Source organism: Triticum urartu, chromosome 4A, assembly GCF_056163025.1.
Source record: "Triticum urartu cultivar PI428250 chromosome 4A, HENAU_Tu73, whole genome shotgun sequence".
Taxonomy (NCBI): domain Eukaryota; kingdom Viridiplantae; phylum Streptophyta; class Magnoliopsida; order Poales; family Poaceae; genus Triticum; species Triticum urartu.
In genome coordinates, this window is record NC_141876.1 from 98585981 (window position 1) to 98730159 (window position 144179).

The window sequence follows — 144179 nt, forward strand, 5'->3', positions numbered from 1 at the left end:
TACACGCGTCAAATTATCACCTGGGGTGGATCTTGGTACAAAATTGTGTCCGCCCGTGTACCCGCGTGTGTGTGCGAGGAATGAGTGCGTGCATGGCGTGCGTGCACATCTTCGCCTCGTGCATGTACCTCCAGTATGGCTCAGGGAGGACGAGTACATTCTTCTGGAACCAGCAGCACGTCACTGTGATCAATCCACGCAAGGAGGTCGCGACAACGCCTACACATGTGCCACGTGGCTTCATGAACTGTAAGAGAGACATTGTGTAGCGTGCCATTGGTATTCTAATTTACGTGTTTTGCACATACTCGAAGTACTAGTAAGGTACACGTGCATTGCACGCATCAGATTTTGCAACCAAATTATGAATAAATACCACACTATAGAATGTAAGCTCTGAGTCATATATGCCTGATGTAGCCCTTCGTTTAATTCTTATAGTTCATCTCATTCAAAATCAATTAGTTTTTATAAAAAAGCTAAGAACGCGGGAATAGGAAAACATGGGATTATAGTGGAATGTCGTCTTGAATCCTACAGGATTGTACGAGTGTTTGATTGTGCATAGAAAAAACGCAGAATTCTTTCAAAGAGGTTTGAGTGGATGGGATGTTTCCTATGAAATCTAGTGCAAATGAATCATATGGAAAAATTCCTATGGTTTACAATCCTACGAATCAAACAACCGAGATAGGAAAAATTCAAATGATTAGAATCCTCCAAAATTCCTTTGAGAATCCTTTGAATCAAAGAAGCCCTTAATCTATTTTATGATTCATGGAATTGTGCGTTGTAAAGCATAAAGTAAAAACAAATAATGGCAATTCAACTAGAAAAAATTTTGGGCAGTTATGATACGGAAGATTCCAGAACAAAAGAGAACCACTGTTGTTTTGAGGTTTGTGCATTATGCTTAAGTTCAACCATGGAGTCTGCTAGATTGTACATGTGGCAAAATCCGGTGGGGGGCTAGAAGATGGTGCGAGGGGCCGAGTGGAGGGAGACTATGAAGGAATGCACAAGTGCGAGATCGATATTTAGAGAGAGGGGGCGAACACGTGCACTGATGCGCGCAGTGGCGGAGCCATGAAAAATAAATGAGCTAGGGGGCCAAGCATTGCTAATCCTTTACGAGGAGGGTCAATTCATGAACTTAAACCATTTTTAGCAGCAATTGTCTAATGATCACATTCATATTAGCCTTGATATATAGTGATGTTAGGGGGAGGGGGCAGGGCCCTTACTGCCCCTGTCTTCGCCATTGTGCACGCGTCTGAGAGATGAAGCGGAAGGCATGGACGATGAGAGGGGGACGTTGGATACATAATTAATGTGGGTGTATTAGCTATATATGTTAATCCTATATAGAGAGGTATAGATTGATCGATGTGGACGTGGGAAAGAGGGTGAGACCTCACTGGATATATCGATTGATCGGTTTGTGTGGAAAACTATGAAAGACCTAGCTATATACACACATACATAGAGGAACATCGATCGTTGCGCATGCACGCGTGAGAGATAAAGAATGCCCGATATGATGGAGAGGGGGATGTGTGTTGGTGTGTGCCTTCATGGGAGACCGATCCTGAAGAAAAAGATTGCATGCGTGCGATGGATAATGCCGACTGGTAGTGTGTGTGCATGCATGCATGCATGAGAGAAAGTTAGTGGTACAATTATAAAGAGAAGACTACTGTGTGGGTGTAAAAGAATAGCTGAATAGGTGAGGTCACAATCAATGTAAAGTTGAATTCAAATATTTGAATAAGAGATCCTGATGTTTGAAACCCATGCATGCATGAATATAACGGAGATCTGCGCGGTGTGGTTTGGAAACGAGCATGTGGTAATGTATACACATTGAACAAGGTCAGACTGATTTGAATTTGAGATACCGATGGCAGACATCATTTGGCCACATCGCATCCGTGCATGGACACACTATTCTAATTGGAGATGATGGGCGGCTTTTGCATCACATATCTATATCTATACCCCCATATATATATATTATATTTTATATTTTTTTATATTGTGTGCGGGTAACTTTAACTTTGAAAGATGGTCGTTGGATGAGGCGAATCCGATGGTCCAAACATGGAAAATTTGAGCACTACTGGCCGTTGGATATCATGTAGATTCCACCAGATTTCGCCACACGTATAATCTATAAGACTCCATGGTTGAACTTAAGCATAATGCACAAACATCAAAACACAAGCACTTCTTATTTGTTCTAGAATCTTCCGTATCAGAATTGCCCAAATGTTTCTCTACATGATTTGCCATTATTTGTTTTTACTTTATGTCTTACGATGCACAATTCCATGAATCTTAAAATAGATTAGCTTTCTTATAAAAACTAGATGATTTTGAATGAAATGAACTATAATAATTAAATGAACATCTACATCATGCATATATGACTCAAAGCTTGCATGCTATAATGTGGTATTTATTCATAAATTGGTTGCCAAATCTCATGCGTAAAATGCACGTGTACCTTACTCTAGTCTAAATGGTGTTTGTGTGTGTGTGTGTTGTGCGTGTTGAGGTGCAAATTGTCTTTTTTGGGTACACGTTAAGCTTGTTCTTCCGAAATTTCAAGTCACGCCTTGTTATGCCGAAAATTCAAGCTAGCATCTCTGTCTATTGTGCTGTGAAACTCCCGCCTCTTCAACCCGCGCCTTGTTAGCCTGAAATATTTAAGATATATCTTTGTCTTGTTGTGCTCCGACAACTCCCTCCATCTCAACCCACGCCTTGCTATTCCGAAATTACAAGGCGCGCGAAAACTCCCACCTCCTGTGAAATCCCGACATGCGAAATGCCCGTGGTAGCCCTGAACCGAAAGAACCGCCTCAAATCGGTGGGGGTACTTTCGTAACTTACCCCACATTTCGGACAAGCACGTCTCTAAGCCATGGTTCCCCACTGCCATCCCATCCGCCTACCCATTCGTGCACCGAGGCCACGAAAACCCGCGACGAAACCCCACACCCTGCTCCGTCCGCCACCCAGCCGGAGCCTCTTCCCCAACGACGCCGTCCACAGCAACACCTCGACGTCCCTCATCCACCGTACCGGATGAGGATTCGTCGTCGATCTCATCGTCCCGCCGGTTCAGCCACCCCGTCCTGCACCTCCAAGGAGCTGCCCCGACGTTCCCCTCGTCTTTCGCGCCACCTCCATTCCCACACCGCCGTCTTCACCTGCACCACTGGAAGAGCATCATCATCACCGTTTCCTCGGATGAAGCTGCAGCCTAATCGACGCCACCAAAGAGGTTGTACACTAATCGCCGCATTTTCTTCTTGATTCGATCTCACGGTGCTGCCGGCGCTTGGTCCCGAGCCGACACGGCGCGGGTCCATCCACGACGGCGTCGCCGGCCACTTCCCCCACGGCGTCGCTCCCTCGGCGGCGACGTCCACATCAGTAGGACCTGCTGCTGCTTTAGCTCTCGCTCGCGCTGCTGCTCTGCTCTTGCTCTCGGTCCCCTGCCTGGTCTGCTCTTGCTATTGCTCTTGCTCGCGCTGCTGCTCTCGCTCTTGCTCTTGCTTGCGATGCTGCTCCGATTTAGCTACACTTCACTCCGATGCCGCCGGGGTGAAGGAAGAACCAGCCGCAGCGGGGAGGGGGGCTCGCCGGAGAGGTACCCTACTATCTATCTTAGGGTTCAGGATGGGGGCGGTGGTTGCCGGCGGTGGCGTGGGGATCGCCGAAGAAAAAGGTCCGCACGGGGGGCCTAGAGGGATGGTCGGGGCGGCGGCGGACCGGCGGTGGGGAGTGTTTTCGGGGCAGGCAGGGCAGCGCACCGCCGGCCGCGGGCGGCGGGGGGCTGCTGTTTGGCCGGCTTAGGGGTGGAGGTTGAAGATGAACCGCAGGCCCTTGATTTCGTATCCAACGGCTGCAAAATCGACTAATCAGAGATGAAAAAGTCAGTCGACCGACGTGTAGCTTCACCTTGCTACTGCGTTCAGTTTCGACAGCAAAATGCAGTTTCGACAGCAAAATTTAGTTTTGACAGTTAAGTTCAGTTTTGGCAGTTAAGTTCAGTTTCGACAGTTAAATTCAGTTTCGACAGTTAACTTCAGAGATGAGCGGCTGATGTATTTTACATCTAGCACTTTGTGGTTATGTATTTTACGTCATGTATTGGAGATGCTATTAGAATTCCACTCAGGTTAACGTTGTTCGTTGTCTCTCTTGTCCTGCTTCAGCCTCGGCGTCGTACAACTCATCGGAGCTACTCCAACGACGAAACCCTCCATCACAGCGGAGCAGTACCTCGGGCTCCATATCCAGACACCTAAGATCTTCTTCCCCTCCTCCGACAGCCAAGTCAGCCGGAGCATCCTCACCGGCCAACCCAATCACGCTGAGATCGACATGGCTTCGCCAAAGAGGTTGTACACTTGTTGCATCTCTTTTTTACTCTACATGTTATATATATTGTCCACTGAGCACTCGTAGTAACGGGAAATACGATTATTTTATCCTACTATATGACAAGAAGTGAGGTACCAGGCAACTTAGCTATCCGTGATGGACTCTCTTGAACGCCGTCATTATTTATCTCTGCGCGTTTGAGTTGTGCATTTGTCGATGGGCCTGGGAGTTGAGCTAGTATGGCAGTGGCCTGGGTCCAAAGTAATAGAAGTAGCACAAAAACATTTTTTTAGTGTAGGATTTTCCTTGCTCAAGCCTGCCTACTAGAATCGCCAGTGCTTGAAAGGAAAAGTAAATGAAAAACATCGGAATTGGAAAGTTTCCTATGGTACCACTTTTCATGAATTTGGTGCAAAGGAATGGAGCAAAGGAAAACTGTAGTATTTGTTCCTTTAGTGTCTCCTTGAAAGAAAAACAGTAGGAATTCTAATTTCCACTTCTCCTCCTTTTCATATTCCTATTCATCAAGCACAAGACTAAGAGATAGTAGCATAATAGCATTATAACCGTACATTTTCTTGTGGTTTGACTTAATCTCACCATGCTTTTTTGCATCCCGTGATCTTCCAATTGTTGTGAATCAAACACCCAGATTGGCAGAAATCCTATGTTTTTAAATTCTCTATTTCGCACATGCATTCCTATCCTATTCCTATCTATTTCCTATCTCTGCATTGTTAGAATCCTCAAATTCAAACAAGCCCTTACTCAATGACTACTGTTACAGATATGTGTCAAAGAAAACCTTGTGTGGTTTGTCCTGCTCCTGCGGCGCTGTGTTCCACCCCAGCTCAGCTGCTCCAACGATGGAAGGGTTCACCACAGCAGGGATCCGCTCTCCAGACTGTCTTTCGCCGCCTCCGATCTTCTTCCCCGCTGCCGGCAGCCATGGCAACTGCATTACCATCATCAACTGAGCAGATGACCTTGAGGACTACACGGGTCCGCAAGAGAGGTCGCACTCTTTCGTGTCTGCTTACGTTATGCATCGCTTAATATGATGACATGCTACATTATCGTTGTGTTCATCTATTAGACTCCGAGTCAGGTCCAAACTAATTCTGAAACTTGAGTTTTTAAATGGTTGTGGGGTACATATTGGGGCAGCAATCAGTACTATCTGTCTACTATCTGGTTAATCTCCGGTGTCTACTATGAGTTTCATGTTGGGTGCAAACAAACATTAAAGGAGCCATTATCTGTATTTTTTAACTAAAGCTATTATCTGCCTTCTATCATTGGTTTTTTGGGTCTATCCACAATTTGCTACCATCACTCTGGATTTGTGCATGCACTCCTTACATAATCTCACTATGTTTTATTCCTATGCATGCCAGTTATTGCACACAATGGAACTGATCATGTAGAGCAAAAGAGACGAGCCTTGTGTGGCAATAAAATTTCATGCAGACGTCGTTCCATGGTGGGCGCAAAGGCAGTCCCCCTCCACCCATTTCGGATCATAATCAAGAGGAAGATAACTATTATGAGGGGGATTCAGAAGGAGAAGACCACTCCTATTTACCCCATGAGGTCTTCGCTCTAACTTGGCATGCTGATGTTGGTAATATCATGCATATGGTGCCTTGCATTGCTTACTGTATACATTAAAGATGTCATCTGCTTAGTTTAGACATGCTTTGTGTCAATGACACCTGTTTAGTTTCTTTATCGTATATGTGAATCATGCAATGCCATCTTGTCTAGCCAAGCATCATATATGTGAATTTTGCAATGCCACCCTGGTTAGCCAGTCATCTTATATGTGAATTATATCATGTCATCATTTTTTATTACGTGTTAAATTTGTCAACAATTTTAGTACATTCAATTACTCTTCCTGTGCATAAGCCATTTGGCACGGTCATGGAAAACTCTGGAGTGGAAACAAGGTCTTCACAGCAGACAATGCTATCTGACGAAGCGCGTGTCTTGCTGGTTACCGATAGCTCCTCAGAGGAGGATTCCGAGACAGATGACCAGTCATACCCCCCCGAGGTGCATGCCCTAACTTGGCAGGGTTATGTTGCTCATATTGTGTGTATGGTATCTTGCATTGCTATGCCATTTGCTTAGTTTAGACATGCTTTGTGTGAATGCCACCTGTTTAGTGTGTAATTACCATATATGTGAATTATGCAATGCCATCTTGTTGCAAGACATTATATATGTGAATTATGCAATGTTATCTTGTTGCAAGGCATTATGTATGTAAATTATGCAATGTCATGTTGTTTAGGCAAGCGTCATATATGTGAATTATATCATGCCATCCTTTTTTTGTATTTCTCATTGCTTTTGTCAACAATGTTTGTATATTCAACTGCTCTTCCTGTGCATCAGCCATTTGAATTGGTGATGGAGAAATCTGGAGTGAAAACAAGGTCTTCAAAGCAGACAATGCTACCTGCTGAAGCAGATATCTTGCTGGTTACAGATAGCTCTTCAGAGGAGGATTCAGAGGCAGATGACCAGTCCTATTATCCCCCTGAGGTGTATGCTCAAACTTGGCAGGGTTATATTACTCATATAATGCATATGTTGTATTGCAATGCTTAGTTTTTACATCATATACACAATATTGAATGCCATCTCCTTAGTTGACACATCATATATGCAATTGCCCTCTGCTCACTTCCTTAGTATATAAATCATATATTTGAATTATGTCATGCCATGATGTTTACATAGACAGCATGTATCTGAATTATGGCATGCCAACCCATTTTCTAAAGACATAATATAGTTATATCATCTCATCATGTTTACATAGTCATCATATTTAAATTATGTCATTCTATCCATGAATTATATCATGCCATCATGTTTCCATCGACGACATGTTTGTGATTTATGGCATGACAACCACTTTAATAGACACATCATATAGTTATATCATGTCATCCTGTTTACATAGTCATCATATTTTGAAGTATGTCATTCTATCCAGTTTAGTTAGCCATCATACATGTGAAATTGTGTCATGCTATCCTGTTTAATTAGCCATCATATATGTGAAATTATGTCCTGCTATTCTGTTTGCTTAGACAACATAAATGTGAATTATTTCATGCCCTGTTTTCTTCCCTACTATCCATTGCACCTGTCTATCTTACAATGTCTATACATTCAATTACTTTTCTTGTTTATCAGCCATTTCAATTGGAGAGAGTGATGGCAGTATCTATGGGAGTAAAAACACGGTCTTTAGAAAAGATCGTGCTACCTGTCGATGCAGATAGAACCACGGTTGTACTTGCCCAAGAACCAGCCCCACCACACATAACCCACACTCATGCAGATTGTACCCCTACCCAGTTGGACAGAGAACCAGCTACACCCCTTCTAACCCCAACCCCAGCAGATAGACACCTAGTTCCCGTTGACACAGCACTGTCTCCACCATAGAGCACCCAAACATGAGCAGTTAGTAAGGCAACTGCAGTGCCCAAATCACGAGGACCACCACTCCGAACCCGAAGTCAACGCTTAAAGCAGAAGAAGAATTGTTCTCAGGTCAGGTTCCGTAGCTATGGTTCATACTACTTTGCTCTTGCATCACTGTATTTACTGATACCAACTAATTTCAAATTTGAAGGATGCAATTGAAACTCCAATGGCGCAACAGGTATGTTTTAAACCTGTTTCTTCGACATGTTTGGTTGTTTGTTGTTGTAACTTGATCTATGTTGATTTCAGTTTCAATTGAATAAACAGTTATGTTCTGATGCCATGCACATTACAAGTGTTGTTATTGTTATGTAGTTTCCCACACTTATATTCTGTCTATGCTACTTTGTCTTAAATAGATATGATTCGAACTGTATCTATCTTGATTTGGCAACATAAACTAGAATGATATAGACCATACAGTGATCATACTACATAGATATATGTTTGTTTCATGTTGTTATCCTGTCCACCTTACTACTGAACTAGTTTACCAAAATGAGTTTCATATACTACATTGTAAACCTGAGATGTGTTTATTTGTTTCTCTTTTAGAACGGGGATAAAATATTGGAGAAGAGTACCCTGTTATGCAATGGTAAAGGAAGTAATGCAGCTAAGGTTCAAGATAGTGAGACATACCTGTTGGTCTCCAAGAAAGCTGATAAAAACTATATTGAAGACACTGAGACAACCCCAAAGTCTTGTCTTGATGTAGTGTTCGAGTTACTGGCTACCACTACTGGCACCAGCTCTTCGAACTCATTGCCTAAATCAGTTCGGCTTCTTGAGTCTCAACTTCAAGTTGAAAGACATCGATCAGATGTTATGCGATAGGAAGCTGAAGGACTGAGGAAGTCCCTGCAGAATTCAGATGCATACTTTCTGGTGCAACAGCAAGCGCTGGAGGACTTAAGTGCCAAACAAGAGAAAGTTAATAAGCTTGCTAAGCATCTTTCCAGCATTATGGGTACCCATGATATTGTTTCTTGAGCTCTTCTGAAGTGGTTTTAGTTCTGGACTTGTTTTGCTGCGGCGTTTATATGCTGTTGTGTTCCCTATATTTGCACTGGTGGCGAACTTTGATGCCCAGTGGATGTAATATGTGTAATAGTCGTGATAGCCTAGTGTAAGTTGCTTGCTTATTTATTTCCTTGTTGTCTTGTTTATTTGTTTGCTTGTAGTCAGTGCAGTTCTTTTTCTGCGGTTTGCTAGTGGCTGCAATAACCTATTTTTTAAAACTAGGCCACAATAACCATGGGCTAATATTTACTGTAGTGACACTGGGCCTCCTACGGGCCGTAGAAACAGTGGGCCTTCTACGGGCCGTATAAACAGTGGGCCTTCTACGGGCTGTAGAAACAGTGGGCCTTCTATGGGCCGTAGAAACAATGGTCCTTCTACGGGCCGTATCATCAATGGGCCTTCTACGGGCCGTATCATCAATGGGCCTTATAAGGGCCGTATGATCGATTGGCCAAACATGGGCCAAACAGACCGCATTCTGGCCGTAAACGGGCTAGAGTTGGAATCGTCCGTTCATGGGCCGACCATAACGGGCCATCGTTAATAGGCCGTATTTGATGATGCTATGAAAACGGCCCAACGTATTAACAGACCACAAACGGGCCAACTGTAACCATGGGCTGAATTTGGCCCACTAGCAGAAAATGACAGTAACGGGCCATAAGTAAACGAATGCTGGAAATGAGCCCAGGAATAAATGGGCTCTGAGAAGGCCGAAAGATAACATGGGCTGGAGACGGCCCAACGGAATAACGGGCCGCTAATGGGTATAAAGTGATACACTACTGTTCATTATGGGCCAGTTTCACCACGGGTCGTTAATGGGTGTAAAGTGAAACACTGTTCATTACGGGCCATTTTCACCACGGGCCGTTAATAGGCCAAGAGTTACATAGGGCCTCATGTGGGCCGAAAGACGTCATGGGCCATACATGGGCCAAAAGTGAAAATGGGCCGGAATCATATTGGATGGCCCAGATGACGCTACTGGGCCTAATTCGGATAGGGCGTAACGGGCCTTGGGTTAGCAGGCTGTAAATGGGCTATATGCGAACAGGCCGTTAACAGGCTTTCCATGGGATGGCCCGCCACCTTTTGACCAAGTTAAACGGGCCGGCCTTTTCACAGGAATAGGCCTCTGTTGGGTCATGCCATGTGTCAACGTATCATAGGCGCCTTCTGTCCAATGAGTGGATGACATCTGTCCCGACGATGAGCTGACATGTGTTTCCTCTAGCCAATGATGATTTTACACGTGGAAAATCCCCATTGGTTGGGGTTGTTAACGGGTTATCGGATCCAAAACCCGACCCGATAGGTTAACGGCGCTCCGTTACGGTGGATGCCACGTGTCGGTCACCCTTGACGAAAGCACTTCTGTGACGCGCGATTTATCGTCATGGAAGTGTATTTTTTTGTAGTGATAGTAATCATGTGGTGTGTTGAAGTTGGCAACAATCATGATTGTAGATTCTTATTGAAATAGAGAAACTAATTCAAATTTAGTTCGAATTGCAGCGGTAGTGTAGACATTTGGAATGAACTAAAATGTTGGTATGAGTAGGTTACATGCATTATACAACCAACGAAAAAATTTAATTGGACATAACATGTTGGTGTGAGTAGCTTTGAATAGCATTTATATAATAAAACAGGACAATACTCTCTCTTTGTGTGGTGTGAATAGTTTTATTTTTTTCTTTGAGGGAAGTGCGAATTGATTTGGTATGTTGAAGTACAATATTACACGTTAGGCTTGTCCCTAAAATTCAACCCGCGCCTTGTGATATCCCGAAAATTCAGATATCGTGCGCCCAAAACTGGCGCCTTCACAAGCCGCGCCTGGCTATCCCGAAATTACAGGTGCCAAATACCGACACGCGAAATCCCCCTTCTAAGCCTGAGCCGAAAGGGCCGCTAGTTCAAATCGGTGGGGTTACTTTTGTAACACACCCTACATTTTGGACAAGCGCGTACCTAAGTCATGGCCCCCCTCCCATCGCCTCCTTTTCGCCATTCGAAACCCCAGGCCGGCATAACCTCTCCGCTCTAGCCGTGAAACCCCACCCTCCTCCGTCCGCCACCTCACCGCTGCCTAGCCGGAGCCTCTTCCCCGACGACGTTGTCCACTACAACAGCTCGACGTCCCTCAGCCACCTCCCCGGATGAGGATCCGTCGTCCATCACGTCATCCCGCCGATTCAGCCGCCCCGTCCTCCACCTCTAAGGAGATGCTCCAACGATCGCCTCGTCTATCACGGCTGCTCCATCCCCACAGCGCCGCCTTAACCCGCTCCACTAGAACCACAGCATCCTCACTGACTCCTCGGACGAAGCCGAGGCCTACTCAGCGCCACCAAAGAGGTTGTACACTCATCGCATCGGACCTTCTCCTTAAGTCGACCTCCCGGCACCGATGGTGCTCCATCCTGCACCCCCATGGAGCGGCTACCTCAAAGCCGGCGCCGTGGGCGACATCTCCATGGCTGCTCTCCCCCAGTGTGAGGCCCCTTCGGCGGCAGCGTCCATACCAGCCGGATCTGCTGCTGCTGCTGCTCCGGCTCTCACTCGCTCACGCTGCTGCTGCTCTCCCCCTCGCTCGTGCTGCTGATCTGCTCCAATTTAGCTACACTTCAGTCGACTGAATCAACTTTTGGGTCTGTCGATTTTCAGGGGGTGGGGAGCTCGCCGGAGTTAAGGAAGAACCACCCGCGGTGGGGAGGAGGGCTCGCCGGAGAGGTACCCCACTATCTATCTTAGGGTTCAGGGTGGGGGCGGTGGTCGCCGGTGATGGGGGGCGGTGTTGGGGCGGTGGTGTGGGGATTTCCGGAGAAAAAGCTCGGTGCGGGGGGATAGAGGGCTGGCTGGGGCGGCGGCATACCGGTGGTGGGGAGTTGTTTCGGGGCGGCGGCGGACTAGCGGTGGGGAGTTGTTTCGGGGCGGCGAGGCAGCGCTGGGGCCGGCGGCGAGGCCGGTGGTGGCTGGCGGCTCAGGGGTGTAGGTTGAAGATGAACTGCAGGACCTCCCTAAACTACATGTTAAGTGCCTCCGTGCTACCATTAAGTTCAGTTTCGACAGTAACATTCAGATTCCATAGTAAATTTTAGTTTCGACAATTAAGTTCAGAGTCAACCGTTTTTACCTCATCTATTGTAGTCAGGTGGTATTTGGTGATGTAAATTTTACATCTATTATACATCATGTATTTGAGATGCTATTAGAATCCCACTTGAGATTAACGATGTCTGTCTTGTTCTGCTTCAGCCTTAATGTCTTACGGCTCATCGGAGCTGCTCCAACGACATAACGATCCATCACAACAAAGAAGTGTCCTAGATGCCGTCTATAGATTCCTCAGATCTTCCTCCACACCTCCGACAACCACCTCTGTGTCAACTTCTTAAGCGACCAACCCAATGATGTTGAGGTCGACACGGCTACAACAAAGAGGTTGCACACTTGTTGCATCACTTATTACTCTACATTCATGTCGATCCATTAGCGCTATTTTGGTTCTACGGAAAAACATAGCAATAGGAAAATTTCCTATGGCACTCTACTATTCAATTATTCATGCATTTTGTTGAAAGGAATGGAGCAAAACATCCACCTAGACCTACTTTTCAAATTCCTATGCATGAAACCAAGACCAAGTGCATTAGTGGCAGAATAACATTCTAATTGTACACGCTTTCATATGGTTCCACTTTATTTTGGCCATGTTTCTTTCCATTCCTCTACTCTTCCAATTCATCTGAACGAAACACCCAAGTTGACAGAAATCCTGTGTTTACAAATGCTGTGTTTACCATGTGCATTCCTATCCTATTCCGGTGTTTTTCCTATCCCTGCGTTTTTAGAATCATGCAAGCCAAATGAGCCCTTACAGAATTACTTCAGTTACAGGTAGGTGTTGAAGGAAACTTTGTGTGGTTTAACCTGCTCCTGCCGCGACGTCGTCCACCTCACCTGAGCCGCTCCATCGATAGAAGCATCCACCAAACCAGACATCACGACTCCTGACCGTCTTTCGCCGCCTCAGATCTCCTTCTCTGCCGCCGGCACCCACCGCAACGGCATCACCATCATCGACTCAGCAAATGAACCTGAGGAGTACACGGGTCCACAAGAGAGGTCGCACTCTTTTGTTTATGCCTATGTTATGCATTGCTTAAAATTACCTGCTACTTTATCGTCATGTTCACCTCTTAGACTCCCAAGTCAGGTCCAAATTAATGTTCAAACTTGAGTTCTAAATTAGTTGTGGGGCACATATCGAGGTAGCTATGAATAGTATCTCTGTCTATTATCTGGTTCACCTAGGGTATGCCTATGTTGTTCATCTTGGGTGGGAAACAAATAGTAAAGAAATCATCATCTGTCTTTTTATTAAATTAAAGCAATCGTCAGCCTGCTATCATTATTTTTGGATCCATCCACTGGTTGTTACCATCACTATAGATTTCTACATGCTATCCTTACATAATCTCACCATATTTTTCCGTATTCATGTCAGATATTGTACACAGTCATGCTGAAAATGTAGAGAAAAAGAGAAGAGTTTTGCGCGGCAATACAATGTCATGAAGACATTGCTCCATGGTGGGTTCAATGGCAAAACCTCCCCCACTCTCCAGATTGTAATCCAGAGGAAGATATCTGTTCTGAGGTGGATTCAATCATAGCTGACCACTCCTATTTACCCCCCAAGGTGTTTGCTCTACCTTGGCATGATGATGTTAGTCATATCATGCATATGTTGCCTTGCAGTGCCTACTTTTGACATCATATATGTCATCTGCTTAGTTTAGACATGTTATGTAATGCCACATGTTTAGTTTCTATATCATATATGGGAATTATGCAGTCTCATGTCTTTTAACCAGCCATAATATATGTGAAATGTGCAATGCCATCCTATTTAACCAGGAATCATATATTTGAATGATATCTTGCCCATCCTTTTCTTAATTACATTTCCATTTGTCGACAATATTTGTACATTAAACTACTATTGCCATGAACCAGCCATTTGGGTGGGAGATGGAAAAATCTGGAGTGAAAGCAAGGCCTTCAGAGCAGACAGTGCTACCTTCGAAGCAGATCTCTTGTTGGGTCCCGATAGCTCCTCAGAGATGGATTTGGAGAGAGATGACCAGTCCTATTCCCCCACTAAGGTGTATGCTCTAACTTGGCACGGTTATACTTCTCATATCATGCATATGGTGTCTTGCATTGCATAGTTTAGACATCATATACATAATATTGAACACCATGTTCTTAGTTCAGACATCATATCGAATGCCCTCTGTTTAGCATATAAATCACATATGTGAATTAAATCATGCGATCTGGATTACTTAGATAACATGTATGTGAATTATGTCATGCAATCATGTTTAGTTATTCATCATATCCTTGAATTATGTTATCCTATGCTATCCAATTTAGATAGACATCATATATGTGAAATTATGTCATGCTATCCGTTTTAGTTAAACAATATACATGTAAACTATTTCATGCCCTCTTTTTTTTCACACTATCTATTGCATCTGTCTCTCATACAATGTCTGTACATTCAATTATGTTTCCTGTTTATCAGCCATTTGAATTGGAGCGGGTGATGCCAGTATCTAGCGGAGTAAAAACACGGTCTTCAAATAAAACAGTGCTACCTCTTGGGGGAGATAGCACCCCAGTTGTACATGCATGAGAACCAGCCCTACCACACATAACCCAGACTCTCGCTGATTGCACCCCTACTACGATGGTCAGAGAACCAGCTTCACCCAATCTAACCCCAACCCCAGCAGATAGTAACCCAGTTCCTGTTGACACAACACCATCTCCACCACAGAGCTCCCAAATAAGAGCAGTTAGTAAGGCAGCTCCAGTGCCCAAAAGGCCAGTACTACCATGGTGCTACCTCTTGAGCATGCGTTGGTTTTCCCTCAAAGATGAAAGGGTGATGCAGCAAAGTAGCATAAGTATTTCCCTCAGTTTTTGAGAAACAAGGTATCAATCCAGTAGGAGACTACACGCAAGTCGCCTAGTACCTGCACAAACAAACAAGAACCTCGCAACCAACGCGATAAAGGGGTTGTCAATCCCTTCACGGTCACTTACCAAAGTGAGATCTGATAGAGATAATAAGATAAAGATTTTTGATATTTTTGGTGTATAGATTGAAAAGTAAAGATTGCAAAATAAACGACGATAGAAATAGCTAATTGACGGAAAAATAATATGATGTAAAGTAGACCCGGGGCCATAGGTTTCACTAGTGGCTTCTCTCAAGATAGCATATATTACGATGGCTGAACAAATTACTGCCGAGCAATTGATAGAAAAGCGCATAGTTATGATGACATCTAGGCATGATCATGAACATAGGCACCACGTCTGTGTCAAGTAGACCAAAACGATTCTTCATCTATTACTATTACTCCACACATCGACCGCTATCCAACATGCATCTAGAGTATTAAGCTCATAAGAACAGGGTAACGCATTAGGCAAGATGACATGATGTAGAGGGATAAACTCAACCAATATGATATAAACCCCATCTTTTTATCCTCGATGGCAACAATACAATACGTGCCTTGCTGCCATTGCTGTCACTGGGAAAGGACCCCGCAATATTGAACCCAAAGCTAAGCACTTCTCCCATTGCTACAAAGATCAATCTAGTTGGCCAAACCAAACTGATAATTCGAAGAGACTTGCAAAGATATAAAATCATGCATATAAAAATTCGGAGAAGAATCAAATATTTTTCATAGATAATCTTAATCATAAACCAACAATTCATCGGATCTTAGCAAACATACCGCAAAAAGAATCCCCCTCCGGCAGATCGTCGGAAAAGGTCCCCAGATGGGATCTCACGGATATAGAAAGTTGCGGTGGTGGAAAAGTGGTTCCGTCGCTCCCCTGGATGTTTTCAGGGTTTAAGAGTATATATAGGCGAAAGAAGTAGGGTGGGGGGCGCGTCGCCCTACCTCGTGGCCGCCTCGCTGCTTCTTTGACCTCCACTCCAAGTCTCCTGGATTGCGTTTGTTCCAAAAAATATCCTCACGAAGGTTTCATTCCATTTGGATTCCATTTGATATTCCTTTTCTGTGAAACACTGAAATAGGCAAAAAACAACAATTTGCACTCGGCCTTTGGTTAATAGGTTAGTCCCAAAAATAATATAAAAGTGCATAATAAAGCCCATTAAACATCCAAAACAGGTAATATAATAGCATGGAACAATAAAAAATTATAGATACATTGGAGACGTATCACACGGCGAACCCCAACTCCACCAGTTAGTACGCCTATTCCTGTGGAGGAAGCACAACCAGCCAGTCGTAGTTTAGCATCTATCGCATTTGATGTTGTTAAATCCTATGTGTGTATCTTTCCATCTTGGAAATATTATACTGAAGATGAAGGAAAATGCCAGTTGCAGGTGTTTTTCTAGGAGTTATGTGTAAGTAATGTTATTCATGGCAACTACTTTGCTTTGTCCCATACATTCTACCTCCATGATGGTTATAATACAGCAAATTTTCCCATTTTTCTCTATAGATAAGGACCAATTTGGAAACTCAAGATGAGGTAACCTCTGCTATCTTCAAGAATGCTTGGTGGTAGTATCGGAATTACCTCAAGAAAACATACTTCACTAGCAAAGAAACCCATCAAATTCCCTTATGTTCTCCTGAGACACATTTACTGGACGATGACTGGGAACGCCTTGTTCTATACTGGTCCCGAACCAAGAATGTGGTAAGGTCCATGAGCTCATTTTAAGTACTGTATTCTTGTGTCTTAATGTACTCTGTTCATGTAGAACAAGTGCTTAAACCTGAAGAACAACTGTTCTAATTTAAGATTCCGTTGCTATCGTGCATACTTCTTTGCTCTTGTATCACTGTATTTCCTCATACAAACTTATTTTTAAATTGAAGGATCCAATCGAAACTCCAATGGCACAGCAGGTATGTTCACGCATGTTTCTTTAACAGCTTTGCTCTTATCAATAGCTCTATTGATTTCACTTTCAATTGTGTATACAGTTAACTTATCATATCATGCACATTACTAGCATCACAACAGAGCCAATAGTGTTGTTTTACATGTAGACCCGTCGTACCCATCTGAAATCTTGTTGTGTCGTGTAGTTTCCCATGCTTTATATTCTTTCACTGCTGCTTTGTCTTGAACTGATATGATTTGAACCGTGTCTCTATTTTGATTTGGCAAGACAATGCAGTGGCCATAGGACATAGATATATGTTTGTTTGATGCTTTTATTATGTACTAGTACTTGGAAATAGAAGACTTGGTAGTTTAATCCTGTCCACCTTACTAATGAACTGGTTCACCGAAATGAGTTTCATATACTAGTACATGCTAAACATGTTATGTGTTTGCTTGTTTCTTCTTTTAGAATGCTAACAGAATATTGGGGAAGAGTGCCTTATTAAGCAATGGTAAAGGAAGTAATGCAGATAAGGTTCAGGATAGTGAGATATCCTTGTTGGTCTCCAACAAGCTGATAAAACAGCTAAGGAAGACTATCTTGAAGACAGTGAGACAACCCCAAAGTCCTGTCTTGGTTTAGTGTTCGAGTTACTGGCCACTACTGCTTGCACAAGCTATTCAAACTCACTATCTGAATCAGTTTGATTTCTTGAGTCTCAACTACAAGTTGAAAGAAATCGATCAACTGTGCTGCGACAAGAAGCGGAAGGACCGCGGAAGTCCCTGGAGCATTCAGATGCATATTTTCTGGTGCAACAGCAAGCGTTGGAGGATTTTAGAGCCAAACAGGACAAAGCTAACATGGTGGATACCCAGGATAACGTTTCTTAAGCTCTTCTGAAGTTGTTTCAGTTATGCGCTTGTTTTGCTGCCGCATTTATTTGCACTGGTGGCCAATTTTGACGACCAGTGTATGTAATATGCTGCTTTGTTGCCTATATTTGCACTGGTGGCGAACTTTGATGCCCAGTTGATGTAATATGTGTAATAGCTGTAATAGGCTAGCATTAGTTACTTGCTTATTTATTTCCTTATTGTCTTGTTTAGTTGTTTGCTTGTAGTCACTACAGTTCTTTTTCTGCCTTTTTTTAGTGGCCACAATAACCCTTTTTTGGTAACTAGGCCACAATAATCATGGCAACACACGGACTATTGTAACCATGGGCCTCCTGTGGGCTGTAGGATCCATGGTGTAGTGATCCGACCTCAACCAATAAAATCTCTGTGCATAAGTGTCATCCCTGGATTGGTAATGCTGACACACACAATACTTGAAGGATTTATAACAGAGTGCAATCACACACCTTTTACATCGAATATCTCAAGGAGAGTACTTATTACAATAATATGGTTGAAGGCCATCTAATGAAGATAACAACGGAAGGCTTCAAAGGCAAAAGTGAGTCCATCAACTCCAACAGCATAGCTGAGTGCAAAACAACGACCTAGCACACCTTACTCTTCGTCTGAAAAGTCTGCAACACAATATGTTGCAGCCCAAAACGGGTCAGCACATGGAATATGCTGGCAAAATAACACTGTAGAGCAATGAACAAGAATAACTACTATCACTACATGCATATATTGCTGGTGGAGGCTCTATGGTTATCATGTTTGCGTAAAGCCAATTTTCCCTACTGTAAAGGAATATATTTTTATTTAACTATCAAGTTGGTTGATAAAATATTGAGAAGGTTCCTCCAACTCAATCCCAATTAAAAAAATTAACAACCCAACAAAATTAATTAAGAGTGATGAGATCAAACCAATAATTCAAGAACTAGATACTCAAGATGTCCATAACCGGGGACATGGCTAATCATGATTAGTTTATACACTCTGCAGAGGTTTGCGCACTTTTCCCCACCAGACTCGATCTCCTCCGTTGAATTTCTCGCACTGCATGATGTTTGAGAAACGGGTGACCGAGACACAGTCTTTTCGAAGAGGTCCCTGAGGGAGTCCTGGATTAGGGGGTCTCCGGACAGCCGGACTATCTCCATTGGCCAGACTGTTAGACTACGAAGATACAAGATTGAAGACTTCGTCTCGTGTCCGGATGGGACTCTACTTGGCGTGGAAGGAAAGCTAGGCAATATGTATATGGATATCTCCTCCTTTGTAACCGACCTTGTGTAACCCTAACCCTCTCCGGTATCTATATAAACCGAAGGGTTTTAGTCCATAGGACAACAATCACAACATACAATCATACCATGGGCTAGCTTCTAGGGTTTAGCCTCTCTGATCTCGTGGTAGATCTACTCTTGTACTACCCATATCATCAATATTAATCAAGCAGGCCGTAGGGTTTTACCTCCATCAAGAGGGCCCGAACCTGGGTAAAACTTCGTGTCCCCTGCCTCCTGTTACCATCCGGCCTAGACGCACAGTTCGGGACCCCCTACCCGAGATCCGCCGGTTTTGACACCGACATTGGTGCTTTCATTGAGAGTTCCTCTGTGTCGTCGCCGTTAGGCTTGATGGCTCCTACTATCATCGATGGCGATGCGGTCCAGGGCAAGACTTTTCTCCCCAGACAGATCTTCATATTCGGCGGCTTTGCACTTCAGGCTAATTCGCTTGGCCATCTGGAGCAGTTTCAAAGCTACGCCCCTGGCCATCAGGTCAGATTTCGAAGTTTGAACTACACGACCGACATCCGCGAAGACTTGATCTTCGACTGATTCGAGCCACAGCCGGGCACACCACATTGTCATGATGGGTATGACCTAACTCTGCCGCCGGACAGTATCCCAGAGGCCGCGCCCACATCAGCTCCGATCCGTAGCTGGGAGCAAACTGCGCCAATCGAGGACGGGTTGTTAGACACCACCTTGGGGGCTGCAGTCTCAACGGTGATCGAGCCAAACACCAGCATAACCCTCTACGCAGCCCGTGACTCCAAGGTGTCGGACTCTCTTTCTGACTCCAAACCGCCCACGCCCCTGCCAATCGAATCCGATTGGGCGCCGATCATGGAATTCACTACCGCGGGTATCTTTCAGCACTCGCCCTTTGGCGACATTCTGAATTCACTAAGGTCTCTCTCTTTGTCAGGAGAGCCCTGGCCGGATTATGGCCAACAGGATTGGGATGCGGACAACGAAGAAATTCGACGCCCACCCACCACCCACTTCGTAGCCACTATCGATGCTTTAACCGACATGATCGACTTCGACTCCGAAGACATCGACGGTATGGACGACGATGTTGGAGACGAACACGAACCAACACCTATAGGGCACTGGAAAGCCACCTCGTCATATGACATATACATGGTGGATACACCCAATGAAGGCAATGGCGACAAGATAGCGGAGGATGACCCCTCCAAGAAGCAACCCAAGCGCCGACGTCAGCGGTGCCACTCTAAGTCCCGCCAAAGCAAAAGTGGTGATACCGGCACAGGAGATAATAATACTCCGGATAATGCCTAAGACAACAACAATCCCCTCCAGCAAGATTTAGAGCAGGAGGATGAAAGAGCCAGCTCCCCCGAGAGAGTGGTAGATGGAGAAAAGGAGGATGATCACACGCCCCCCTCCGAAGACGAGGCAAGCCTCAGCGACGATGAATTCGCCGTCCCAGAGGATCCCGTCGAACAAGAGTGTTTCAAACGCCGGCTTATGGCCACGGCAAACAGCCTGAAGAAAAAGCAGCAGCAGCTTCAAGCTGATCAAGATCTGCTAGCGGACAAATGGACTGCAGTCCTCGTGGCTGAGGAATATAAACTCGAGCGTCCCTCCAAGAGTTACCCAAGGCGCAGGTTACTTCCTCGACTGGAGGAAGAAGCGTATGATATGGCTGATCAGCCACCTCGTGGCCGCGATAGAGAGGCATTCCAGCCAAAAGCTCAGCCTCCACCCCAACGACATTTAAATAAAAAGGCATGGGGAGATACGCCAGACCTATGAGACATATTGGGGGAGAGGCAAAGCATTCAAGATCGATCTACGGATCACGAGGGCGCACCACTCTTCGAGATGACAAACATCACGCCGGATACAGTAAAAGAAAATCCGGCCGGGCCGAACACAGCGGGCAAGACCCGTTCGAGATGCGTCGCGATATAGCCCAATACAGAGGCGCCGCACACCCCTTATGCTTCACAGACAAAGTAATGGAACATCAATTCCCAGAAGGTTTCAAACCTGTAAACATTGAATCATACGACGGCACAACACATGGCCTGCGGCGATGACTTACATGCCATCCAATACCTCCCATTAAAGCTCAAAGGACCAGCGCGGCATTGGTTTAATAGCTTGCCAGCGAACTCCATTAGCTTTTGGGAAGATCTGGAAGCCGCATTCCTCGATAACTTTCAAGGCACTTATGTGCGACCGCCAGACGCCGATGACTTAAGCCACATAATTCAGCAGCCAGAAGAGTCGGCCAGGCAATTCTGGACTCGGTTCCTTACAAAGAAAAATCAAATCGTCGACTGTCTGAATGCGGAGGCCTTAGCGGCTTTCAAGCACAACATCCGAGACGAGTGGCTAGCCCGGCACCTTGGTCAGGAAAAGCCGAAATCTATGGCAGCTCTCACGACGCTCATGACCCGCTTTTGTGCGGGAGATGACAGCTGGCTGGCTTGCAGTAATAACATATCGAAGAACCATGGTACCTCAGATACCAAGGACGGCAATAGCAGGTCACGTCGCAACAAGCATAAGCGCCGCATTAATAGCAAAAATTTGGAGGATACGGCCATCAATGCCGGATTCAAAGGCTCTAAACCCGGTCAGCGGAAAAAGCCATTTAAACAAAGTACACCGAGTCCGTCCAGCTTGGACCGTATACTCGATCGCTCGTGTCAAATACACGGCACCCCAGACAAGCCAGCCAATCACACCAACAGGGATTGTTGGGTGTTCAAGCAGGCCGGCAAGTTAATTGTCGAAAACAAGGACAAGGGGCCGCATAGCGATGATGAGGAGGAACCCCGGCAGCCGCACACTGGATGACAAAAGAGGTTTCCCCGCAAGTGCGGACGGTGAACATGATATACGCAACCCACATCCCCAAGAGGGAGCGGAAGCGTGCGCTCAGGGACGTATATGCGTTGGAGCCAGCCGCCCCAAAGATCAACCCTTGGTCCTCCTGCCCGATCACCTTCGATCGTAGGGACCACCCCACTAGTATCCGTCATGGCGGATTTGCCGCACTGGTCCTAGACCCAATCATCGATGGATTTCACCTCACTCGAGTCCTTATGGACGGCGGCAGCAGCCTGAACCTGCTTTATCAGGACACAGTGCACAAAATGGGTATAGACCCCTCAAGGATCAAACCCACAAAAACGACCTTTAAGGGCGTTTTTCCAGGCGTAGAGGCCCATTACACAGGCTCAATTACACTGGAAGTGGTCTTAGGATCCCCGGATAACTTCCAAAGCAAAGAGTTAATCTTCGATATAGTCCCGTTCCGCAGTGGTTATCACGCACTGCTCGGGCGAACTGCATTTGCTTGATTCAATGCGGTACCGCATTATGCATACCTCAAGCTCAAAATGCCAGGACCCCGCGGAGTTATTACAGTCAATGGAAACACAGAGCGCTCCCTCCAAACAGAGGAGCACACCGCGGCCCTCGCAGCAGAAGCACAAAGCCGCCTTTCAAGGCAATCAACCAGTTCGGCGTTTCAAAGCCCGGACACCTCCAAGCGCGCTCGAGGCAATCGGCCAATAGACCGCCTGGCGCGATCTGAGCTCACGTAGCAATACGGCGGCCACCCCAATCCCAGCCCAACGGCGATATTCGTGTCGTGCGTACATAATTACGCATTAAAAATACCATGGGCACAGGTGGGGAGGGGGGGCAGAACTGCGGCATGCCCCAAAACATGGCCTAAACCGCACTAGGGGCTTCCCATTTGGTTATTTTTTCTTTTTTCAGGACGTTAATCTCTAGAAACACTGTCCGGCAACACTATTGTCGAACACATCATGCAGCAACCAAGAAGGCAGACAGCTACGTTATACAATGGAATTCCCAGGTTGATCTCAGATTTCATATCATCCCTCAGCTCGCCCTTGGATGGGACTTAGTCCTACTTTTTGCTTATCGCACTATATGTATCACTCTGCTTTAACACAACTTTTTAAACAATGCATTACATTACGACCATTATTGCATTCTTGTTATATATATATATATATCTATGTGTTCATTAATGATGCCTTGCAACCGTACACTCTGGTACGGCCAATACAATAGGGGCTTACGTACCCCACAATACGGTGTGAAAAGTCCGAACACTTTCACAAGTGCGGCACCCCGAACTTATAGCATTATATGCATTAGCTCCAAATCATGTCTTTGGTCAAATGTTGGGTTTGCCCGGCTCCTATGTTTTGGTACCTTACGTTCCGCTCTATCGGCTAAGGTAGCGCTAGGAGAACTACTGCGATTGTGCCCCGGTTCTGCCGGGCTGAGCACCTCGGTAGAGAAAGCTAAAACTGACTATCATGATAAGGCGAGACACTGGTCGCTGTTCGGCGAGGTTTTTCAAGTCCCTAAAGACTTATGCCGCTTAGGGCGAGGGGCCGGCCCTGTCCGGCTTACAGGCATGTATCGCGCCCCGAATTCGGCCTTCCGAATACCAGGGGCTTCACCGAAATTTACAATTATAGAATTCTATGGCTAAGTGAGAGTGATAAAGCATTATTAGTCCGGTTGCCTTGTTCGTTGTGCTGAGCACCTCCCTCGAAGGACCCAAATATGGGAACAAGATTGCTCAGGTTTATCCCGAACACCCCAGCACTTGTGGCATGGGGACAGAAGCCGAGGACTAGCCATCTCTCAAATTGGATAAAGAGCCAAACAGAAGGTAATATTTTAAATTCAAACAAGGGTTGCATAGCGCATATGAAACATGTTTTCATAAATACAGGATAAAACGAGCGATTTTACTCAAATATTACATCTTTCGAGCACTCATCCACGACGAGACGGGCACCCGGCAGAACACCCTCGTAGTACATCTCGGGGTGACGATGCTCCTTGCCCTCCAGCGGCCCCTCCTTGACCAGCTTCACGGCATCTAGCTTGACCCACTGCAATTTCACACGGGCAAAAGCCCGGCGTGCACCTTCAATGTAGACGGATCGCTTGAGGACCTCTAGCCGCGGGCAGGCATCCACAAGCCGCCTCACCAGGTCAAAGAAGCTGTTCGAAAGGGCGTCGCCAGGCCACAGCCGGACTATAAAGCCCTTCATGGCTTGATCAGCCGCCTTATGTAGCTCGACCATCTGCTTCACCTTGTTGCTCATCGGCACCGGATGTTCGGCCTTAGCATACTGAGACCAGAATAGCTTCTCCGTCAAGCTTCCGTCCTCGGCCTGGTAAAATCGTGCGGCATCGGACACACTGCGGGGCAAATCTGCGAATGCTCCTGAAGAGCTCTGGATCCGGGTAAGTAATCGGTAATTTACTTTTACATGCTTGCTTTGCATATAGAAAGCCTTACCCGCCGCTATCTTCTTCATTGCATCGATCTCCTGGAGGGCCTTCTGGGCCTCGGCCTTGGCACTCTTCACGCTCTCAAGGGCCGCGGAAAGCTCAGACTCTCGCGTCTTCGAGTCAAGCTCCAACACCTCGTGCTTTGTCACGAGAGCCTGGAGCTCTTGCTGCACCTCGCCCACCCGAGCCTCATGTTTCTCTCGCTCGGTGCGCTCCTGGGCCGCCTTCTCTTCGGCCTGGGACAGCGCTTGCTTTAGGGTCGCCACCTCGGTCGTGGCCCCTGACAAACATACAATGATCCTGTCATTTGGCAATCGTGTCCTTTTTCTCATATATACATATCTATAGACGGGGTATTACTTACCCTTGTTCTCCTCGAGCTGCCTCTTAGCAAGGCCGAGCTCTTTCCGGGACCCCTCGAGGGCCTCCTTCAGTACGGCGACCTCCGCAGTTAGTGCAGCGGACGCTAGCAGCGAAGCCTGCATATGCATATGGACATACTTATATTGGACTCCTATGATATTATTTGATCCTCTGTTTGGCTTTTCTTTGTGAACATCGAACAAAGCATCAGGGGCTACTGTCTATGCGGTAATATTTCTACTACATTTTAAACACACTTACCTCAAAGCCTGTTAGAAGGCTGGCACAGGCTTCAGTCAATCCGCTCTTGGCAGACTGAACCTTCTGGATCACCGCACTCATGATAGTGCGGTGCTCCTCGTCGATGGAAGCGCTGCAAAGTGCTTCCAGCGGATTGTCCGGTGCCTCTGGATGGGCAGAGGTCACCGGCACAGGCGTCTGGCCCCTCTTAGAAGGAGGCCACCTGCCCGAGTCCGGAACCGCTGGAGGGTCCGGCACGGTATTCGGCTGAGGGCCGAACTTGGAGCTCTCGGGGGCCCTGTCCTCGCGGCTCCTAGAGTCCGGAAGGTCGCCTTGAGGTGCCTCCGGGACTGTCTCCCCTTGATCCGGTGCCTCTTGAGACAACACATCGGCGTCGTCGGCAGGATGGGGGGAGGTGGCGATCGGGACTGGATCGCTATCCATGTCCGACGAGCACAGGGAGCCGTCTGATGATACCTCGATATTGGCTCGGGGCGGCCTGCATAATTGTGTTCGGCGTTAGGGAAAGTAGTGCGATAAAGGAATCATATGGGTAACTTTGGCATATGAATACTTACGATCTCCCTGGGGGCTTGACCCTAGGCAGCCACTCGCCTTCGCCTTCATCGGCGGCGGTGCAACTGTCCAGAATGAGAGTCCTTCCCTTCTTGGACCCTCCGGCCTCCCCGGTTGGGGCGACCTTCCTTTTCTTGTCTCCCCCAGTCGGTGGGGGAGCATCTTCTTCCTCTTCTTCCTTGCCTTCAGGGGAAGAGTGCGCCGCAGAGTCATCGGACGGCGAGTCCGACGACGCCTGGTGTCAGGAACTCTTTTGAGCTCCCTTGGCCTTCTTGGTCTTCTCCGACACCTTATAAGGGGCCGGAGTCAGCATCTTCGTCAGAAGAGTGTCTGCGGGGCCTTCAAGCAAGGGAGCCGGACAGTCGATCTGTCCGGCCATGTTCTGCCAGTCCTATCAAAATTACGGGGGTTTAGATCCCGCATAGAGTCAATCTATATAAAAAACAAGTATCCTGTAAAAGGTAAAGCAGCTTACCGCACTGGCTTGGCGCTTCGCGCTGAATCTGCGATCCTCAGTGATAGGGGGAGGGACCTCGGCACTCTTGAACAGCACCCTCCAGGCGTCTTCATCAGTCATGTCGAAGAGCCTATTCAGAGTTCGGTGCTGCGCCGGATTGAACTCCCACAAGGTGAACTCCCGTTGTTGGCACGGGAGTATCCGGCGGATGAGCATGACTTGGACTATGTTGACCAGCTTGAGCTTCTTGTCCAGCATGTTTTGAATACATGTTTGGAGTCCGGTCAGCTCCTTCGAACTACCCCAGGACAGGCCCTTCTCTTTCCAGGAGGTGAGCCGCATGGGGATGCCAGATCGGAACTCGGGGGCCGCTACCCATGCGGGGTCGTGCGGCTCGGTGATGTAGAACCACCCCGATTGCCACCCCTTTATGGTTTCCACAAAGGATCCCTCGAGCCATGTTATGTTGGGCATCTTGCCCACCATGGCGCCTCCGCACTCCGCCGGGCGGCCGCCCACCACCTTCGGCTTGACATTGAAGGTCTTCAACCATAAGCCAAAGTGGGGCTTGATGCGGAGGAAAGCCTCGCACACGACGATAAACGTCGAGATGTTGAGGACGAAGTTCGGGGCCAGATCGTGGAAATCCAGGCCGTAATAAAACTTGAGCCCCTGGACGAAGGGATGAAGAGGGAATCCTAGTCCGCGAAGGAAATGGGTGAGGAATACCACCCTCTCATGGGGCCTGGGGGTGGGGATGAGCTGCCCCTCATCTGGGAGCCGGTGTACGATGTCCTCAGGAAGGTATCCGGCTCTCCTCAGTTTCTTAATGCCTCCCTCCATGACGAAAGCGACCATCCACTTGCCTCCCACTCCGGACATGGTTGGAGAGGGTTGAGGTGGAAGTGAGGACTTGGGCGCTAGAGCTCGAGTATGCGGGAGCGGATGAGCAAAGGAGGAAGAAGGTGTGGATAGAAAGGTGAATCCTTATCCCTTTATATGGGCGGACGAAACCGAGCGTCCCCACTTGCCTGGTAAAACTTGCTTATCCCCCAAGCGCCACAATTAATGGCGCGGTTGGGTTAACCACGCCCGTATTGATGAGAATCCCGTAATAAGGGGACACGATCTCTGCTTTGACAAGATGTGTCGAAAAACTGCATCGCGTTATGTGCGGGGCTGGTTAAAAGAAACGGTTCGAATAATCACCGGGCCATGACATAACATCATGTTGCCAGAACAAGCCAGCAAATTAGATCTGCGAAAATATTATTCTCTCTATGGTGAAATGTGGAACTTATTTTGCAGGGTCGGACGCTATCCTCGTATTCAACTTCTTCTGTGATGTAATCGGAGAAGGAACCCGCCTTGCAATGCCGAAGACAACACCGTGCGCCGGACTCATCGTCATTGAAGCCTGGTTCAGGGGCTACTGAGGGAGTCCTGGATTAGGGGGTCTTCGGACAGCCGGACTATCTCCATTGGTCTTCGTCTCGTGTCCGTATGGGACTCTACTTGGCGTGGAAGGCAAGCTAGGCAATACGTATATGGATATCTCCTCCTTTGTAACCGACCTTGTGTAACCCTAACCCTCTCCGGTATCTATATAAACCGAAGGGTTTTAGTCCGTAGGACAACAATCACAACATACAATCATACCATAGGCCAGCTTCTAGGGTTTAGCCTCTCTGATCTCGTGGTAGATCTACTCTTGTACTACCCATATCATCAATATTAATCAAGCAGGACATAGGGTTTTACCTCCATGAAGAGGGCCCGAACCTGGGTAAAACTTCGTGTCCCCTGCCTTCTGTTACCATCCGGCCTAGATGCACAGTTCGGGACCCCCTACCCGAGATCCGCCGGTTTTGACACCGACAGTCCCCTTAACCGATAGATAGGCCGGTACACCTACAATCCCCTACATCTGCTAGCCCATCATGGAAAGGATTCCCACAACTTACTCAACTATGCCAGAGCCCATATTGGCTTCTGGCTGCACACAGAAGTTTCTAGCATGAATAATCTTATGATCCCTTTGAGCCTGGGTGGTGAATCATAGGATGATCACACGGGTACTCTGGGATATCCCAGGACAGCGCTGGATTGCTCCAGGTGCCCAGACAACCACTGGGTGCTCCAGGGTGCCTCAACCAATCCACCCAGATGTGTATTAAAGTAGCCACCTTAAGTTAACCATTTTTCAATAACTCTCGCATCTGTCATGGATACACTCAACCAAACCACATCTACGAGCATAGCATAGTAGTATGAACATAACGTAGAAGTAACTCCCAAGGTTTGCATAAATGACAATAGGTTCTACCTCATCAACTACTTCCCAATACCCACATGTTAAGCAGATCCTACTCATGCAATGTTTGAGGGTTGAAACTAATGCATAAAAACTGGGTAATAAATGGGTATGATCAAAGTGTTACTTGCCTTGCTGACGATCTGAAATCCCAGCAACTCGTAGTAGCACGCTTCACACTCCAGAAACTCTATCGCAAACAATCAATCACATACATAAGCACTCAAGCAATAGATTCAAGGGTAAAACTCAAGAGAAAAGATCCAAATCGAAAGTTCAAGAGAAGAGCTTCAATTTGCAAAAAGAATCAATTGAATCGGAGCTACGAAACTCAAACTGCGGTCAAAAGAAGTTCAAATTAAAATCTGATTGCAACCAAATTTTAAATTGTCAAAATCATGTTCAAGTTAGTTAATTGGAAAGAGGTGTTCAATACGACGATTTTGGTGTTGGTTTCACTGGATTTGGACAAACGGTTAAAAAGTTGCGAGCGTTTGAAGATCAGGGGATAATCTACGATAAAAATAATCACGGATAGGTCCCTGGCCGAATATAAAAAAAAGACTAACAAACAAACATTCGCTAACAGGGACGAACGAACGAATGCGTTCACGAACAGAGGTGTTTGGGTGAACATTTGCTAAATAGATCCGATTTGAGAAAAACCGAAAAAACCCTAACCCTAAAATAAAACCGATGTAGATCGAAAACCGAAAAAAACCGACGGTGGTTTGCTACCTCTTGAGCACTGCGTTGGTTTTCTCTTGAAGAGGAAAGGGTGATGCAGCAAAGTAGTGTAAGTATTTCCCTCAGTTTTTGAGAACCAAGGTATCAATCCAGTAGGAGGCTATGCCTGAATCCCTCGCACCTACACAAAACAAATAAATCCTCGCAACCAACGCGATAAGGGGTTGTTAATCCCTACACGGTCACTTACGAGAGTGAGATCTGATAGATATGATAAGATAATATTTTTGGTATTTTTATTATAAAGATGCAAAGTAAAATAAAAGGCAATGAAAATAACTATGTGTTGGAAGAATAATATGATGGAAGATAGACCCGGGGGCCATAGGTTTCACTAGTGGCTTCTCTCAAGAGCATAAGTATTTTACGGTGGGTGAACAAATTACTGTTGAGCAATTGACAGAATTGAGCATAGTTATGAGAATATCTAGGTATGATCATGTATATAGGCATCACGTGCGAGACAAGCAGACCGACTCCTACCTGCATCTACTACTATTAGTCCACACATCGACCGTTATCCAACATGCATCTAGAATATTAAGTTCATAAGAACAGAGTAACGCTTTAAGCAAGATGACATGATGTAGAGGGATAAATTCATGCAATATGATAAAAACCCCATCTTGTTATCCTCGATGGCAACAATACAATACGTGCCTTGCTGCCCCTACTGTCACTAGCAAAAGGACACCGCAAGATTGAACCCAAAGCTAAGCACTTCTCCCGTTGCAAGAAAGATCAATCTAGTAGGCCAAACCAAACTGATAATTCGAAGAGACTTGCAAAGATAACCAATCATACATAAAAAAATTCAGAGAAGATTCAAATATTGTTCATAGATAAACTTGATCATAAACCCACAATTCATCGGTTTCAACAAACACACTGCAAAAGAAGATTACATCGAATAGATCTCCATGAGAGAGGGGGAGAATATTTTATTGAGATCCAAAAAGAGAGAAGAAGCCATCTAGCTAGTAACTATGGACCCGAAGGTCTGAGGTAAACTACTCACACTTCATCGGAAGGCCTATGGTGTTGATGTAGAAGCCCTCCGTGATCGATGCCCCCTCCGGAGGAGCTCCGGAACAGGCCCCAAGATGGGATGTCGTGGATACAGAAAGTTACGGCGGTGGAATTAGGGTTTTGGCTCCGTATCTGATCGTTTGGGGGTATGTAGGTATATATAGGAGGAAGGAGTACGTCGGTGGAGCAACAGGGGGCCCACGAGGGTGGAGGGCGTGCCTGGGGGGTAGGCGCGCCCCTACCTCGTGGCTTCCCTGTTGGTTGCTTGACGTAGGGTCCAAGTCTCCTGGTTCATGTTCGTTCCGAAAATCACGTTCTCGAAGGTTTCATTCCGTTTGGACTCCGTTTGATATTCTTTTTCTGCGAAACTCTGAAATAGGCAAAAAACAGCAATTCTGGGCTGGGCCTCCGGTTATTAGGTTAGTCCCAAAAATAATATAAAATTGAATAATAAATCCCAATAATGTCCAAAACATAAGATAATATAGCATGGAGCAATCAAAAATTATAGATACATTGGAGATGTATTGTAACATCCCAAATTTTCAATTTGGAATGTTATACACTAGATCATCATTGCATATCATATTTTATTGATTTTTGGCCTGATCCAGAAATTCTACGCAACTCAAGGACCCACGAAGAGACTTGGGGATTTCGTTATTTTCATATTTGAGTTTTCTCAAATTTTGAAAATAGGATCATTTGATTTTATTTATTTTATCTTCAATTATTTCAATTATAAAAATAAGTGAGAGGGAATAAAATGACTTTCCCAAAATAAAGAAATATTGAGGATTTAATAAAAAATCAAATAAGATTTTATTTTGGAGTTTTCCTATGTTTTATTTGAATTCAGGAAAAATGCGCGTTTTTCAAAATTGCATTTGGGCCCCAAATAAATGTTCATCTCGTCTGGCTCGATTTTAGAAGTCGGGGAAATTTTATTTCGGGATTTTTGGAGTCAATTTAGTATTTCTTTTATTTGTTTTTCTGTGCGTAATGTTTTTTTTAAATACGTGAACCGACCACGGGCCGTATTCGGCCAGGACTCCCCTGGCCTGCCCCCTTTATATAGCGCCCGAGCCCACCCCAGCCCACCCCAAACCCTAGTCCCGCCGCCGCCGGAGCCACCCACCCTGCCGGAGCCGACCGCCGCCGCCGCCCGTTGACCCGCCGCTGCCGCCGTTGACCCGCCGGAGGTAGACCCCGTCGCTGCCACAGTTTTCGAGAGAAAACCGTCGGTTTATTTTTTTAGGAACCCAGTTTATTTTTTTAGATCATTTTTTTGTTTAGTTTATTTAGCGGACGTTCGCCCGTACATTCGTTTTAACGAACGGTTTTCGTCGTTTAGCTGCAGACAGCGAACGTTCGGTTGTTAGCCTGTTCGTCCGTTTTTCTTTTTCTCGGATTTTCCGTGATTATTTTCAATCACGATTTTTGATCCGATTTTCGTTCTAGTATAACTTTTCGCTCGTTTATCGGAATCAGGCGATTCAAGCGCCTAGAGTTTCGTCTCAAAACCCTCTTTCCGTTTAACCAATTCAAACAAGTTTTTGCTTCTATAAAATTTTACTTAGATCCAGATTAGTAAATGAAGCTTGTTTCTTTCGCCGTTTGACTTTCGTTGCTTTGTTTGATTTGTTTCCTTTTGCAAATCGGAGTTCTTAAGTTGAACTTTCTGGTTAGTTCTCTTATTTGAGTTTTACCTATGCATTAGATGAGTGCTTATTGTATGCTTGTTTGTTTGTGATAGAGTACCCGGAGTGCGCCGCTTGCTACTTCGAATCTCTAGGTTTCACGGATCATCAGCAAGGAAAGTAACACTTTGATCATACCTCTTACTACCCAGTTTTGTTGCATTAGATCAATCCCCAAACATTGCATGATTAGGGTCTAATTAAATTGTGGGTTTTGGGAAGTAGATGAGGTAGTACCTATTACCTGTTTTATTATCAAACCCTTGGGAGTTATTTCTATGTTTGCTTATATTGCCATGCTATGCTAGTAGACGTGGATTGGGTGAGTGTATCCATGAAAAATGTGATATTGTTAATTAATGGTTTATTTAAGGTGGCAACTTTAATACACATTTGGGTGGATTGAGGCACCTGGATATTCCAGCGATTGCTTGTTTTTTATTATGGACCGCCACCCTGGCTCAAAGGGATCATGAGATTATTCATACTAGAAACCTCCATGTGCAGCCACAAGCTACTATGGGCTCTAGCATAGTTGATTAAGTTGTGCGAACTCTTACAGTGGTAGACTCGCAGATGTAGGGGAAAGTAGGTGTAACGATCTACCCGATCGTAAGGTGCTAGCGCTTCTGAAAGACTATGTCTCGGTCATCCGTTTCTCAAACACCATGTAGTGCGAGAATCCCAACGGAGGAGATCGAATCTTGTGGGGAAAAGTGCGCAAACCTCTGCAGAGTGTATAAACTAATCATGGTTAGCCGTGTCCCCGGTTATGGACAGTCTTGAGTATCTAGTACTTGGATTATCATGTGAATATCATCATGTTACTTTAATTAATTTTGTTGGGTTTTAATGATGATGCTTAATTGGGATTGAGAGGGTGTCTACACTCTCAATGTTTAACAACCACCATGATAGTTAAATAAAATTTATTTCTTTGCAGTAGGGAAAAACTGGCTTTACGCAAAACTGTAACCATAGAGCTTTCCACCAGCCATATATGCATGTAGTATAGCCTATTTCTGTTCATTACTCTCTATGTGTTACATTGCCAGCATATTCCATGTGGTGACCCGTTTCTGGGCTGCAACGTTCATGTTGCAGACTTTTCAAACGATGAGTAAGGTGCCATTAGGTCGTGGTGCTATACTCAGTGATTCCATTGGAGTTGATGGACTCGCTTATCTTCCAAGCCTTCCGCTGTTATCGTAATTAGATGGCCTTAAGCCATATTATTTGTAAGGGAAAGTAGTGGCTGCACCCACCTTCGGTGCACCCACGCAAGAAATCATAGCAAAACATTTCAAAAAAAAACCTGAAACTTTGTGGAAATGATCGTCAACAAATGTTAGAGAGGCTTGCAAAATTTGGTGGTCAAATAACATTCAAGGAGGTCTGTACAAAAAAGACAAATTCACTGAAAACTAGTCCAAATGTAAGTACACTGTTTGAGCAGATTTGTAATTTTGTGTTTTTTGTAGAGAGTTTCTCGAATGTTATTTGACCACCAAATTTTACAAGCCTCTCTAATATTTGTTGATGATCATTTCCACAAAGTTTCAGATTTTTTTGAAATATTTTCATATGTTTCCTTGCGTGGGTGCACCATGGGTGCACCAAGAGTGGGTGTAGAAGAACCACTCTTTTGAGACACTCATTGTAATAAGTGTGTGATTGCTACTCTGGTATAAATCCTTTAAGTACTGTGCGTGTCAGCAATACTGATCCAGGGATGACACTGAAGCACAGAGATCAGACTATGTGAGGTCTGGTTGCTACAAGATGGTATCAGAGCACACACTGACTGTAGGGCACGACCACTAAGATAAAGACCTAGATCACTACTCTCTTCTCATTTCTGACTTCTCATCTTTCCTACTCTTTTAGGATGGCGGATGCAAGGAACAAGTTCACACAACCGGATGAAGATACACCCTTTGGACGCCACCTGAAGGAAGTCACTAAGTACCTCAACATCGGAGTACCAAGCTTCATCGAGACCTACAATGCCACTTTACCCGAGGAGGAGCGCGGGATGATTCAAGTTCAAGTTCCAGGAAGGACGTTCCTGCCAGTAACTGAACCCATAGAGTTTTCCTTTGATGCACCAACCTGGAGTCTAGGAAAGAGCATGGCACCCCACATCACCATGGGACGTATTAGAGAAGTTTACCACAATGATCTCAAGGATACTATCTACCAGATTTGTGGGCGCCGAGATGAGCATTGGGAGATGATCACCACCAAGAAGGATAGATCAATCGCAGCTTTTATCCAGGAGTTAAACCAGCACATTCGACGTCAGGAGAACCAGATGTGCACAGGCATGATAGATCTGAAGAAGGCGATGATAAGAATCATGGAGCTGGCGGAAGAACTCAAGGCTACACGCGAAGATTATGAGGAGGAAATCGTCGTACTAGTGGAGAAGAATGACGACCTGATTAAGAAGATCGGAATATTCATGGGAGACCCTACACCAGTAGAAGAAGACGAAGAACCTAAGGAGATTCGCCCAGAAGACTACATCATCATCGGCGACACCGACTCTGACCTGAGCGATGATGACTTTGAAGACGAAGATGGAGCAGATATCATGGAGTCTGCAACCGAGGAATATTTCCAGTAGACCACCACGTCAGTAGTAGTATTCCACCATGTAAATAGAGTAGTCCGAGCACTTTCGCGATAGTTCTAGACCGATTGTATGCCCTTGTTTGGATTGAATGAAGTGATTTTGTTTGCATTTGCCTCATGTGCATATGGGTAGTGTTTTCTCTCTAGACCTCAATCTATTCTATATTCTCATCTTTTCTAAACCATCAGATGCCTCCGAGACGTGACAATGGATTTGCTTTCCCACCGGAGCTCACTCAGTTGATCCAGCAGTAGAATGCATTAATGCAGTTGCTAGTCCAGAATCAGAATCAGGGGAACAACAACAACAACAACAAAAACAACAACCCACCACCACCTCCACCTTTTGATCACTTAACCCGTTTCCTTAGACTGAATCCGCCGGTGTTCTCTAGTAGCACCGAGCCTATAGTAGCAGATGATTGGCTCCATAAGATTGGAAGGGAGTTAACCACTACAGGATGTACTGATGCTCAGAAGGTGCGGTTTGCCGCACATCAGTTGGATGGACCAGCAGCATCATGGTGGGAAAATTTCACAGCCACTTATCCTATAGACACTGTCACATGGGATCAGTTTCAGCAAGCTTTTCGTAATGCCCATGTTTCAGCAGGAGCTATGGCCATGAAGAAGCGTGAGTTTCGCAACTTGCGCCAAGGAGGACAGATAGTTGGCCAATATGTGGATGACTTTAGTAAGTTAGCGTGTTATGCCCCGGATGACGTTGCTACGGATGCAGCTAAGCAGGAGAAGTTTCTGGAAGGACTGAATGATGAGTTGAGCATGCAGTTGATGGTAGCAACCTTCAACAACTACCAGGAGTTGGTAGATTGTGCTCTTATGATTAAGGGAAGCAGCAGCAGATTGAGAACTGCGAGAGGAAGTATGGACAAGGGAAGTACAATTCAGGATCTCAGCAGAAGCCACGTTTTACCCCGAAATCGGGAGGAAATTTTCAGCATACCCATGGAGGAGGAAGTTTGCATAATCATAATGGCCCCAAGAATGGTAATGGGAATGGGGGAAGCAATGGCCAGAACCATACCAACCCGTCAACCCTAGTCAAGAGAGACCAGAGCCAAGTCACTTGCTTTAAGTGTCAGAAGACCGGACATTATGCCAATGAATGTCCTGAAGCCTAGAATGGAAATGGCAATGGAAGCTCTGGGAAGAAGCCGAACCCTTTCAACAAGGGACAGGTGAACCACGTTAACATGGAGGAGGTTGAAGCCCAGCTAGATGCAGTAATCGGTAAGTTTTTGGTTAAGTCTTTTACTGCAATCATTCTTTTTGATACTGGTGCATCACATTCATACATATCAAGGGAATTCGTGGATAAGTATAAACTGCCCACCAAGGTTCTTAGAACACCCATGTTAGTAAGCTCACCAGGAGCGGAGTATATGGCCAGTAAAGGATGTTTTCAAGTGCCATTGAGTATAGGTAGGCATGTGTTTCCCTTGGATTTAATCATTTTGGAATCACAAGGTTTGTATGTAATTCTGGGTATGGATTGGTTGCCGATGTATGGAGGAAACATCGATTGCGCCAGTAAGTCAATTTTGCTTACCACCCCAGATGGGAGAAGGATCAAGTATATGTCACGGCATGAGCCGAAGAGGACACAAGTAAATCCCTTAACATGAGTTGTACAGGAGGAAGTACCAGTGGTAAAGGATCTTCCGGATGTATTCCCAGAAGAGTTGCCAGGCATGCCACAGGATAGAGACATTGAGTTTTTGATTGAGCTTTTTCCAGGCACAGGACCAATATCTAAGAGACCGTATAGAATGCCTGCAAAGGATTTGGAGGAGATTAAGAACCAGATTAAGGAGTTACTGGATAAGGGATATATTCCCCCAAGTTCGTCACCTTGGGGATCACCAGTACTTCTAGTGGAAAAGAAGGATGGATCGTTAAGGATGGTTGTTGATTATCGAGGATTGAATGAGGTGACGATCAAGAATGAGTACCCACTACCGATGATTAATGATTTGTTCGACCAATTTCAAGGAGCTAAGGTATTTTCCAAGATGGATTTGCGATCAGGATACCACCAGTTGAAGATTTGAGAGCAGGACATACCTAAGACAGCTTTTACCACAAGGTATGGGCTGTATGAGTATACCGTTATGTCATTTGGTCTGACTAACGCACCTGCCTATTTTATGGACATGATGAACAAGGTGTTTATGGAGTTTTTGGATAAGTTCGTCGTAGTGTTCATTGATGATATTCTGGTTTACTCGAAGAATGAAGAAGAACATAAAGAACATTTGCGTTTGGTACTTGGTAAGCTCAAAGAACATCAGTTATACGCCAAGTTTAGCAAATGTGAGTTTTGGTTGAAGGAAGTTGGATTCCTCGGACATGTTATATCTAGAGAAGGAATAGCAGTAGATCCCACCAAGGTTGTCACTGTGACAAATTGGAAAGCCCCAACAATAGTTGGAGAGATCCGGAGTTTTCTTGGACTTGTAGGATACTACCGGAGATTCATTGAAAATTTCTCGAAGATTGCAAAACCTATGATGGAGTTGTTGAAGAAGGATACCAAGTTCAAATGGACTGAGGAATGTGAGGCCAGTTTCCAGGAGTTGAAGAAACGTTTGGTTACCTCGCCAGTGTTGATTCTGCCAGATCAGCGCAAGGATTATGAGGTGTATTGCGACGCTTCACGTCGAGGACTTGGAGCAGTGCTTATGTAGGAGGGAAGAGTTGTTTCGTATGCTTCACGACAGCTTAAGCCCCATGAGTTGAATTATGCTACACATGACTTGGAGTTAGCAGCCGTAGTGCGCGCCTTAAAGACGTGGATACATTTTCTCGTTGGAAACCATTGTCAGGTGTACACGGATCACAAGAGCTTGAAGTACATCTGCACGCAGAAGGAGTTGAATCTCAGGCAAAGAAGATGGTTGGAGCTCATCAAGGATTATGACATGAGATTGCATTATCACCCCGGAAAGGCTAACGTAGTAGCTGATGCGTTGAGCCGCAAGAGCCATGTCAACACACTAATGACCGGAGAGTTACCAAAGGAGTTAGCCGAGGATCTTCATGAGCTATGTTTGGGGATAGTTCCGAGAGGCTATGTAGCATCATTGTAGATTCAGTCTACTTTGATGGATAAAATCAGAGAAGCTCAGAAGACTGACAAGGAGATTGCTTCTATTAAAGAGAAAATGAGCAAGGGAAAAGCTAAAGGATTTCATGAGGATGAGCACGATACCTTATGGTTCGAGGACCGTGTTTATGTGCCTAATGATCCGGAGATCAGGAAGTTGATTCTGCAAGAGGCCCATGATTCACCATACTCAATTCACCCAGGAAATACCAAGATGTATTTGGATTTGAAGGATACTTTCTGGTGGACCGGAATGAAGAAGGATATTGCGGAGTATGTAGCAGTTTGTGATGTATGTCAGAGAGTAAAGGCAGAGCATCAGAAGCCAGCAGGATTGCTACAGCCATTGCCGATACCCGAATGGAAGTGGGATAAGCTAGGCATGGACTTTATCACGGGATTATCCAGGACCCGTTCAGGCTATGACTCAATATGGGTTGTAGGTGATCATTTGACGAAGGTAGCTCATTTCATTCCAGTGAAGACTACTTACAGCAGTGCCAAGCTGGCTAAGATATACATGACCAGGATCGTAAGTCTGCATGGAGTTCCGAGGAGCATTGTATCAGATAGAGGAACGCAGTTTACCTCAAAGTTCTAGAATCAGTTGCATGAAACTTTGGGTACCAGGCTAGAGTTCAGTACAGCTTTTCATCCGCAGATAGATGGACAGACCGAGAGAGTCAATCAGATTTTGGAGGATATGCTGAGAGCTTGTGCGCTAGATTATGGATCTAGTTGGGACGACAATTTGTCGTATGCAGAGTTCTCTTACAACAACAGTTATCAATCCAGTTTGAAGATGGCCCCTTTTGAAGCTTTGTACGGAAGAAGGTGCAGAACACCATTGTCGTGGGATGAAGTTGGAGACCGCCAGTTGTTTGGACCGGATTTGATTAAGGAGTCTGAACAGAAGGTGAAGTTGATTCGCGATAGGCTCAAGGTAGCCCAGTCCAGGCAAAAGAGCTATGTAGATTCTAAACGCAAGGAGACGGTTTACGAAGTCGAAGACATAGTTTATCTTCATGTATCCCCGCTTCGAGGAGTTAAGCGCTTTGGAGTTAAGGGAAAGTTAGCACCACGTTTTGTGGGACCATACAAAGTTTTGGAGTGTATGGGAGAAGTTCCTTACAAATTAGAGTTACTCGAAGGATTGTCAGGAGTTCATGACGTGTTCCATGTTTCCCAGTTGAAGAAGTGCCACGCAGAGATGGCTGATATACCGCTCAGAGATATAGTGCTGTTCGAAGCAATTTAGTTGGAAGGTGATTTGACCTATGAGGAGAAACCAGTTAAGATTCTCGATTATGCCAGCAGAGTAACCCGCAACAAAGTTATCTAGTTTTGTAAAGTTCAGTGGAGCCACCACACAGAGGATGAAGCCACCTGGGAATGAGAGGAAGATTTGCTAAAGGACCACCCTCACCTATTTTCTAGCCAACTCGAATCTCGAGAGCGAGATTCATCTTAAGGGGGTAGGTTTGTAACATCCCAAATTTTCAATTTGGAATGTTATACACTAGATCATCATTGCATATCATATTTTATTGCTTTTGGCCTGATCCAAAAATTCTACGCAACTCAAGGACCCACGGAGAGAGTTGGGGATTTCGTTATTTTCATATTTGAGTTTTCTCAAATTTTGAAAATAGGATCATTTGATTTGATTTCTTTATCTGAAATTATTTCAATTATAAAAATAAGTGAGAGGGAATAAAATGAATTTCCCAAAATAAAGAAATATTGAGGATTTAGTAAAAAAACCAAATAAGATTTTATTTTAGAGTTTTCCGCTGTTTTATTTGAATTTAGGAAAAATGCGCGTTTTTCAAAATTGCATTTAGGCCCCAAATAAATGTTCATCTTGTCCGGCTTGATTTTCGAAGTCAGGGAAAATTTATTTCGGGATTTTTGGAGTCCGTTTAGTATTTCTTTTATTTGTTTTTCTGCACGTAATGTTTTTTTAAAAAAACACGAACCGACCTCGGGCCGTATTCGGCCAGGACTCCCCTGACCTGCCCCCTTTATATAGTGCCCGAGCCCACCCCAGCCCACCCCAAACCCTAGTCCCGCCGCCGCCGGAGCCGACCGTCGCCGCCGTCGTCGTTGACCCGCCGGAGGTAGACCCCGTTGCCGCCGCAGTTTTCGTGAGAAAACCGTTGGTTTATTTTTTTAGGAACCCGGTTTATTTTTTTAGATCGGTTTTTTCGGTTTAGTTTATTTAGCGGACGTTCGTCCGTACATTCGTTTTAACGAATGGTTTTCGTCGTTTAGCTGCAGACAGCGAACGTTCGGTCGTTAGCCTGTTCGTCCGTTTTTCTTTTTCTCGGATTTTAAGCGATTATTTTCAATCGCGATTTCTAATCCGATTTTCGTTTTAGTATAACTTTTCGCTCGTTTATCGGAATCAGGCGATTCAAGCGCCTAGAGTTTCGTCTCGAAACCCTCTTTCCGTTTAATCAACTCAAACAAGTTTTTGCTTCTGTAAATTTTTACTTAGATCCAGATTAGTAAATGAAGCTTGTTTCTCTCGCCGTTTGACTTTCGTTGCTTCGTTTGATTTGTTTCTTTTTACAAACTGGAGTTCTTAAGTTGAACTTTCTGATTAGTTCTCTTATTTGAGTTTTACCTGTGCATTAGATGAGTGCTTATTGTATGCTTGTTTGTTTGCGATAGAGTACCCGGAGTGCGCCGCTTGCTACTTCGAATCTCTAGGTTTCACGGATCATCAGCAAGGCAAGTAACACTTTGATCATACCTCTTACTACCCAGTTTTGTAGCATTAGATCAATCCCCAAACATTGCATGATTAGGATCTTATTAAATTGTGGGTTTTGGGAAGTAGATGAGGTAGTGCCTATTACCTGTTTTATTATCAAACCCTTGGGAGTTATTTCTACGTTTGCTTATATTGCCATGCTGTGCTAGTAGACGTGGATTGGGTGAGTGTATCCATGACAGATGTGAGATTGTTAATTAATGGTTTATTTAAGGTGGCAACTTTAATACACATCTGGGTGGATTGAGGCACCTGGGTATTCCAGCGATTGCTTGTTTTTCATTATGGACCGCCACCCTGGCTCAAAGGGATCATGAGATTATTCATACTAGAAACCTCCATGTGCAGCCACAAGCTACTATGGGCTCTAGCATAGTTGATTAAGTTGTGCGAACTCTTACAGTGGTAGACTCGCAGATGTAGGGGAAAGTAGGTGTAACGGTCTACCCGATCGTAAGGTGCTAGCGCTTCTGAAAGACTATGTCTCGGTCATCCGTTTCTCAAACACCATGTAGTGCGAGAATCCCAACGGAGGAGATCGAGTCTTGTGGGGAAAAGTGCGCAAACCTCTGCAGAGTGTATAAACTAATCATGGTTAGCCGTGTCCCCGGTTATGGACAGTCTTGAGTATCTAGTACTTGGATTATCATGTGAATATCATCATGTTACTTTAATTAATTTTGTTGGGTTTTAATGATGATGCTTAATTGGGATTGAGAGGGTGTCTACACTCTCAATGTTTAACAACCACCATGATAGTTAAATAAAATTTATTCCTTTGCAATAGGGAAAAACTGGCTTTACGCAAAACTGTAACCATAGAGCTTTCCACCAGCCATATATGCATGTAGTATAGCCTATTTCCGTTCATTACTCTCTATGTGTTACATTGCCAGCATATTTCATGTGCTGGCCCGTTTTCGGGCTGCAACGTTCATGTTGCAGACTTTTCAAATGACGAGTAAGGTGCCATTAGGTCGTGGTTCTATACTCAGTGATGCCGTTGGAGTTGATGGACTCGCTTATCTTCCAAGCCTTCCGCTGTTATCGTAATTAGATGGCCTTAAGCCATATTATTTGTAATAAGTTCTCTTTTGTGACACACGTTGTAATAAGTGTGTGATTGCTACTCTGGTATAAATCCTTCAAGTACTGTGCATGTCAGCATTACTGATCCAGGGATGACACTGAAGCACAGAGATCAGACTGTTTGAGGTCTGGTCGCTACACGTATCAAGCATCCCCTAGCTTAATTCCTGCTCGTCCTCGAGTAGGTAAATGACAAAACTGATTTTTTGATGTCGAATGCTACTAGGCATAATTTCAATGTAATTCTTAATTGTGGCATGAATATTCAGATCCGAAAGATTCAAGATAAAAGTTTAATATTAACATAGAAATAATAATACTTCAAGCATACTAACTAAGCTATTATGTCTTCTCAAAATAACATGGCCAAAGAAAGTTCATCCCTACAAAATCATATAGTTTAGTCATGCTCCATTTTCGTCACACAAGAATGCTCTCATCATGCACAACCCCGATGACAAGCCAAGCAATTGTTTCATACTTTAGTAATCTCAAACTTTATAAACCTTCATGCAATACATGAGCGTGAGCCATGGATATAACACTATGGGTGGAATAGAGTATAATGATGGGGGTTGTGTGGAGAAGACAAAAAAGGAGAAAGTTCACATAAACAAGGGTAATCAATGAGCTATGGAGATGCTCATCGATTGATGTTAATGCAAGGAGTAGGGATTGCCATGCAACGGATGCACTAGAGCTATAAATGTATGAAAGCTCAACAAAAGAAACTAGTGGGTGTGCATCCAACTTGCTTGCTCACGAAGACCTAGGGCACTTGAGGAGGCCCATTGTTGGAATATACAAGCCAAGTTCTATAATGAAAAATTCCCACTAGTATATGAAAGTGACAAAACAAGAGACTCTCTATCATGAAGATCATGGTGCTACTTTGAAGCACAAGTGTGGAAAAAATAGTAGCATTGTCCCTTTTCATTTCTTTTTTTGGGCCTTCCTTTTTTATTTGGCCTTTCTCTTTTTTTATTGGGACAATGCTCTATTAAATGATGATCATCACACTTCTATTTATTTACAACTCAATGATTACAACTCGATGCTAGAACAAGGTATGACTCTATATGAATGCCTCCGGCAGTGTACCGGGATATGCAATGAACCAAGAGTGACATGTATGAAAGAATTATGAACCATGGTTTTGCCACAAATACTCTGTCAACTACATGATCATGCTAAACAATATGACAATGTTGAACGTGTCATGATAAACAGGATGGTGGAAAGTTGCATGGCAATATATCTCGGAATGGCTATGGAAATGCCATAATAGGTAGGTATGGTGGCTGTTTTGAGGAAGATATAAGGAGGTTTATGTGTGAAAGAGCGTATCATATCACGGGGTTTGGATGCACCGACAAAGTTTGCACCAACTCTCAATGTGAGAAAGGGCAATGCACGATGCCGAAGAGGCTAGCAATGATGGAAAGGTGAGAGTGCGTATAATCCATGGACTCAACATTAGTCATAAAGAACTCACATACTTATTGCAAAAATCTACAAGTCATCAAAAACCAAGCACTATGCGCATGCTCCTAGGGGGATAGATTGGTAGGAAAAGACATCGCTCGTCCCCGACCGCCACTCATAAGGAGGATAATCAAAGAACACCTCATGTTTCAAATTTGTTACATAATGTTTACCATACGTGCATGCTACGGGACTTGCAAACTTCAACACAAGTATTTCTCAACTTCACAACTACTCAACTAGCACAACTTTAATATCACTACCTCCATATCTCAAAACAATCATCAAGCATCAAACTTCTCTTAGTATTCAAAACACTCATAAGTTTTTACTAATCTTGAATACGTAGCATATTAGGATTATTTAAGAAAATTACCATGCTATTTAAGACTCTCAAAATAATCTAAGTGAAGCATGAGAGACCAATAGTTTCTATAAAACAAATCCACCACCGTGCTCTAAAGGATATAAGTGAAGTACTAGAGAAAAACTATATAACTCAAAAGATATAAGTGAAGCACATAGAGTATTCTAATAATTTCCGAATCATGTGTGTCTCTCTCAAAAGGTGTGTACAGCAAATATGATTGTGGTAAACTAAAAAGCAAAGACTCAAATCATACAAGACGCTCCAAGCAAAACACATATCATGTGGTGAATAAAAATATAGCTCCAAGTAAAGTTACCGATGGAAGTAGACGAAAGAGGGGATGCCTTCCGGGGCATCCCCAAGCTTTGGATTTTTGGTGTCCTTAGATTATCTTGGGGGTTCCATGGGCATCCCCAAGCTTAGGCTCTTGCCACTCCTTGTTCCATAATCCATCAAATCCTTACCCAAAACTTGAAAACTTCACAACACAAAACTTAAAGTAGAAAATCTCGTGAGCTCCGTTAGCGAAAAAAAACAAAAGACCACTTCAAGGTACTGTAATGAACTAATTATTTATTTATATTGGTGTTAAACCTACTGTATTCCAACTTATATATGGTTTATAAATTATTTTACTAGCCATAGATTCATCAAAATAAGCAAACAACACACGAAAAACAGAATCTGACAAAAACAGAACAGTCTGTAGTAATATGTAGCTAGCGCAAGATATGGAACCCCAAAAATTCTAAAATAAATTGATGTACGTGTGGAATTTATATAATAATCATCTTCAAAAAGAATTAACTAAATATCACTTTCCAAATAAAAATGGCAGCAGTTCTCGTGAGCGCTAAAGTTTCTGTTTTTTACAGCAAGATTAACAAGACTTTCCCCCAAGTCTTCCCAACGGTTCTACTTGGCGCAAACACTAATTTAAAACAAAAAACACAACCAAAACAGAGGCTAGATAAATTATTTATTGAATAACAAAAAGGAAAAATATTGGGTTTTCTCCCAACAAGCGCTTTTCTTTAAAGCCTTATAGCTAGGCATAATATTTCAAGGATGCTCACATGAAAGACAAGAATTGAAGCACAAAGAGAGCATCATAAAACACGTGACAAACACATCTAAGTCTAACATACTTCCTATGAATAGGCATCTTATAGGTAAACAAATTATCAAGGCAAGCAAAAACTAGCATATGCAAAGAAGAGGAAAGAAACAATAGCAATCTCAACATAACGAGAGGTAATTTAGTAACATGAAAATTTGTACCACCATATTTTCCTCTCTCATAATAATTACATGTAGGATCATAAGCAAATTCAACAAAATAGCTATCACATAAAATATTTTCAACATGATCCACATGCATGCAAAGTTGACACTCTTCCAAACCCACTTTCAATAATATTGCAAACACTATTATCAATCTCATATTCATCATGGGGCTTAAATAAATTTTCAAGATCATAAGAAGAATCACCCCAATCATGTTCATTGCAACAAGTAGAGGACATAGCAAAACTAGCATCCCCAAGCTTAGGGTTTTGCATATTATTAGCACAATTTACATAAATAGAATTCATAATAAAATCATAGCAATCATGCTTTTTATTCAAAGATCTATCGTGCATCGCTTCATAAAGTAATTCATCACACTTTTCAGATCTACGAATTTCAAGCAAAACCTCATAAAGATAATCTAGTGCACAAAACTCACTAGCAATTGGTTCATCATAATTGGATCTCTTAAAAAGATTCGCAAGTGGATGAGGATCCATAAGTCTTAGGTTCTTTGTTTAGTAATAAATAAATAACTATTCCAACCATATGAGCAAACAAGAAACGGGCAAAAGAGGCAAATTGGGAAAAAGAAGGAGGACGGAGAGAGAGGGCGAATAAAACAGCAAAGGTGAAGTGGGGGAGAGGAAAACGAGAGGCAAATAGCAAATAATGTAATGCGGGAGATAAGGGTTTGTGATGGGTACTTGGTGTGTTGACTTTTGCGTAGACCTCCCCGGCGACGGCGCCAGAAATCCTTCTTGCTACCTCTTGAGCACTGCGTTGGTTTTCCCTTGAAGAGGAAAGGGTGATGCAGCAAAGTAGCGTAAGTATTTCCCTTAGTTTTTTAGAACCAAGGTATCAATCTAGTAGGAGGCTACGCGCGAGTCCCTCGTACCTACACAAAACAAATAAATCATCGCAACCAACGCGATAAGGGGTTATCAATCCATACACGGTCACTTACGAGAGTGAGATCTGATAGATATGATAAGATAATATTTTTGGCATTTTTATGATACAGATGCAAAGTAAAATAAAAGGCAATGAAAATAACTAAGTGTTGGAAGATTAATATGATGGAAGATAGACCCGGGGGCCATAGGTTTCACTAGTGGCTTCTCTCAAGAGCATAAGTATTTTACGGTGGGTGAACAAATTACTATTGAGCAATTTATAGAATTGATCATAGTTATGAGAATATCTAGGTATGATCATGTATATAGGCATCACGTCCGAGACAAGCAGACCGACTCCTGCATGCATCTACTACTATTACTCCACACATCGACTGCTATCTAGCATGCATCTAGAGTATTAAGTTCATAAGAACAAAGTAACGCTTTAAGCAAGATGACATGATGTAGAGGGATAAATTCATGCAATATGATAAAAAAAACATCTTGTTATCCTCGATGGCAACAATACAATACATGCCTTGCCGCCCCTACTGTCACTGGGAAAGGACACCGCAAGATTGAACCCAAAGCTAAGCACTTCTCCCATTGCAAGAAAGATCAATCTAGTAGGACAAACCAAACTGATAATTCGAAGAGACTTGCAAAGATAACCAATCATACATAAAAGAATTCAGAGAAGATTCAAATATTGTTCATAGATAAAGTTGATCATAAACCCACAATTCATCGATCTCAACAAACACACCGCAAAAGAAGATTATATCGAATAGATCTCCACGAGAGATGGGGAGAACATTGTATTGAGATCCAAAAAGAGAGAATAAGCCATCTAGCGAATAACTATGGACCCGAAGGTCTGAGGTAAACTACTCAAACTTCATCGGAAGGGCTATGGTGTTGATGTAGTAGCCCTCCGTGATCGATGCCCCCTCTGGCGGAGCTCCGGAATAGGCCCCAAGATGGGATCTCATGGATACAAAAAGTTACTGCGGTTGAATTAGGGTTTTGGCTCCGTATATGATCGTTTGAGGGTACGTAGGTATATATAGGAGGAAGGAGTACGTTGGTGGAGCAACTGGGGGCCCACGAGGGTGGAGGGCGCGCCAGGGGGGTAGGCGCGCCCCCCTACCTCGTGGCTTCCCTGTTGGTTTCTTGACGTAGGGTCCAAGTCTCCTGGATCATGTTCGTTCCAAAAATCACGTTCCCAAAGGTTTCATTCTGTTTGGACTCCGATTGATATTCTTTTTCTGCGAAACTCTGGAATAGGAAAAAAACAGCAATTCTGGGCTGGGCCTCCGGTTAATAGGTTAGTCCCAAAAATAATATAAAAGTGAATAATAAAGCCCAATAATGTCCAAAACTGAAGATAATATAGCATGGAGCAATCAAAAATTATAGATACATTGGAGACGTATCATGGTTTTTACCGGTTCACGACAAAAACCGGCGGTTCGGCGAGATCCGGTGAGTCGGCGGCTCCGGCGTGGCAGCGGGCAATGGCGAGGCGGGGCGCGGGGTCCGGCGAGCGGGCGACGGCGGGGTCCAACGAGCGACGGTGGCGAGCGGCGCGGCGGCGGGCGGTGCGAGGGGCCGGCCCGGGTCGGAGTCCGGCTCGGACACCCCCTCGGTGTCCGTGCTAGGCACGACGGCGACATGAGGAAGGCGGCGCGCCGGAGTTGGGCTGGCTGGGTTTCGGCCCAGTCGGTCCGGGGAAACTTTTTTCTAAAATAAATTCCGCCGAATAAAAATCCTAATAAAATATAATAAATCTAAAAATGTCAAAAATAATTTTCACCATCTAAATAAAATATTTAGAACAAAGTGGACATTTTTCTGGCCTAAAAATGCAATTTTCAAAAATGCATATTTTTCTAATTCAAATAAAATATTTACTTGATTTTAAATTTTTTCCTCCAATATTCCTCTCTCTTTGAAGAATTAATATTATCTTCTCTCTTTAAGTTTAAATATTGGAAAATTTTAGGAGATAAAAATATTAAAATCAAATTGATCCTCTTTTCAAATTTGAGAAAATTTCAAATATGAAAATAAACGAAATCCCCAACTCTCTCCTTGGGTCCTTGAGTTGCTTAGGATTTCTAGGATCACAATTAAAATGCAAATAAAATATGATATGCATATGATGACCTATGTATAACATCCAAATTGAAAATTGGGATGTTACAAACCTACCCCCCTTAAGATGAATCTCACCCTCGAGATTCGGGTTGCCTAGAAAATAGGTGTGGGTGGTCTTTCCGTAGATCTTCTTCTCGTTCCCAGGTGGCTTCATCATCTGTATGGTGGCTCCACTGAACATTGATAAACTTGATAACTTTCCTGCGGGTAATTTGGCTGGCAAACTCAAGAATCTTGACGGGTTTCTCCTCATAAGTTAGGTCACCGTCCAACTGAATTGCTTCCAAGGGCACTGTATCTCTTAGAGGAATATTGGCCATCTCTGCATGGCACTTTTTCAACCAGGAAACGTGAAACACATCATGACTCTTGATAGTCCTTCGGGTAGCTCCAACTTGTAGGCAACTTCTCCCATACGTTCCAGAACTCGGTATGGTCCTACAAATCTCGGGGCTAACTTTCCCTTAACTCCAAATCGTTTAATTCCTCGCAGTGGTGACACATGAAGATATGCTATGTATCCAATTTCATAGACTACCTCCTTACGTTTAGTATCGGCATAACTCTTCTGTCTGGACTGAGCTACCTGCAGTCTATCTCGAATCAACTTAACCTTCTCTTCGGACTCCTTGATCAAATCTGGTCAAACAACTGACAGTCTCCAACTTCATCCCACATTAACGGTGTCCTGCATCTCCTTCCATACGAGGCTTCAAACAGTGTCATCTTCAAACTAGCCTGATAACTGTTGTTGTATGAGAACTCTGCGTAAGGTAAATTGTCATCCCAACTAGATCCATAATCTAGTGCACAAGCTCTCAACATGTCCTCCAGAATCTGATTGACTCTCTCGGTATGTCCATTTGTCTGCGGATGAAAGGCTGTACTGAACTCTAGCCTAGTACCCAAAGTCTGGTGCAATTGATTCCAAAACTTCGAGGTAAACTATGTCCCTCTATCCGATACGATGGTCCTTGGAACTCCATGCATACATACGATCCTGGTCATATATATCTTGGCCAACTTTGCGCTTGTATAGGCAGTTTTCACCGGGATAAAGTGAGCTACGTTGGTCAAGCGATCAACTACTACCTAGATTGAATCGTATCTTGATCGGGTCCTAGGTAATCCGGTGATAAAATCTAGGCCAAGCTTGTCCCACTTCCATTCGGGTATCGGCATAGGCTGCAATAACCCTGCTGGCTTCTGATGCTCTGCCTTCACTCTCTGACATACATCGCATACTGCTACATACTCGGCAATATCTTTCTTAATACATGTTTACCAGAAACGTTCCTTCAAATCCAAATACATCTTGGTGTTTCCGGGGTGAATCAAGTATGGCGAGTCATGAGCTTCCTGAAGTATTAACTTCCTAATCTCGGCATTATTGGGCACATAAACGCGATCCTCAAACCATAAAGTCTCATGCTCATCCTCACGAAAACCCTTGGATTTTCCTTTGCTCATCTTCTCCTTTATCTCAGCAATTTACTTATCATCCTTTTGAGCTTCTCTAATCTTTCTCAATAACGTACACTGAACCTCCATTGTTGCAACAAAACCTCTTGGAACTATCTCCAAACGAAGTCCCTTGAGATCGTCAACTAACTCCTGCGGTAATCCTCCGCTTATGAGGGTATTGGCATAACTCTTTCGGCTCAAAGCGTCGGCTACGACATTGGCCTTTCCTGGGTGATAGTGCAACTTCATATCATAATCCTTTATAACCTCCAACCATCTCCTTTGCTTGAGATTCAGCTCCTTCTGTGTGAAAATGTACTTCAAACTCTTGTGATCCGTGTACACATCACATCTGTTTGCAATCAGAAAATGTCTCTAGGTCTTAGCGCATGCACTACGGCTGCTAACTCCAAATCATGTGTGGCATAATTCAACTCATGAGGTCGAAGCTGCCGTGAGGCATATGAAACAACTCTTCCGTCTTGCATCAATACACCTCCAAGTCCTAAGCGAGAAGCATCGCAATACACTTGGAAATCCTTGTGTATATCCGGAAGAATCAGCACTGGGGCTGTAACCAAATGTTTCTTCAACTCCTGAAAACTAGCCTCACAATCTTCAGTCCATTTGGACTTGGTATCCTTCTTCAACAACTCTATCATGTGTTTCGCAATCTTGGAGAAATTCTTGATGAACCTCCTGTAGTATCTTGCGAGTCCCAGAAAACTACGGATCTCTCCAACTGAGGTGGGTGCCAACCACTCAGTGATAGACTGAACTTTGGTGGGGTCTACAGCTATACCTTCTCCTGATGTAACATGTCCAAGAAATCCAACTTCCTTCAGCCAAAACTCGCACTTGCTAAACTTGGCATACAACTGATGTTCCCTGAGCTTCTCAAGAACTAAGCGCAAGTGTTCCTCTTCATTCTTCGAGTATACCAATATACCGTCAATGAACATCACGACAAACTTATCCAAGAACTCCATGAACACCTTGTTCATCATACTCATGAAATAGGCAGGGGCATTAGTCAATCCAAATGACATAACCATGTACTCATATAGCCTGTACCTTGTGGTGAAAGTTGTCTAGGTATATCCTATTCTCGGATCTTCAGCTGGTGGTATCCCGATCGCAGATCATCTTGGAGAATACTTTAGCTCCTTGCAGCTGGTCAAACAAATCATTGATCATTGGTAGTGGGTATTTGTTCTTGATTATCACCTCATTCAATGCTCGATAATCAACAACCATTCTCAAAGATACCTCCTTCTTCTCAACCAAGAGCATTGGGGCTCCCCATGGTGACGAACTTTGTTGAATGTAACCTTTCTCCAGTAACTCCTTGATTTGCTTCTTAATTTCCTCCCGATCATTTGCGGGCATCCGGTATGGCCTCTTTGATATTGGTCCGGTGCGTGGCAATAGTTCTGTCAAAAATTCAATGTCTCGATCTGGCGGCATGCCTGCAATTCCTCTGGAAATACATCCGCGTAATCCTTCACAATAGGCACTTCTTCCTGAACAACTCCTGAGGGAGAATTTATTTGGGTCCTTCTTGGCGCATGCCTAGACACATACTTGATCCTTTTTCCCTCCGGGGTGGTGAGTAAAATTGACTTACTAGAACAATCGATTTTCCTCCATACTTAGATAACCAATCCATACCTAATATTATATCCAATCCTTGGGACTCCAAAATAATTAGGTCTGAGGGGAAAACATGTCTACCTATGGTCAATGGCATCTGAAAACAACCACTGCTTGCCGTATACTCAGCTCCTGGCGAGCTTACTAACATAGGTGTCTTAAGAAGTTTGGTGGGGAACTTATACTTATCCACAAACCCCCTCGAAATTTATGAATGCGATGCACTAGTATCAAAAAGAACGATTGCAGTAAATGATTCAATCAAAAACTTACCTATAACTTCATCTAGCTGCTCTTCAACCTCCTCCACGTTAACATGGTTCACCTGTCCCCTATTGAAAGGGTTGGGCTTCTTCCCAGATCTTCCATTGCCATTTCCATTCTTTGCTTCGGTGGCATTCGGTGGCGTAGTGTCCAGTCTTCCCGCACTTGAAACAAGTAATGTGACTTAAATCCTTCCTGGCGGGTGTTACTGGGTTGGAACGGTTTTGTCCGTTGCTTCCTCCATTCCCATTACCATTCTTGGGGCCACTATGGTTATGCGGGCTCCCTCCATTGTGGGTATAGCCTCCATGATTATGGGTGTATCCTCCTGAGTTTGGGGTAAAAAGAGGCTTCTGCTGAGCTCCAGAATTGTACTTCCCTTGTCCATACTTCCTTTTGCGGCTCTCTATTTGTTGCTGCTTCCCTTCAATCATAAGAGACCTATCTACCAACTCCTGGTAGTTTGTAAATGTTGCCACCATCAGCTGCATACTCAGCTCATCATTCAGCCCTTCCACAAACTTCTCCTGCTTTGCGGCATCTGTGGCCACATCGTCTGGGGCATAGCGAGCTAACTTGCTAAACTCATCCACGTACTGCCCCACGGTATGATTTCCCTAGCATAAGTTGCGAAACTCACGCTTCTTCATGCTCATTGCTCTAGTTGAGACATGTGCAGTCCGAAAAGCTTGCTGAAACTAATCCCAAGTGACATTGTCTATGGGGAAAGTGGTTGTGTAATTCTCCCACCATGAGGCTGCGGGTGCATCCAGTTGGTGTGCGGCAAAGCGCACCTTCTCAGCATCTGTGCAACCTGCGGTGGTCAACTCCCTTCCAATCCTGCGTAACCAGTCACCAGCAACAATCGGCTCGGTGCTACTGGAAAACACCGGCGGATTCAACCTTAGAAAACGGGCTAAGTTTTCAACTGGAGGTGGTGGTGGTGGGTTGTTGTTATTGTTGTTGCCTTGGTTCTGAACTAGTAGCTGCATCAAGGCATTCTGCTACTAGATCAACTGAGTGAGCTCCAGTGGGAAGACAAATCCGGGGTCACGTCTCAGAGGCATCTGATAGGTTTAGAGGGAAGAGATTAGAATAGAGTAGGGTCTAAGGAGAAAATCACTAACCATATGCACATGAGACAAACACAATCATATCACACCACTCAATTCAAACAAGGGCATACAATCGATCTAGCTACCGTTACAAAATACTTGGACTACTCTATATACATGGGGGAATACTACTGATAATATGGTGGTCGACTAGAAATTTTGATCGAAAGAAGACTCCATGATATATGCTCCAGCTTCGTCTTCATAGTCATCATCACTGTCGGGTCGGAGTCGGTGTCGTCGATGATGATGTAGTCTTCGAGATGGTTGTCACCTCCTGGCGCGGGGTCTCCCATGAATACTCCTAGCTTCTTCTTCAGATCTTCATTCTTCTCCAGTAGTACTGCAATTTCCTCTTCATATCCATCGCGTGTAGACTTGAGTTCCTCTTTGAGATCCATGTTCCTCGTCATCACCTTCTTCAGATCTATCATGCTAGCACACATCTGGTTCTCCTGTCGACGAATGTGCTGGTTTAACTCCTAGATGTAAGCTACAATGGACTTGTCCCTCCTGGTGCTGATCATCTCCCATTGCTCATCTCGGTGTCCACATATCTGGTATATGGTGTCCTTAAGATCCTTGTGGTTGACTTCACCGATGCGTCCCATGGCGATGTGAGCTGCCGTGCTCTTTACTAGGCTCCAGGTTGGTGCATCAAAGGAAAATTCTATGGGCTCGGTAACTAGGGTGAATGTCCTTCCTAGAACATGTACTCGAATGGTCCAACGCTCTTCTTCAGGTAGAGTGGCGGTGTAGGTCCCCGTGAAGCTTGGTATTCCGATGTTCAAATATCTGGTGGCTTCCTTCAAGTGTCGTCCGGAAGGGGTGTCTTCATCCGGTTGCGCAAAATTGTTCCTTGGGTCTGCCATCTATAGAGTGGAAAGTGGAGAAGAGTCAGAAATGAGTAGATAAGAGTGACCTATGGCTTATCTTAGTGTTCGCATCCTATAGTCAGCGTGTGCTCTGATATCATCTTGTAGCGATCCGACCTCAGCCGGTCAAATCTCTGTGCATAAGTGTCATCCCTAGATCGATAATGCTGACACACATAGTACTTGAAGAATTTATAACAGAGTGCAATCACACACCTTTTACATCGAATATCTCACAGAGAGTACTTATTACAATAATATGACTGAAGGCCATCTAATGAAGATAATAGTGGAAGGCTTCAAAGGCAAAAGTGAGTCCATAAACTCCAACGACATAGCTGAGTGCAAAACAATGACCTAGCGCACCTTACTCTTCGTCTGAAAAGTCTGCAACATAATATGTTGCAGCCCGAAATGGGTCAGCACATGGAATATGCTGGCAAAATAACACTATAAAGCAATGAAAAAATTTAATACTATCACTACATGCATATATGGCTGGTGGAGGCTCTATGGTTATAGTGTTTGCGTAAAGCCAATTTTTCCCTACATCAAAGGAATATGTTTTTATTTAACTATCAATTTCGTTGATAAACTATTGAGAACGTTCCTCCAACTCAATCCCAATTAGAAAAATTAACAGCGCAACAAAATTAATTAAGAGTTATGAGATCAAACCAATAATTCAAGAACCAGATACTCAAGATGTCCATAACTGGGGACACGGCTAACCATGATTAGTTTATACACTCTGCAGAGGTTTGCGCACTTTTCCCCACAAGACTCGATCTCCTCTGTTTAATTTCTCGCACTGCATGATGTTTGAGAAACGGATGACCGAGACACAGTCTTTCCGAAGAGGGCCCCTTAACCAATAGATAGGCCGTTACACCTACAATCCCCTACATCTGCTAGCCCGTCATGGAAAGGATTCCCACAACTTACTCAACTATGCCAGAGCCCATAATGGCTTGTGGCTGCACACGGAAGTTTCTAGCATGAATAATCTTATGATCCCTTTGAGCATGGGTGGCAAACCATAGGATGATCACACAGGTACTCCGGGATATCCCAGGACAGCGCTGGATTACTCCAGGTGCCCAGACAACCACTGGGTGCTCCAGGGTGCCTCAACCAATCCACCCAGATGTGTATTAAAGTAGCCACCTTAAGTTAACCATTATTTAATAACTCTCACATCTGTCATGGATACACTCAACCAAACCACATCTGCGAGCATAGCATAGTAGTATGAACATAACGTAGAAGTAACTCCCAAGGTTTGCATAAAGGACAATAGGTTCTACCTCGTCAACTACTTCCCAATACCCACATGTTAAGCATATCCTACTCATGCAATGTTTGAGGATTGAAACTAATGCATAAAAACCGGTTAATAAAGGGGTATGATCAAAGTGTTACTTGCCTTGCTCACGATCTGAAAACCCTAGTGACTCGTAGTAGCACGCTTCACACTCCAGAAACTCTATCGCAAACAAACAATAACATACATAAGCACTCAAGCAATGCAATGGTAAAACTCAAGAGAAAATATCCAAGTCAAAAGTTCAAGAGAAGAACTTTGATTTGCAAAAAGAATCAATCGAATCGGAGCTACGAAACTCAAACTACGGTCAAAAGAAGTTCAAATTCAAATCTTCTTGCAACCAAATTTTAAATTGTCAAAATCATGTTCAAGTTGGTTAACTGGAAAGAGGGGTTCGAGATGAAGATTTTGGCGTTGGTTTCACTGGATTTGGACAAATGGTTAAAAAGTTACGAGCGTTTGAAGATCAGGGGCTAATATGCAATAAAAATAATCACGGATAGGTCCATGGCCGAAAATAAAATAAAAAGAAAAGACTAACGAACGAACGTTCGCTAACAGAGACGAACAGACGAACGTGTTCATGAACAGAGGCGTTTGGGTCAACGTTCTCTAAATAGATCCGATTCGAGAAAAACCGAGAAAACCCTAACCCTAAAATAAAACCAATCTAGATCAAAAATCGAAAAAAAACTGGCGGCGGTTTCTACCGGTTCACGACGAAAACCGGCGAGTCGGCGGCTTCGGCATGGCAGCGGGCAACGGCGAGGCGGGGCGGCGGGGTCCGACGAGCGGGCGGCGATGTCGGCGGTGAGGGACGCTAGCGGCGGTGGCGAGCGGCGCGACAGGTGACGGCGGGCGGTGCGAGGGGCCAGCCTGGGGCGGAGTCTGGCCTAAAAATGCAATTTTCAAAAATGCATGTTTTTCTAATTCAAATAAAATCCAAATAAAATATTTATTTGATTTTAAAATTTTTCCTCCAATATTCCTCTCTCTTTGAAGAAGTCAGTTTAAATATTGGAAATATTTAGGAGAGAAAAATATTAAAATCAAATTGATCCTCTTTTCAAATTTGATAGAATTTCAAATATGAAAATAAATGAAATCCCCAACTCTCTCCTTGGGTCCTTGAGTTGCTTAGGATTTCTAGGATCACAACGAAAATGCAAATAAAATATGATATGCATATGATGACCTATGTATAACATCCAAATTGAAAATTGGGATGTTACACATGGGCCTTCTACGGGTCGTAGGATCCGTGGACTTTCTACGGGCCTTATGATCCATGGGCCTTCTACGGGCCGTAGGGTCCATTGGTCTTCTACGGGTCATAGGATCCATGTGCCTTCTACGGGGCGTATAACATTTCACCAAACATGGGTCATACTATTCGTAGACCCTAACGGGCTGTTAATAGACCGTATTTGATAACACTATGAAAACAGCCCAACGGGTTAACGGGCCACAAACGGGCCCAATGTAACCACAGGTTGAATTTGGCCCACAAACGGAACAGGCCAGTAACGGACCATAACTAACTGAATTCTAGAAATGATTGAAGAAATTGTATTCCTTCAGTATCTTTCTGTGGCCATGGCGTGAAATTTTTTAGAATTTTCCTCGCCCACCTTAATACTTCGGATTGTACAACGTTGCTTCCAATAAACATACTGCCAGTGTAAGATATCCTCCAAATGCAACTTCACAATTCGCCTAAAATTGAATTCAGGCCAACTTAACGGTCGGATCTCCTCCATCTCATCAAAGAAGAGAATGACTTTGTTGCAATCAGAAATGAGCGCCTTAACTGTGGACAACTTTAAATGCCATTTCTTAAGGGCATACCTGAGAGCTTTGAACTTGGAAGATATAGTTAAAGCAGCCGTGGGTTTACCCACCGACCTGCCCAAAACTTGAGCAACACATTCATTAAAGCTAGGTAATTCAGTCCAATAATTTTCAAAAAGAAAAACTTTAGCTTTAGGAATGGCAGTGTCAAACATGACCACGCAGGGAACATGATCAGAGGCCGATCGTGCAAGAGGCAAAACTAAAGTGTTGGGATGATCCAAAGTCCATGCAACCAAAGTGAAAAACCAGTCAATTTGTTGAAGAAGGGGTTCAGTTTGCGTATTAGACCAAGTAAATTGCCTTCCCTTAATTGGCAGTTCAACAAGACCCAAGTGTCCGATGATTTCATTAAACAGAAAGATATCGTTGATATTACCAACAAGCAGGTTACAGTTTTCAAGCGACCGCATAAAGTTAAAATCACCCAAAAGAAGCCAATTGTCATCACAATTAATGTCCAAGTTGTATAACCACTGCACGAACTCATCACGGGCTGGACCCTGACATGGGCCATAAATAGTAACTAGTGTCCAAACTTCATATGTATGTTTGGAAGAAAAGTCACTCAGAGTTGTGGCTCATTTTGGTGGAGAGATGTCATGAGCTTATACAACAAATTCTGCAAGTTAGCCGTCCCACAAGTGCATGCTAGCAACACGGTGGCCTTTTGGCTTGATCGCTAGCAGCTGGGTAATAATGTTGTCCTTTTGTGCCAGCATTTCCCAAGGCTTCATTCTTTTGTCATTGATGACACGGTCACAGTCAGAGAATTTATGGAGCAGCCGGAGGCCTCGGAACAATTCCATCTGCCTCTGTCACAGGAGGGTTATATTGAGCTCACTCAACTTCAAGACTTGCTGTCTTTGATCAACTCGAATGTGGAGAGTAAGGACATTTGGAAGTGGCCATCTAAATCTGGGGAGTTTAAATCAAAGATACACTATGAGTCTTGCTTCTCTCACTTGGTGGTTGATCCCACTTTGAGATGTATTTGGAATTGTGCTTGTACGCTCAAATTTAAAGTGTTTGGATGGCTTCTTTTGATGGACCGTTTGAATACTAGGGATATGATGTAGCACAGACAATGGATCATCCAGGATCACACGTGTGTTTTTTGCCTATGTGCTTCTCATGAAGATCGTGCACATATCTTCTTTGCTTGTAACTTCAGCCAAAGGGTTTGGAACTACCTTGGGATTTCTTGGATTGTTCAACCAAACCAGACTACATATGAGATGGCTCTTTCTGCTAAGAGGGATTTTGGTTATCCTTTCTTCACAAAGGTGGTCTTTACTGCTACATGGAATATCTGGACACAAAGGAATGGGAAGATCTTTAGAAATGAGAGACCTTCCTTCACTTCTTGGAGGAGGAATTTCATACATGATATTTCCCTTTTAGCCCATAGAATCAAATGTAAATATAAAGATAGCTTAGTATCCTAGATAGCCACACTCTCTTAGGCCCTTGTAAGTATTTTCTTTTCTTTCTTTTACTTGTAATTTGTACTTTTGTAACTCTCTAGTTCTATGCAATAAAGAACTGTGAGGCTATTGCCTTGCAGTATATAGTCAAAAAAATGGAGCTCACAAAGATTTTCTTTTAAGTTTTGTGTTGTCAAGTTTTCAAGTTTTGGGTAAAGATTTGATGGATTATGGAACAAGGAGTGGCAAGAGCCTAAGCTTGGGGATGCCCAAGGCACCCCAAGGTAAATCCAAGGACACCAAAAAGCCTAAGCTTGGGGATGCCCAAGGCACCCCAAGGTAAATCCAAGGACACCAAAAAGCCTAAGCTTGGGGATGCCCCGGAAGGCATCCCCTCTTTTGTCTTCGTTCATCGGTAACTTTACTTGGAGCTATATTTTTATTCACCACATGATATGTGTTTTGCTTGGAGCGTCTTGTATGATTTGAGTCTTTCCTTTTTAGTTTACCACAATCATCCTTGTTGTACACACCTTTTGAGAGAGACACACATGAATCGGAATTTATTAGAATATTCTCTGTGCTTCACTTATATCTTTTGAGCTATATAGTTTTTGCTCTAGTGCTTCACTTATATCTTTTAGAGCACGGTGGTTGTTGGGGATATTACTATCAGCTAAAACCCGCCCAGGAGGGGCCGGGTCAGCCTTAATGGTGGGTTACGTAAGAAGCCCAATATACAGTCAAGATGATAGTTTATTAGTATATATAGAAAGCCCAAAGGCTTCAGGCCGGCTTAAGGCCCGTTATTGTAAACCGCCATATGGGCGGAAAGACTTGTAAAGAAAGGCATGTAAAGGAAGTCACCGAGCTGGACACGATTATGAGCCGGTCGGGACTCTGTAAGCCATCAAGCGTCAACCCGTGTATATAAGGGGGATGACTCGGTGGCGACTAAGGGCAAGAAACAATCAAGTCGATCACCAAGCCGACGAGTTGAGCCTCTTGGAGATCGAAACCTTAGCAATACCAATCCCAACTAGACGTAGGCTTTTACCTTCATCGTAAGGGGCCGAACTAGTATAAAATCCTCTCTCGTGTCATTTGTCCCGATTAACCCCTTCAAGCTTCCTAGTGCGATGGCCCTACGACTAAGTTCTTGCTCTAGGACATCTGCTGTGACAATTCCACGACAGTTGGCGCCCACCGTGGGGCCAGCGCATGGTGGATTTGAGTTCTTGAAGGGCAACTTCAAAGGGCTCAAGGGATACGCTGTGGGCCGGATGACCAAGAGTCCTCGCGGCAAGATCTACATCAACGACGAAGGCTGGGGCCCCGAGGCCGGCTCAATTGAGTACGTGTACCAGGTCCCCTTCAGCGGAATTCACGTCTTCATCGGCCGGATCGGCGAGTCAGGCCCTGGGCCGGATGTCCACACCGACCTCATCGAAACGGCTCAGCGCGCCGGGTCCGCCCGTGTTCAATCTGTCGTGAAGCATGCCATTGTAGGCTGCATCCACGGTGGTGAATACTCCAAAGGATCGATGGAGGGTGGAGAGACGGCCATCTCTGATACTGCATCATCAACAGGTGAGACGGACTCGTTGTACCAACTGCAAGATGGCGTGCTCGGGGGCTGTTCCGATGGCGGCAGTATTTCGGACCCCCTTGAGCTGCCGAATTGGGCCGGAGTCTTCATGGTAGGGACACAGCCCGGGCAAAACTCCACCGCAGCGACAACGGCGGCCACCGGGTCGGCAGCTGCCGGGTCAGGAGACCCCGCGCGCCCCCCGGCTCAGGTTTTCATGGACCTCATGGATAAACTGACGACTCTGTTAACCGCTGCGGTAGAGCCGGCGGATAAAGCCCAACATGACGCGGAAGTGGCATGCGTATAGGAGGAGATGGTGCAAGCTAAGGAAAATCTAGCCGCAGAGGAAACCCGGATGGCAGCAGAGCGAGTAGCTTTGGATGCTCGTGCTCAGCAGCTTCAAGCAGAAACCTTCCGGCTCTCGGTAGATCTTAATGCATCAAACAAAGTCATGAGGAGGAGGCGTCAGAAAACTCAGTCGCATCTGCCTCTAACGCTGGATCCAAGGAATCTGTTCCATACACCCGGAGCTGGAGGGAGTAACCCGCCAGAGGCAAACCGGGTCACGACGCCTAGTGCACCAGTTCAGCACCGCACCATGGAGCCGCCGCGCATGAATACAGCTCCTCGTTATATAGCAACGCCCCCGGGTCACTTTTCCAACCCCATGGAGAACCTCATTGCGGCGTCGGCTCGTTTGGCGGCTCTCCCAATGGAAGGCGACTCGCCAGCATCAATTGAAACCCGGAGGGTAAGAGAACTGCTTCAGACAGCTTTGGCCCAGCAGGATGCATACTCCTATAGTCGAGACAGGATTCATTCAACTCCTCGCCCAAGCCGGAGCCCGAGTTACAGTAGGCACATGGAGTCTGCAGAGATGTCAAGTAATGCTCAACGCCACAACCGGCCATATAGGCATGAGCCAATGCGGGCTGGAGCCCTTAACTTGGCGGATCAGGAGAGGATTCGTCAAGAGGCGGAACGGGCGGCGCAGATAGCAGCAGAGCAGGCAGCTCACCAAACCTTTCCGGCTTATCCAGCAACCTCGGTTGAGGCAGGAGTGGTTACAAGAACCGGAGGCGTACCTTTCCTAGTCCCAGCCATACGCAATGAGCGGTTGCTCGAGGATTTCAAGGGACCTCGTAAGGTACCTAACTACACGGCTGACTTACAACCGGGGGCTTGGATTGAGAGTTATGAGATGGCTATGGACCTGTTGGAGGTTAGTGATGCTGCAATGACCAAGTACTTCACCATGATGTTGGATGGAACGGCTCGGACCTGGTTGAAAGGGTTACCACCCAATTCCATCGGCTCATGGGCAGAGTTGAAGGCACGGTTCATCCAGAACTTTAAAGACACGTGTAAGCAGCTAATGTCAATTGTGGACCTGACCAGTTACAAGCAAGAGGATGGAGAATCTACAACCCATTGGGTGCGCCAGGTCAAGGAGATAATACATTCGTCTGATAAAATGAATGCCGGCTCAGCAGTTTTGATGTTGGAGAAAAATTGCCATTTTGAACCTCTGAAGCAGAAGTTGGGGCAGCTTAAACGAGACTGTAATGACATGGGAATGTTGATGGCGGCTCTTGTCAAGTATGCCGATTCTGATACCACTGAAGACCCGGCGTCTGATGAAGAAAAGGCAACGAAGGGAAAGAAAAACGGCAATGGCAAGGGTCACCAGCATAACCCAGCAAATCAGGGAGGTAATAAGCGTAAGGCTGATGAGTTTTTTGCTAATACTAATGTGCAGGGTGGTAATCAGCGGTGCAAGGGCAGGCAGCCCCCTCGATCGGGCGGGTCAGGCCCCACCCTTGAGCAGCTGTTGAATGAACCTTGTCCAAGACACAGCACCAGGGGGCAGCCAGCTACCCACTTGTGGAAGGATTGCACGATCATGAAGGCGTTTAAAAATTCAAATGCATTTGATGGGGGTCATGGTCCGGGTGGCGGCTCAGGCGGCTTTCAGGGCCCGGGCGCTGGTTCAAGCGGAGGAGGTTTTCACGGTCACCAAGGAAGATATAATCAGCAACACAGCCAAGGGAATCAACAGCAGCAACAATCCGGCTATCAGAGCAACCCGAAGCAGTTGAGTAGTGGATAGTATCATGTCTTCACTACCAGATTATGTAAGAGAGACCAGAAACTCCACAAGAGGGTCGTCAATGCCGTTGAGCCGGCAGTTCCACGTTATTTACGTTGGTCGGAGCAGCCCATTGTATGGAGCAGAGAGGACCACCCGCCTCGGGTTGATAATCCGGGTCACTTGGCGTTAGTAGTGGCACTTCAGGTTGGTGGGTATAAGTTTACCAAAGTACTCATGGATGGAGGCAGCAGCATCAACATCCTTTATTATGAGACGTTTCACCGGAAGGTATTGACGGACAAGAATCTTAAACAATCCAACACTGTTTTTCATGGTGTGGTGCCTGGTAAATCGGCATACCCGGTTGGTAAGATCGAGCTGGAAGTAGCCTTTGGAGATGAATATGACTCCAGAGCAGAAAAATTAACCTTTGAAGTGGTTAAGATCAAAAGCCCATATCATGCTCTGTTTGGGCGGATGGCTTATGCAAAGTTCATGGCTCGGCCGTGTTACGTGTATTTGCAGCTCAAGATGCGGGGTCAAAGGGCACCATTACAGTCCATGGGAGCCGGAAGATAGCCTTGGAATGCGAAGAAGGGGATGCAGCCTATGCTGAATCTGTTTGTGCGACAGAGGAGTTGAAATTGTACAAGGATCATGTTGACCCGGTGGACATGACGTCATTAAAGAAACCAACAACAGAGCATGAGCCGGAGTTAAAGTTCAAGTCAGCTGATGACACTAAGATGGTTGAGTTTGTTCCCGGCGATTCATCCAAACAGTTCATCATCAGCGCTAACTTGGATCAGAAATAGGAAAGCGCGCTCATCGAGTTCATCCGTGAGAACCGGGACATCTTTGCATGGAAACCTTCAGACATGTCGGGTGTCCCGAGGGAACTCGCTGAGCACACTCTTAACATCGATCCAAAGTTCAAACCTGTCAGACAGTTTCTTCGGCGGTTCAATGAAGAAAGGCGCAAGGCCATTGGAGAAGAGGTGGCCCGGCTCTTGGCGGCCGGGTTCATTGTGGAGGTATTTCACCCAGAATGGTTAGCTAACCCAATGCTCGTGCTCAAAAAGAATGGCACCTGGCGTATGTGTGTGGATTACACAGATTTAAACAAGGCCCGTCCGGCTGATCTGTTTGCTCTTCCCCGTATTGATCAGATCATTGATGCTACGGCGGGTTGCGCGCGGTTGAGTTTCTTAGATGCTTACTCCGGGTATCATCAGATTAAGATGGCAGTCAAGGATCAAGAGAAAACAACGTTTATAACACCTTTTGGGGCGTTCTGCTATGTGTCTATGCCTTTTGGGCTCAAGAGTGCTTAGGCGACTTACCAATGGTGTGTGCAGAATTGTCTTCATGATCAAATTGGGTGCAATGTTCATGCCTATGTGGATGATATAGTGGTGAAGTCCAGAGAAGAGGAAACCTTGGTCACATACATGAAAGAGACTTTTGATAATCTTTGGGTTTATAAGATGATGCTTAACCTGGCCAAGCGTGTTTTTGGAGTACCAGCCGGCAAACTCTTGGGCTTTCTGGTGTCTAACCGAGGTATTGAAGCTAACCCGGAGAAGATCAAGGCAATTACATCTCTGGCCAAGTCAACTTGCGTCAATGATGTTCAACGACTGGCGGGTCGTGTGGCCGCTTTGAGCCGGTTCATAAGCCGGTTAGGGGAAAAGGCTATGCCTCTGTATCAGTTGATGAAGAAAACGGATGTGTTTGTTTGGAGTGATGCTGTGAATGCCGCTTTTGAGGATCTGAAGGCGCAACTGGTTGAGCTGCCGGTCCTAGCTGCTCCAATTGAGAAAGAGCCGCTATTATTATACGTAGCTGCCAACTCACGGGCTGTCAGTGTGGCTATGGTGGTAGAGCGCAAGGAGGCTGGCAAAGAGCATCCGGTTCAGCGGCCGGTTTATTATGTCAGTGAAGTGTTAATTGAGTCTAAGCAACGATATCCACATTGGCAGAAACTTGTTTATGGGGTGTTCATGGAAAGCCGGAAGCTTAAGCATTACTTTCAGGGACATCCAATCACTGTGGTTAGCTCTGCTCCTTTGGGAGACATTATTCAAAACAGAGAAGCTACAGGGCGAGTTGCCAAGTGGGCAATTGAGCTTGGGTCTCATGGGCTGAAGTATGTTCCATGCACTGCGATTAAGTCTCAAGCTTTGGTTGACTTCATCAACGACTGGACAAAGATGCAGATGCCAGAGGAAAAGCCGGACAACACATATTGGACTATTCATTTTGATGGGTCCAGGCAATTGGAAGGCTTGGGGGCTGGAGTTGTATTAACTTCCCCATGAGGTGATAAATTTTGTTACGTGTTACGATTGATGTTTCCGTGCACTAACAATGCAGCAGAGTATGAAGCATTGCTCCACGGTCTTCGAGTGGCAAAGGAGATGAGCTTGAGCCGGGTTAGATGTCTTGGTGATTCAGATCTCGTGGCTCAGCAGGTGTCTGGCAAGTGGGATTCCAAAGACCCTCTCATGGCGGCTTATCGCCGAGAGGTCGATGCAGTTGCAGGATATTTTAAAGGTTATCAGGTGGAACACATTGACCGTCGAAAAAATGAAGCAGCTGATGCTTTAAGCGGGCTGGGGTCTCAACGTAAGCCGGTACCACCCAACACCTTTTTAGATGTTTTGCATCACCCCTCTATCAAGTTGCCCATAGAAGAAGATTTAGCTGTTCCTGACCCGGACGCGCAGTTGGTGGCGGCTCTTCATGTCATCCCAGATTGGACGGTGCCGTTTTTGGCTTACATGACCCAGGGAGAATTGCCAGCGGATGAGACCCTGACTCGACAGATAACCTGGCAGTCTAAGTCCATGCCGATTTCGGATGGAGAGTTATTTCATCGCAGTGTTTCCGGAGCATTTCAACGGTGTGTCTCCCCCAAAGAAGGTCAAGAAATCCTTCGTGAGATCCATGAAGGCGATTGTGGTCATCACACCGGGTCAAAATCCTTAGTGGCCAAGGCGTTTCGTCACGGTTTTTACTGGTTGACGGCTCACGCTGATGCGGAAGATCTAGTCAGTAGATGTGATGGTTGTCAGAAATTCGCACGACGAGCGCATGTGCCGGCTCAAGAGCTCCGGATGATTCCAATAACTTTGCCGTTTGCAGTCTGGGGGCTTGACATGGTGGGACCTTTCAAATGGTTTAAAGATAAAAAGACACATCTCTTGGTGGATGTTGATAAGTTCACTAAATGGGTTGAGGCGGAGCCTGTGAGTAAGTGTGATGCAGCCAAGGCGTTTCAGTTCATGAAGAAAATAATCTTCCGTTTCGGTTTTCCACACAGTATTATCACAGACAATGGCACTAATCTATCCCAACGGGCTATGGAAGAGTTTTGTCAGCGAGAGCACATCCGGCTTGATGTTTCTTCTGTAGCTCATCCTCAATCCAATGGTCAAGCTGAGAGAGCCAATCAGGAAATTCTGAAAGGGCTAAAGCCCCAGCTTATGGTTCCTTTACAGTGAACGCCGGGTTGTTGGGTAGAGGAGTTGCCTTCAGTGTTATGGAGCATCAATACTACACCCAACAGGTCTACGGGTTACGCACCCTTCTTCATGGTTTATGGTGCAGAAGCAGTATTGCCCAGTGACATCCGTCATGACTCACCTCGTGTGGCGGCTTATGTTGAAGCTAACAATGAAAAAGCCAGACAGGATGCACTTGACTTGTTGGATGAAGAAAGAGACTTAGCAGCAGCACGGTCAACAATCTATCAACAGGACATGCGTCGTTATCATAGCCGTCGGGTTAAGACCAGGACTTTTCAGGAAGGCGACTTGGTGCTCCGGCTCATCCAAGATCTTTCAAATGCACACAAGTTATCCCCACCTTGGGAAGGACCCTTTGTGGCCAGTAAAAATTTAAACAACGGGTCTTACTACCTCATTGACGTTCGAGAGCATGCAGACTCGCGTAAGTCGGAAGAGGAGACCCGCCGGCCGTGGAACATTGCTCAACTTCGGCCGTACTATACCTGAGCCACCGGCTCTCATCATGTGCATACGTTCACATTGTATATACGATGATAAGCAATAAAGTAAGACCATCGGTCTCTTTTCTTTTCAAAGATTACGCATCTTTATTATTTTTCAGAAATGACTATTAAGGATTTGATCATATTTGAATCAAGTTTAATCTTTTCTAGTCCGGCTTATGATCGTATTCAAATCTAGCTGTAAATCTCATGGTCACTTGGGGGCTTCCTGTTCAAACATAGGTCATATTCGAACCAAAGAGAACATAGCTGTCGTAACCCTCTTGATCGGCTCAAAGCCAAACTCACTTGGGGGCTTCTTGATCGTATCCGAATCATAGCTTAACCCCTTTTGAGCCGACTTGGATCGTATTCGAATCATGGTCGTTAAAAACCTTTCAAGGTCATTTGGGGGCTTCCTGTTCAAACATAGGTCGTATTCGAACCAAAGAGGACATAGCTATCGGTACCCTTTTGATCGGCGCAACGCCAAAGCCATTGGGGGCTATATGGTCGTATTCGAACCTTAGCTTAACATCTTTGGTATGGTTTACTGATCGTATTCGAATCAGAAACCCCCAATCTTTTGAATACAGAGTGAAAATTATGTTTATTATCTGTTGCTTGCCTTTGAGTTTTTGTTGTTTCAATATTACAAATGAGATAGCCTGGTTTTCTTTGCCGGCTCAATTATTGGACAACACAAACACCCGGGTTATTCAAGCTGGTGGTCCAAGGAACCAAAGGTACGAGCTACTGAGATATGATGATTACTGAATATTCAAGGAATATTAACTTTTATATATTTTGAGTTATCAATTCATCACCCGGGTTACTTAAGCCGGTGATATAAGGATCAACAAGGATAAGGTATGGTTTTTACTTATACGCGCTTACCTGCTGCGTTAACTCAAGAGTTAGTATTAAACCTTATCCTTTATTTACATTGGTCTTTGTTTTTTCTTATTGAGGTAAATTTATGGATTGTATATTAGGTGTTTAAGCCCAGTTGGTTCTAAACCGCCTTGCCAGGTTTTTTCCTTATTTTCACAGGAACAGAGTTCAAACATTGCGGAGACAAGCATTAAACGATGCATAAGAAAGCATTAAACATTGGCATCTGGAAGCACAGATTCACATAAGAAGTATTTTATGCACGATGGCATAAGCACACAGGCAGAGTTTTTACTAAAGTTATTACAAGGCTTTATAAACCTGTGAAGATGATCACTGTCCCTCCCTCACCGGTTCACCACCGTCTGGTTGCTGGAAGTTAGACTTTGACCACTCAAAGCCATTCATGGCGACGAATTCGGCTTCATCGTCCATCAGGCCGACCGGGTCAATTTCCGGAGCAAAGGTGTCGGGGATATACCCCACGGTATGACCCGGCCGAAAGTATGACCCGGCCGGACTTGGTGATTCACCGGTGACCCGTCCTGACTTGGTGACTCACTAAGTGACCCGCCCGGATCTCTCCACTCACTGATGACCCGGCCGAGCCAGGTGACTCACTAATGACCCGGCCGGCGGAGCAGAGGAGCAACAAGACCCGGTGGCCCAAGCACACGGTTCATGGAAGGCCGGCTTGTATTATGATGGGCCGGATTAAGAGGAAAGCATAAGGAATATTCCCTTACAAAGAAAGTAAGACTAGGACTCCACTTGTAATAGAGTAATCTTAATCCTAATAGGACTAGTTATGTAAACCGCCCCTTCAACATATATAAGGAGGGGAAGGGCACCCCAAGAGGGACAAGATTCACAAGTTCCACAAGTTTTGATAAGTTAGGGTTAGACAAACAAGTCTATAGCTCTCGAGTCAGAGCACCAGTGTAATCGTGATCATCATTATCAATATCAATGAAGCAGGATGTAGGCTTTTACCTCCACCGTGAGGGGCCGAACCTGGGTAAAACCTCGCATCTCTCGTCCCACTCAACCCCTCTCAAGCTGTCACATAGACGTGTTGGCCTCACGACTAAGTCCTTTCAACAAGGACATCTGCCGTGACAATTCCACGACAGTTGGCGCCCACCGTGGGGCTTGACGCACGATGGTGTTGAGTTCTTGAAGGGATCTATTTTAGGGTTCGAGAAGTTCATGATTGACTAGAGGAATAAAATCTAAGGTGGAAGAATCAACGTCTCAATGGCAAACAGTCATAACGACAAGATGCAAGATTTTGTGCAAAATCAAAAGAAGTTAGGGTTGCGGTCTCTTCGGTACTACTCCCTCCGTTCGGAATTACTTGTCGCAGAAATGGATGTATCTAGATGTATTTTAGTTCTAAATACATCCATATCCGAGACAAGTAATACCGAACGGAGGGAGTACCATCCAGCGATTCATCTGATCACTTTTGATCCGCCGAGATTGACTAAAGTTTTTCTCCGAAGTTTGCGTTCTACCAGTCCACCAAGCCTGCAAGGATTTTTCACAATCAGCGGCCAGATCTGATTATTATACCACAAGCATCGGTCCGATCCGTCGTGCCCCGACCAAGGTTTAAATCCCAAGATTATTTTTGTTCTGACCGGCCACCGCTTCGTTACGCAAGACCAAATCAAAAGTACTAGTACCGCTTAAAACTAGCACTCTGCCACGTGCAAGCCAACATCAACTATTCCTTTTTGGGAAGAGGGCTAGTACTACTTGTGTACTACTATATCTGATGTGTTCTGTCCTTAATGACTATACAGAATCATCCGCATGGTGAGGTCAAGAGAAGAAGAGAAAGAAAAAATCAAGTAAAAGGAAAAAGGCAGATGGAAACTTCCCAAAGACACCTACGACCCAGAAACAGAGTCGACCACGACCCTCTAGGAGGAGTCCGGGTTGTGGGTCGCCTCAGCCCACCTCCGTCGAGGCCGGCGCGCCGGGCCGCCTCACCACTGCAGCTGTTCGGCCGGGGGACCAGCCGCAGCCACGGACCCCAAGCCGCCTTGGATTCATTCTGCTGTGACAGCGTGCCAATTCCTCTGGTTGAGCCGGTGCGCCTCGCCCGGGGCCTCCTCATCTCGCCGCTTCAAACGCTCCGACGCGCTCCGCCTGAGATGCCCCATCGAGCCGCCATACGCCGTGAGCCGCCCGCTGCTGCGGGCCTGATTCCTCCATTGTTGCCGAGTCACCTTTGAGTCATGCCATTGTTGAATCGCGCTCGCCTCCGTCCGAGTCGCCGACGGACCTCGCCGCTTCCATCTCCAACCAGGCCACGCCTCCGCTTCATCAGACCCACCGCGGCCTACGCCGCCTCAAGTTGCCACAACGGTTCACTTTCGTCTGCAAACCTTCATCATAGCAATGGCCATGCCGACGGCCTTGTGTTAAACCGCCTGCCTCCAACTCTGCAGCCGCGATCCGCCGCTACTATGAATCGCCTACGCTTCTGTCGTTGTGGTCAACGCCGCAACCATGCTGAGTCGCCTTCACTTCCGGCTCACCACGTATGCTTGTCGTGGCCAAGCCGCTGACCGCCCGCCTTGCCGTGGCCAAGCCGCTGCTGTGAGCAGTCGCCTACCTCACTTTGTCGGGATTTTGCCTGCTCTGCTCCCCCGTTAGCCTGTGGATTTCGACCCGCTGCCGGCCTACTGTTCCTGCGTAGTGCGTACCCATCTCTTGAGCCGCCTGCTCGTGCGCGGTTGCGCCTGTTTCGCAGGACACCCGCTGAGTCGCCATGGCTGCTCTGACTCGCCGCGGCCAAGGGAGGAGTCCCTCCCCCCAAGGCACCTAGGAGGTGCCTTCCCCTCTTAGGACTCTTCCTTCCTTATCTCTAGGCACATGGGCCTCTTGGGGCTGGTGCCCTTGGCCCATGTAGGCCAAGGTGCACACCCCTACAGCCCATGTGGCCCCCCGGGACTGGTGGCCCCACCCGGTGGACCCCCGGGACCCTTCCGGTGGTCCTGGTACAATACCGGTGACCCCGAAACTTGTCCCGATGGCCGAAATAGCACTTCCTATATATAATTCTTTACCTCCGGGCCATTTCGGAACTCCTCGTGACGTCCGGGATCTCATCCGGGACTCCGAACAACATTCGGGTTACTGCATATACATATCCCTACAACCCTAGCGTCACCGAACCTTAAGTGTGTAGACCCTACGGGTTCGGGAGACATGCAGACATGACCGAGATGACTCTCCGGTCAATAACCAACAGCGGGATCTGGATACCCATGTTGGCTCCCACATGTTCCACGATGATCTCATTGGATGAACCACGATGTCAAGGACTTAATCAATCCCGTATACAATTCCCTTTGTCTATCGGTACGATACTTGCCCGAGATTCGATCGTCGGTATCTCGATACCTTGTTCAATCTCATTACCGGCAAGTCTCTTTACTCATTTCGTAACACATCATCCCGTGATCAACTCCTTGATCACATTGTGCACATTATGATGATGTCCTACCGAGTGGACCCAGAGATACCTCTCCGTTTACACGGAGTGACAAATCCCAGTCTCGATTCGTGCCAACCCAACAGACACTTTCGGAGATACCTGTAGTGTACCTTTATAGCCACCCAGTTACGTTGTGACGTTTGGCACACCCAAAGCACTCCTACATTATCCGGGAGTTGCACAATCTCATGGTCTAAGGAAATGATACTTGACATTAGAAAAGCTTTAGCATACGAACTACATGATCTTGTGCTAGGCTTAGGATTGGGTCTTTGTCCATCACATCATTCTCCTAATGATGTGATCCTGTTATCAATGACATCCAATGTCCATGGTCAGGAAGCCGTAACCATCTATTGATCAACGAGCTAGTCAACTAGAGGCTTACTAGGGACATGGTGTTGTCTATGTATCCACACATGTATCTGAGTTTCCTATCAATACAATTCTAGCATGGATAATAAACGATTATCATGAACAAGGAAATATAATAATAACTAATTTATTATTGCCTCTAGGGCATATTTCCAACAGTCTCCCACTTGCACTAGAGTCAATAATCCAGTTCACATCGATATGTGGTTAACACTCAAGGTCACATCCCCATGTGACTAACACCCAAAGAGTTTCCTAGAGTCAATAATCTAGTTCACATTACCATGTGATTAACACTCGATGAGTTCTGGGTTTGAACATGTTATGCTTGTGAGAGATGTTATAGTCAACGGGTCTGAATCTTTCAGATCCGTATGTATTTCGCAAATCTCTATGTCATCTTGCAGATGCAGCTACTACGCTATATTTGGAGCCATTTCAAATAACTGCTCTACTTGGAGCTATTCTAAATTGTTGCTCCATTATACGTATCCGGTATCTCTACTCAGAGCTATCCAGATAGGTGTTAAGCTTGCATCAACATAACTCTTTACGTCGAACTCTTTATCACCTCCATAACCGAGAAACATATCATTATTCCTCTAAGGATAATTTAGACCGCTATCTGGTGATCTACTCCTAGATTACCTTTGCACCCTCTTGCCAGATATGTGGCAAGGCACACATCAGGTGCGGTACTCAGTATGGCATACCGTATAGAGCCTATGACAAAAGCATAGGGGACGACCTTCATCCTTCCTCTTTCTTCTGCCGTGGTCGAGCTTTAAGTCTTAACTTCATACCTTACAACTCAGGCAAGGACTCCTTCTTTGACTGGTCCATCTTGAACATCTTCAAGATCATGTCAAGGTATGTGCTCATTTGAAAGTACCATTAAGCGTTTTGATCTATCCTTATAGATCTTGATGCTCAATGTTCAAGTAGCTTAATCCAGGCTTTCCATTGAAAAACACTTTCCAAATAACCCTATATGCTTTCCAGAAATTCTACGTCATTTCTGATCAACAACATATATTCATCCGAAATTCTATAGTGCTCCCACTCACTTCTTTGGAAATACAAGTTTCTCATAAACTTTGTATAAACCCAAAATCTTTGATCATCATCAAAGCATACATTCCAACTCCGAGATGCTTACTCCAGTCCCTAGAAGGATTGCTGGAGCTTTGCATACTTATTAGCATCTTTCAGGATTGACAAAACCTTCCGGTTTGTATCATATACAACCTTTCCTCAAAAAAACGTCGAGGAAACAATGTTTTCACATCCTATCTGCAAGATTTCATAAATAATGCAGTAATCACTAATATAATTCCAACAGACTCTTAGCATCGCTACGAGTGAGAAAGTCTCATCGTAGTCAACTCCTCGAACTTGTCGGAAAACATCTTAACGACAAGTCGAGCTTTCTTAATGGTGACATTTACCATCATTGTCCGTCTTCCTTTTAAAATCCATCTGTACTCAACAGCCTCATGACCATCGAGCTGTTCTGTCAAAGTCTACACTTTGTTTCCATACATGGATCCTCTCTCGGATTTTATGGCCTCGAGCCATTTATCGGAATCCGGGCCCACCATCGCTTCTCCATAGCTCGTAGGTTCATTGTTGTCTAGCAACATGACTTCCAAGACAGGATCACGTACCACTCTGAAGTAGTACGCATCCTTGTCATCCCACGAGGTTTGGTAGTGACTTGATCTGAAGTTTCATGATCACTATCATAAGCTTCCACTTCAATTGGTGTAGGTGCCACAGGAACAACTCCCTGTGCCCTGTCACACACTAGTTGAAGAGATGGTTCAATAACCTCATCAAGTCTCCACCATCCTCCCACTCAATTCTTTCGAGTGAAACTTTTCCTCGAGAAAGGACCCAATTCTAGAAACAATCCTTTATTGCTTTCAGATCTGAGACAGGAGGTATACCCAACTGTTTCGGGTGTCCTATGAAGATGCATTTATCTGCTTTGGGTTCGAGCTTATCAGCCTGAAACTTTTGCACATAAGCGTCGCGGCCCCAAACTTTTAAGAAATGATAGCTTAGGTTTCTCTAAACCGTAGTTCATATGGTGTCATCTCATCGGAATGACGTGGTGCCCTATTTAAAGTGAATGTGGTTGTCTCTAATGCCTAACCCATAAACTATTGTGGTAATTCGATAAGAGACATCATGGTATGCATCATATCCAATAGGGTGCAGTTATGATGTTCGGACACACCATCACACTATGGTGTTCCAGGCTGTATTAGTTGTGAAACAATTTCCACAATGTCTTAATTCTGTGCCAAACTCATAATTCAGATATTCATCTCTATGATCATATCATAGATATTTTATCCTCTTGTCACGACGATCTTTCAACTTCACCCTAAAATTACTTGAACCTTTCAATAATCCAGACTCGTGATTCATCAAGTAAATATACTCAACATCTACTCAAATCATCTGTGAAGTAAGAACATAACGATATCCACTACATGCCTCAGCACTCATTGGACTGCACACATCAAAATGTATTTCTTCCAACAAGTTGCTTTCTAGTTCCATTTTACTGAAAACGAGGCTTTCAGTCATCTTGCCCATGTGGTATGATTTGCATGTCTCAAGTGATTCAAAATCAAGTGAGTCCAAACGGTCCATTTGCATGGAGTTTCTTCATGCATATACACCAATAGACATGGTTCGCATGTCTCAAACTTTTCAAAAATGAGTGAGTCCAAAGATCCATCAACATGGAGCCTCTTCATGCGTTTTATACCGATATGACTTAAGTGGCAGTGCCACAAGCAGGTGGTACTATCATTACTATCTTATAACTTTTGGCATGAACATGTGTATCACTATGATCGAGATTCAATGAACCATTCATTTTAGGTGCAAGACCATTGAAGGTATTATTCAAATAAACAGAGTAACCGTTATTCTCCTTAAATGAATAACCGTATTGCGATAGACATAATCCAATCATGTCTATGCTCAACGCAAACACCAATCTCGATGGTAGAGGGAGCGTGCGATGCTTGATCATATCAACATTGGAAACACTTCCAACACATATCGTCAGCTCACCTTTAGCTAGTCTCCGTTTGTTCCATAGCTTTTATTTCGAGTTACTAACACTTAGCAACCGAACCGGTATCTGATACCCTGGTGCTACTAGGAGTACTAGTACAGTACACATCAACACAATGTATATCCAATATACTTCTATCGACCTTGCCAGCCTTCTCATCTACCAAGTATCTAGGGTAATTCTGCTCCAGTGGCTGTTCCCCTTATTACAGAAGCACTTAGTCTCGGGTTTGGGTTCAACCTTGGGTTTCTTCACTAGAGCAGCAGCTGATTTGCCGTTTCATGAAGCATCCCTTTTGCCCTTGCCCTTCTTGAAACTAGTGGTTTCACCAACCATCAACAATTGATGCTCCTTCTTGATCTCTACTTTTGTGGTGTCAAACATCGCGAATATCTCAAGGATCATCATATATGTCCCTGATATATTATAGTTCATCACGAAGCTCAAGCAGCTTGGTGGTAATGACTTCGGAGAAACATCACTTTCTCATCTGGAAGATCAACTCCCACTCGATTCAAATGATTGTTGTACTCAGACAATCTGAGCACAAGCTCAACAATTGAGATTTTCTCCCTTAGTTTGCAGGCTAAGAAAATCATCGGAGGTCTTATACCTCTTGACGTGGGCACGAGCCTGAAATCCCAATTTCAGCCCTCGAAACATCTCATATGTTTCGCGACGTTTCAAAACGTCTTCGGTGCCTCAACTCTAAACCGTTTAACTGAACTATCACGCAGTTATCAAAAATGTGTATGTCAGATGTTCGCAACATCCACAGACAACGTTCGAGGTTCAACACACTGAGCGGTGCATTAAGCACATAAGCCTTCTATGAAGCAATGAGGACAATCCTCAGTTTACGGACCTAGTCCGCATAATTGCTACTATCAACTTTCAACTAAATTTTCTCTAGGAACATAACTAAACAGTAGAACTGAAGCGCGAGCTACGACATAATTTGCGAAGACCTTTTGACTATGTTCAGGATAATTAAGTTCATCTTATGAACTCCCACTCAGATAGACATCCCTCTAGTCATCTAAGTGATTACATGATCCGAGTCAACTAGGCCGTGTCCGATCATCACGTGAGACGGACTAGTCATCATCGGTGAACATCTTCATGTTGATCGTATCTGCCATACGACTCATGCTCGACCTTTCGGTCTCTTGTGTTCTGAGGCCGTGTCTGTACATGCTAGGCTCGTCAAGTCAACCTAAGTGTTTCGCGTGTGTAAATCTGTCTTACACCCGTTGTATGTGAACGTTAGAATCTATCACACCCGATCATCACGTGGTGCTTCGAAACAACGAACTGTCGCAACGGTGCACAGTTAGGGGGAACACTTTCTTGAAATTATTATGAGGGATCATCTTATTTACTACCGTCGTTCTAAGTAAACAAGATGCAAAAACATGATAAACATCACATGCAATCAAATAGTGACATGATATGGCCAATATCATATAGCTCCTTTGATCTCCATCTTGGGGCTCCATGATCATCTTGTCACCGGCATGAGACCATGATCTCCATCATCATGATCTCCATCATCGTGTCTCCATGAAGTTGTTTCGCCAACTTATTACTTCTACTACTATGGCTACCGGTTAGCAATAAAGTAAAGTAATTACATGGCGTTGTTCAATGACACGCAGGTCATACAATAAATAAAGACAACTCCTATGGCTCCTGCCGGTTGTCATACTCATCGACATGCAAGTCGTGATTCCTATTACAAGAACATGATCAATCTCATACATCACATATATCATTCATCACATCCTTTGGCCATATCACATCACATAGCATACCCTGCAAAAACAAGTTAGACGTCCTCTAATTGTTGTCTGCATGTTTTACGTGGCTGCTATGGGTTTCTAGCAAGAACGTTTCTTACCTACGCAAAGACCACAACGTGATATGCCAATTGCTAGTTACCCTTCATAAGGACCCTTTTCATCGAATCCGATCCGACTAAAGTGGGAGAGACAGACACCCGCTAGCCACCTTATGCAACTAGTGCAAGTCAGTCGGTGGAACCAGTCTCACATAAGAGTACGTGTAAGGTCGGTCCGGGCCGCTTCATCCCATAATGCCACCGAATCAAGATTGGACTAGTAACGGTAAGCATATTGAACAAAATCAATGCCCACAACTACTTTGTGTTCTACTCGTGCATAGAAACTACGCATAGACCTAGCTCATTATGCCACTGTTGGGGAACGTAGCAATAATTCAAAATTTTCCTATGTGTCACCAAGATCAATCTATGGAGTCATCTAGCAACGAGGGAGGAGTGGATCTACATACCCTTGTAGATCGTGCGCGGAAGCGTTCAAGAGAACGGGGTTGATGGAGTCGTACTCGTCGTGATCCAAATCACCGATGATCCTAGCGCCGAACGGACGGCACCTCCGCGTTCAACACACGTACGGAGCAGCGATGTCTCCTCCTTCTTGATCCAGCAAGGGGGGGGGAGAGGTTGATGGAGATGGCTCCAGCAGCAGCACGACGGCGTGGTGGTGATGGAGCTGGAGTACTCCGGCAGGGCTTCGCTAAGCTCTATGGAGGAGGAGGAGGTGTTGGAGAGGGAGAGGGAGGCACCAAGGCGTAGGTTGAGAGGCCCTCCTTTCCCCACTATATATAGGGAGCCTAGGGGGGGGCGCCGGCCCTAGGAGATCCAATCTCCTAGGGGGGCGGCGGCCAAGGGAGGAGTCCCTCCCCCCCAAGGCACCTAGGAGGTGCCTTCCCCACTTAGGACTCTTCCTTCCTTATCTCTAGGCGCATGGGCCTCTTGGGGCTGGTGCCCTTGGCCCATGTAGGCCAAGGTGCACACCCCTACAGCCCATGTGGCCCCCCGGGACAGGTGGCCCCACCCGGTGGACCCCCGGGACCCTTCCGGTGGTCCCGGCATAATACCAGTGACCCCAAAACTTGTCCCGATGGCCGAAATAGCACTTCCTATATATAATTCATTACCTCCGGACCATTCCGGAACTCCTCGTGACGTCCGGGATCTCATCCGGGACTCCGAACAACATTCGGGTTACTGCATATACATATCCCTACAACCCTAGCGTCACCGAACCTTAAGTGTGTAGACGCTACGGGTTCGGGAGACATGCAAACATGACCGAGATGACTCTCCGGTCAATAACCAACAGCGGGATCTGGATACCCATGTTGGCTCCCACATGTTCCACGATGATCTCATCGGATGAACCACGATGTCAAGGACTTAATCAATCCCGTATATAATTCCCTTTGTCTATCGGTACGATACTTGCCCGAGATTCGATCGTCGGTATCTTGATACCTTGTTCAATCTCGTTACCGACAAGTCTCTTTACTCGTTTCCTAACACATCATCCCGTGATCAACTCCTTGATCACATTGTGCACATTATGATGATGTCCTACTGAGTGGGCCCAGAGATACCTCTCCGTTTACACGGAGTGACAAATCCCAGTCTCGATTCGTGCCAACCCAACAGACACTTTCGGAGATACCTGTAGTGTACCTTTATAGCCACCCAGTTACGTTGTGACGTTTGGCACACCCAAAGCACTCCTACGGTATCCGGGAGTTGCACAATCTCATGGTCTAAGGAAATGATACTTGACATTAGAAAAGCTTTAGCATACGAACTACATGATCTTGTGCTAGGCTTAGGATTGGGTCTTTGTCCATCACATCATTCTCCTAATGATGTGATCCCGTTATCAATGACATCCAATGTCCATGGTCAGGAAACCGTAACCATCTATTGATCAACGAGCTAGTCAACTAGAGGCTTACTAGGGACATGGTGTTGTCTATGTATCCACACATGTATCTGAGTTTCCTATCAATACAATTCTAGCATGGATAATAAACGATTATCATGAACAAGGAAATATAATAATAACTAATTTATTATTGCCTCTAGGGCATATTTCCAACACATAGAACCCGGGACGACATGGCTAGTCGTGAACCCAACGCGGCACAGACCTATGGAGACAGGCATACATGAATCACATCGAGCATGTCGGTCATCAGCGAGTGATTCCGGGCTGTAGCACTGGGCTAACAGGACTCCGGAGAACGTGGGCTGTAGCAAGCTAGGCAGGACTCCGGAAGTCACCGCGTGACATTTCCCCAAAGGGACAGACATAGGAACGAAGTGAAACACATGCCGGCCAGTCAGGTGTCCTGAACAGTAGTGCTAGGCTAGCAGGACTCCGGTGAACCAGGCTGTAGCGGACTACTATGGCTCGAGGAACACTAGACTACATTTCCCCATAAGAAAGGCTGCCAAGGATAAACAACTAGATTGTCGGATCCCACTCATACCGAGCATTTCAATCATACACACAATATGCCCGATATGAGTACATACAACATGGCATCACAACAAAACTCCTCAAGTACTTTATTTAAAGGCTCCAGAGAGCCATACATAACATGTTCAACAGATAGGGGTCACATGACCCGATACTCAAGTCATACAATCATACAAGCACAAGCGGAAGTAAATAGTCTGAGTACAGACACTAGAAAGAAAGAAGGCTTCTCGAAGCCTGTCTATCTACATAGGGCCCTCCATGGCCAGGATCACCACCTGGGTGGCTAGTCACTCGTCGATGTCAAGGTCTATGTAGAACCCATCGGAGGGGGCGGTGTTGTCATCTGAAAACAGTAATTAAGAACATGAGTACAAAGGTACTCAACAAGTCTTACAACAGAGCCTACTATACATGCTCATTCTCAAGAAGGTGGTGGGGTTATTGCAGGAAGCCAGCTTTGACTCTTGGCTAAGCTATCCTACGGAACTCCACTGGTGAAATAGTTTTCGCACACGAGTCCACTACTCACCAACACAATACTCCACCGGGGATCCTCCCTCGTCATCCTATGAGAGGGCCATCCTCGGTACTCACACTTATCTTGAGTCTTTTAGTAGTATCCATTAACTTGTCTATGAACTATATAGGCAACCAAGTAGTCCTTTACCGCGGACGCGGCTATTCGAATAGTTTTATACCCTGCAGGGGTGTACTTCTTCATACACGCTTTCACCACTTACCACCGTTTACACGACATGTACTCGGCAACCTTCAAGCAGAAGCCCAGCGAGGGTGTTGGCCACGGCCTACCTAAACACTTAAGTCTCTAGTCCAGGTTTATCGCCTATCCAGGTTCCATCCGCAGGGAGTCCGGCCGACGTTTCCACATACGGCCCAGAACGATGTGAACAGGGTCCCGAGACGCCAAACGGGCGCCCGGCATACCCGGCCACGGTGTATCTACCGCAACATAGCCCACCCCTAGGGTCAGCGCTACGCACGGCCGCCAACACATAACCTACAAACACTAGAAACTATTTGCAACTCCTGGACAGAGTACTAGGGTGATTAAGAAGCCGAGAGGGTCCATTGGTTTCGGGCCCAATGTACGGTAGTAACTGCATCTTAAATCACACATACAGATCTCAGTTCTTATGGACGGTCTCAATGAAACAACCCACCATGTACTCCTACATGGCCTCTCATCGATACCTTTACCAAAACATGTTCAACACATCCCTCACATTACCGACATAAAGATTTCACTCTAGCCCATCACCCAGATGAACCAGACCTGACCCAGCTCTAAGCATAGCAGGCATAGCAAGGTAGGAATCACATACATGGCTCAATCAACACATGCTAGTGGGTTTCATCTAGTTACTGTGGCAATGACAGGTCATGTAGAGGATAAGGGTTCAACTACCGTAGCACACAACAGTTTGAATCGCGTTGTCCTAATGCAGTAAACAAGAGCAGAAGCGAGAACATGGTTTTGTATCGGAATGATCAATGGGTTGCTTGCCTGTTGTAGTGGTAGTAGGGTACTGCCCTTCAGACGGATACTCGGGGTTATCCTCGGAGGCAGAACCTACCACGAAAGACACACCGAACATAATCAACACATGGCAATATGCAACAATATGATGCATGCTATGACATGGCAAGATGAAAGTGTCTTGGCCTAATGCAAGCTAAAACAGAAGGGGATGAACTCATTTGAATCAAAGATTCAAATATTAGCTCATTAAACATGGCCTTATTAGTGCATAACCTTATTCTGCTTAAACAGCAAGGTTAACTTGTTTTTTCATGCATGAAACCATTATAGATGGATAGATTGAATTTTTCTGATCATTTTTCATATATAAATCTTTGCATTTGGAGCTATGGTTGATTTTCTGTGATTTTTAGAAGTTTTGACTATTTTCTGGAATTTTCTATTAAAGAATAAATCCATTAATTGAATTAATGCGTCAGCACTGCGTCACTGTGACGTCAGCAGGTCAAAGGCGCCAGCCCAAGTCAAACCTGACTGGTGGGCGCCTTCTGTCAGTCTCTCAGCTAACTAACAGAGTTAGTTAGTGGTTAGTTAGCACTGAATTGGGTTAGTTAGGCCCTGGGCCCACATGTCAGTGAGAGAGGGTTAGTTAACGACGTCATTAGCCTCTAACAGAGTGATTAGCTCTAATTTAAACTAATCTGAAAAAGTTAGGAGCCGGCCCCACCTATCAGTGTCTCAGGCGGAGTCAAACTGGGGTCAAACCCCTGGTCAGCGGGGTTAATCCCGCCGGCGTTGAGCCGCCGGCGAGGCCGAGACGGCGGAGAGCTTCGGAAATCGGCCACAGGCGACCAATTCGACCGTGGTTTGGTCCTACGCGTAGCTGGGGCTCGCGCGTATCTAGTGGGGCAAGTGGGAGGACCTGGGGTGGAGCGAGCTCGCCGGAGTCGAGCTCGTGGCGGCGGCCGAAGCTCGGCCGTTGGTGATTTTGCTGCTGCAGCGAGCTAGGGGGAAAATGGACGTGCTAGCGAGGCGCTGCTAGGTGCGGGGAGTGCGTTAAGCACCCGCGCTTGACCAAAAGGCCACCGGAGTGATGCCGGCGTCGAGCTCGCGCGGCGGCGTGCTATGGTGAGCAAGGGGGTGGTGTCTACCGCGAGCAAACGAAGCAGAGAAGAGGGGGGATCGGTAGAGGAGCTCACGGCGGTTGCAGGACGCGTCTCAGCGGGCTCGGGGGAGGTCGGACGTCGTCGGGGCGTTGCCGGCGATCTCGGCGGACCGAGGAAGAAGAAGGCGTCGGGGAGGCGCTTGGAGGCGTCCGGCGTTGCGTGAGTCGATGGGGAGGTGTAGACGATGGAGGAGGAGCTCACGGGCATGTCAGGGAGGCGAGGGGGTGGCTCTGGTGGCAACTACGGCGAACGGCGGCGAGGATCGCGCTCGGCCATCGCGGGAGAGGGTGAGGGAGACGAGGGGGAGAGAGGGGAGGAGTGCAGGGAGGTGATGGGCGTCTCTGTGGCGCTCGGATGGGGACGAGGAGGCGGCAGGAGGTGGAAGCAGGAGGTCGCCGCGGGAGCACGCGCCGGCGACACGCCTCTGCCTACTGGCAGAGGTGGGTGACGACTGGCACAGGCCAGGTGGGCCAGGCAAGCACAGGTAAGGCCCAGGTGGGCTTCTCCCTCTCTCTCTTTTTCTGATTTGTTTTCTTTTTCTATTTAACTGCAACTGTTGGGCTTTATTAAAAATACTAAAATGTTTCCAAAAATCCTGAAAATAATTGTGGGCTCTGTTTAGAATATTTCCAACAGCAAACATTTATTTCCAGAATTATTTGAGCATTTAAATTATTTTATAGCATTTAAATGCCCAAATTCAAATACTTATGATTTAATTCAATGACCTTCTGTTGACCTAGAAAATTGTGCACCAATTTTGCTAGAGGTTCTAACCCAAGACAAAGAGGGTGAACTTTTTAGAAGGGCATTTCAGGTTCATTGAAAATAATTTTAGTAAACCCTAGTTGTTTCCAGGGGGGTGTTGGGGGTTTCTGCCTTCCCCATTTCAAATTTAAGAGGAATTTAAACATGATGCACACTCTAATGCTTGAACTAGCTAGGGTGTGACAAGGCATTAAAAATAAAATATCCGTTGGAAGATGATGTCATGAAAGTTTTTTGTGTTTTAAAAAGATGACGTCACAGCGGGTTAGGGAAGTTTTCAGACAAAGGATGGATTCTGCCTAAGTATTGAAGATTGACAAAGAACAAAGTTCAAAGTCAACCTTGGGCCTAATGTTGGGAATATTACTATCAGCTAAAACCCGCCTAGGAGGGGCCGGGTCAGCCTTAATGGCGGGTTACGTAAGAAGCCCAATATACAGTCAAGATGATAGTTTATTAGTATATATAGAAAGCCCAAAGGCTTCAGGCCGGCTTAAGGCCCGTTATTGTAAACTGCCATATGGGCGGAAAGACTTGTAAAGAAAGGCATGTAAAGGAAGTCACCGAGCCGGACACGATTATGAGCCGGCCGGGACTCTGTAAGCCACCAGACGTCAACCCATGTATATAAGGGGGACGACCCGGTGGCGGCTGAGGGCAAGAAACAATCAAGTCGATCACCAAGCCGGCGAGTTGAGCCTCTTGGAGATCGAAACCTCAGCAATACCAATCCCAACTAGACGTAGGCTTTTACCTTCATCGTAAGGGGCCGAACTAGTATAAAATCCTCTCTCGTGTCCTTTGTCCCGATTAACCCCTTCAAGCTTCCTAGTGCGATGGCCCTACGACTAAGTCCTTGCTCTAGGACATCTGCCGTGACAATTCCATGACAGTGGTGGTTTTATTTTATAGAAATAATTGATCTCTCATGCTTCACTTATATTATTTTAGGAATCCTTTAAAACAGCATGGTAATTTGCTTTTAAGAATAATAAAAACTTTCACATAAGTGCATTGAATACTAAGAGAAGTTTGATACTTGATAATTGTTTTGAGATATGGAGATGGTGATATTAGAGTCATGCTAGTTGAGTAGTTGTGAATTTGAGAAATACTTGTGTTGAAGTTTGTGATTCCCGTAGCATGCACGTATGGTGAACCGTTATGTGATGAAGTCGAAACATGATTTATTTATTTATTGCCTTCCTTATGAGTGGCGGTCGGGGACGAGCGATGGTCTTTTCCTACCAATCTATCCCCCTAGGAGCATGCGCGTAGTACTTTGTTTCGATAAGTAATAGATTTCTGCAATAAGTATGTGAGTTCTTTATGAGTAATGTTGAGTCCATGGATTATACGCACACTCACCCTTCCACATTTGCTAGCCTCTCTATTACCCCGCACCTTTCGCCGGTATGATACACCCACCACATACCTTCCTCAAAACAGCCACCATACCTACCTATTATGGCATTTCCATAGCTATTCCGAGATATATTGCCATGCAACTTTCCACCGTTCCGTTTGTTATGACACGCTTCATCATTGTCATATTTCCATGCATAATCATGTAGTTGACATTCTATTTGTGGCAAAGCCACCTTTCATAATTTTCTTACATGTCACTCTTGATTCATTGCATATCCCGGTACACCGCCGGAGGCATTCACATAGAGTCATATTTTGTTCTAAGTATTGAGTTGTAATTCTTGAGTTGTAAGTAAAAAGAAGTGTGATGATCATCATTATTAGAGCATTGTCCCAGTGAGGAAAGGATGATGGAGACTATGATTCCCCCACAAGTCGGGATGAGACTCCGGACGAAAAAAAAAGAAAGGAGGCCAAAAGAAAAAAAAGAAAGAAGGCCCAAATAAAAAATGAGAGAAAAAGAGAGAAGGGACAATGTTACTATCCTTTTTCCACACTTGTGCTTCAAAGTAGCACCATGATCTTCATGATAGAGAGTCTCCTATGTTGTCACTTTCATAAAATAGTGGGAATTTTACATTATAGAACTTGGCTTGTATATTCCATTGATGGGCTTCCTCAAATTGCCCTAGGTCTTCGTGAGCAAGCAAGTTGGATGCACACCCACTTAGTTTCTTTAGTTGAGCTTGCATACACTTATAGCTCTAGTGCATCCGTTGCATGGCAATACCTACTCACTTACATTGATATCTATTGATGGGCATCTCCATAGCCCGTTGATACGCCTAGTTGATGTGAGACTATCTTCTCCTTTTTGTCTTCTCCACAACCACCATTCTATTCCACCTATAGTGCTATGTCCATGGCTCACGCTCATGTATTGCATGAAAGTTGAAAAAGTTTGAGAACATCAAAAGTATGAAACAATTTATTGGCTTGTCATTGGGTTGTGCATGATTTAATATTTTGTGTGATGAAGATAGAGCATAGCCAGACTATATGATTTTGTAGGGATAACTTTCTTTGGCCATGTTATTTTGAGAAGACATGATTGTTTAGTTAGTATGCTTGAAGTATTATTATTTTTATGTCAATATTAAACTTTTATCTTGAATCTTTCGGATATGAACATTCATGCCACAATAAAGAAAATTACATTGAGAAATATGTTAGGAAGCATTCCACATCAAAAATTATGTTTTTATCATTTACCTACTCGAGGACGAGCCGGAATTAAGCTTGGGGATGCTTGATACGTCTCCAAGGTATCTATAATTTTTGATTGTTACATGCTATTATATTATCTGTTTTGGATGTTAATGGGCTTTATTTTACACTTCTATATTATTTTTGGTACTAACCTATTAACCGGAGGCCCAGCTCAAATTGCTGTTTTTTTGCCTCTTTCAGTGTTTCGTAGAAAAGGAATATCAAATATAGTCCAAACAGAATGAAACCTTTGGGAACGTGATTTGTGGAAAAAACATGATCCAGAGGACTTGGAGTGGACGTCAAGAAATCAATGAGGCGGCCATGAGGCAGGGGGTGTGCCTACCCCCTGGGCACGCCCTCCACCCTCATGGGCTCCTCGTTGCTCCACCGACCTACTTCTTCCTCCTATATATATCTACGTACCCCGCTAACATCCAGGAGCACCACAAAACCCTATTTCCACCGCCGCAACCTTCTGTACCCAAGAGATCCCATCTTAGGGCCTTTTCCGGAGCTCCGCCGGAGGGGGCATTGATCACGAAGGGCCTCTACATCAACTCCATGCCCCTCTGATGATGTGTGAGTAGTTTACTTCAGACCTTCGGGTCCATATCTAGTAGCTAGATGACTTCTTCTCTCTCTTTGGATCTCAATACAAAGTTCTCCTTGATTCTCTTGGAGATCTATTCGATGTAACTCTTCTTTTGCGGTGTGTTTGTCGAGACCCGATGAATTGTGGGTTTATGATCAAGTTTATCTATGAACAATATTTGAATCTTCTCTGAATTCTTTTATGTATGATTGGTTTATCATTGCAAGTCTCTTCGAATTATCAGTTTGGTTTGGCCTACTAGATTGATCTTTCTTGCAATGGGAGAAGTGCTTAGCTTTGGGTTCAATCTTGCGGTGCTCGATCCCAGTGACAAAAAGGGAAACATCACATATTTTATTGTTGCCATCGAGGATAAAAAGTTGGGGTTCATATCATATTGCATGAGTTTATCCCTCTACATCATGTCATCTTGCTTAAGGTGTTACTCTGTTCTTATGAACTTAATAGTCTAGATGCATGCTGGATACGGTCAATGTGCGGAGTAATAGTAGTAGATGCAGGCAGGAGTCGGTCTACTTGTCACGGACGTGATGCCTATATACATGATCATATCTAGATATTCTCATAATTATTCGCTTTTCTATCAATTGCTCGACAGTAATTTGTTCACCCACCATAATACTTATGCTATCTTGACAGAAGCCACTAGTGAAACCTATGGCCCCCGGGTCTATTCTCCATCATACAAGTATCCAATCTATTTTATTTTGCAATCTTTACTTTCAATCTATATCATAAAAATACCAAAAATATTTATCTTATTATTATCATCTCTATCAGATCTCACTCTTGCAAGTGGCCGTGAAGGGATTGACAACCCCTTTATCGTGTTGGTTGCGAGGTTCTTATTTGTTTGTGTAGGTACGAGGTGACTTGTGCGTGGTCTCCTACTGGATTGATACCTTGGTTCTCAAAAACTAATGGAAATACTTACGCTGCTTTGCTGCATCACCCTTTCCTCTTCAAGGGAAAACCAACGCAGTGCTCAAGAGGTAGCACAACTCCATTGGTGCCTCTCCGATGATGCGTGAGTAGTTCTTTGTAGACCTTCGGGTCCGTAGTTAGTAGCTAGATGGCTTCATCTCTCTCTCTCTCTCTTGATTCTCAATACAATGGTCTCTTGGAGATCCATATGATGTAACTCTTTTGCGATGTGTTTGTTGGGATCGATGAACTTCGAGTTTATGATCAGATCTATGTTTTTATATCCATGAAAGTATTTGAGTTTGTTTGATCTCTTTTATGCATGATCTCTTATAGCCTCAAATTTCTTCTCTGATATTTGGCTTTTGGTTGGCCAACTTGATCTATTTATCTTGCAATGGGAAGAGGTGCCCGGTAGTGGATTCGATCTTACGGTGCTTGATCCCAGTGACAGAAAGGGAACCGACACGTATGTATTGTTGCTACTAAGGATAAAAAGACGAGATCTATATCTACCGCCATATAGATAAACGGATCTTGTCTACATCATGTCATCATTCTTATTACATTACTCTATTTTTCCATGAACTTAATACAGTAGATGCATGCTGGGTAGCGGCCGATGTGTGGAGTAATAGTAGTAGATGCAGGCAGGAGTCAGTCTACTAATCTTGGACGTGATGCTTATGTAATGATCATTGCCTGGATATCGTCATAATTATTTGAAGTTCTATCAATTGCCCAACAGTAATTTGTTTACCCACCGTTTGCTATTTTTCTTGAGAGAAGCCACTAGTGAAACCTACGGCCCCCGAGTCTTCTTTCTCATATATTTGCCTTGCGATCTACTTTTCCTTTACATTTTTATTCAGATTTATTAAACAAAAAAATCCAAAAATACCTTGCTGCAATTTATTTTATTTGGTGTTCGATCTATCAATATTTGCAACTTTATCTCCTGTTACACGTTGTTTCTGGCGCCGTTACCCGAAAGGGATTGACAACCCCTTTAACACGTCGGGTTGTGAGGTGTTGTTATTTGTGTGTAGGGGTTGTTTGCGTTGTGTTGCTTGGTTCTCCTACTGGTTCGATACCTTGGATTCATAACTGAGGGAAATACTTATTGTCGCTGTGCTACATCATCCCTCCCTCTCCAGGGAAATACCGACGTAGTTCCAGCTACCATCAAGGAGAATTTCTGGCACCGTTGCCGGGGAGGATCTTCAACATAACCAAGTTCCTAATCACAAAACTCATCTCGTTGCAATTTACATTATTTTCCATTTGCCTCTCATTTTCCTCTCCCCCTCTTCACAAAAAATTTGCCGTTTTATTCGCCTCTGTTTTTCCGTTCGCCTTTTTCTCGTCAGATCTATCCTTTTCTTGCAATCATGAGTGATTTCGGTACGGCACCAACAGATGATGGCCTTACTCCTAAGATTGGACGTACGGGCAATCTGGATGCTAAAAATTTTATCTTGGGGCAAGGGAACATTATGGGAAAAGAACGTATCCAAGAATTTTTCAATTGTATTGGGAAGCTTAGCCTTGATGATGCTTCTATACTTACAACTACTAGATCTTATGCGGATGCCATGTCAGCACTAGTTCTGAAACTTGAAAGTAAATTTATTTCTACCCATCCTACCTTGAAAAGATTTTTTTGAGCTCCCCGTTATAAAGAATCATAGAGCTAAAAACTTGGCCACTCTTGTTCTTATGAATGAGTTTGACTACATAATTCGGGAAGCTAGGGAAATCTTTGACTTTTATGGTATAAATCATGAAAAACTTGTGTGAAAGTGTAACTATCCCTAGGTGGTTTTGGTAATTATTAACAATATATAACTCATTGAGCTAATGCTATTTCAAGATAAATATTTCAGGAAAGCTCAATGATTGGCATGGCATGGATTAGAAATGTGGACCCCTCAAAATGCTAAGGACAAAAGATTGGCTCAAGAACTAAAGCTCAAGACTCTACATTTTACTTTTAGTGATCCAAGATCACATTGAGTCCATAGGAAAAGGCAATACTATTAAAAGGGGATGAGGTGTTTATTAATGGGTTCCTTGCTCAAAATGCTTAGTGATATGCTCCAAAAACCCTCAACCACTTTCTCATATCCACATATGTCCCAAACCAAAAGTCAAACTCGGCTCCACCGAAACTTTCTATCCAGCGCCACCGAGTTCTCTTGACATAGCCACTGCCACAAACCCTAGTCACTTCGTTCTCACCAATAGGGATCTCGGTCTCACCGAGATGGGATTGCAAACTCTTTGTTTCCCTTCGTAACGTTTCAGTCCAACAGAGATGAGCGATCGGTCCCACCGAGTTTGCAATGCAAAATCTCTATTTCCCTTTCATAACATTTCGGTCTCATTGAGATGAGCGAATCGGTCCCACCGAGTTTTCCTCACCAACTCTCGGGTTAGCTTATTACCAAAATCGGTCCCATCGAGTTTGTGTAATCTATCTCACCGAGATTACGTTATGCCCTAACCTAATAAAATCGGTCCCACCGAGTTGACATGTCGGTCCCACCGAAAATCCTAATGTTCACATTTTGAACTAAATCGGTCTGACCGAGTTTCATGATTCGGTCCGCCAAGTTTGGTGATTTGTGTGTAACGGTTAGATTTTGTGTGGAGGCTATATATACCCCCACCCACCCACTCTTCATTCACGAGGAGAGCCATCAGAACATGCCTACACTTCCAACATTCATTTTCTGAGAGAGAACTACCTACTCATGTGTTGAGACCAAGATATTCCATTCCAGCCATATGAATCTTTGATCTCTAGCCTTCTCCAAGTTGCTTTCCACTCAAATCATCTTTCCACCAAATCCAAATTAGTGAGAGAGTTGAGTGTTGGGGAGACTATAATTTGAAGCACAAGAGCAAGGAGTTCATCATCAACACATTGTCTATTACCTTTTGGAGAGTGGTGTCTCCTAGATTGGTTAGGTGTCACTTGGGAGCCTCCATCAAGATTGTGGAGTTGAACCAAGGAGTTTGTACGGGCAAGGAGATCACCTAATTCATGAAGATCTACCCTAGTGATGCAAGTCCTTCGTGGGCGATGGACATGGTGGGATAGACAAGGTTGCTTCTTCGTGAACCCTTCGTGGGTGGAGCCCTCCGTGGACTCACGCAACCATTACCCTTCGTGGGTTGAAGTCTCCACCAACGTGGATGTACGATAGCACCACCTATCAGAACCATGCCAAAAATCTCCGTGTCTACATTGTGTTTGCTCCCTGCAAACTCCTCCCTTTACCTTCATGTGCAATGTTTTACATTCCGCTGCTATACTCTTAGACTTGCATGTGTATGTTGATTGCCAGACTAGTGCTAAGTTGCTAAAATCTGCCAAGACTTAAAATTGGGAAAAGGCTAGATTTTTATTTGGTCAAGTAGTCTAATTACCACCCCCCTCTAGACGTACTTTCGATCCTACAAGTGGTATCAGAGCTTTGGTCTCTGTTTGCCTTGATTTCCATAGCTTTGGTGATCATAGCCTTGGTTTCATAACCTAGGAGAGTATGGCGTCTAGCGAGGGAAATTACCACCATAGAGGTCCTTACTTTGATGGTACTAATTTTGCTAGTTGGAAGCATAAGATGAAAATGCATATTCTTGGACATAACCCCGCCGTTCGGGCTATTGTGTGTATTGGCTTGCAAGGTAAATTCTTTGACGGGGGAGAACCAAACCGTGAAGCTACCACGGAAGAGTTAAAGGTGCTGCAATACAACGCTCAAGCTTGCGATATCCTCTTCAATGGATTGTGCCCCAAAGAATTCAACAAAATCAGCCGTCCTGAGAATTCAAATGAAATTTGGGATACTTAGATTGATATGCACAATGGTACCGACTCCGTCAAGGAATCCAAATTGGATGTGCTTCAAAGTCAACTTGACAAGTTCAAAATGAAGAATGGTGAAGGTGTCGCTGAAATGTACTCCATGCTTGCTCTCATCACAAATGAGATTGCCTACTTAGGAAGTGAAGAGATGACTGATAGATTCATCATCAAGAAGATCCTAAGATCCTTGGATGGAAAATATGATACCGTGTGCACATTGATCCAAATGATGCCCAATTACAAATATCTCAAGCCTACGGAAGTCATTGGAAGAACTGTTGCTCATCATATGTCACTCAAGGATAAGGAAGAGCTTCACAACAAGTCAAGTGGTGCTTACAAAGCCTCATGTGATGCTCCTCCATCATCAAGTGAGAAACAAGCCTTCAATGAAGAATTGAGCCTAATGGTGAAGAACTTCAACAAGTTCTACAAGAGTATAAGCAAGGAAAGAAGTTCCAAGTCATGGTCCTACAATAACAAAAGATCTTAGAGTCGTGAACATAATTGCTAAAATTGTGGAAGACCCGGACACTACTCCAATGAGTGTACGGCTCCCTACAAAAGAAGAGAAGATTCACCCCAAAGGAGAAGTAGAAGAGAAGAATCACCACCAAGAGAGAGAAGGAGTAGAGATGACCGTTATGAACGAAGAACATCATGGAGAAGCAAGGATTCGGGAAGGAAGGACAAATCATCAAAGAGCTACACAAAACAAATACATCAAGCTCATGTTGGTGAATGGGTATCCGGCTCCGACTCCGACATTCACTCCGAGAGAAGTTATCAGTCCGACTCCGAATATACTTAAGATGAAGGTGTTGCCGGTCTAGCACTTGTGTCAACCAACTCCTACGACATATTTGAGTCACCAAATGAAGGAATTGAAAGATGCTTCATGGCTAAAGGCTCAAAGGTATCACACCCCGAGTATGTTGATTTCAGTAGTGATGAAGATGATTTGCTAGGTGATTATGATTTACTTGTTGACAACTCTAGTTATGAAAACTATGATGAACTTGCTATTAATCATGCTAATCAAGATAAAATGAATGATGATGATAAGAAGGAGATTGAGCGTCTAACTAAAGAACTAAACACTCTTAATAAGTTAGCTCATGAAACTACCTTAGAAAATCATCGAGAGCTTTTAAAGACTCATGAAAAGTTATGCCTTGAAACGCTCAACCTTGAGCAAGAGCATTGGTTCTTAAAGGCAATCAACGATGATCTTCGCAAGAAAAGTTCTTCTTACTTTGCCAAGCATTTACTCTTGTCTACTTACATTCCACAAGTTAAATCTAGCAACAAAAGTAAGAAAGATTCTTCATCTAGTAGTAACAATAATCATGCTAAATCCAATGTTGTTGCTTCTAGTAGTTCTCTTGATTCCACTAATGATTCTCTTAGCCAAGTTACACTTGAGCAAGAAAATAGCTTATTGAAGGGAAATAGAGAGAAAGGTGTTTACAAGAGCCTTGCCGAAAGTAAGCAATTCGAGGAAATTGTATGAAAGCAAGGAAGACACCGGAAGAATCAAGGAATTGGTTTTGAATGGAAGTTCAATGCCAATGGAGTTGAGTGGGAAGAAGATCAATACCCCAAGACGAAGTTTGTTCCTCAACAAGATAAGTATGATCCTACTTCCTTTCAAGGGACACAAGCTCAAGATGATCTTCCACCACAAGACCACAAGCTAAAAGGGAAGGACAAGCTTCAAGAGGAGATTGATGCATTTGAAGAAGCTCCCAATGCCTTGGTCAAGTGGGTTCCCAAGACTACATCAAGTTCTACTACATCAAGTATGACTACAACTCTAAGGATTCCCATCAGGATGATGTGGATCCCGAAGAACAAGAACTAGAGAGTTCTTGTGGGTGACTCCGCCAACATACTTCACTCATATCTTTTGGCAGGGACATGTGCAAACAACTTCCGCATCTTGCACTAGTTCTAGGAGTCACAAACCCTCTTGTTGGTAAGACAAGGGAAAAGGTAACCTAATGCTTTCATGGACATCATCTTGTGTGAACATCACTCTATGTCTATGGATATCCTTTTTTGTTCCTTGTGGGACTAACCCGTGTAGGTATTGAAAGTGCAACTCACTTCAAATGGATTGCTCTGAATGATATACATCAACATTGAGCATCTACATATTCAACACCTACATGAAGTCATCATCGACATAACCCAAGGTTAGTTCATGCCTCTTAGGGGGGATATCACATCTAGGGGGGAGCTTTACTCTAACAAATTGAGCTAAAGAAACTCTAATGGTGTGAACACAACAATGCATTATGTAAAAGTGGTAACCCCACTTGTGCTTAAATGATGAGTATGACCTACGATCAAATGTTTTCATTTGACTCCTCAGTCAATACACTCATATATAGATCACCTAGTCATTGCCAATTGCTTGATAGATGCTAGAGTGTTTGTGCATGCTTTGTCACATATTTTAATTTGCCATTTTATTGTGTGAGCATGTTGATTGCATATTTCTCTCATTCAAGGTCATCCACTTGTTGTTTTGATTGTTTGGCATTTTCTCCTTTGCCAAGTGGATGGACAAGAATGCCTAAGAACCTCCTCTAGATACCTACACTTTTCTCGTCTCAAACTCTATGCATGCTACATCACAAAGTTTGATCAAGTCAGATTCGAACCACTCTACGTGAGGAGCACTCGGAGTCCCCAATTCGTCATAGACTTAAACCTCCAAAACCTCTTTGTCCATTTTGGTATGACCGATTCATCCAGTTCGGTCACACCGAGTTCACTAAGTTGATCTAGGTTTTCAATCTCACTGCAACCGATTTGAACTCTTCGGTCACACCGAGTTGTAGTAACCGCTTGCGATTCTGCATCTCGGTGCCACTGAGTTGTTCCACTCGGTCACACCGACAGGGTCGGGATATGTAAACCCACGGGTGAAATTTTTAAAATTTCTTCAAACCCTCTCAGCCCATGCGTGTCCTGCTCTGCCTCCTCGGGTCTCTAGATCGTCTCCTCGCCGCCAGCGACCTCCCACCGCTGGTTTCCATCACCGTCAATGGAAATCTGCTCCGCCGTTGCCACCGTAGAGAACTCCCGCCAAACTAGGGTATGGGTTCGACTCTTTGTGCTATTTCCTTACTCCGATTCATAGCACATTGCTTTGCCATGATCTTTACCACATATGAGAACACTCTATCCAGAGAAAACATCCTTTAGGTTAGATTTGATTCGAAAATTTAGGGTTAGGTTTCCGCCGAACTCATCTCGGACCGACCGATTTGTAGGAATCGGTCTCACTGATTTGGCTTAGGCCATTGCACATGCGTTTTCGGTCTGACCGGAAATTGCAAATCAGTGTGACCGAGATCGGTTCTCTATGAAACCCTAGCAGTCTTGGTGCCACCGAACTATGACTCGGTCTGACCGAGTTCACTAGTTTAGGTTCCAAAATTGCTTCGGTATCACCAAGTCTAACAAATCTCTAGCTCCGAAATGCTTTTTGTGGAGAACTAAAATTAAGTTTTTGAGTCATCTATTTTGCAAAAACTCTGCACTTTGTGATGCTCATCCACTCTACCTCATCTACATCTATTCACAGGGTTTGCCGTCGGTGTGTTTGCCAAGATGTCTGACCAGAGTGACAGTCAGAACAGATCTGAAGAACAAGTGCAATTGAGTGAGGGTTATGACCCCTCAAGTAGCTATGATGAGGTCAGCATGAGCACACCTAGTAACTTGCCCAAGGCAGCCGCCAGGTCAAGGAAGAAGAGAACCTCTGATTCTGAGGATGAGGATTATGTGGCTGTAGAAGAAGAAGTCAGCTCAAAGAAGAAAGTCTTGAAGAAGGAGTATGGCACAGCTGCTGCAACAAAGCCAGGCTTGAACAAGAAGGCACCAGAAAAAATGATTCCTATGTCTAAGGCCAGAGCTTCTACTCAAGAAACTATGTAGTTCACTCTTGAACCCAAAGAAGCTGGAGATGGCAAGAAGAGTAAGGAGAGGGTCAAGAAGACCACTGCCAGAGTCCTTGGGAGATCATCCATGTTTAAAGATCCAGCAAAAGAAGAGGAAGAGGAAGAGGATGCTACACCAGCACCAAAGTCCCAAAAGCTTATGGCAGATGCAATCAAGTCAGGGGCTGCCACATCAAAGCCCAAAACTGCTCCCAAAGCAACAACTCAAGCTTAGAAGCTTTCTAAGCCCAACAGAAGCACCAGAAACATTCTAGCTAAAGAGAAGAACAAGGCCCAAGTGCCTGAAGCAAAGAAGAGGATGATGAATCCCTTGTATTGAGGAAACTGAAACCCAAGATTCCGGACCACAATGATGCTCATCCTGTGGCTAAGGACATGCATATCAGGAAAGATGCAGGACTGAGATAGTGGAGACAGTCTGATCCCTATGTTGTGAGGAGGAGGACTATAGTTGATTACAAGTTTCATACCAAAGAACAACAAGACTTCTATGAGACTATTCTGCTTGACAAGAAGCCAGTTTTTTGTGACATGAGATGGGTTGATTGGGAATACATTAAAGAGAATGAAGATCACTTCCCAGGTGTACAAGACAACTTCAAAGCTTGTGGAGTCTATGAGTTTGTGGGTCAAAAGTTGACCAAATGGAATGATGAGCTAGTTATGCAATTTTACTCCACTGCTCACTTCTATCCAGATGGAAGGATAGTATGGATGTCTATAGTTACTAGGTACCAATCAATAATTGAAGAATGGGACAAGCTGATTAATGTCCTAGAAGAACATGAGAATGACTTGGATGTGTATGCCAAGAAGAAGAAAGACCACAACTCTACAGCAAACATGTACAAAGAGATCCCTGATAAAGCTTTGGAGACACACAAGCTTGGATCTATACACTATCTGTTGTCTAGTCTTCCTACCATTAACACCATCTTAAGGCATACTTTGCTACCCAAGTCTGGAGATCACAAGATGATTAGAGGACATTCCAACAACTTGCTGCAAATATTTGATGTACCTCAAAAATTCAAGGTCATGAGTCTAATTGTAGAGACAATCAAGAGGACAGCAGCAGATCAGAAAAGATCTTGTGGGTATTCTCCACACATTCAGGAGCTCATCAACTCAAAGATGGGCACAGGCACCTACTTGTTGGACAAGGAGCACTTACCTCTGTACCCTGAATTTGAAGACAACATAGTTGTGATGAATGAGAATGAACCTTTATCATCTCAAGCACAAGAGAAGAGAGCTAAGGCTAAGGCAGAGAAAGCTACAAGCATGCCAAGTGTAGAGGAAGCATCTCAGGCGTTCCTGAAGAGCAATCAAGATCAGCTAGCATATCTGATCTAGTCTACTTTGAGGATTGAGAAGGGCTTGCCCACCCTGACTAAGAATCAAGAGAGCTTGGAGGGGATTGTTGAGACAAAATTCTATGATCTTGATCTGAAGGTTACTGAGATACAGACAGCTGTTGAGCAGCTCCAGGAGGAAGCTGAGGAGAGGAGAGGAAAGGCAACTATGGATGCTTTTCAGTGTGTGCCACAAGGTCAGAGGTCTGCTACAGTGCCAGTACCAGATTCTAGAGCTACATCGTCAGCACCGGTAGCTACAGCTTCAGTGCCACCTCCAGCACCCACTCCACTAGCTCCAACTACATCAACAGATGCCATCATCCTTGGAGTTCTCTCTACACCACCTCCTGAAGACCGAGCCTGAGAGACGCATAGCACTATGCATTTTCAATCTTTTTGGTAACTTGTTGCCAAAGGGGGAGAAATGTATAGATCATAGGCTTCGAGAGAGAGTGTTTTGCTTCTTTGTCTCTCTTGCTTTTGGTTGAACTTTATTGTGTGCTTGGTTGATACTTTATGTTTGTGTGAGATACTTGTTTGATCATGTGTTTGATCATATGCTACTTTAATGCTTTCTTGGATGATATTATCTCTTATATCCCATATATGATCATTCACTTTGCTTGGTGATGAGTGCATGCTTCTAATTTCTATCATTTTGAGCACTCCACCAAGATGTATGTGACATGGAAGAGTAATCCATGATCCTAATCGATTGTGCATTTGCATTCAAAAGCAAATTTTAAATAATGCACAAATTTAGGGGGAGCTCTTACTTATCACATACTTCTCAAACCGACAATGTATTTCAATCTTATGATCATTTGTCGAAGCTTTGATCTATATGTTGTCATCAATTACAAAAAAGGGGGGAGATTGAAAGTGCAACTATCCCTGGGTGGTTTTGGTAATTATTAACAACATATAGCTCATTGAGCTAATGCTATTTCAAGATAAATATTTCAGGAAAGCTCAATGATTGGCATGGCATGGATTAGAAATATGGCCCCTCAAAATGCTAAGGACAAAAGATTGGCTCAAGCTCTAAAGCTCAAGACTCTACATTTTACTTTCAGTGATCCAAGATCGCATTGAGTCCATAGGAAAAGCCAATACTATTAAAAGGGGATAAGGTGTTTCTTAATGGGTTGCTTGCTCAAAATTCTTAGTGATATGCTCCAAAAACCCTCAACCACTTTCTCATATCCACATATGTCCCAAACCAAAAGTCAAACTCGGCCCCACCAAAACTTTCTATACGGCACCACCGAGTTCTCTTGACATAGCCACTGCCACAAACCCTAGTCACTTCGATCTCACCGATAGGGATCTCGGTCTCACCGAGATGGGATTTCAATCTCTCTGTTTCCCTTCGTAATGTTTCGGTCCAACCGAGATGAGCGATCGGTCCCATCGAGTTCGCAATGCAAACTCTCTGTTTCCCCTTCGTAACGTTTCGGTCTCACCGAGATGAGCGAATCGGTCCCACCGAGTTTGCCTGACCAACTCTCTGGTTAACTTATTACCAAAATCGGTCCCGTCGAGTTTGTGTAATCGGTCTCACCGAGATTACGTTATGCCCTAACCCTAATGAAACCGGTCCCACCGAGTTGACATGCCGGTCCCACCGAAAATCCTAACGTTCACATTTTGAACTAAATCGGTCTGACTGAGTTTTATGATTCTTTCCCACCGAGTTTGGTGATTTGTGTGTAACGGTTAGATTTTGTGTGGAGGCTATATATACCCCTCCACCCACTTTTCCTTCGTGAGGAGAGCCACCAGAACATGCCTACACTTCCAACATTAATTTTCTGAGAGAGAACCACCTACTCATGTGTTGAGACCAAGATATTCCATTTCAACCATGTGAATCTTGATCTCTAGCCTTCTCCAAGTTTCATTCCACTCAAATCATCTTTCCACCAAATCCAAATCAGTGAGAGAGTTGAGTGTTGGGGAGACTATCATTTGAAGCACAAGAGCAAGGAGTTCATCATCAACACACCGTCTATTACCTTTTGGAGAGTGGTGTCTCCTAGATTGGTTAGGTGTCACTTGGGAGCCTCCGTCAAGATTGTGGAGTTGATCCAAGGAGTTTGTACGGGCAAGGAGATCGCCTACTTCATGAAGATCTACCCTAGTGAGGCAAGTCCTTCGTGGGCGATGCCCATGGTGGGATAGAAAAGGTTGCTTCTTCGTGGACCCTTAGTGGGTGGAGCCCTCCGTGTACTCGAGCAACCATTACCCTTCGTGGGTTGACGTCTCCACCAACGTAGATGTACGATAGCACCACCTATCAGAACCACGCAAAAAATATCCGTGTCTACATTGCGTTTGCTCCCTCCAAACTCCTCCCTTTACCTTCATGTGCAATGTTTTACATTCCGCTGCTATACTGTTAGAATTGCATGTGTAGGTTGATCGCTTTACTAGTGCTAAGTTGCTAAAATTTGCCAAGACTTAAAAATTGGAAAAGGCTAGATTTTTATTTGTTCAAGTAGTCTAATCACCCTCCCCCTCTAGACATACTTTAGATCCTACACTGTGATAGATAAAATCCATTACAATAGTGACTATTCTTTAAGACATTTGCTTGGGGAAAATAAGATCTTTGATGAGAATCTTAAAAAGGAAGTCCCAGTTCTAGATAATCCAACAAGTTTTCAATAATGTTAGTCAACATTACTCTTGGATTATTGTGGGAAATCAAAAGGGGTATGATGAAAACCAACTTAGGATTGCAAATGCCTCTATGGATAACATGTTTTATGTTGTGTTTACAAAGCCTCATTGTAACACCCTCGATGCGACTATAGCTCCCACGTGTCGAGGCACGACTTAGAGATATAATCGCATTGAAGGCATATGTCGCAAGTTAGGAAATCTTCAGAACATCCCATGTAATATAATAATAAAAGGGGAGAACATAGTTGGCTTACACTCACCACGTCAATCAAGTACATAAATAACATTACATCATCCAAACACTCATGGCCCGACTAGGGCGCCAAAATAAAAGAGAACCCAACATGCGACAACGGTCCCAATCACCCCCAACTGGGCACCACTACTGATCGTCGGGAAAGGAAACATAGTATCGTTGAGAGTCTTCGTCGAACTCCCACTTGAGCTCATACGCGTCTCCTGGAGCGGAATCATCAGGCCCTGCATCTGGTGTAATAGTAATCTGTGAGCCACAGGGACTCAGCAATCTCGCACCCTCGCGATCAAGACTATTTAAGCTTATAGGTGTGGCAAGGTAAAATATGAGTGGAGCTGCAGCAAGCGACTAGCAAGTGTGGTGGCTAACTTATTCGCAAAAGAGAGCGAGAAGAGGAGGCAAAGCACGAGCGGGAAGCTAGAGAACAACCTGCACAAACATTACTCCAACACCGTGTCCACTTCCCAGACTCCGCTGAGAAGAGGCCATCACGGTAACACACTCAGTTGATTCATTTTAATTAATTAAGGTTCAAGTTATATACAACCGAACATTAACAAATTCCCATCTGCCCATATCCGCGGGCACGGCTTTCGAAAGTTCAATCCCTGCAGGGGAGTCCCAACTTAGCCCATGACAAGCTCTCACGGTCAACGAAGGAATAGACCTCCTCCCAAGACGTTCCGATCAGACTCGGTATCTTGGTAACTCAAGACACTTCGATAGGTTAAAACAAGACCAGCAACACCGCCCGAATGTGCCGACAAATCCCGATAGGAGCTGCACATATCTCGTTCTTAGGGCACACTCAGATGAGACTAGCTACGAGTAAAACCAACCCTCAAGTTTCCCCGAGGTGGCCCCGCAGGCAGCTCAGTTCGGACCAACACTCAGAGGGAGCACTGGCCCGGGGGGGGTTAAAATAAGATGACCCTTGTGCTCCGGTAACCCAAGAGAAAAAGAGGCTAGGTGGCGAATGGTAAAACCAAGGTTGGGCATTGCTGGAAAAGCTTTAAACAAGGCGAACTATCAAGGGGTTCCCATTATAACCCAACCGCGTAAGGAACGCAAAAATCCGGGAACATAACACCGAAATGATGGAAACTAGGGCGGCAAGAGTGGAACAAAACACTAGGCGAGGGGCCGAGCCTTCCACCCTTTACCAAGTATATAGATGCATTAAGATAACTAGGCAATATAATGATATCCCAACAAGTAAATAAAAGATGTTCCAACAAGGAACGGCCTCCAATTTTCACCTGCAACTAGCAACGCTATAAGAGGGGCTGAGCAAAGCGGTATCATAGCCAATCAATGGTTTGCTAGGACAATGGTGGGTTAGAGGTTTGTCATGGAAATTTGGGAGGCTTGAAAGCAAGTGGTAGGCATCGTAGCAATGGCATAGCAAAAGAGCGAGCAAATTAGCATAGCAAAGATAGTAGTGATTTTGAGGGTATGATCATCTTGCCTGCACAGTTGTCAGAGTTGACTGGATCCTCAAGAGCAAACTCAACAGGCTCCTCATTAGCGAAATCGTCTCCCGGCTCTACCCAAACAAGACAAACAAGCAACAAGGATACAATCAACCACGTGCAAGACCAAGCAATATGATGAAATGATGATATGCTATGCGGGATGCGATGCGGGATGCAAAATGCAAGATATGAAAGGAAATGCATGAACCTGTCCTCAACTTGGAAATCCAAATGTGCCACTGGAAAGATGAGATGAAATCGCTTGAAATGATATAAAGAACGCCGGAATCGGAGTTACGGTTTGGAAATGGCAAGAGATTCAAAAATGACACCGGTCTGCGATTTACAGCAAGTAGGCATCTAAATGCAATGAAATGAACATGCTACAGCAACCAAACATGACAACAAAATACATGGCAGGGATGCACACAAGATGCTTAACAAAAGTCTAGCACTGAGCTACGGCCAATTCATCCATTAACAGGTTCAAACAAGCATGGCAAAAACGCAAATGGTAAAACAGATCTCAGACTTAGTGAAATTAACACTTGTCTGGAATTTCAGATCATATAGCCCTCTTCGGAGCAACAAAACAACATGCTACAGGACCTGAACATGACAAAGAAAGACATGGCATGGAGCTTCTCAACAAGCTTAACAAAAGTCTCTTAGTGACCTTGAGCCAAAAGGGATCACAAAATATACTAACAAGCACACGAACATAGCAAAAACATGATCAGTTTTCAGACTTACTGAAAACTGGGACATGCTGAAACATAACTCATGAAGGCATGTTTACGAGCTCGATGCACTCACCATGGTGCAAGTCATGGCAAGAAAAGCATACATCCCTTAAGAAGGCACAAAATGGAAGCTAGACATGGCAAGAACAATAGCATAGCTTGCACGGATCAACTACAATAACATCGCCAAAATCGCAAACAAGTTGACGATCTACCCAGATTCACAAAGTAGCAAAATTAGAGCTCGATTGACTCAAGCTAGGGTGCTCCATAATTGCAAACAAAGACATGGATGGACAGAGCACTACAAGGTTAACAAAACTCCCTTACTGATCATCCTCAAAAGAGGCACGGATCACTAGGAAACAACACGAACATATGGCATCGTGAGATGAACAAACCCAGGACTTAGTGAAATCACAAAGTCCCTGAAAACAGAATTAGCAAGTGCACCAGTTTACAAGCTTGCACAAGTCACCACACACATCCTAAAAATACATGGGTTGCACCTCTGGAAAGATGGCAAAATGCTTAACAAAACATATGAAGAACTCACGGGCATAGCATGCACACAATAATCATGGCAAAAATGACAAAAGTGCTAAACGGAGTAACAGATCTGACAGTTAACTCAAGTAGCCCTCTTCTAACAGCATTTCGGGCATCAAGATGAGCTCAAATGAAAATGATGCAATAGAATGAAATGATGTACTCTCTGAGATGAACATTTTGATATGCTATATGCATGAATCGGAGCTACGGATGCAAAGTTACGGGGCCTCGAACAGGGGAATATGGATCAAGAATTTCAGGACAGCAAAAAAAAAACAACCTCGCGAAAATTAGGGTTTACTGTAGCCGTCTCGATCCGATCTGGATCAGGGCGCGCGGAGCCTGAGGATCGCCGGCGAGCCTTGCCGGCTCCGGCGAGCGAAGAAGCAGCGGGGAGGCGCGGGTCCGGTCGGTGGGGCGGCGGCTGGCGACGCCGGGCCCGGCTCCGGTCGCCGGAGTCCCGCGGCGGGGCGGCGAGCTCCGGGCGGAGGCGGCTCAGGGCGGCGGGCGTTGGTGTGGCGGCGGGGCATGGTGGGGTCCGGCCGGCGGCGAACTCCGGCCGACGAGACGGCGGGGAGGGGAAGAGGCGGCGCGGGCGGGCGCCTCAGTCCCGGCTCGGTGGCGGGGAGGGCCGCGCGTGGGCCTCGCGGGCCTGGCGCGGTCGGCGGTGTAGCGGTCCCCCGCGGGACAGGTGGCGCGACGCGGTTGGGCGGCGGTGGCGGCGGACGTTGTCCGGCTCCGCCCGGACACGTCCGGAGCGGCGGATCTGGGATTTTTTTAGGGTTAGGGGGGAGAGGATCCGTGAATTGGAATGGGGGGTGTATATATAGGCATAGGGGGAGCTAGGAGAGTCCAAATGAGGTGCGGTTTTCGGCCACGCGATCGTGATCGAACGCTCTAGGACATGGAGCAAAGTTTGGTGGGTTTTGGGCCAAATTGGAGGGGTGTTGGGCTGCAACACACACGAGGCCTTTTCGGTCCCTCGGTTAACCGTTGGAGTATCAAACGAAGTCCAAATGGTACGAAACTTGACAGGCGGTCTACTGGTAGTAAACCAAGGCCGCTTGGCAAGTCTCGGTCCAATCCGGAAATGTTTAATCCCCACACACGAAAGAAAGCTAGAAATGACCACCGGAGGAGAACGAAGCGCCGGAATGCAAAACGGACAACGGGGAAAATGCTCGAATGCATGAGATGAACACGTATGCAAATGCAATGCACATGATGACATGATATGAGATGCATGACAATGACAACAACACACGGAGACAAAAACCCGAACCCGAGGAAATAAACATAAATTCACGCCGGAAACGGCAAGAGTTGGAGTACAAATAGGGAAAGTTACATCCGGGGTGTTACACTCATGATGAAAATACCCCTAAGAAAGTAAAGAACAGGGATGACAAAACTTAGATCCTTGCTCTATGCCTAGCTAAGGGCATAAAACAATAGCACTTGTTGGGAGGCAACCCAATGAATAAAATTTAGTTTTGCTTTTTTCTTTCTGTTCTTGTGTGTTTACACAATTATGCTACTCTTATGATTGTGTTTTTAATTTTTATTTAGTGTTTGTGCCAAGTAAAGCCTGTAGGATCTTCTTGGGAAATAGTTGTTTGATCTTGGTGAAAAAACAGAAAGTTTTACGCTCACAAAATTAATTTTATTTTTTTACCAGAGAGCGATAAAATACCCATTCCAATTGCAGTTGATCAATATACAAATTTCTCAAGTCTTCCTAAGTTTTCAAAATTTTTGGAGTTACAGAAGTATTCGAAATAGTCAGATTGCGACAGGCTGTTCTGTTTTGACAGATTCTGTTTTCTTTGTGTTGTGTGCTTATTTTGATGGCTCTATGGTTTTCTTTGATGAGTTTTTGCCATAGAAAAGTTGGAATACAATAGCTATAATACAAAAACAAAATATGAATTGGTTTGATACAGCACTTTTAGTAGTGGTTTATTACTCTTATACTAACGGATCTCATGAAGGCTTTGTTGAGTTTTGTGTGATTGAAGTTTTCAAGTTTTGGGTTATCTTACGATGGATGAAGGAAGGATGTAAGAGCATAAGCTTGGGGATGCCCCGGCATCCCAAGCTATTATCCAAGAATGAGCAACCAACTAAGCTTGGGGATGCCCCCGAGTGGCATCCCCGCTTTCTTCCAACAACTATCAGTATTTTACTCGAGACTATATTTTTATTCGTCACATGATATGTGTTTTGCTTGGAGTGTCTTGTATGATATGTGTCTTTGCTTGTTTTATTTTGTGTTTTAAGTCATCAATGCTTGCTGGACACACCTATTTGAGAGAGCCAAAATTATTTCATGATTTGTTAGAATTGCTCTCTATGCTTCACTTAAATCTTTTATGAGCTAGGACTTGCTCTGGTGCTTCACTTATATATTTTTGAGCATGGTGTGCTTTGTTATTTTTGAATAATTTCTCTTTCTTCACTTAGATTTATTTGAGAGTTAGTAAAAATTTTAAGAAATTCTCTCTTGCTTCACTTAAATTATTTTGAGAGAAAGAAAATTTGTTATGCTCATGATCTTCACTTATATTTGTTCGAGCTTATGAAAAACAACACATGAAAATTAGTGCCAAAGTGATAGATATCCAAGAAGGATAAAGAAAACTAAAATGCCATGAAGATCATTGGACAAAATAAACTTGATTCTCATTAATAGTTTTGAGATATGATGATGTGATATGTGAGTTATGTTGATGAGTAATTATGCTTTAGTAAGAATATTTGTGTTAAGGTTTGTGATTCCCTATGCAACTACGAAAGTCAATAGGCATGCAATGAAATTATATCTTACTTGTGGTGCATTATTCGGTGTTATTTATGCTTAATGCTTGCTTATGAGATTATCCGTTTCTTGGTTGGTTGCTTCTCAATCTTTTTCTAGCCTTCATTTTGCACTAAGTATGACCTCTAATTGTGCATCCAAAATCCTTTAAACCAGTTTTGCCACATGAGTCCACTATATCTACCTATATGCGGTATTATTTTGCCATCCTAAGCAAATTTGCATGTGCCATCTCTAATTTGCAAAATAAACTTCTCTTTTGTGTGTTTGTTTCACTCGCGGAGCGGTGAGGGGTGGCTAATATTTTCCATGGTAGATGTGTTATTCTCAAGACAAGTGTTTATTCACTTGTCATTGCAGGAGAGTAAGGCAAAGGTATTAGGGATGCCCAGTCCCGAAATGCAAAAAGAAATGAATTTACTTTAGGTTGTCAAATAATAAATTCCTTGGAAAGTGTTGGTATGGAGGGCACCCATGGATACAGTTAGCCATGGAAAGTGAAAGTTATGGTGGAAAAAGGAATAAACTTTATTTTCTGTTTGAGAACCGCTTATGATATATCTATGCATGGAAAGTATTGGGAACTCTAAGTCGTTTTCATTGGTGGGATGGATACACCTCCCAAAATGTTTTTATCTCATATTTTTCGCTTTGAGCTCTAGCACCTCTACAAATCCCTACTTCCCTCTACGAAGGGCCTTTCTTTTACTTTATGCAATTTTTATTTTGAATCTCCATCTTCTCTCATAAAAGCACCAACTAGGAGGCAATATGATCGTGCTCAAGTATTGAGTGTAGTTAGTATGTGAGTGTGTTTCATGAATGGATCAATGTTTGAGCATGATGGGCTAGGGATAACTTATTTTAGCATTGATATTTTGAAAGACATGGTTGCTTATTGATATGCTTGAGTATCTAAATTATTATGTCAAAACTAGACTATTGCTTTGAATCACATAAAAGTCCAAATGTCCATGCTATAAAGAAAAGAATATGATATGACTTGATGAACAGCACTCCACATCAAAAATTCTATTTTTATCACTTACCTACTCGAGGACGAGTAGGAGTTAAGCTTGGGGATGCTAATATGTCTCCAACGTATCTATAATTTTTATTGTTCCATGATGTTTTATTATCATTTTATAGTCATTTTATATCATTTTTGGTACTAACCTATTGACATAGTGCCAAGTGCCAGTTGTTGTTTTTCCATATTTTTTACATCGCAGAAAATCAATATCAAACGGAGTCCAAATGCCAGGAAACTTCACGATGATTTTTATGGGCCAGAAGAAATGCAATGGGCCCTAGTTGCACCTTGGGGGGTCCCCGAGGGGGCACAACCCACCAGGGCACGCCAGGAGGCCCAGACGCGCCCTGGTGGGTTGTGCCCACCTCGGGTGCCCCCGGACCACCTCTTTGCTCTATAAATACCCCAAAAATACCAGAACCCTAGGGGAATCGACGAAATATTCATCCATCCAACACAGAGTCCAGAATCACCAGATCCAATCTAAACACCATCTCAGATGGGGTTCACCACCTCCATTGGTGCCTCTCCGATGATGCGTGAGTAGTTCTTTGTAGACCATCGGGTCCGTAGTTAGTAGCTATATGGCTTCATCTCTCTCTCTCTTGATTCTGAATACAAAGGTCTCTTGGAGATCCATATGATGTAACTCTTTTGCGGTGTGTTTGTTGGGATCGATGAACTTTGAGTTTATGATCAGATCTATGTTTTTATGTCCATGAAAGTATTTGAGTTTCTTTGATCTCTTTTATGCATGATCTCTTATAGTATTGTATTTCTTCTCCGATATTTGGGTTTTTTTTGGCCAACTTGATCTATTTATCTTGCAATTGGAAAAGGTGCCCGGTAGTGGGTTCGATCTTACGGTGCTTTATCCCAGTGACAGAAAGGGAATCGACACGTATGTATCGTTGATACTAAGGATAAAAAGACGAGATCTATATCTACCGCCATATAGATAAACGGATTTTGTCTGCATCATGTCATTGTTCTTATTGCATTACTCCGTTTTTCCATGAACTTAATACACTAGATGCATGCTGGATAGCGGTCGATGTGTGGAGTAATAATAGTAGATGCAGGCAGGAGTCGGTCTACTAATCTTGGACGTGATGCCTATGTAATGATCATTGCCTGGATATGGTCATAATTATTTGAAGTTCTATCAATTGCCCAACATTATTTTTCTTTACCCACCGTTTGCTATTTTTCTCGAGAGAAGCCACTAGTGAAACCTACGGCCCCTGGGTCTTCTTTCTCATATATTTGCCTTGCGATCTACTTTTCCTTTGCATTTTTATTCAGATCTATTACACCAAAAATCCAAAAATACCTTGCTGCAATTTATTTTATTTGGCGTTCGATCTATCAATATTTACAACTTTATCTCCCGTCACAAGCTGTTTCTGGCACCGTTACCCGAAAGGGATTAACAACCCCTTTAACACGTCGGATTGCGAGGTGTTGTTATTTGTGTGCAGGGGCTGTTTACGTTGTGTTGCTTGGTTCTCCTACTGGTTCGATACCTTGGTTTCATAACTAAGGGAAATACCTACCGTCGCTGTGCTACATCATCCCTCCCTCTCCAGGGAAATGTCGATGTAGTTCCAGCTACCATCAGTCTGCAGGGGGAATCTCTGTTGCAGTGAATGCTTCCGTCGATGGTGCACCCCAGGTGGGTTGGATGACGGCACGACAGGACCAGGACATAACACACAGAGTTTTATTTGACGCCAACCTAAAAATGAAGTAAATCTGTAAGGGCTCCTTAGAACTGGAGGATTCTATAAACGCAGGGACAGTAAAAACACGGGAATAGGGTAGGAATGCACGTACAAAACAGAGCATTTGGAAACATAGGATTTCTGTCAACCTGGGTGTTTGGTTCACATGAATTGGAAGAACACGAAAATGGAGAAACATGGTCAAATTAAAGTCAAACCACGTGAAAATGAAAAAAAATAAGAATCTTATATGCCAGTAATGCAATTAGTCATGTTCTTCATGCATATTAATTTGGAAAGGACGTCCAAGTGGATATTAGAATTCCTATGTTTTTTCTTTGAAAGAGACACCAAAGGAAAAATCCTCCAGTTTTGCTTTGCTCCACTCCTTCTAACAAAATGCACGAATAGTAGTACCATAGTAGTTCCATAGCAAAGGATCCCTGAGGGATCGACATGAATGCAGAGTAACAAAGTGATGCGACAAGTGTACAACCTCTTTAGCATAGCCTTATCGGCCTCAGCATCATTGGGTTGGATGTGGAGGATGGTGATGCTGGTGTGACTGTCGAAGGCGGGGAAGAAGATCTGAGGCCTCTAGAAATGGCGCCGAGGGTACTGCTCCGCTATGATGGACGGTTTCGTCATTGGAGCAGCTCTGGTGAGGTGTAAGGTGGCGAGGCTAAAGCAGGACAAGACAAACAACGTTAATCTAAAGTGGGACTCTAATATCATCTGCAATAGATGATGTAAAATACATCATGAAAAATTGCTAGATGTAAAACGCACCAGCCGTGCCATGGCTGCTCCGACAGATGTTGTACATACTGTTCACTCTGAACTTAACTGAAGAAATTGAACTGTACAGTCAAAACTGAAATTTACTATCCAAACTGATTGAACTAGTAGCAGAGCATTGCAATAGATGTTTAGGGCGTTCGCCCACTAGTAGCAGAGAAGCAGTGATCTAAATTAGCAGTCGCTCGAGTAGGGGATGCACTAGCAAAGAGCAAGTCATGCAGCCGCACCACAAGCGAGTGCTAAAGCAGCAACTCCTGTAGCTGCTGGAGGTCGTGCAGCAGCAGCGCGAGCAATAGTAAGAGTAGAGCAGCAGCACGAACAAGAGCAAGAGTGGAGCAGCAGCATGACCGATAGCAGTAGCAGAGCAGAGCAGCAGCACGAACGAAAGCAAGACCAGTGCAGCTGCATGACTGACAGCAAGAATAGAGCCGCAACGCGAGCGAGAGCCGGAGCAGCAGTAGCAGCAGCAGGGCGAGCGAGAGCCAGAGCATCTGCAGCTAGTGCCGGTGTGGAAGTCGCCGACGAGGAAGCAACGACATGGGGGAGAGACGCCATGGATGAAGTGGCCGGTGACGGCGCCGTCGATGGAGACCCGCCATGGCTGCTCGGTATCAAGAACCGGCAGCCCCATGAGATCGTATAAAAGATAAAATGCAGCAGTGAGTGCGGAACCTCCTTGGTGGCGCCAAGTAGGCCTCGGCTTCATCGCAGGAATTGGTGAGGGTGTTCCGGTGGGGCAGGTCAAGACGGCGCTATGGGGATGGAGGTGGCGTGATAGACAGGGCGAACGTCAGGGCAGCTCCTTGGAGGTGGAGGACGGGGCGGCTGATCCGGCGAGACGACGAGATCGATGACGGACCTCATCCGATGCGGTGGATGAGGGACAGCGAGCTGTCACGGTGGACGATGTCATCGGGGAAGAGTCTTCGACTGGGTGGCGGTCGGGAGGCCGACGGAGGAGCGTGGGGTTTTGTGGGTTTTGGCAGCCTCGGTGTATGAATGGGGATGAAGGGGAAGGTAGGGGGAACCATGGCTTAGGGACGCGCTTGTCTGAAATGTAGGGTAAGTTACTAGTGTACCCCCACTGGTTTTGACCACGCGACATCGAGCCAGCATTTCCGGCTGAGGGGTAGAAGGGGGATTTCACGTGTCTGGGCTGCGGGACAGATTTCGGATGAGGAGGGAGTTTTTGCCGCGTCGAAATTTCGAGATAACAAGGCGCAGTGCGGGTTGAACAGGCGGGAGTTTCACAGCAGATGAGACAAAAGATACTCGAGCTTGAAAATTTCGGGATAACAAGGCACGGATTCCATGTTCGGCAGAACAAACTTAACGTGTACAAAAAAAATTCATACAAGACACAAAAGAGTCAAGTCCCCTTTTACTATATTGCTATAAATGCCATTGAAAAAAACTACAAGAAAAGTGTAAAAAAATCGGGAGAACAAGATTACCTTGTACAGTACCAAATCAATTCGCACTTCCCTCAACAACAACAAAAAACAAATCAATTCCCACCATAAGAAAGAGTCATGTCCCTTTTTATATGATTACAAATGCGAGGATCTCAAATTTCAATTTTATAATCCACATTATGTTGAATTTGAATATATCGTTAGATGACCTTGCGGTTTATAATGGATGTAGTCCAACATTTTGATCTTCCATCATATATGAACATTTTACTCCACCCTATGAACATATATATTGTCGTCTACCATATGGACTAAATTTGAATCAATTTTCCTTATTTGAATACGATTGTTATCAAGTTATACCATCATTTAAACATTATCTTGATAATAAAAACATGCATATAGCAGTAATCATATTGCACTATGAACTACATGTACCATACGGTCTCCAATTCAAATATTTGTATCCATTTTATGTTGAATTCAAATCATAGTACATTGGTCTAGGTAGCGAGATGTTCGGGATAATCTAAACCCTATTTTCATATGTATAATTTTTGGCTGACTTGGGACAAGTTTTGGTATAAGCTTCTTGCAAAACCGGAGATTCTCTCAACAAGCCTCGTGGTTCCGAGAGGGAACGTGTCACCTTTGTCTGCGAAACGATATACGCTGCCCCCCTGAGTTTCTTTATAGAGGGAACATAGGACTATATGAGTGCCTTGTTAAATTTTGGAATTATTCCAGGTTCGTTAGGCTTTTTTATACACTAGCAAAACATGCACGTGCGTTGCAACGGGAGGGAAAAACATCTTTCATACGCACATCCGACAACATCAGCAAACAATATTCTTAAAAAAATCTTTATTGACACAATTTCAAACAATATGAAAATCAACTTTAAGCCTCTGGTTTACATAAAACTCGTATCAACAGTTTCATGTGCATCATCGTACAGGGGTTGGTAGTGCACTGTGCATAACAGAGAAGATGATTATGTACCTATTTTAACCTTTAGGATATGGTAGTTGATAGGAATCAACATCCCCTATAGTGACAATAATAGATTATGTAAGAGCATCTAACTGTCATATCTACTAAATTTGAATAGGGTAGAAAACATATATAATACACATTTATTAAATGCCCCACATAGAGAAGATATTAGTTAAGTTTGCATTCTGGGTTCGTTTGGCCTTTTTTATATATTAATTGAGTTTCTAGACATTTAATATGCATAATTCAAATTTGAACTACAAGCACATGCTCCAGTGCACAAAAGTTGGTTGAAAATTCACATGTGTGTCCATGGGTGAATTTCTAGGTCCCATGCAAGAAATCGGAATGAAATTCAAACATCTGGGCGTCGTGACTCAGTCGAGAACATTGAGAAACTTGGTTTTTCAATTCCTGTAAATTCAAAACTCGCCTCGAAATCATGAAACTTGGCATGGTGTCATTTCATGGCACTAACATGTTGTGGTAAAAAACTTGGTCGAATTGGAACAAGTTTTGGTATAAGCTTCTTGCAAATCGGAGCTTCTCTCAAGAAGGCTCGTGGTGCTGAGAGGGAACATGTCATCTTTGTGCGCGAAGTGATATACGCTGCCCCCCTGATTTTCTTTACAGAGGCAACATATAACTATATGAGTGTCGTGTTAAATTTTGGGATTAGTCCGGGTTCGTTTGGCCTTTTTTATACATTAATTGAGTTTCTAGTCATTTAATGTGCATAATTCAATTTTGAACTACAAGCACATGCTCCAGTGCACCAAAGTTGGTTGAAATATAACATGTGTGTCCTCGGGTGAATTTCTAGGTCCCATGGAAGAAATGGGAATGAAATTCAAACATCTGGGCGTCGTGGCTCGGCCGAGAACATTGAGAAACTTGGTTTTAAAATTCTTGTAAATCCAAAACACGCCTGAAAATCATGAAACTTGGCATGGTGTCATATCATGGTACTAACATGCTGTGGTAAAAAAATTGGCTAAATTGGAACAGGTTTTGGTATAACCTTCTTGCAAACCATAGCTTCTCCCAACAATGCTCGTGGTTCTAAGAGGGAACATGTCACCTTTGTGTATGAAACGATATACGCTGCCCCCCCTTGATTTTCTTTACAGAGGCGACATAGAACTATATGAGTGTCATGTTAAATTTGGGAATTATTCCCGGTTCGTTTGGCCTTTTTATACATTAAATGAGTTTCTAGTCATTTAATGTGCATAATTCGAATTTGAACTACAAGCACATGCTCCAGTGCACCAAAGTTGGTTGAAAAATAGCATGTGTGTCCTCGAGTGAATTTCTAGGTCCCATGCAAGAAATGGGAATGAAATTCAAACATCTGGGTGTCGTGGCTCTGCCGAGAACATTGTGAAACTTGGTTTTAAAATTCTTGTAAATCCAAAACATGTCTGAAAATCATGAAACTTGGCATGGTGCCATGTCATGGTACTAACATGTTGTGGTAAAAAATTGGTTGAATTGGAACAAATTTTGGTATAAGATTCTTGCAAACCGTAGCTTCTCTCAACAATGCTCGTGGTTCTGAGAGGGAACATGTCACCTTTGTGTATGAAACAATATACGCTGCCCCCACCCCTTGATTTTCTTTACAGAGGCAACATAGAACTATATGAGTTTCATGTTAAATTTTGGAATTATTCCGGGTTTGTTTGGCCTTTTTTATACATTAATTGAGTTTCTGGTCATTTAATGTGCATAATTCAAATTTTAACTACAAGCACATGCTCTAGTGCACCAAAGTTTGTTGGAAAATCACATGTGTGTCCTCGGGGAAATTTCTAGGTCCCATGCAAGAAATGGGAATGAAATTCAAACATCTGGGCATCGTGGCTCGGCTGGAAACATTGAGATACTTGGTTTTTAAATTCTTGTAAATCCAAAACACGCATGAAAATCATGAAACTTGGCTTTGTGTCATGACATGGCACCAACATGTTGTGGTAATTTTGCTGTCCGATTTGCGAAGGCGCACAGATTAACAATCAACAAAGTCATTTTGGAACAAGTGTTGTCATGTTACAATCGGAAACACTAGTATTATTGAAACCGTGGGCGTTCTACTTACCATTTACGTGCCGCCACGCGTCCCCTTTTTTATTAGCTAGGAGTGATACGTCTCCAACGTATCTACTTTTCAAAACACTTTTGCCCTTGTTTTGGACTCTAACTTGCATGATTTGAATGGAACTAACCCGGACTAACGCTGTTTTCAGCAGAATTACCATGGTGTTATTTATGTGCAGGAGCAAACATTCTCAGAATGACCTGAAACTTCACGGAGCCACTTTTCAGAAAATAAGAAAAATACCTGCAAAAGATGAAGGCTAGGGGGCCCACCACCTTGCCACGAGGGTGGGGGGCGCGCCTGCCCCCCTAGGGTGCGCCCCTACCTCATGGGCCCCCTGTTGCGTCTCCGACTCCAACTCCACCTCCATATATTGAGTTTCGATGAGAAAAAAATCATAGAGAAGAAATCATCGCGTTTTACGATACGAAGCCGCCGCCAAGCCCTAAAACCTCTCAGGAGGGCTGATCTGGAGTCCGTTCGGGGCTCTGGAGAGGGGAATCCGTCACCATCGTCATCATCAACCATCCTCCATCACCAATTTCATGATGCTCACCGCCGTGCATGAGTAATTCCATCGTAGGCTTGCTGGACGGTGATGGGTTGGATGGGATCTATCATGTAATCGAGTTAGTTTTGTTAGGGTTTGATCCCTAGTGTCCACTATGTTCTGTGATTGATGTTGCTATGACTTTGCTATGCTTAATGCTTGTCACTAGGGCCCGAGTGCCATGATTTCAGATCTGAACCTATTATGTTTTCATCAATATATGAGTGTTCTTGATCCTATCTTGCAAGTCTATAGTCAACTATTATGTGTTATGATCCGTTAACCCCGAAGTGACAATAATCGGGATACTTACCGGTGATGACCGTAGTGTGAGGAGTTCATGTATTCACTATGTGTTAATGCTTTGATCTGATTCTCTATTAAAAGGAGGCCTTAATATCCCTTAGTTTCCGTAAGGACCCCGCTGCCATGGGAGGGTAGGACAAAAGATGTCATGCAAGTTCTTTTCCATAAGCATGTATGACTATATTTGGAATACATGCCTACATTATATGAATGAACTCGAGCTAGTTCTGTGTCACCCTAGGTTATGACTATGACATGATGAACCGCATCCGGCATAATTCTCCATCACCGATCCCTTGCCTAAGAGCTTTCCACATATTGTTCTTCGCTTATTTACTTTCTCGTTGCTATTGTTATCATCACTACGAAATACCAAAAACATTGCTTTTACTAATGTTACCTTTTGTTACCGTTATCACTACTATCATTTTACTTTGCTACTAAATACTTTTCTGCAGATATTAAGTTTCCAGGTGTGGTTGAATTGACAACTCAGCTGCTAATACTTGAGAGTATTCTTTGGCTCCCCTTGTGTCGAATCAATAAATTTGGGTTGAATACTTTACCCTCGAAAACTGTTGCGATCCCCTATACTTGCGGGTTATCAAGACTATTTTCTGGTGCCGTTGCCGGGGAGCATAGCTCTATTCTTTGAGTCACTTCACTACAAAAAAATACACTTCCGTGATGATACGTATTTGTCACAGTAGGTCGCGTTTTTTGTCATGCATGTACATCCATGACAAATTTATGATAGAATCAAGATAGTCATACCTGTGCTGTCGTAGAAGTGTTCCATGACATTACCAAAATTATCATCACTGAAGTGTCCACTTCCATGACCATAAATCGTGTGTCACAGAAGTGCTTTCGTCAAGGGTGACCAACACGTGGCATCCAATATAACGGAACGCCGTTAAGCTATCGGGTCGGGTTTTGGATCTGATAACCCGTTTGCAGCCCCGACCAATGGGGATTTTCCATGTGTAAAATCATCATTGGCTAGAGGAAACACGTGTCGGCTCATCGTTGGGACAGATGTCATCCACTCACTGGACAGAAGGCGCCTATGATACGTTGACACGTGGCACGGCTCAACAGTGGCCCATTCCTGTGAAAAGGCCGGCCCGTTTGACTTGGTCAAAAGCTGGCGGGCCGGCCCATGGAAAGCCTGTTAACGACATGTTTGCATATAGCCCATTTACAGCCCACTAACCCAAGGCCCGTTACGCCCTATCCGAATTAGGCCCAATAGCGTCATCTGGGCCATCCAATATGATTCCAGCCTGTTTTCACTTCTAGCCCATGTATAGCCCATGACGTCTTTCGGCCCACATGAGGCCCTTTGTAACTCTTGGCCCATTAGCGGCCCGTGTTGAAACTGGCCCGTAATGAACAGTGTATTACTTTACACCCATTAACGGCCCATGGTGAAACCGGCCCGTAATGAACATTGTATCACTTTATACCCATTAACGGCCTGTTATTCCGTTGGGCCATTTCCAGCCCAAGTTAACTTTCGGCCTTCTGAGGGCCCATTTATTCTTGGGCTCATTTGCAGCATTCGGTTACTTACGGCTCGTTACTGTCATTTTCTGCTTGTGGGCCAAATTCAGCCTGTCGTTACAGTCGGCCCGTTTGTGGACCGTTAGTCAGTTGGGCCATTTTCCTAGCCTCACCAAATACGGCCTAATAACGGCCCGTTATGGTCATCCCATAAAACATACGATTTCCATTAAAGGCCCATCTGTGGCCCATTAAAGGCCCGTACAAGACCCATAAATGAGTCGGCGGCCCATGGATCCTACGAGACGTAGAAGGCCCATGGATCCTACGAGACATAGAAGGCCCATGGATCCGACGGCCCGTGAAGGGCCATGGTCGGGCGAGTTGGCCCCCGTTTGAACGATATAGCATATTCAAAGAATTATCCTACTCAATACTATCACCTCTAAAAATCATACACTATACAACAAAGAGATCAAGGCATAGAAAGGTAGAATAATCCTACACTATACAATAAAGAAATTATAGCCGATTATACCCACTGGGCATTATGGTTCGGCACAGGTGATAATAAAGCATACACAAACAACAAATTACATACACTGGGAAAATACAACTCATACATCATGGACGCGCATAAACTTAACTCCATTTGAACTATAATCTCTTCAGAAAATAGGATTGGCCGGATTTAGATAGCACAAATTTCAGTCTGAAAAATCTCCAATTCCTTCATGGTTACCTCAGTGTCTTGTTTCATTTTTTTGACTCCTGCATCTAATACCTGCATGTACAGTCTCAACTTGTTGATTATACGTTGACAATCATGTACACGTTGTCTCGCTACCTCTAGTTGATGCTCGAGAACATCAGCACATTCCAATTCCAATCCATAATCATTCGGTAACGGCCATGCCGCACTGCTCGCAGATCTTTGTGTTGATGTCACTTCATCCTGAAATGTTTCTGTAAGTACACATGACTAGGGCAAAAAGATAGTTACAACAGTGATGTGAACAAGACACTATTTTGTACTACATGGCAAAACAGGACTAACAATAATGTTACACGTCACTTTCAAAAAAAATGTTACACATCATGAAGCATAAGCAGGAGATATTTTAAAAATTATAAAAAAAAGATAGTCTGTGCAGCCTGCATACAGAAAACCCTCTTAGCTCACTAGAGGAGCATGATGTTGGGGCCCAATTGAAAACACAGACAAGTTACAAATTTAGACAGCATGTTGCGTATAAGTAAGCAAGCAGTTGGCCATTCTGTGCCTCAATTAAAGTCTTAGGGAGCATAATGAACAAGAGAGGGTTTCATACAAACATACTACAGCAGGCAAAACTATGCAATCATTAGTGTAGTATAAACTAGATTGTGAGCCTCATGCAATAATAGTTGGTTAATAGACTTCAAAGCTTCATGCACACTTCGACAGAGTAATTAAATGGTAAGGCCTTTAATTATGTCAACTAATAGTGATACAAGTACCGAACATCAGGCATGATTATTTGGGCATCTCATTAACTGAGGACAAATAAAGCAATTGAAAAGAGAAAATTAACTACACCTGAAACAAACAAGGAATTGAACTGTTGAGCTGCATACAGTGACTTACCTTAGCAGGTTGAAGAGGCTCAGCACAGCTGCTACTTCTCTTGCAAGGCTCCTTCCTAACATTTTGTACTTGGAAATCCTCAATATTATCTTCATTGCACCCCCTCTACAAGGTGACACAAACTAGTTACTCGTCTCCTTGGAAGATAAATATGCATACTTTCCAGTCTGTGAACACAAAAGAATGAGAATATAACAAAACAACACCACATAATGAAACATGCCACATCTCTTGCACTTGCACACAATGAAATGAGCACTTACTGTGTCTGCATTATGTAAAAACTAGGCATACCTTCGAACTGGATCTCCAGGTACTCTTGGAGAGCCTCCTGTAGTGTACAGCCAAACCTTTATGTCACCTATGAGTTAGACAAGGCCCCACTACAGCATCCCTTAGTGTTTAAATCGTTGGCAAGCTCTGTTAGAGTGATAGGTCAAGAACAGCAAGTAATCAAAGCAAACAGTCCTAGTATGGCTGGCTGATGCAAACAAGCAATTGAACAGATGTGTGAGAAAATCTTACATATCAAGAAAAGAAGCAAAGAAGGAGGCTTAAAGACCATCACTTGACTGACCAGATTTAAGGGGAATTTAAACATCATGTGCAACGTACGAACTAACATAAACATTGCATATTCCAGATTCTACAATGGAATGCACATGTATTAGGTTATGCCATGTATGATGATGCCTAAATGTACAGATAGCAGGCAGGAGTGATTCATCATTGCACGCACAATTGAATTGCAGGTTAAGGGCCAGTTCAATTCCGCCTTTTCAGGGCATATTGTCAAAATAAGCCATAAAAGATGTTTAGAAGTCATTTTTGAGTTATGGGCTTGGGCTTAACTAATTTTGCTTTGGAGGGGGGTGTTTCGTGTAGAACCTCACTAAAAATTGAAGGGAAGGGGAATAGTGAAATTACTCTGTTGTCTGCCTATATTACACCCAAAATGCAACTGCTGACGCCCGTGTCACACCTGACCCTCAAGTAAAAACAAACACTCAAGCATTCATTACCCTGCCCGCTTGCATCTCCTCTCCCCTTCCCTCTACCTCGATCTCCTGCCTGCAGCACTAGGGTTCCTCCAACGAGCCGTCGCCACTGGTCCCATCTGGCCTGGTCCTCAACGATGCTATGTCCATCTAGGCTACATGGCCGACGGGTAGGGGCAAATCTCCCTGGCTGCTCCTCCCTCTGGCACCGCCCCTCATTCTCATGGTCTCCAGCAGCTGCTCCACTGTGGTTCGTCCAACGCACTACTCCGGCGGGCGCTGCACAACTACGGCTGATGCCACACTACGGCAGAAGGCACCTTATTCCCCTCCCCTCCTTCCAAGCCATGGCCTTGAGGTGTTGTTGAAGGATGAGCTCATCCAACAAGGTGAGGATCTCCTCTGATTTTTTGCCAAATTTTCATTCTGATCCACTATACGATGAATTGCTATGAGCTGCTTCTGCTGCTGCTATATGATGCATTGCTATGAGCTGCTCCTGCTGCTGCTATATGATGAATTGCTATGAGCTGCTGTTGTTGTATGATGAGTTGATATGAGCTGCTGCTGCTATATGATGAATTGCTATGAGCTGCTGCTGCTATATGATGAGTTGCTACAAGCTGCTCCTGCTGCTGCTATATGATGAATTGCTATGAGATGCTACTGCTGCTGCTATATGATGAATTGCTATGAGCTGCTCCTGCTGCTATATGATGAATTGCTATGAGCTGCTGCTGGTATATGATGAATTGTAGACTGCTGCTGCTGTATGATGAGTTGCTATGAGCTGCTGCTGCTATATGATGCTTTCAGGTGGTGCTGCTATACGATAATAACCAGCCACTTGGACCATCGAATTTCAATAAATAATTGTTCTTCATTTAAATGTGGGTCATGCGTTCTTCGTTTAAATTAGGCAATGGGATCTCTATGGAAAACATTGACCAAAGTAGATTGTGCTAAGTAGATGGTATCTTTGTATTTGCATTTTGAGCAAATAGTGATGGTCTTCTTTCCTATCATATTAATTACTGCATTGGGTTCAATTTGTGATGTTTTCAACTCAAATTAATTTCCATATGGGCAGCAAAATGAAAAAATATAATGCAATCTAGACTTTCCACTGAACATACCAAAGATAAGTTGAAAACACAATGAAAAGAACTGGTTGGTTTATTACATGGAGCTTATATTCACAGGTGCTTATTTTCTTAGGATAACTCGTAATAATTGTCCCTAAGAAACTTGGCTAATAGAACTGGCATACAAATAACATGTCACGATGATTGCAATGGAGGAGTGACGTACCATAGCACACTGTATAGGCTCACCGCTGCCTCTCCTTTTTTTGCGATGTTCCATGAAATTGCCACATACATCTTGTACTTTTTCATTGTGTAACCCTATCTGCAAGTTGACACGGCTAATTTCAGACATCTCTACATGATACAACATTGCATATCCCTTGCGCATATTTAAACCACCAATTAACGATTGTGTGCGTACCATAAACTAGCCATGACTCTGTATGCTGGACTAGCAGGCACTCTAAGGGAGCCTAATGTAGTGCACTGGAATTCCTACATGCCACCTACAATTTTGTGTAATGTACTGCCCCTGTTCCTAAATATATGTCTTTGTAGAGATTCCAGTATGGACCACATACATATGTATATAGATGCATTTTCGAGTGTAGATTCACCCATTTTGCTCCGTATGTAGCCTATAGTGGAATCTCTAGAAAGACTTATATTTAGGAATGGAGGTACGAGGTAGTATCATGTATGACATCTACATGTCTAATTTAGCAGCCAGTAGTAGAAATCATTGTCTGCACATAGGGATTACTGGTCAAAAATCCTAGCAAAGCATGCTGGCAGGCACAGAACAATACAAGAGAGAGAGACGCGCTTACAAGATCATAGCAATGCCTTAGTCCAGGATCTTGGTCCTTGTAGTTTTTGCCAGCTGCATAACAGGTAACAGCGACCGGTTAGTATATTTGAAGTACATCAGGCAGGTGATGCTGGACGGGTTTAAAGGTGACAAGTACCTAGGCCGTGGCGGGTGCTTGGCATCTCTCCAGACGGTGGGAATCAGGTTAGAAACATCGAGGGTGATGACGCTGCGCTGGCTGTCGGGGCCGGTAAGGGGATCTAGAACCGTCAAGTAGGGTGTTTGTGCAGCGACTCCGGTAGGGTGGACTACGGTGTGGGCGAAGCGGATCTATGGCCGTGGACGAGGGCGTAGGTGAACTTTCCCCGGTGGTTGGCTTAATGATGGTGTCGATGACGCGGATCTGCGGCCATGGACGGGGCGTCAGAAGCTGCTCCGATGGTTGGGTTAAGGATGGTGTCGACGATGCGGATCTGTGGCCGTGGACGGGTCATCAGAAGCTGCTCCGGTGGTTGGGCTAAGGGTGGTGTCGACGATACGGATCTGCGGACGTGGACGGGGCGTCAGAAGCTGCTCCGGTAGGTTGGATGAGGGTGCGAGGAAGCGGATCTGAGGCCATGGACTTGTGAGTTGGCAAAGCGGCCCCGGTAGGGTTGAGAATGGTATAGGCGAAGCTACTCCGGTGGGGTTGACAAAGGTGTCGACGAAACGGCTCTGGTAGGGTTGAGGAAGGTGTCGGCGAAGAGGATCAGAGGTGGTCGACGGGGGCGTCGATGGGGCGGCTCCAGGGGGTGTGGACGAAGCGTCTCCAGTGGGGAGTACGAATGAGCCGCTGCAGATGCACGGCGGTTGGCGAGAGTACCGGCGAATCAGATCCGGCGCCGTGGACAAGGTCGGCACTGAATGGGTTGTGGTACAGTGGTGGATGAGCAGTCTACTTGTTTCTAGGGGAGGTGGGAGGGGTAGATGCGGCCGGAGAAGCAGATCCGGCGAGGTGGATGCCGCTGGCAGTGAATGGGCTATGGTACGCCGGTGGATGAGCAGTCTAGGGTTTCGAGAGAGGAGGGGAGAAAGGGCGATGAAGTGTGGACGGCGTGATGTAAGATGCTCTGGTGCTGTGGAGTTAGTCGTTTTTGCGGGAGGGGGAGAGGAAATGGGGGTGCCATGTAGTGGGGGAACCGGAAGTTACCAAAGCAGCCCCGACCTATCATGTAGATGAGGGCGGTATTGTAACTATTGGTCTCCGTGCACCAAGGACAAAAGGGGGATTTCGCATGCTAAAGACTAAGGTGGCGGAAATTTTAGAAGGAGGCGGGAGATTTTGCCATCCGCGGGATCGTTCGTATCCAGTTTCAACTAATTTTGGACCGTGCTAGCGGGAAGGTCATGCTAGACTGTGTACACGGGGCACACATCAACAGTTAATAACTGGTGTGAAGTCCACCCCAGAAAAAAAGACAATAACTCGGGATGATGCGCCGATAACTTGGACGTTCACACGGGCGTGGCCAATCGTACGGGTGTAGTGGTGCGTTCACAAAAAAGGGATCAAACGCTCAGCCTATGTATTTCTCGTGTAAATAGATAATTTAGTGCCATTCGTTATTTACTTTAAACATAATGCATTGACGTGTTAGTGTAGAGGCGCACAAAAAGAAATGGATATTGTGGTCAGCTACTTAAAAGTGTTACCTCATATGATTACATAGCCTCCATTTCATAAATTGCGTACCCGTTGAATTCATATATGAATATTACATCTATTACTTCAAAATAGAAACTTAAATCATCCAAGACTAATGAATTTGAATGCAAGAGTAACAATGGTGCATGTACATGATAGCTACATTGGTTGTTTGAAGAAACATCACTGTAACTTTGGCATGCACAACTAAAAAGGTTTATTCAAATAGAAAAAAATGTGATATGTGAGTGTCCAATCTTTATAGCGTTGAATCGATATTGTACCTTTGGCCACGATACGAAGTAGATATTGACTTATGTTCAAGCGATGCACGTCCACGATCGCTAGATAGTGATACGTGAATGAATTGTGCAATCTCTCTCACACGCATACATATCTCATTTCCCTGTGGGCATCGGAATCACACACGCGCACTTCATGTATTTCTCTCCCTCCGTCAGGGTTAAATTCATCTTTCTACCCCGTCCTACAAGTCTCTCTCATAGAAACACATACGCTCTCTATGTCTAACACGCCCACCCCTTTAATTCTGCCCACCCACAGCCACTAATGTCTCAAAGTATAATAATGTCTCTCACACATATGCTATCTACCTATCCCTTAATATAGCTAGATATGTGTCACACAAACTCCTTCTCCCTGCTAGCAAGATGCCCATGCGTTGCACAGAACATCAAGATGCACTTGTATGAGAAGTTTATCTTGTCGGAGAAAAGGATGAATGAGGGAATGCCTTATTTGCAAATGCGGAGAGGGGTGTGGGTATCTTTTTGCAAAATTGCCATAGTTTCCTTCCCGTCCGTCGGATATAAATCGGATGGCCTATATTGCAGGATGGCAGGAACACCGTCATCACCAACTCTGTTTTTTATAAGAGTAGAGATATGTGAGTGTCACTGCCCCCCCCCCCCACACACCCACACTTCCCAACACCGAAGGAGTAGGGTGACACCTCGATCTTGATACTAATCTATCGACTGGCTTCTTTCTCAAACATACACACACACTACCCGGCACCGAAGGAGTAGGGTGGAACATCGATCTTGATAATAATCTATCTACTCCTCTTTCAAACACACACACACTCGCTAGTTGTGCCTTCCTACCGCGCACACTCTCGATACGTCTTTCTCTCCCTCCCCCCTCCCCCCCAACAATGACAGCAGAAGGGTGACAACTCGATCTGATCATAATCTGTCAATTGGTTTCTCTCTCAAACATTGTGTCTCGGTGCCTCGCTCAGTAGCCCCCTCGATATGTAGACTTCTCGCGCGCGCACAGCTGTAGTGACGATGACGCTGAACCCAGTGTGCCTTGTTTTTACCGGCCTCATGTGATAGTTTTCACCCTGTTTTCTGTTAATTAACAAGGCAACTTTTTATTTGTTACTACTAGTGAATCTGAAATCATTCGGGACAGACATAAAATATATCACTTCAACCCAATTATCGCAGCAACTATTTTAAAAGAAATAAGCTAGCTGCCTGTGCGTTGCACGGAACATCAAGATGCATTTGTATGAGTAGTTTATCTTGTGAGAGAAAAGGTTGAACGAGGGAAGGCCTTATTTGCGAACGTGGATAGACGTGTGGGTATATTTTTGCAAAATTGCCATAGTTCCTTTCCTATCCATTAGATATAAATCTGACGGCCTATATTGCAGGATGGCACGCACACCATCATCACCAACTCTGTTTTCTACTCCCTTCGTCCGAAAATACTTGTCATCAAAATGGATAAAAAGAGATGTTGTCGGTGTTCTGGGAACGGGGGTCCCCAGACTTGCCTGCCTGTGGCCTGCGGCGTGGCTCAAAGGGGGGCCAGCACGGCCCATCTTCACCAACACAGACCCAAGACCCTCGCGAGGGGCCAAGCCTCGCGGGGCGGTCGACGTGGAGCTTCCTCAGGCACGGCCTCATCAGGCTGGCTCGCGAGGAGGCGGAGAGATCAAGGCGGGGTACCTCACGAGATGCCCGTGACGCAAGCCATGATGACCAAAGGCGCCAGGCGGGTGCCAGCCCGCGCAGCGTCGTCCTTTCCTCTTTGGTGCAAAGGGAGCAAGCGTAGCCGCGGAGTACCGAGGCATCAGGAAAAGGCTGCCATTTCGGTGCAACAAGACCAAGACCAGGAGGACTGTAAGACGGAGGTCATTGTGGAGCCCAAGACGGCGTCACCACCAGAGCTTTGAGCAGGTGAAGACTACTTTTGTCAGGATAGCTGCTACTAGCTGTCCCCCTTCACATTAGCCCGCCATTGTTAGCTCCCTTCCCGCTCGATATTTGGGAAGAGGACCAGGGCCTCTATAAATAGGACCAACCACCCACAGAACAAGAGAAGAGGGGGACGAGGGAAGAGAAAAAGGACGAGAGAAGGAAAAGAGAGGGACAGAGAGAAGGGTGACTGAACTCCTCCCAGTAGTTCATCGCCCCAACCAAGAGCAGACCCTCGCGAGGCTGTTCTTCCTTATATTGTTCATCATCATCAGCTCAAGAGGCAATCCACCACACCACACACTGGAGTAGGGTATTACACCACAACGGTGGCCCGAACCAGTATAAACCCTGTGTCATTCGTGTTGTTCTTTCCATTGCTTAGATCTTAGCGAGGCGGAGGGGTGCAGGTAGGTAGGAGGCGAAATCTCCGCGCGCACCCCAGTGTTCGAACCTCAAGGGTCTGCCGAAACCCGAAATCCGACATTTGGCACGCCAGGTAGGGGTGCGCCGGAATTCGTCTTCCACCGCCCCGTTCTCCTCCGACCATCGCGCCCATGTCTGACGCTCGTCGGGCCCGCACCGAGCGCCAGGCCGCTCTCGCTTCCCGCGTCGCCCAGACGGCTCCTGTCGGCGGGCGTCCTCCCCGTTCCCCGTCACCTGCCGTCAACGCCGCCACCGGCCTGGCGGGGGACGAGCAGCAAGCATCGTCTCAGCATCCGTCCGTGCGGCAAGACGGCCGCACCACTACTCCCTCGCTCACCACAGCTGGTTCTTTGTCCCGCGCGCTCCGCGCACCCATGGTGGCTCGAGCTGCGCTCATCGCGGCAAATGAGCTCCTGCGCTACCGTCCCGTCGACGACGTCTACGAAGAATGGCTCGACCGCGTCACCGAGCTCGTCAGCGCCGCAGGGGGCTCTCCTGCGCCGTCCACTCCGCTACACCGCACCCCGCCCCACGCGGACGACGAAGCTCCAGCGGCGCCCCGGCCGCCTCCTCCACAAGAAGGCGCCATGGCTCCAAGGCGCATGGCCCCTGGGCGGAACCCGCTCCGTCAGGTGCCAGCGCGGCAAGAGCAGAGCTGCCAAGAAGTCCCTCGCCCGCAAGAAGCTGCCCGGGCGCTCCCTGTTCCAGCATGTCGCGACCATGCTCCTGCTCCCGCATGTCAAGACCCAGCTGCAGCACGTGGGGACATGCAAGACCAAGCTCTCCGTCACCCAGGGCCTCCCGTGGCCACAGCTGGCTACCATGCCTTCACCATCGAGCTACGCAGTGTCGCGTGGCCCGGCAAGTTCAAGTCGGACCGGCCTCCTCATTACGACGGCACGGCTGACCCTGCGGAGTTCCTCCAGCTCTACGAGCTGGGCATCGAAGCTGCCAACGGAGACAAGAAGGTCATGGCGAACTGGTTTCCCATGGCGCTCAAGGACGGGGCCCGCACCTGGCTCCTAAACCTGGCTCCAGGCACGATCTCCTCCTGGGACGAGATGCGCACCCGCTTCATCGCCAACTTCCAAGGTACTCGCGACCGGCCACCCGCCGTGAGCGACATGCGCCGCATCAAGCAACAACCCGGGGAGACCCTGTAGAAGTACATCCAGCGCTTCAACAACGCACGCCTCGAGATTCCCAAGGTGACTGAGGAGGCCATCATCTCAGCCTTCTCCGACGGCGTGCATGATGTCAAGATGAAGGAGGAGCTGGCGATGCATGAAGACATGTGCACTTCCTTGGAGCTGTTCAACTTGGCGACCAAGTGCGCCAGGGCTGAGGAAGGGCGTCTCTCCCTCCTCGAGCTGCCTGCCGCAGACCCAGAAGAGAAGAAGCCCAAGGCCAAGGACGTGAAGCGCAAGGGGGCTGCCGTGCTCGCGGCAGAACCAGACACCAAGCGGGGAAGAGATCAGCCCGAACCTTCCAAGGGCAGCCGGTACTATGTGTACCACGACCTCCACACCCACAACACCAACGAATGTCAAGAGCTCCGAGCCGTGCGAGAAGGAAGGATCGGCCGTCGCCCCGACCGCGGTGACCGGGGCAACGGTCGAGGAGGAGGAAGGAACGCATGATGTTGGGAAGACAGTGGCCCGCGCCAAGGATGGCGCGATCAACCTCGCGAGGATCGCTGGCAAGACCCGCCTCGCGAGGGAGACTGGAGGGATCAGCCTCGCGAGGATCGCCCGCATGGCAACGTAGGCCTCCCTCCCCTGCCGCCACAGCCAAGGAGAAACGAGGACCGCCACCAAGACGAGGGGGCTGGGGCTTCCAGGAGCCGCGCGCGATCGCCTGCATCCTGGGCGGGGTTCAGGCCCCAGCCTCTCAATGCATCTTCAAGAAGTTCGCCCGCGAAGTGAATGCAGTCCTCCTCAGGCTTGAAGCCACGCGCCCTCTCAGGTGGTCGGCGTGCGCCATCACGTTCAGCTCAGCAGATCAGCTCAAGTGTGCGGCTACAGCCGGAGTCCCCCCGATGCTTTGTTCCCCAATCATCTGCAACATGTTGGTCACCAGGACCCTCATTGATGGCGGGGCAGGGCTCAACGTCCTGTCCGTGGAAACATTCAACAATCTCCAAGTGCCCTATAGCCAACTTCAGCCAACCAAGCCCTTCTCCGGAATCACCGATGGCTCCACGGTCCTGATTGGGCAGGTCCGCCTCCCTGTCACCTTCGGGGCACGCGACAACTACCGCACCGAGCTCATCGACTTCAACGTTGCTCACATTCTCCTGCCGTACAACGCCATCCTTGGGTACCCGGCGCTGGCCAAGTTCATGGCCGTAACTCACCACGGCTACAACGTCCTCAAGATGCTAGGAAGTGGCGGAGTCATCACGGTGCCCTGTGAAGAGAAGGACGTGGTGTGTTCCCTGGAACGAGCCTTTCAGGCCGCGTCACTGGAAGACCCGGATCGCGGAAGCAGGAGGCTTCCCGAGACCGCCCGCAAGAAGAAGAAGACATTGTCCGGCCCGGTCCCTCCGGAGGCAGGCCCCTCTGGGCCCGTGCCTGCCCAGGGGGAACCTCCTTCCGTCGCATAGGAAAGCGCGCCCGACGCCCTCCTCAGGCAGGGCTCGGGGGCTCTCCCCTGGAGGGCCACCGACCTGGCTAGGGTCACGAGGGAGGCGCTTGGGCACCACATGGAGGCGTGCTTCGAAGCACGTTTCCCTCAAGAAGGAGTAAGGCAAGGAGAGCCGAACCCACAGGAATTCGTCAGCAAGGCCATTCAGGAGCTACAGGAGTCAAGGGTCATGAAAGGCGGCCGTCGTCTACCAGCAGTGGCTCCCAATCCAGGCGAGGATGGTGGGTTGTGCGTCTGCATCGACATACCAGGGCTCAACCGAGTTGCCTCTTTGGAGCGCCTCTGGCCCTCGCGAGTGGGGCGCTGCGGAGGTCCACCCCACAGCTGCGTTCGCATGCCTTATGGCTTGCCGAACGCGGCTGTCACGTACCAGCGCCTCATGAGGGGCATCATGGAGGCACAAGAGGCCAGGCGTTCCGCAGCCCTGGCGGCGATGGAGATGGCCCGCAGGGAGCCACCAGCGCCTCCGGAGCCTCCTAAGGCCCCTGGGCCTGGGGGCTCGTGAGGATCGGCTTCCGCAGCCCACCGAGTCTGCTACACCAACACCCCTTCGTCCTCAACGTCATCAGGTGACATCTTTCAAGTTTCACTTCCAGCTGGGAGCGCCCCCCCAGGGCTGCATTATTCTCAGGCCGCGTGGGTCCGTCCCTGCGACATGTATCCCTTTTATTTCATGTTGTTAGCTTACCTTGTTGGGGGCGCCCCTCGGGCTGCATGATCCCCAAGTCGCTCGGGCCAGACCCAGCGGTGTGTATCTCATTTGCAGTTATTTCCGGTTATGCGTCATACCCACCATGCTTTATTATTTGATGCCGGCCCACGGCACCTATTCTTCTCCATGCCGACCGCTTGCATGTTAAAGGGGGGTACCTAAGCATCGCGACTCAGGGCTCTTACTGGCTCTCCAGCCCTCACCCTCTGGCCTTGTCCACAGCATCGCGAGCTGGCATACCAGCGACGGCTGAGACCAGCTCGAGGGCCGGGTCCCGGGGACGTAGAGTGCCGGAATCTAACCAAATTTGCAGGGACACATCACAAGATAAGGCCCAGTGCCAGGCGCAACCCGCCTAGAGGTAGGGCCCCGTGAGTCCCGCGCTGGCCCACGGGTGCCCAGATACACCTCGCCAGGCCCTACCGTGCCAGCCACGTGTCAGGGCGGGGCTGTACATGCCCCGGGGGCTCCTCCCGGAGGGGGCCCCCCTCCCACGTACCAGTGGAAGCACCATGCTCCGCGCTGGCTGACGACACTGCCGAGGAGCGGCTATGCCCGTACACATACGGAAGCGCTATGCTCCGCGCTGGTGATAAACAACTGAGGGTGGCCCCCAGGCCGCATCAACCTTTGGGAGCCCAGAGCTCAGTGTCTAGCCTCATCGTAACGCCTCCCCTCGGGAGTGCCGCACGAGGGGGCTGGGCACGGGGGCTAAGCCTGGGTCACGCCCAGACGCACGCCGCCCAGCCAGGCCCCCCCCCCAGGCCTGGTTCATCGCGCGTCTCTCCCCGAGCGGAGCCAAGGTACGAAGGCTGTTTGAGCGTCAAGGGGGACTCCTGAGCATCGCAACTCAGGAGCCTAACTGGTCACGTAGCCCCTCACTCCTTAGTTCCGAAAGGCTAACGCTGGGTGAGGTATGCGCGCGGCCGGGCTCTATAGACGTAGAACGGTAGATCCACCCACATCACACCTCCCTACTTGCTGTTCGTGCGCCAAGGGGGACTCCTGAGCATCGCGACTCAGGAGCCTAACTTGTCACGTAGCCCCTCACTCCTTGGCCCCGTCCTGGTTTCCGGTCAGGACTAACGCTGGGTGAGGCATGCGCGGGGCCGGGCTCTGCCGACGTAGAACATAAGCAAGTAGGAAGGAAAAGCGCAAATTTCAAGGAATTCAAAAGCAAACATTACAGTCCACACTGTTATCTCAATGCCAAACCCAAGTTTAAACGCCTCCCCGAGGCATGATACATGTGCAGGAATTAAAGGCAGGACAGGAGCCACAACGGAGTCACTTGTCGGCGGTGGAGCATCGCGGAGTGGGTGCGCCTCATGGAGCAGTGGGGTCGGCAGTGCCTTGCTTTGGCTTGGTGCTGAAGGCCCGGAACTTCCCCAGCAGAGCCTCCGCGCGACCCTTCACGGCCTTGGCAGCGGCAGCAGACGCTCGCCGCTTACTGGCTCCAGCAGGCCGTCGAGGTCGACGTCGGGATCGCGAAGGTAGATGTGGGTGAGCACCCGCGTCAGTGCTGCAGAAGACAGGACACGTGCCTCGGCCTCCGCCGTGGGGCCAAGGCCAAGGGCGACATCTTCAAGAGCGCGAACCAGGAAGGGAAGCAGCTTGGCGGGGCCGTCCTCGGCGCCAGCCAGCGGGCTCTTCAGGCCGCTGTCGTAAAGCGTCCTCAGCGAGGAGCGAGCCTTCGCCTCCATCTCCATGAAGGCCACGCGGTCCTCGGCAAGAACCAGGGCCTTGTCGTCCAACTCGGCCTTCCTCGCCCCCAACTCTCGCTCCAGCGCGCCTAGGCGGTCGCGGTGCTTCCTGAGCTTGACCTCCCTCTCCTTAATGGCCGACTCGCGAGCCTTCACACCTTCTTCCTGCTCTTGGCGAAGGCGGACCTCTTTCGCGAGCTCGTCCCGTAGGCCCTGCAGCTTGTCCTCCAGCGCCTTGCAGCGACCACAGACGTCGACCACCTCCCCCAGGGCTGCATCACGAGCAACCTTCGCCTCAAGGATGGCCTGCTTCTCCTCATCGCAAGCCGTCGAGGCCTGGACCAGCGCCGCCCGAATCGAAGCGTCGGAGCGAACCCATCCGGAAGCCAGCTCCAAGCGCCCGGCCACCAAGCGAGGGTCGGTGCCAAGAAGATCCTGTCGTAGTCGGTCCAGCTCAGCGATAGCACGATCCAGAATGGTAGAAGGAGTCGGAGAGACAGCAGCCGGTGGAGTAGGAGGAGAAGGCGGCTGCGCGGCCACAGCATCCTGAGGCGGAGTCTGCTGCGCCCCAACGGCTGTAGTGGCGGCGGCAGGCAAGGACACCTCGGGAGTCACTTGGGCCGTGGGGGCCGAGCTCGCCCCAGCCGGCTCAGCCAGGCCTCGCGAGGACGACCGGCCAGGAGAAGCCCGTGCGTCGCGGTCACCCTCCTTCGCGGGCAAAGGCGCTACCACGGATGGAACCTCAGGAGCTCCCTTCGACTTCTTTGCTGCGGGCGCCAGCCTGTCCAAGAGATGCGGACGTGAAGCCTCAGAAGCAGAATAAGAAATAAAGACAAGAATCAAATGCTTATGAGTCGTCGCCAGTGAGCTCGAGCGGCCTCCGGCCAAATTTGAAGCCTGAAAGCCGGCTGGAAGGGTCAACCTCGGGAAGCTTGGAAGCGGAAGGTGCGGTCCGCCTCGGGGCCGGGGCAGATCCACGGGAGATCAGCCCGATCCTGTCCTTCTTCGGGATCGGGGCAAGCTCCCGCCGTCCTGCTCATCGTCATCCTCGTCGTCATCCTCATCGTCATCGCTCGGAGAGAGGCGGAGAACGCGGGACCCGCGCCGGGGGAGGGGAGCCCTCGACTCTCCGTCAGTCGCCTCGGAGTCAGCCCTCTTTCCCGCTCCCCTCCTTCCTCCTCTTCGCTGGAGTCGTCAGAGGGCACGTCCACCGGTTCCTCGGGAGTTTCCATGGGCACAAGCCCATCCCCGTTGAAGACGGGCATGGACTCCACCACCTGCTCCCAGTCGTCGCGGAGGAACAAGGGCGTAGGAGCACCCTCCAACCTCGCCACATCGCCCCCGACTAGAGATTGGAGGACCGCAGCCAGATCTCTGTCGGCCAAGGCCGCGGGGCTCGGATGGGGCCTCCACATCGGGAGTGAGTACAGCCGAAGCGGAGCCAGCTGGTGCTCCAGGAATTCCCTCAGCAGTGACGCGCCGATCAGCTTCGCCGCCGCCATGTTGGCCGGCCTCAGATCCGCATCCATCTTCTCCAACACCAGCTTCGCGCGGGGGTCCGTGAGCTCCGCTCGACCCCAATCGCTAGAGCTCGTGGGCTGCTCCGTGGGCAAGATCAGCCGAGGGTGAATGCGCCCAGCATCCGCCAGGACCCACTTGCTCCTGAAGCCCTCAATCCTTTTCCCGAGGTTCGAGATGGCAATGGCGCCGCCGTACGCGATGAAGCTCGCGCACGCGGAAGCAGGACCGCGAGAGGTCCGGAGGTAGAAGTAGTGGCGCAGCAAGGCCACTGAGGGCTGCACCCCTACATGAGCCTCGCAGTAATAGGCGAAGATTGCCAGGAGAAGGACGGAGTTGGGGTGGAGATGCAGAGCATGTAGCTTGTAATGGCGGAGGACAGAGAAGAAGAACTCGGAGAAGGGAGGCACCAGGCCAGCAGCAATGGCACTTACGAAGAACGGATAGAAGGTGCTCCCTTGACCCTTAGGGGTGGCGGAGCCGGCCTTGAACACCTTCGCCCCGTCGATGCCCCGCGCCGCCGCCATCCGGCGCAATCGGGCAAGGCTCGCCTCCGACACGTTCGGCGAGTCCAGGGCAGACGAGTACCAAGCTACGGCCGGGGGCTGACGAGGCGCCATGGCTTCCTAGGTCACGCGGTCGGAGTAGATCTGGAAACTTTGGAGGAAGGAAGGAGAGGCGCAAGAAAGGGGATCTGAGCAGCAACCGCAGAAAGCAAAAAGCAAAGCCTAGGCAGATGCCGCTCCTTTATCAACTCGCACGGTTGCTAAGGCGCTCACGTCCAATCAACCGCCACGCGACGCCCAAGGCCACAAGCTATTAGGGCCCGCGGCGCTTCGCTCTTGCCCTTCCGCCTTCCTGCACGGCCATGTCCGGGCGCGCCTTGGGCCCGGCGGCTACTGTCGGCGTTCTGGGAACGGGGGTCCCCAGACTTGCCTGCTTGCGGCCTGCGGCGTGGCTCAAAGGGGGGCCCAGCACGGCCATCTTCACCAACACAGACCCAAGACCCTCGCGAGGGGCCAAGCCTCGCAGGGCGGTCAACGCGGAGCTTCCTCAGGCACGGCCTCATTAGGCTGGCTCGCGAGGAGGCGGAGAGATCAAGGTGGGGTACCTCACGAGGTGCCCATGATGCAAGCCATGACGACCAAAGGCGCCAGGCGGGTGCCAGCCCGCGCAGCGTCCTCCTTTCCCCTTTGGTGCAAAGGGAGCAAGCGCAGCCGCGGAGTACCGAGGCATCAGGCAAAGGTTGCCATTTCGGTGCAACAAGACCAAGACCAGGGGGACTGCAAGACGGAGGTCATTGTGGAGCCCAAGACGGCGTCACCACCAGAGCTTTGTGCAAGCGAAGACTACTTTTGTCAGGATAGCTGGTACTAGCTGTCCCCCTTCAAATTAGCCCGCCATTGTTGGCTCCCTTCCCGCTCGATATTTGGGAAGAGGACCAGGGCCTCTATAAATAGGACCAACCACCCACAGAACAAGAGAAGAGGGGACGAGGGAAGAGAAAAAGGACGAGAGAAGGAAAAGAGAGGGAGAGAGAGAAGGGTGACTCAACTCCTCCCAGCAGTTCATCGCCCCAGCCAAGAGCAGACCCTCGCGAGGCTGATCTTCCTTGTATTGTTCATCATCATCAGCCCAAGAGGCAATCCACCACACCACACACTGGAGTAGGGTATTACACAACAACGGTGACCCGAACCAGTATAAACCCTGTGTCATTCGTGTTGTTCTTTCCATTGCTTAGATCTTAGCGAGGCGGAGGGGTGCAGGTAGGTAGGAGGCGAAATCTCCGCGTGCACCCCAGTGTTCGAACCTCAAGGGTCTGCCAGAACCCGAAATCCGACAGATGAGGCCGTGCCTGAGGAAGCTCCCCGTCGTCCGCCCCGCGAGGGTCTTGGGTCTGTGTTGGCGAAGATGGGCCATGCTGGGCCCCCTTTGAGCCACGCCGTAGGCCGCAGGCAGGCAAGTCTGGGGACCCCCGTTCCTAGGACGCCGACAGTAGCCCCCGGGCTCAAGGCGCGCCCGGACTTGGCCGTGCAGGGAGGCGGAAGGGCAAGAGCGAAGCGCCACGGGCCCTAACAGCCTGCGGCCTTGGGCGCCGCGTGGCGGTTGATTGGACGTGGGCATCTCCACTCCCCCATGGCGCCTCGGCAATTGCACGGATTGGACAAGTCCCTACATGCAAAGCGGGTCATGATTACCTGCGATCGTGGAGGTCGACGGTTGGCCTTCGCCGGCTATAAGTACGGAACGGCATGCGCCCTTCCAGTTCATCCCCCTTGCTTCTCCTTCTTCCCGGTCCTTGCTCCGTCTTGCTGCGATGGCTCCGATCCGCCGGTTCTCGACGGCAGAGAAGGGAAAGGCTCCCCGAGAGGAACCTGACCTGCTCCCGCCGAAGAAACGGCTCGTCCCCCGTGGCCTGGACGAGGGGGCCCATCAGGTGGTGCCGAGGCCCTTGTGTGAGCGGGCACCGCCGGGGTTCCCGCTTCCCTTGTATGCCCACATCGAGGGCCCTGAAGGAGCTAATGCTGATCGCCACGGGCGGCGCCGCCGTCGGCTCCGATGGGTCACGAAGGTGTGGGTCGTCCCCCCTGGGGTCCACACCGAGGGCTCCTCCCAAGAGCTCGTGCTCCGCATCGCCATGCCCCCTCAATCTTGGATTCTCCTTCCTCCATTCTTCGCCTCCATCGTCTCGCAGGGGGAGCCCCTGCAGCTTTGGCTGCAGCATGCCGGCTGCAGCACCCTCGTGACCGAGGCAGAGGCCGCGGTCGTTGCCCCGGGCGAGGTCTTCATGACTTGAGGCTGGAGCGAAATCGCCCGGGTCTGCAGGACAAGAGGCGCCTTCGCGATCCACTTAGAGTACGACCGTGCTTCGGTGATGTTCTTCAAGGTCTTCGATGCGGACGGGCGCCGGCTGGAGTGCTGCCCCGGGAGAGGTGGCTGGGACCCTGCTGCGGCGAGGACTAGGCCCGCCAAACGCTCCCTTGGTGGCTCCTCAGGCGGTGGTGGCGTCAGAGGTTCCAGCGACTCCGGTGAGCTCTTCGCGACTCCAGAGACGAGCGACGACAGCTACGAGCCCCCGAGACGGCGCCGCTCCGCCGCTCCTGGAGCAGGGCAGGCTCGTCAGGCCGCCACCGACTCTGATCTGGATGGGGTTGGCGCCGGTGCTTGACGGCCCACTGTTGATGATGGCATCTTCTATAGTGGCGCGTGTAGTTAGCGTCCATTTTAGGATCTGTTCCCTGCGAGGAATCAAAGACGTGCCCCGTGGAGGCTTGTAAGGTGCCTGTGATCCTGTTTGTTAATATAACCCTTGTCGTAAAACTGTGCAAGTTGCTCATTCCGTCTTAGCTCAGTTCTCCCTTTCGAACCTCGCGAGGGCTTGGTACTCTGCGCCGACAGGTCCCAGTCCCAAGGAGGCATCAGCCGTCGCTGGTATGCCAGGTCGCGATGCCGTGGTCAAGGCCAGGAGGTGAGCGACCCGGGGTCCGGTAAGAGCCCCTGAGTCGCGATGCTCAGGAGGTCCCCTTTGGCGCTCAAGCAGCCGTCTTTCGGTGAGAAAGGAGAGCAGCGTCGCTAACACGGGATTGCATTAGGTGCGGGGATGGTGCCACGGTAGCTGGTGCTTCCGGATGGTGACTTATCTCGAGAATCGGGGACCGCTCCCTGGTTTGTCGCCGGGTCCATGCATTGGCAGGTGTGAGATTGCTTGGCGAGGTCCTCGCGTGTCCCTCCCCTCTCACCTTTTCTCCCCTTTCTGCTCTACGTCCTCGGGTTCCGGCCCTTGAGCGAGTCTCAGCCGTCGCTGGTATGCCAGGTCGCGATGCCGTGGACAAGGCCAGAGGGTGAGGGCTGGAGAGCCAGTAGGACCCCTGAGCCGCGATGCTCAGGCACCCCCCCTTTAATGAGCAAGCGGTTCGCGCGGATGAGAGCGAAGGAGGCACCGCAAGGGCCTCGCTTGAAGCAGCTCCTTCAGGAGATCCTGTAGACCCATCATAGAAAAACCGAGGGGTTGCCATGACAATTGACAGTCAGCCGTTGGTTGCTTCCGAGGGGTGATGAGGCACTGAAGGCTTGGCGAGGTGGCGCCATGCGGGGCTACCGCGGCCAGAGCTCAGCCATTCAGGTTTGTCGGTGTTGCAGGGACGGACCCATGCGCAAGCGTCGTGCCGTTTGGGAGCAGTTCCGTCAGTTGGCGTCAGTTGAGCGGGCAACTAGGTCAAACACATTAGCCGTGAAGGAGTGGATTCATTCAAATAGATGCTGGGAAGGCGGACATCACTGGGTCTGGCCCGAGCGACTTGGGGATCGTGCAGCCCGAGGGGCGCCCCCAACAAGGTAAGCTAACAACATGAAATAAACGGGATACATGCCGCAGGGACGGACCCACGCGGCTTGCGAATAATGCAGCCCTGGGGGGGCGCTTCCAACTGGAAGTGAAACTTGAAAGATGTCACCTGATGATGTTGAGGACGAAGGGGTGTTGGTGTAGCAGACTCGGTGGGCTGCCGAAGCCGATCCTCACGAGCCCCCAGGCCCAGGGGCCTCAGGAGGCTCCGGAGGCGCTGATGGCTCCCTGCGGGCCATCTCCATCTCCGCCAGGGCTGCAGAACGCCTGGCCTCCTGTGCCTCCATGATGCCCCTCATGAGGCGCTGGTACGTGATAGCCGCATTCGGCAGGCCGTAAGGCATGCGGACGCAGCTGTGGGGTGGACCTCCGCAGCGCCCCACTCGCGAGGGCCAGAGGCGCTCCAGAGAGGCGACTCGGTTGAGCCCTGGTATGTCGACGCAGACACGTAGCCCACCATCCTCGCCTGGATGGGGAGCCACTGCTGGTAGACGGCGGTCGGCTTTCATGACCCTTGACTCCTGTAGCTCCTGAATGGCCTTGCTGACGAACTCCTGAGGGTCTGGCCCACCTTGCCTTACTCCTTCTTGAGGGAAACATGCTTTGAAACACGCCTTCATGTGGTGCCCAAGCGCCTCCCTCGTGACCCTAGCCAGGTCGGTGGCCCTCCAGGGGAGAGCCCCCAAGCCCTGCCTGAGGAGGGCGCCGGGTCCGCTTTCCTATGCGACGGAAGGAGGTTCCCCCTGGGCAGGCACGGCCCCAGAGGGGCCTGCCTCCCGAGGGGCCGGGCTGGACAATGTCTTCTTCTTCTTGGGGGCGGTCTCGGGAAGCCTCCTGCTTCCGCGACCCGGGTCTTCCAGTGACGCGGCCTGAAAGGCTCGTTCCAGGGAACACACCGCGTCCTTCTCTTCACAGGGCACCGTGATGACTCCGCCACTTCCTGGCATCTTGAGGACATTGTAGCCGTGGTGAGTTACGGCCATGAACTTGGCCAGCGCCGGGTACCCAAGGATGGCATTGTACGGCAGGCGAATGGGGGAGACGTCGAAGTCGATGTGCTCGGTGCGGTAGTTGTCGCGTGCCCCGAAGGTGACAGGGAGGCAGACCTGCCCAATCGGGACCGTGGAGCCGTCGGTGATTCCAGAGAAGGGCTTGGTTGGCTGAAGCTGGCTGTAGGGCACTTGGAGATTGTTGAATGTTTCCACGGACAGGACGTTGAGCCCTGCCCCGCCATCGATGAGGGTCTTGGTGACCACCACGTTGCTGATGATTGGGGAACAAAGCATCGGGAGGACTCCGGCTGTAGCCGCACACTTGAGCTGATCTGCTGAGCTGAACGTGATGGCGCACGCCGACCACCTGAGAGGGCGCGTGGCTTCAAGCCTGGGGAGGACTGCATTCACTTCATGGGGGAACTGCTTGAAGATGCGTTGAGAGGCTGGGACCTGAGCCCCGCCCAGGATGCAGGCGATCGTGCGCGGCTCCTGGAAGCCCCCAGCCCCCTCGTCTTGGTGGCGGTCCTCGTTTCTCCTTGGCTGCGGCGGCAGCGGAGGGAGGCATGCGTTGCCATGCGGGCGATCCTCACAAGGCTGATCCCTCCAGTCTCCCTCGCGAGGCAGGTCTTTCCAGCGGCCCTCGCGAGGTTGATCGCGCCACCCTTGGCGCGGGCCACGATCTTCCCAGCGTCCTGCATTCCTTCCTCCTCCTTGACCGTAGCCCCGGTCACCGCGGTCGGGGCGACGGCCGATCCTTCCTTCTCGCATGGCTCGGAGCTCCTGACATTCGTTGGTGTTGGGGGTGTGGAGGTCGTGGTACACACAGTACCGGCTGCCCTTGGAAGGTTCGGGCTGATCTCTTCCCCGCTTGGTGTCTGGTTCTGCCGCGAGCACGGCAGCCCCCATGCGCTTAACGTCCTTGGCCTTGGGCTTCTTCTCTTCTGGGTTTGCGGCAGGCAGCTCGAGGAGGGAGAGACGCCCTTCCTCAGCCCTGGCGCACTTGGTCGCCAAGTTGAACAGCTCCAAGGAAGTGTACAGGTCTTCATGCATCGCCAGCTCCTCCTTCATCTTGACATCGCGTACGCCGTCGGAGAAGGCTGAGATGATGGCCTCCTCAGTCACCTTGGGAATCTTGAGGCGTGCGTTGTTGAAGCGCTGTATGTAGTTCTGCAGGGTCTCCCCGGGTTGTTGCTTGATGCGGCGTATGTCGCTCACGGCGGGTGGCCGGTCGCGAGTACCTTGGAAGTTGGTGATGAAGCGGGTGCGCATCTCGTCCCAGGAGGAGATCGTGCCTGGAGCCAGGTTCAGGAGCCGGGTGCGGGCCCCGTCCTTGAGCGCCATGGGAAACCAGTTCGCCATGACCTTCTCGTCTCCGTTGGCAGCTTCGATGCCTAGCTCGTAGAGCTGGAGGAACTCTGCAGGGTCAGCCGTGCCGTCGTAACGAGGAGGCAGGTCCGGCTTGAACTTGCCAGGCCATGCGACGCTGCGTAGCTCGGTGGTGAAGGCACGGCAGCCTGCTGTGGCCACAGGAGGCCTTGGGTGACGGAGATCTTGGTCTTGCATGTCCCCACGCGCTGCAGCTGGGTCTTGAAGTGCGGGAGCAGGAGCATGGTCGCGACGTGCTGGAGCAGGGAGCGCCCGGGCAGCTTCTTGCAGGCGAGGGACTTCTTGGCAACTCTACTCTTGCCGCGCTGGCACCTGACGGAGCGGGTTCCGCCCAGGGGACACGCGCCTTGGAGCCATGGCGCCTTCTTCTGGAGGAGGCCGCCGTGGTGCCGCCAGAGCTTCGTCGCCCGCGCGGGGCGGGGTGCGGTGCAGCGGAGTAGACGGCGCAGGAGAGCCCCTCGCGGCACGGACGAGCTCGGCGACGCGGTCGAGCCATTCTTCGTAGACGTCGTCGACGGGACAGTAGCGCAGGAGCTCGTTTGCCGCGATGAGCGCAGCTCGAGCCTCCATGGGTGCGCGGAGCGTGCGGGACGAAGAACCAGCTGGGGTGAGCGAGGGAGTAGCGGGGCGGCCGTCTTGCCGCACGGACGGATGCTGAGACGATGCTTGCTGCTCGTCCCCCGTCGGGCCGGTGGCGGCATTGACGGCAGGTGACGGGGAACAACGAGGAGGCCCGCCGACAGGAGCCATCTGGGCGACACGGGAAGCGAGAACGGCCCGGCGCTCGGCGCGGGCCCGACGAGCATCAGACATGGGCACGATGGTCGGAGGAGAACGGGGCGGTGGAAGATGAATTCCGGCGCACCCCTACCTGGCGCGCCAAATGTCGGATTTTGGGTTCCGGCAGACGCTTGAGGTTCGAACACTGGGGTGCGCACGGAGATTTCGCCTCCTACCTACCTGCACCCCTCCGCCTCGCTAAGATCTAAGCAACGGAAAGAACAACACAAATGACACAGGGTTTATACTGGTTCGGGCCACCGTTGTGGTGTAATACCCTACTCCAGTGTGTGGTGTGGTGGATTGCCTCTTGGGCTGATGATGAAGAACAATACAAGGAAGAACAGCCTCGCGAGGGTCTGCTCTTGGCTGGGGTGATGAACTGCTGGGAGGAGCTCAGTCACCCTTCTCTCTCTCTTTCCTTTCCTCGTCTCTCTGCTAGGGTTCTACCAGATCTCTTCCCGTCGTCCCCCTGACTGCTTGCTTGCTTGCTTGCTTTCTCTCTCTCTCTCTCTCCCCCTTTCTGTGGGTGGCTGATCCTATTTATAGAGGCCCTGGTCCTCTTCCCAAATATCGAGCGGGAAGGGAGCCAACAATGGCGGGCTAATTTGAAGGGGATAGCTAGTACCAGCTATCCTGACAAAAGTAGTCTTCGCCTGCACAAAGCTCTGGTGGTGACGCCGTCTTAGGCTCCACAATGACCTCCGTCTTGCAGTCCTCCTGGTCTTGGTCTTGTTGCACCGAAATGGCAACCTTTTCCTGATGCCTCGGTACTCCGCGGTTGCGCTTGCTCCCTTTGCACCAAAGAGGAAAGGAGGACGCTGCGCTGGCTGGCACCCGCCTGGCGCCTTCGGTCGTCATGGCTTGCGTCACGGGAACCTCTTGAGGTACCCCGCCTTGATCTCTCCGCCTCCTCGCGAGCCAGCCTGATGAGGCCGTGCCTGAGGAAGCTCCCCGTCGTCCGCCCCGCGAGGCTTGGCCCCTCGCGAGGGTCTTGGGTCTGTGTTGGCGAAGATGGGCCATGCTGGGCCCCCCTTTGAGCCACGCTGCAGGCCGCAGGCAGGCAAGTCTGGGGACCCCCGTTCCCAGAACGCCGACAAATACCGACATGTGCGATCCCTTTGCTTAATTATATGCATCACTATAACTAGTACTCCATCCGTCAATTTATAAGTTGTGCTTACCTTTTCCATCAACTTCGTGCAACGCGCGGGCATCTTGCTAGAAACACAAGAATATGTCTATATAATCCGTATGTGATAGTCCATTTGAAATATCAAAAAAACAAATATTTAGGTACGGAGGGAGTAATATATTAGGAGTATATCAAAACAATAGTGATTTCTTCCAAGTTTGTGAACAAATACTACTATTCTACTACTTTGGATCCGTCGCAACGCACGGGCACATTGCTGGTAAAAGGAAAAGGCCTGCCGCGTTCGCGTCACACCCCCACACGCCCGGGAATCGGGAGTACAACACGGCCCGTCCGGCACGACACATAGCTTAGGGAAGGCGTGTTTCCTAGCATTTTCACTTTCATGTGGGACCGCCGTTGAGCAAACCGACACCCCGCCCACCGCCGGGTTGGAAAACAGAAACAAGGGGAAGATCTAGTTGTAGCACAGAAGCCAAGAAATTTGGTGTCAGACAGGGCTCGTTGATAGAGTAGGAGCATTCCGTACTAGTACTACTCCTACTAGTACCAAGTTTGTACTCCTAATACTATATTACTAGTACTACCACTATACAACTAGTAGGTACGTGCACGGCACAACATCGTAGGAACAAAAAACGGGAAGATCTTGTTTTGGGTGATTTATCTTTTTTTAATCAACGTAGTATGAATAATATGATGTGGGGGGCACCCATGAAGCTTATGTGGCGTGGTTGCATGGCTACGGAAGGTTAGAGAAAAAATAAATAGATAATGTGTTTAGAGTGCACTCCACTAAATAGATATATATACTTTGGATCCATTGCAATGGACCGACACATCTATATTTATACCCCCTAGATAGTGTGTGAAAAACTTTGAAAGTTGGTCGTTGGATGAAGCCAATCCGACGGTACAAAGATGGCAAATCCGAGCACTACTGGCCGTTGGATATCATCCACCAGATTCTGCCACATGTATAATCTAGAAGACTCCATGGTTGAACTTAATTCATGACTAAGGGCCTCTTTGATTCATAAGATTGCAGAAACACAGGAATAGGAAAAAAGTAGGATTGGAATGGCATGTTCATTGGATCCCTATAGGATTTGAGTTTGTTTGATTGTATCACATGAAAAACAAAGGATTTCTTTCAAGAGGTTGGAGTGCATGTTAGAATTCATGTGAAACGTAGTACAAATGAATCCTTAGGAAAATATTCTACATGATTCAATCCTACGAATCAAACGACCAATGTAGGAAAAATTCCTAAGGAATCTAATCCTTCAAAGATCCTATGAAAATCCTTTGAATCAAACAGACCCTAACTTTTCCACAACTAAGCTTAGGCAAAGTTATTAGTTCTTCAAAACGAGAGAAACAAGTTGGCAAGCCTAAGGGAATCTTGACACATTTTGTGTGTGTATGTCATGTGGGTCCTTAGTGTGGCTTGCCTAAGGTGTGGCTTGAACCAAACACTCACCTAAGTTAATCAAACTTGCCTAACCTTACATTCCACCAGATTTTGCCACATGTTAGAATCCAGAAAGCTCCACATGTAGAAGCATAATGCTCAAACCACCAGAATCTCATGCGTGCAATGCATGTGTACCTTACTAGTACTAGTAGTTGGTAGTAGTAAGAAACAAATTCTAGTTTTGGCACGAGCTCCTACTGCGGGAGCACCACAAGGCCTGCCGTGGGAGTCACATTTCCCTCTCGGGGCCCATGGGACCAAACTTCGGTGGCTTAGTGCCCGGCCTATGAATCAATGACATGCGGACCTTAAATGTGGCTGGCCCCCATGTCATTCTCATGGTGGTGGCGTGGTTCTCGACTCACTCGTTCGAGATGAACCGGCCGGTGGTGGCGTGGTCGTGGCGAGGGTGCCACAGCTGGGCGTCGGGGCGTTACGAGGCGTAGATGGCCACACCGGCGGGTACTACCTGTAGTACTCCCTCCGGTCCTTTTTACTCTGCATATTAGGTTTGTCCGAAGTCAATCTCATCCAACTTTGACCAAGTTTATATAAAAAATTATAGACATTCACATAACAACACCAATATCATTAGTTTCATCTTGGAATATATTTTCATATTATATTATTAGATATTATAGATGCTAATAATTTCTAATATAAATTTGGTCAAACTTAGCAAAGTTTGACTTTCGGCAAATCCAATGTGCAGAGTAAAAAGGACCGGAGGAGTACATAAGTACTCTAGCTGAGGATTGATGCCCCGGACGAAATGTGTCACAGCCGCTGGATGAAAATTCGATGGTGCGGGAGTACGGATCGGAGCACAGTAGCGGAGCAGGCAAACCGCGTCCAATCAGGTGTGTCTGTGGTAGAAAGTTGATGGTCGCCGCAGTTCAGCTGGTCCGCATGTCATGCACACAAAGGCAGAGGAGCGGTGGGGCCGAGAGGGATGAGGGGCATGTCGGGGGGATGAGGATCCCCTGACGCGAACAATCCTACCATTCAGTCACTGACATGTGGGACCCATAAGCGTGGGTCCCACCTGTCAGCAAAGGAAAGGCAGGGCAAGGCAGTGATAGCCACGTCAGAGGATCCATGTCCATGTCGGGGGACGTCGTGCCGTGGGATGGAGCGGCGTCGTGGGAATTGCGTGTGGGTGTGGCAGTGGTAGAAACAAGAAACATGATGGTCGTCATGGTTCAACTTCCATGGACAAGCTGTCATGTTTGCTGACCCATGTATATCAAAACTAGAGTGTTTATATTTCAAGCACGTGAACAAGTATTATTCTACTACTTTGGATCCATTGCAACGCACGGGCCAGCACATTGGTAGTAGTAGTGTCCATCTCTATCTCTAGAGGCCCTCCCTCGTTCATCCTTTTCTCTCACAAGATAAACTACTCATACAAATGCATCTTGATGTTCCGTGGAACGCACGAGGATGTTTCTTTGGGGGTCTCTCCAGCGCGGCGTGACCGTAGTTGCAAGTTGAGGCCCCTTGAGATGCCGACGTTGAGGGGCACTCGGATTTCCTCCGATGAGCAGGTAAGATGAGTTTGATCACGTAGTAAATGCATTCTAAAGACTACTTCCGTGTCCATTTCCTAATTCTCCCCCTGCCCATTGTTTCATAGGTTAGGCTCGGTGCAAGTAGAGATTGGCTTGCATATGTACACGGTTTGGATGCAAATGAAGACGAAGGGGAGGTGAAGAAGACGAGGAGAATCGGTTCCGATGGAGAATTAAATGGGAGAAGTGGCGTGCAGGCAGTTGATTAGACGGCTAGGTAGACTAAACGAAAAGGCTATGCGGGTAGACTGATGAGTCGTACCTATTTGTCTACTTGCCCATCCTTCCTTATAGGTGGGACCTATGCATGCAAACAGATAAAAAAATGTGTTGTAGTTTTTTTTTTTGAGCGCGTGAGTGGGAAACACAACATTCTCTGGTTAAGGAATACTCCCTCCGTTTAGGTGAGTATAAGTCACCTTATGAAAATCAGGTCTTCCCAAAACCTTTAGGCGTGGAGCATTAACTTCCTGCTCGATCCCCTCCTAGCCTCGTTAGCCAGCATTCTCTTCCTCTACTGCCGCGTTCTGCCTTTCCATTTTTCCTCTTCTCAAGTGTGGAACGATCTGCATGCCATCCTTGATGCACCAGAACGACCACTACATGCATCACGGCAGGGCGTTGATTGGGCATGCACGAGAATTTGGTTCTGCTCGCAATATGGATGATACCTGAACGATGAAGTGAACATGCATGCTAGCACGGGAGACCTATTTCCGCTATACAATACTGGAGTACTCATGTTCCTACTAGTAGTAGTAGTACAATGCAACTATGGTACACTTGATGGTCAAAATACTATTCATCCGGTCCTCACAGTGAAGTGACAACACCCTGCGTTTGACACTAGTCCAGGCGGCGTGTTCGGGTTACCAAAGTCAGCCTCACCCTGTGCATTGTGCAGTCTGTCACCACCGCTGTACAGCACATTGGTGCCTCGCCTCGTCTCCCTCTCTGCTCCCATAGCACCACTCCATCTCCATCACCTTCTCCTTCTCCATCTCACTGTGCCCCCGTGTACCATCGCCTCACTCGCCTCCCCCAGTACCACTATTCCCTCACTAGCCGCTCCAGCACCGATATCCTTCTCCCCCGTAAATCAAGCCCCCTTCCAAACTCCACCATGGCCGAACGCGAACCGCGCAGCATCCATATGAGCCGCGATTGGAGCAATCTCCCTAGTGACATCCTCAACCTCTGTTGTTCGTGTATGGATATGTTGAGCGCCCTGCGGCTGGCTGCATGCTCGAGGGACATGCACACGGCCATCGTCGAAGCGAGGCCTAAGCTTTTCAAGACACCCTGCTTGCTGCTATCTGGTCTTGCGAGATTGGCTCACCATGATACGGAGGTGTGCGTGATGCCCCTCGACTTCAATCTGATCTCCATTAGCCGAAACTTCTTTGCAGGTATGTAGTGGGTCGCCGTACATCATTTCCCTCGACATCAATCCGATCACCATCGCCCAAAACTTCTTGGCAGGTATGTACTGGGTCGGCATGAACTCCCACTGGATGGCTGCCTTCAGAGAAGACGGCAAAAAGTTGGTGCTCGTGAACTTCCAGACCTCCCATGAGATTATCCTTCCTCCGTTGGATTACATAGAGTATTACCATCGCGGTACAAGTCATCTAGATTACTACGTCAGTTAGACGGACCTTGTTTTGCAGAAGATTGTAATCTGCCAAGTGCCCACACGACATGCGAATTATGCAGACTTCAAGCTAATTGCCTTGTTCGACCGCGGACTCGCCTATCTTTACGCCGGTGCCTTCTTTAGCTGGAGACAACTCGGCTCGTAGTGGATCATCGTCAAAGCTGATACACACTTCTATGATGCTATTGAACACAATGGCATCATCTACGCGATCGACAAAGCAGATGGCACCACGTATTGCTGGGACGACGCGTGTAAGTTGTTTCCGTCTCATGTTAATGATTACGCCATGACACTGTTTGAAATTTTTGTGATGATTGGCATATCCCTGTTTGAGCAGAATTTGAGTAGGACTATGGCAATGTATTAGAGACCCCATAAATCAGCTATATTTGGAATGAGTTAATTCATGCGATTGTGACCATGTCATTACAGCCAATTTGTACCCTGAATAATCAAACGGTTAGGAATATATGGATATTATCCTTATTTTACAGTAATATATATACTACTACTAAATATGAGTGTGTATCAATGGCCATGTTAGTTTCCTCATTTTCATGATGTAGAAACATGCACCACACTGTTGGTTTCATCTAACCATACATTAGGGAAGTAAATGTGCATATGGAGAACTCTATATTTGGAAGTAGTGAAATCCTGCAATGCTTACCATGTGTAGATACCTATATTCTCCCTTCAGCAATCAATGGCTAGAATAATATCCTCAAAAAAAATTTGCCCATAGAACACGAGTATATAACAATGCATGGTCTGTTAGTTACCTTGAAGAATTTGTTTATGAGGACAGAACATGATTACATAACATGCATGACATGGTATTTTCCTGTGAAGAATCGATTGGGAGATAACATGAGTATAACCATGCATGGCACTTCTTTTTTTTCGAACCCAGTATACATTTCCCTGTATTTTCCTCCCAGTTCCAACAGGGACATATCAATGATGTTTCTTGCATTATCCTACTCATACTCTGAACACTGCTGATCTTACATTAATAATGCCTGTCCTTTTTGATATGATGCAGTGTCCCTACAGTTACCGCCCTTTGTCATCACACCACCTTTGCCAAAAACAAGGAAGCACAACTGGTTCCTCGCTCGATCAGACGACGGCAAAAGACTGATGATCATTCAGACACATGAGCCGGAAAGGTTATATTGCAAAAACCCCATTGTATACAAGCACCGTGTAATATGTGAGTATCCGAACAGTGGTTGTTACGTCTATGAGCAGGATACCAGCTTGTTGGGGCCTTTAGGATTTTTTAGTTGGAGGCGAGTAAACAGCCTTGGTTCACACTCTTTGTTTCTCGGACTCAATTATCCGATTAACCAGGAGATCACCCTTGGCAAGGACCTTGATGCCAGAGAGGCTCTATTTGCTATGGAAAACTGTGTCTACATGACGAGCCCTAGGAGTTCGGGAGCAAACTCCCTGGATTGTCAACGATACAGCCTACAGCCAAAAGAAGGTGAGAATGACAAAGGCATCCAGATTAACTTTGATCCTTGGGTGTCTCAATTACGACAGGCAGTGATGTGGTTCAAGCCTTCAGGTTGATAGGTAATTGGGTTGTTGCATCGAAAGGGTGGAGTACTGGTTCGGATCACTGGTCGCTGAAGCGGGGCTGTAAATTATGATGGTGTTGGATCATCTCTTCGAATGACTTTGTTGTCTTTGCTGCTGGTTCTAGATGGGTAGTTCTTGTCGGCGTTCTGGGAACGGGGGTCCCCAGACTTGCCTGCCTGCGGCCTGCGGCGTGGCTCAAAGGGGGCCTAGCATGGCCCATCTTCATCAACACAAGACCCAAGACCCTCGCGAGGGGCCAAGCCTCGGGGGGCGGACAACGCGGAGCTTCCTCAGGCGCGGCCTCATCAAGGCGGGGTACCTCACGAGGTGCCCATGATGCAAGCCATGACGACCAAGGGCGCCAGGCGGGCGCCAGCCCGCGCAGTGTCCTCCTTTCCTCTTTGGT